Source organism: Nymphaea colorata, chromosome 3 (genome assembly GCF_008831285.2).
Source record: "Nymphaea colorata isolate Beijing-Zhang1983 chromosome 3, ASM883128v2, whole genome shotgun sequence".
NCBI lineage: Eukaryota > Viridiplantae > Streptophyta > Magnoliopsida > Nymphaeales > Nymphaeaceae > Nymphaea > Nymphaea colorata.
Window position 1 is genome coordinate 12762673 of NC_045140.1, and position 144179 is coordinate 12906851.

General features: G+C 40.0%; 2 protein-coding genes and 1 long non-coding RNA gene across 3 annotated transcripts; 1 reads left to right on the forward strand and 2 right to left on the reverse strand.

Annotated features, from left to right (window-relative positions):
- The first annotated feature begins 7523 nt into the window (after positions 1–7523).
- Positions 7524–74182, forward strand: LOC116250251 (uridine/cytidine kinase UKL1, chloroplastic). Its single transcript, XM_031623837.2, has 14 exons — positions 7524–7940; positions 8123–8214; positions 9400–9469; positions 26941–27059; positions 46540–46636; positions 57207–57286; positions 58479–58673; positions 58785–58868; positions 59160–59220; positions 60560–60620; positions 73019–73112; positions 73191–73263; positions 73572–73654; positions 73783–74182. Exons 1-14 carry the CDS (start codon positions 7814–7816, stop codon positions 73927–73929), a joined length of 1383 nt encoding a protein of 460 aa, XP_031479697.1. The 5' UTR covers positions 7524–7813; the 3' UTR covers positions 73930–74182.
- A 4681-nt stretch (positions 74183–78863) lies between these two features.
- LOC126409864 (uncharacterized) lies at positions 78864–81919 on the reverse strand. The gene is made up of 2 exons (XR_007572702.1): positions 81429–81919; positions 78864–81312 (listed from the first exon to the last, which is right to left on the reverse strand). It is a non-coding gene; the product is annotated as an uncharacterized LOC126409864 (long non-coding RNA).
- A 33104-nt stretch (positions 81920–115023) lies between these two features.
- On the reverse strand, positions 115024–116323 carry LOC116250976 (ribonucleoside-diphosphate reductase small chain B-like). The gene has a single exon (XM_031625001.2). It carries the CDS (start codon positions 116229–116231, stop codon positions 115233–115235), a length of 999 nt encoding a protein of 332 aa, XP_031480861.1. The 5' UTR covers positions 116232–116323; the 3' UTR covers positions 115024–115232.
- Positions 116324–144179: the final 27856 nt, after the last annotated feature.

Below are 144179 nucleotides of genomic sequence, written 5' to 3' on the forward strand. Positions count from 1 at the left end.
GGGGTAAAAAGTGTTGTCATATAAACAAATGAAAGCCGCACTTTCCTTATTCACAAGATGGCCACTTCACATCGCTCTAGAATACATTTTCAACACCATGAAGAGCATAGTCCAACCAAACAAGCAGTAGTAGAATCATGTGACTGACATCCTCTTATTTAACCAAAGGAAATCATGTGACTGACATCCCCTTATTTAACCAAAGGAAAGGAAATGAGATCACATTACTTAACTTCATATATAATAATACCCTTTCTTTCCTCTTCGTTTCCCTTATTTCCCCTTCTTTGATTTGATAGAGAATTTGAGTCACTTCCCCTTCATCCAAACAAGCAGTATATAGCAGCAGCAACCTGGCTTCATTTGATTGCACATAAAAGATTTGCCGAAGGTCCCAAGAGAATTGACATCCAATTTCCCTTTTCAAGAGAGTTCGTGTGAAGCCACCCCTATGATATATAAGGACGTTCCTAGAAAAGCTAGACCAACATCCCCTCCAGCGACATTTGTCTCAGATAGCTGCAGCAATTTGCACCAGACTGAGAAGGCAAATTCAGAAGATCGTAAACATAAAATGGGACTTTGTATACCGATTTAATTCATAATAAGAATAGCCTACAAGAACCAAAAATTAGGTTATGCTGGGGGGTTTAGGCCAATCTAACGAGTCAAGAGCATCGAAATTGTATTCCAGTCTGGGATAAGTTACTGAAATTACTTCCATACCAATTTTCAAGGCAGATTCATTTTAACAAACAGTTAAGAGACATTCTGTGCATGAACCTGTAACACGCAAATGAGAAAAATATGCACATAGAGAACCGACACTGCCATGAACAAGCACGCGTATCCCACATCAACAAGAGCCTCCAAAACAGGATACAATCTGAAGTTGCAGCACAGAGAAGAGGGAACGAGAGAGAGTGTGTGAGAGAGAAAGTGAAAGAAAGGGGTTTCTGGTACCTGTTGATGTCTGCTTCATGATGATGGAAGGTCGCAGAGGTCAGAATCTACAAAGCGTCTCCAACGACTGGTGCCGCTTGATGAGCTCTGCAAGAGGCTGCAATGGTGTCTGAAAGGGACGGATGGTAGAGGGAAGGTAGGAGTTTTGGATGCACAACAAAAGGAAAGGAGAGAGGAGGAAGAAGGGAGCGAGGGAGGAAGAAGGGAGTGAGGGAGGTATGGTAGGAGTTTTGGATGCACAACAAAAGGGAAGGAGAGAGGAGGAAGAAGGGAGGGAGGGAGGAAGAAGGAAGGTGGAGGAAAAAGGGAAGGAGGGAGGAGGAAGAAGGGAGGCGGAGAGCGAGGGAGGAAGAACGGCGCAAGAGGCGCCTGTTTCCAGCTTTAATGGGAAAAGCCTCTGCGTGAGTTGGAAGCGAGGGCTTGAGAGAGACGACGAGCTGCCAAGAGAGACGACAGGGGAGGCAGCAGCGGCAGGAGGGAGGAAGGCGAGCGAGCGTGCACTAACGGGCAAAAAAAAAACGGGAAATATGTTTCCACCTCTCACGGTGGAAACATATTTCCGGAAATAAAATTCCGATTCCCACGTTAACGTTAACGGTAAAAAAACTAATTCCGTGTTTGTTAAATCGGAATTTTTTTAAAATTTTGAATTTTATTCTTTTGTTAGAGGAGGACTTTTCCAGGCCATCAAACGGCCCCTTATCACGGTGATAAAGTACTCTGAATGCAATAAAAATTCTGTGGTGATTCCTTATAATGTGTTAAAGGAGTCTGCAATCATGTTTTAACAAAGAGTGAAAATGATTAAGATTTACGGATAAGGCCTTGTCGGTTTATCACGGTTGCTCTAGTAGTTACACCTAACATCTGTATAAATGGTTAAGAGCACTAAGAGCCATCAGTTGTCCTGTTGGAGGTAATCTAGCGGATGTTATTCTGTCTTCCAGCTTGGATCCACATGCCAATTGTTCAGGTGCTTGCATTGAACTGTTGATATTTATTTAATGCAGTTCTATGATTATTCCTTCCAAGTTTTCACCGGACGATGCGCATATGGTAGTTAAAGCCAAAAGAACCATCGCATCTGCCATTCACATTCAATATAGATCTGCAAATACCTTTTGCTACTTGACAGTGCAAAAGTATACATGTTTGTCCTCGTGAGACGTGGAAAGATGGTAGCCAAATAAATACATGGGAAGATGGTCATGCTCCGTACTCTGCCAGTCCTTTATCATAAGAAAGCTCTTGTAAAGAATTTCTCGAAGTGAAAAAAAATTCAGATGAATTGCGCCCGTAATCGGAGAGCCGGTGGCATTGCTTTAACTGATTGTATCTATGACGGTTTCCTTTTATGGTATACATAGGCGGAGGCAATCTATGTATTCATCTTGGTAACCATTTTTTTCGCTTCTCAGCTACTCAATATCCTGACGTTATTTGGTAAACATTGTATAAAGATTATTTTCTTGATTAGCAATTAATATGCTTCGGCTGTTTGTGTTTGGTGGACTGCTACGGCTAGTACTTAAAGTAAGAGGATACAAACTTCAGATAACAACCATTTCTTTAAATCCAAGTTTTCAATGTGCTTTGCATTATACTGGTGGTAGAGGCAACTTATAAATGTCACAAGCCAACAAGAAGATGGCAGATTCAAAACCAAGCAGGAATGAGGAAGACTGCTGGGGGAAGGTGTGTCAGCGTATTTCTGTATTACTATCCATATTCATGGTAGTCACAATGGGGGAAATTAGGGGGGAAATTAGGGTACCGCTCATGTTCTAAAGACAATGAGTTCTTGTCCAGAAGAACAAGTTGTGATTCTATCCAATGTTCTTTTAGACATAAAAACAAGAAACAAGTACTATGTTCAGCTGCATCACATATAACATACATGTACCACACATTCCTATGATGTGAACATCGCATGACATGTCATCACACCATGTCATATACATAACACCATTCATTCATCATACTACTATCATGCATATACTCATATAGGCATCACATACATGCGTTGCATGTCATCTACCTTACTTCATGTGCATGCATATCCATAAAACTGCATTTATATGCATATCATTTCATGTAAGACTAGACTTAGACGTATCATATTAGGCATATATACATCATCCCCATGCAAATAGTAGGTGACATCATCTCACATCCACATGCATGTCTAATATCATAATACCATTATTAGCTAGGCATTCATGCATGTCATTTCACATCTTTTATGCATAGAAACACATGTACCACATGCATATATATACATACCATGCTAAAGTCATATGCTATGCATGTTGATATGTAGAGTTTATGTATGAATTATGTATCGTATCATATATTTCCATGCATATTCTGCTGATCATGCATGTGTAGCTTTATTAGCGCATACATACATGTGAGTTAGGGTAGGTTCATATGATTTTTTACAAAGCACACATGCTGATTGTGCACAGTAGTTGGTCATAGGGCAGATTTAATCCTTTATTAAGCAATCTTCATTCAAATTATCATTTGCTTATTTTCGGTATAACCAAAATTCTGCACTATGTTACAAATCGAATTTAGTAGGGAAAATCATGGAATTTCAATGTGAAATTTTACTGTGATTATAGGAAGAGGTCTGTCATCTACAGATCAATTGGGAAGATTGAATTTCAGTCAATATGATGTTTATGACTGTTTTGCCCTCTGATTTTCAAAAAATTACAAAACCGCAACTTCTCTGTTTTCTATAGTAAAATAGATCTCTTTGAAAATAGAGGTATTTTCCACGTTCTATAAAGTGGCGTTGGTTCCTCAGTGTAAGCTTTCAAATGACATCTTTTTCATTCAATTTTCACACTTCTACCCCTTTATTTTGAGTAAATTACAGAAATCTGTCCTGAAATTTTCAGATTGCATAATAAGAGAAGTTCTATCATTTATTCTATGCACACGAGTTCTCATTTCTGGGAAGCGGAAACCCAATTCTCCAAGCACATCACACAACAATACCCTAAGGTCTTGCACCACCTACGCTTCGAACGGGTGAGACCAGTGGCGAAGGCGGGACAACTCCCAAACACGATGCCACAACCCACTGACCTCTCATCTCTTATTCTTTCATTCTTATAATTATAATTGCATATTCACAAAATGACTGGCTAGCTCATGAGGTTGGTTCATTTCACGAGTGCACCAACACCTCCAATTGTCTCCACACAAGAGCTACACATATCATTAACATTCTTAGCTAGCCGTCATAACAATATATGTACAACTACCATTCAATCTCATTCAATTGTATTATTGCTCATGGCAATACATATGCAATAATTCACAATATTCACATTCATAAAAGTTCACATCTTATCAAACACATCAATCATGTCTTTCAAAACTTAGTCAAATCCTGAAGAGTAGTCTCGATCCATAGTTGACTCGTAGCTGTCTTAGGCAGTTATCATTCTAGGATGCTTTCTAATGCACAATTGGGGTTGAGGAGATACTCGACTCGATACCCCCACCTCATTTGTCCTTAGCAATTATCAATCTAGCATGCACATGCAATTGCGTAGAAATTTTTAAACAAAACTAATCACATAAGCATTAACTTCTCATGCATGCATTCATTCAATCACTTTACAATCATTCAATCACATCACAATCCTAGGGTCCAATGATCGTAGGAACACACATTCACAAGTTGGTTCCAGGCAGAGATTTGCCTGGAATGCCACCATACCCGTCGCGCATCCACAAAATACTTTAAAATGACTCGAGCTTCACGTCTTGTTGCTCAAGGTCGACTGGACTTGTCCGGTGTACCTGCAAACACAACCAATGGTAAGTTCTTTACTCGCTTCGCTTTTCGATTTATACAAATCTGAAAATACAATCATTGAGGCATGTCATCTTCTCAAGATGGTGTCGACGGATAGTGTCGACCCACAAGACCCTCCAATAGGCCACTTCTCACTTTTTGACGTTGCCACCAAACGTCAAAACTCAAGGTTTCGATCAATCCATCACTAACACATTACTCATTTGCTTTTTTTAGTTGAGGCGTCTTCCCCTCAATTAAGATTATCAACATACAACGCATATGTACATCAATAAAAACATATTTCCCAAGCTCGTTAAAACGGTTCTAAACCTTCTCCACAACATCACAATCTCTACCATGTTTCCTAATCGCTTCGAACATCAACCTACCATGCTAAAAGATAGATATACACGTGGATTCTCGTTCTACTCAAAATAGCCCTAAACTTCCCCAAAAATAGCAACATCGCTACAATGCATTCCAAATCCTCAAATCATGAGTCTAGCATGCTCAAATAATAATTATAGATGCTCTAATAAATAATATTCAACAATTTAGGCTAGATTAGGCCTTACTCACCCCAATATTAGAGTCTAAATTGTTACAATGCTCCCGACAGCCACCACAAAAGTCCTATTGATCCCCAAGCGGCCAAAATCATATAATGCTGCCACCACCAATGCCCTCAACACTGATACGAGGGGAAAAAAGCATCCCCCAAGCTGCAATCGTATCCAAAGGCCACAAAAGAGTCAAAATCGACGAAAAGGGAGTTCAAGTGAGGGGTTTGTCATTAGGAGGAGGCAGTCTGTGAGGGAGGCTGAAGAAGGCATGCGTTGCAAGTGAGAGGAGACCCAAACAGGGAGGGAGAACGCTCGGTTGAGGGAAAGTTTGAACGGTGAGAGTGTGGGCAGAAGAGAGTGCAAACAAAAAGGGGAGACGAGCAGAATGGGTTCAAATAGAGGGGACAGATAGACAAAGAGGGGAAAATCAAGCGGGGGAAATCGGGGAGAGATGAATAAGAAACACGAGAGAGGGAGAGGGAGACGAGAGGGCAGCAAAGGAGAGGGACCGTGCGGGTGAGAGCTGGCGAGAAGGGGAAGAAGAGTCGCGAGGGCGAGCTAAGGTAGTGAGAGAGATTCGACAGAAAACAGTCGGGGCAAAAAAGGTGGGGGGGGGGAACAACAGAGAACAACGAAAGGGGGAAGAAGAAGAGGCAGAGAGAGATCGAGAGGGCTTACCAAAGCAGCGCCGCCATCAATGTCACCTGGGTGCGTTTCCCAAGAGCTCGCACCCGCACCGACGCGTTGCGGGTGCGGGTGCGCTCCAGGTGCGCACCCAATCCGCACCCGATGATGAGGCGCACCCAAACCGCACCCAGGGGAGTTGGATCAAGTTCCGAGTCGAAACCAAATCCAAATCAAGTTCATCTGTGTGTATGGTTTGGATCTGGATCTGATTTCGGGATAAAACCAGATTAAAAATCCACAAAATCAAATCCCCGTCGGCCGTTGCATCTAATTTAATACATCTATAGATATATTATATGTTCTCTTTTCTCTTAAAAAAAAACGATACAAGACTAAAGAATGGTGGCTTTCATAAAACGATCTGTTTGCCTTTTTTTCAAACATTTCTTTTTTGATTTTTTCCCACTATCATAAAAATGTATAATTTTAATTGTGTTATTTAATTTCTACGAAAAATTAATAATAATAATAATATTAATATTAATATTAATAAAATATCTTCACCGCACCGTCGCACCTAATTTTTTTGAGATGTGCAGCACCGGCACCCGCACCCCGCATTCAGGTGACATAGGCCGCCATCGCCCTCCACTGGCCCAAGTGTCGCCGCTGCAACCCTCGATCGCCTACTTCTTCTTTGCGTGGAGTTTCCTAGCAACAAGAGAGGCAACAAAGGGGGAGAGCGAGAAGAAGACGAGGGAGAACAGCCTTTGTCGGGCTCTCACGTAGGTGAGTTGCAGGTTCGGGTCTGGACCTGCTCTAGCCCGTCCTGCAAAAACAAAAAGCGTTACAATAAGGACCGGGTTTAGGCTGGCCTGATGTTTGAAAGTCAGTCCCGGGCTCGATACCCGAAACCTAGGCCCGAGTCTGGTTCAGCCATGCCCGATTATAATAAAAATTTATTTTTTAAAATATAATATATTTTTTGAATATAAAATATATTTTAAATAATATATATATATATATTATTAAAAATATAAAATTAATTTTAAAAATTAATCAGGTCAGATCGAGCCCCCATTGATATCAATCCGAGCAAGCCCATCAGGCCCGGGACCGGGCCCGGGCCAATTACCAAGCCCCTTCCCGCCACCCAGCCCGGCGCTACCCATAGATTCCACTACCTCACTCATTATGCCATGAGCCATGATAGCTTTGGTTGCTTGGTTGATTACGTGTTTGCGTGTATTTTTTTTATTTTATGAATTAAATAATTGATTTCAAATATTTTAAATTGATTTAAAACACGAAAAAATATTTCAAGGTCTTTCTTCCTAAAATCAAATGTGGAACTTAAAACTAATTTGATTTTCGATTAACTCAAATTTGGAGGCTCCAAATATTTTCCTCAGGCGCTTGATTTTCGTGATACGAGCTTCACGTCCTTCCTTCCTTGGTGGCTGCCGGTGAAAGTCGAGGCCACGAAAAAAATTAAAGGCGTCCGTCAAGCACCGTCGTGGAAATGTATTATGTAGTTAAAAGGATCATAGCCACTTGGAAAAAGTCCGTCGAAAGAACAAGACGTCGGCCATAGGCAATTTTTGGCGCCTACAAGCCAACCATTGGCAAGTCAGCGGGCCCTTCGCCGCACCTGCTTCCGGTGACGAGCGCTGTCCCGCCACTCCTCGCCCCTCTCCGCTTCGTCTTCTTCTTCCTTCCCCCGTCTCTCTCTCGCTGACAAGGAGACGCCGATGAGAGTTGCTCGAAACCGATTGGTGTGCTCGTAGGGACGAACGTAGTAAGTTAGTAACCATCAGGGAGGGAGGGGGAGGGGGCTGTGATGGAGTACGACGACATGGAGGCCGCGTCGGGAGCCCACTTCTCCGGCCTCCGCCTCGACGGCCTCCTCTCATCTCCGACCGTTCGCTCTCTTGCTGCCGACTCACCCAAGGAGCCATTCGTCATCGGTGAGAAACTCCCTGACTCCCTCCCGTGGTCGTTTTTCGTCTTGCTGGTTTCGACGGGTCGTTCAATTTAGGGTTTGGACTTCGGATTATTTGACGGGATGTTTTCCGCGGTCGCGTTACCTGAGCTGGCCGTGCGTGTGAATTTTTTTGGGTGAATTGATGAGGTGCTGCCGCTCGTTCAGGAGTGTCCGGTGGTACTGCCTCAGGCAAGACGACGGTCTGCGATATGATCATTCAGCAGCTGCACGATCACCGCGTTGTTCTTGTGAATCAGGTGAGGGTGGATGCCCGCTGAATCGGGTGAACCTCGGAGGTTTTATTTTCTAGTGTTCTATAGTGCTTTTAGTTTGACGAAATTTTATTTTTTGAATTGGATCGGGGAATATATATGCGGATGTATGGTTTGAATCTGTAAAGTTCGGATGTAGCTTTTTGACGAGATGATCGAGAGTTGTAAGAGATGATGTGTTGGTTGGTGCTGTTGACAAACTCTTGGCGCGAAGCACTTTTAATATGTTTGTCTAGTGAAACTCAAGTTACTTCGATTCGGGAGATAGCGTAATCTTACTATCAGCCGGCACGGAAGCTTTCTCCATGGCGTTCATTTATATGTGATAGGGATGTTAGCTTCATACTCCATTAAAAAGATCGTTAGAGTATATAAAATTTCAGAAATGGTCGGTAATTGGACTATATTTCGTTTTCAGACAGGTGGGGTAGTTATTAAATATACCAACTTCGTCTCCACGTGGGGAAGCTTGCCATCACGAGCCACGGGGACTTGGAATTCCATAGTAATTATGGATGGGCAGTGAGCATGTTAAGCTGGTCTCATTGTAAAAATTTGCATGTTAAGTTGAACGCTGGTTTACTTCAATGATTTCCAAGTCTATTATCCCATGTGCGTCTTAAGTTACTAACCAGTATCAGTACGGTGTTTTTGTTTAATTTTTTTGGCAAGAAATCATCAATGTAAATGTGAATCTGTTACAACTTGAGATGTGTAATGAATTCACATGGTCTCCATATACAGGTGATTCATACTATCCATTGCTTAATTGTTCCACATTTGAACCATTTTTACATGTTATAAGTTGCTTTTTTATAGCCTCGACTTTGTTATAAACATATTTCTAAACATGTTTAAGAGCAAAAATCCATTGGTTGAAAATTTTTTCGATAGATGAGGTATGCACTTTTCTTCATCTATCTTTTTTGTCTTATGCCTAGTCATAAAAAACATCATTTGACACCTAGTCATAAAAAACATCATTTGACATAGCCACCTTGCATTTTGCTGCAACTAGGATCAAGATACTTGCTTCTTTTTCCTTTTTTGCTGCAACTGTAATCGTCGTGGTATGTTCAAACATGTCATGCCCAAATAGCTCAAGCAGAAGTCTCTTTGCAGAGCATGAATGTGATTTTTGTGATGTTTTTAATGCGTTAAATTTTGCAGGATTCTTTCTATCGTGGTTTGACTGCAGAAGAATCAGAGCGTGTCCATGAATATAATTTTGACCATCCAGGTAACCTTGCTTTTATTGATTTGCATGGGGACTAAGTATTGCAAAAATAGTTCAACACACAACTGATCTGATGAAACTTCTTGTTTGCTGCTGGACAAAACATTAGAATGCCCGTTTTAAAAACGCTCTCTAGATTTGGCTTGTTTGTGTATGAAGACTTGTATTTTTTCTTTTATACTGAAAACATCAACACACAACTGATCTGATGAAACTTCTTGTTTGCTGCTGGACAAAACATTAGAATGCCCGTTTTAAAAACGCTGTCTAGATTTGGCATGTTTGTGTATGAAGACTTGTATTTTTTCTTTTATACTGAAAACAAAAGAGTTGGACTTTGAAGCAGTAAATACAAGCTGTATTATCAAAACTCACTTATACGTAACCATCAAAACAAGATTGCAATGAAACTGCAGAGTGTTTTTTATGCAAAACACCTGCTTGCCCGCATGAAAAGTCTCCTGACCCTTTTTGGCCTCACAGCACAGGAAGCAAACCAGATGTTGAACTCTTGACCTCATTCAATTTGCAGCACTTTACTGGCTAATCATTCATTTTCTACTAATGGGGTTTTTATTTTTCCAATCATTCATACTACCTAAAGATATACTGAAGTTGCAAGAATGCACCGTATCTTCAAAATAATCATGTCAAAAGCTGACTTGAATATCTCCCAGATTGCTTCACCAGTTGCACACAAATGCTACTGAAACAACTCACAAACTCACAACACACAAGTGCCCTATGGCACAAACATAAATAGATAAGTCTTTATTGTCCAGGTCTATGCTTAGCAAAAGGATAGTTAACAAGAGTGATTTACCCCTTCTTATATAAAAAGAGGATTGAACATAGATATTAGGACTGGTTAACAGTCCTTGCCCAAATGGTCAAAGCCCAATTTTGACAAGACAGAAAAGGTCCGAAAAAAAATACCAAAGGCCTAAGGGAAATATAGAGAAAAACCAATTGAAGTTTGTTTTAACATAAACTTAACCTTGATGAGGTTAATATTTTGGTAGAAAAGTACCAGCTGAAATTCTGTTGTTATATATGTCATCAGTCATAGATTGTTTGAAATAGTCACAGAAAACGCGTTTAAAAAAAAATGCGAAAAAATGCGATAAATTAAATGGACCGTTTAAAACTAAAAAAACATGTTTTTTGAAATAAAATGTTAAAAACGAAAAAAACGCGTTTTTAACATGTTTATTTCGTGTTCTTTTCACTTTTTTCATTTGTTTAACGCCAAACATTTTTTTTTTCATTTTCTATTTGTTGCAAATCTAGTTACCTTTTGATGTTTGTGTTATTAGTTTCTCACTTATTTTATCTTCTCCCCATTTTAGTTTTTTAAAATTTTTAAAAGTTTACCGTAGTTTTCCTTTTTTTATTCCATTTTTTTAAAGCTCGCAGTATTATACCCGAAAAAAACCTTGCCCAATGTTATTTGTGACTATGTTTGAAATATATATTGCACTTTTATTATGAAAACATAATTTCATGTGTTGTTGAAGATAAAGTCCCATGTCTTGAATCAACTGCTTTAGCCACTTTGTCTCCATAATTGCAATTGCCATGGCTCTATATGAGGGTTTAGTAGATGACAACGATGCCTCCTACTGCTTCTGGCATTTCCAGGATATCAACAAATCTCTTTAAGAAAACACATAATCATGCAGTGGAATGATGAGTGTTTCATCTTTGATCCCACAATCTCTGGAGTCTCTGCTTCCTTTCTAGTTGTCACAGTCAGATCTCACAATTATATCTGAGGCAAATTTTGTTTGAGGCAAAAGATACACTCTAGGTCAATAAGCCACTTGATACTAAGAAAATAATTGTCATGATTGTCCTTCGCAATTATCATTTCATTAACATACAAAAGTGGTAGCTTTTCTTACATTAAAATTCTTAACAAAGCAGGCAATAAGGTAACATGAGGTAAATCTTGATTCTTTATAACATTACTGTAGAAATAAAGCATGCACGAGAGTAGAAGAAAGCACACCAAGGTAACATGGAAAACCCTCAACATGAGGGAAGAAAAACCACGGGTGAGGAGGTCTGATGCCCACTAGCAGCTAGACACTCTCTCTCTTAGAAACTTCATTAACTCAAAGATTAGGGTTTACAGAGATATAAGTAGTCCTGATTAGGACAAACCAGATCGGGTAAGGATCCGGACCCGGACAACAAAACCCGTCAACACTCCCCTCAAGTTGGGCATACATATCAAACATGCCCAACTTGGATACATTTCTCTCAAATGAAGTTACACTTAAGGCCTTGGTTAGGATATCAGCAGTTTGGTCTTTAGACTTCATGTATGGTAGCGTTAATTCCTTAGCATCAATTCTTTCTCTGATGAAGTGACGGTCAATCTCCACATGCTTTGTTCGATCATGAAGAACCGGGTTGTTAGCCAAGTTAATTGCAGACTTGTTATCACAATACATCTTCATAGACCCTTCAATCTCTATTCCAATATCTGTCAGTCAAATCTTCAACCATAACAATTCTGATACCCCAGTAGCCACAGCCCTATATTCAGCCTCTGCACTCGAGCGGGAACACACATCTTGTCTCTTGCTTCTCCAAACAACTAAATTTCCCCCCAAGTAGACGCAGTACCCTGAAGTAGATCTTCTGGTGTCAACACAGCCTGCCCAGTCTGCATCATAATACCCTTCAACTTCAAGAGATCTTTGTTGCACATATAGAAGTCCCTTTCCAGGATTCTTCTTCAAGTAGCACATAATTCTATCTACAGCCTTCAAGTGCATATCTGTAGGTGCATGCATGAACTGGCTCATCACATTTACAGCAAATGTGATATCAGGTCTAGTTAGAGTGAGATAAATCAGTTTGCCAACTAGACGTTGATATCTCCCTTTAGCTTCTTCACACAACAGTTCTCCATCTTTGCTACCAAGTTTATGCCCAGCATCTATAGGAGTAGAGGCTGGTCTGCACCCCAGTTTTCCTGTCTCCTTCAGTAGATCCAGGGTATACTTCCTTTGACTAAGTACAAGAGTTGTACCTGATCTAGCAATTTCAATACCCAGGAAATACTTCAGCTTACCAAGATCTTTTAGATCAAATTCAGTAGATAGTAAACCCTTTAATCTTGCTATCTCTTCCTTATCATCACCTGTAACAATCATATCATCAACATAAACCAATAGTAGAGTAACTTTACTCTCTCTTCTCTTTACAAACAGGGTATGATCTCCATTTCCTTGTTTGTAGCCATCTTTCTTCATAACAAGTCTGAGCCGTTCAAACCATGCTCGGGGAGACTGTTTCAGCCCATACAAAGCTTTCTTCAATTTACAGCATTTTCCAGGCTTCTCAAAACCTGGTGGCATGCACATGTACACCTCCTCTTCGAGATCTCCATTGAGAAAGACATTTTTCACATCAAGTTGGCACATCTCCCAACCCTTCAGCACCGCCAATGAAATAATAACTCTAACAGTTTTCATCTTTGCAACTGGAGCAAACGTCTCTAAGTAGTCGATTCCATATTTCTGACTGAACCCCTTGGCCACCAATCGTGCTTTGTACCTCTCAATGTTCCCATCTGGTTTGTACTTAACAGTGTAGACCCACTTCGACCCAACCAAGTGGGCTGCTTCAGGAATATCAACCACCTCCCATGTCTGATTTCTGTCTAAAGCTTCCATCTCTTCTTTCATTGCATGAGACCACTTAGTGTCACCCTGAGCTTCTGTAGCATTCTTGGGAATCACAACCATAGCCAAGGAGGATACAAAACATTTATAGTCAGTGCTCAATCTAGAGTAAGATACGAAGTTACCAATAGGGTGCTGGGTACATGACCTGACACCCTTTCTCAAGGCAATAGGAAGATCCTCCTTTTCTTTTCCAGTCCGAATTTCTCTTCCAACATCTTGCTTCTGAACACGACTTGGATCATCCAAGGAAGAAGTAGGATTGGGATTCAGTGTAACCTCCTCATCATCAATCACCTTGTCAGGACAAGCTCTTCTCCTGGAATACATCTGTCCAAACATACGATTACCCTCTTGTTCTGTCACCATAGGATGCTCTCCCTCCTTCTCCTGTTCATGTACATCAGTAGTCGTCCCCTCTTCATCTTTGCCAAGCACCCCCTCTTCATCTTTGCCAAGCACCTTGGCAACAGGATTCTCTTCACGCCTGTAATCCATAAAGTTTGTAAACTGAATTTCCTGTGTGGGAGAATACTCTTCCTTAGACATTAACTTCTCCCCCTGAAGAGAATTTGCACCAAAATAGGAGACATGTTCCAAGAATGTGACATCTTTGGTAATGTGAAGACGACCAGTGGTGGGATCTAGACATTTATAACCTTTTTGAGTGGAAGAATACCCAAGAAAGATGCCCTTAATAGATTTGGGATCAAGTTTTTTCACATTGGGGCTGTGGTTATGTATGAAACACACACATCCAAAGACTCGAGGAGGAAGGTGAAAAGGTTGACTACTCCCTGGAAGCATAGAGTAGGGAGTACGACCCTTTAGCACACGACTAGGCATGCGATTAATCAAGTAGACACTAGTAAGGATTGCATCACCCCAATAGTATTTTGGGAGATTTCTTTGGAACAATATGGCTCGGGTGACATTGAGCAACTAACGATTTTTCCTCTCAGCAACCCCATTTTGAGGGGGGGTATAACTACAGGATGTCTCATGAACAATCCCCCTCTTTCGAAAGAATTCTTCAACAGTGAGACACATATATTCACGAGCATTATCAGACCGAAAAGTCTTGACAGAATTTTCATACTGGTTTTCCACTAGGAGGATGAAAGTTTCAATAATGTGAGGCACCTCACTACGATCTTTCAACAAATACACAAAGGTACACCTTGAATAATCATCTATAAAAATTATAAAGTATTGAAAACCACCACGAGAATGAATGCCCGAAGGCCCCCACACATCAGAATGAACCAAGGAGAAAGCTTTATTAGAACGACTATTTGAAATTGGATAAGAAGCTCTAACATGCTTCGCAAACTGACACACATCACATGATAACATGAAAATGTTTAAACTAGAACATAGTTCAGGGAACAAATGTTTCAAAATCCCAAATGGGAGATGACCAAAGCGTTCATGCCAAAACAAAAATAACTGACGACACTCTTCCTCCTTCTTCTCTGTCCTGCTGACTGCTGACATAAGAGCTGTGACAACGCGTATAGGAAGCCGATACAGCTCATCAGACACCAAACCAATCCCAATCTTCTTCCCTGTCACTAAGTCCTGCAAAACACAACGTTTTTCAGAAAATATAAGCTCACACTTCAGTTCCTTGGTAATCTTACTAACAGATAACAAATTTAAGGGAAGATGGGGAACATGCAAGGCATCATGAACTAAAAAATTATTTAACAAGGAAAGACTCCCTTTTCCTGCCACAGAAGTAAAGGAACCATCGGCAAGGGACACACGTTCCTTTCCCGAGGATAGCTTGTAGTCATGGAAAAGCTTGGGGTTGCCAGTCATGTGATGAGTGGCACCGCTGTCAACAATCCATTCACCCATATAAGAAATACCTTTTCCCCCTGAAACAACCAATGCCTGATTGATCTTCACCTCATCTGGTGTATCTGCCTGACCAACATCAATCTTGCTCAAATATGCTCGTAGCTCACGAATCTGTTCTGCAGAAATAGAACCTTTCCCATAACTCAGACTTGTTGCAGACGATACAGGCTTCTTCCCACTAGAAGACCTCCCCCTACTATCATTCTTCTCTGGATACAGAAAAATCCCTAGTATGACCAAGTTTTTTGCAATATGTACATTTTCGGGAAGAACGAGGAGTTCCCACCGGGGCATGACTAACATAGGCAGACTGTTCTTCCCCTTTTCGTCCACTAGAGAGCATCCTTCTCTGTTCTTCAGCTTCAACTCGAGAATAGACATCTTCAATACTAAATGATTCGTCAGAGTTAAAAATCTGACTCCTTATATTTTCAAATTCATCATTCAGTCCGGATAAGAAAAGGAATACCCTGTTCTCCCATTTATCGGTCATATACTGCATCTGGTCATGAGGACACCTTCATGTAATATCAGAATGATAGTCAAGGTCCTCCCACTTCGATTTCAGTGCTGCATAAAAGTCTGCAACCGAGAGAGCAACTTGTCGCAGGGAATATACATCCTTCATAAGTTGATACACCCGAACTTTCCTTTTCTTTTGACCATACATCTGCTCCAAAATAATCCACATATCCCTTGCAGTCTTCTTGCGAAGAATGAGGGGTTGGATATCAGGGGACACTGAATTAACAATCCAGGTTTTTACCTGGTTGTCTTCAAGAAACCATGTATCCCAAGCCATACTATCTGCAGCAGGTTCAACCTTTCTCCCATTCACATAGGCAATGCGTCCTTGCCCTGCAATCCCCATAGTAATTGCTGCAGACCATCGTGAATAGTTCTCCTTGGTAAGTTGGATGGTGGTAACTTGAACCGGTACATGATCAGTCCGCGCAGACACAACATCAGGTAGGTTGGTATTGACTGAAGAGGAAGACGAGTCAGCCATGATCACAAATCAGAAGCGGCTGCCACGGGGTAGAGTGTTGTGGATCAACGGCAGAAGCGGTGTGAGCAACAGGAGCAGCAAGACGCGGTGGAAGCAGCAGCGTCGGGTGGCAGAGCACTGATGGCGGCAGCAGAGAATGACGGACAGATCACTGACGGCGGTAGCAAAGAACGACGGCGGCGGCAGGGAGAATCCAGTGGAAGCAGATCACTGGACGAAACTGAGGGAGCAGGTCGCCGAAAAACAGAGTGGCAGGAACAGGGGCTTCGTGCGTCGGGCGCCAGAAAACAAGGGGAGGAACGTCGAAAAAAAGGAATGAACCAGGTCGGACGGAACCTGACGGAGGCAGAGGCAGAGCGACGCTGGGTGGGTTGTCGTTGGACGCAGGCGTCGGGCGAGGTGCAACAGCGCAGCACAGGCGTCGGGTGCAACGCACGAGAGAGGCTCCTGGTGAGTGCGGTGAACAGTGCCGGGCGATGATGAACAGTGACGGGAGAGGCTCCTGGTGCGTGCGATGAACAGTGCGGGGCGAGTCCTCCTCCAACACGAACCAAAACGAATGACCAACCAATAACGCCGGAACTTCACGGCTCTGATACCATGTAGAAATAAAGCATGCACGAGAGTAGAAGAAAGCACACCAAGGTAACGTGGAAAACCCTCAACACGAGGGAAGAAAAACCACGGGTGAGGAGGTCTGACGCCCACTAGCAGCCAGACATTCTCTCTCTTAGAAACTTCATTAACTCAAAGATTAGGGTTTACAGAGATATAAGTAGTCCTAATTAGGACAAACCGGATTGGGTAAGGATCCGGACCCGGACAACAAAACCCGTCAACAATTACTAAATCTGTAAACTCTAGCTTTAAGAGTTTGCTACACGAGGCTTTCCTTAATTGAAGAACTTTCAATTTGCATGGTGGGAGGCTCTCCAATATATTCTTCTTCATTCGAATAACATTCAAAAAAACATTTTCACCATCCATTTGATAGATGTTCAGTTTGTTAATGGAGGCTATGGCAATAATAGTAGGAACTGTGGTCATCCTAGCTAATGGTACAAGGGTCTCTTTACTATCTACCCCACACTCTCTTTTGTCGACATTCGTATGGCTGTAAGTTCTTATTTCATTGGATTGTTCTTCATTGGCATGAGTTTCAACAAGTTCATGATTGTCATCTGATAGAGTTTCATGACTATTGTTTATATCTCAAAATTATTATCCAGATTAGGCAACAAATAAAACAAGAAACCATAGCCTTCTTCTTCTATAAACTCGAGCCCTTCAAAACAATTATGAACGATCCCATTTTAATCAGAATAATTTTCAAAACCATTCAATATGCATTCTTAAAGATTAGATCTAAAATCTTTATGTTTTATTAAATGGATTTTTATCATATTGTGAAAACTCTCAAGCTATGTCACATAGGTACGGGTACGGGTACGGACCATTTTCAAAAAATTTGGGTACGGGGGTACGGCCATACACACACAGACATATATATATATATATATATATATATATATATATATATATATATATATCAAAAAATTTCAAACAAAATAACATATTCACACATATATATCAAAAAATTGCAAACAGAATAAAAATCATGGTCCAAAACACAGTATGGAAGTAATTAACATGCAATTATACAAACATGTCAGCTTTCTTGATTCTCCTCAGTCGCATCATGAAGATTAGAAGGAGCAACAGGTTCTGTAAGGTCTGTAAGGTCCATGTTAAAAGCATGCAAATCATGTTCTCCTTCAAGTTCCACATCAATGTCCTCTAGATTAACATCCCAATACTTGGATGATCCTCAACTGCAAGTTGCAACAATTTCTTTTACAACATGAAGAGGTTGGAGTAGACATAAACTAAATCATGTATACATATCAAAGATACAAAAAGAAAGAAATACCTGTAATAATTTGAAGTATGTGAAAGTAAGCGTAGGTTGGAGTGGACATAAACTAAATCTTCTACTCGCTTACTAGTTAGCTTATTTCTCTTGATGTTGTGAATTTGAGAATAAGTGCTCCAATTTCTTTTACAACATGAAGAGGTTGCAGGTTGAGATAATAACTTCAGCGCACGTTGTTGGAGATTTGGTGTCGATGCTCCAAAACACAACCACCAATTAACAGGATCTTCTTCATCTCTTGCCATTGCAGCTTGTATTGAATCATTTCTTCCACCAGAGAAGCTCGCAAACTCATTATTTATTATCTTCAACCGATGAAAATCAGAATACAGTCTTCCCAAACATATCTCTCTATTTTTTGATATTTCTGGATCTCGATTAGGAGGAACACGACCAGTACCTCCTGCCAACCATGTTTGTCCATAATATTTGGGATTTAAAGAGTGTGCCATACAATGCAAAGGGTTATTGCTTTTGTTCCATCTTCTTACTAAAATTCTATGCACATGATCGAAACACTCAGAATCATCAAGTGCAACATTCTTCTTCTCATGTCTAAAAAGGATGTTTTGAAATTTTTCAATCATGTTATCCCACATATCATAAACTTTATGAAGCATGGACCCTTCTTCATCAACTTCTCTCAGCATCTGCCAAATAGGCTCTGTAAACTGCAGAAAATATGTAACTTTATCCCACCATTCATCTTCTAAAATGCATTTTTTAATTTCTTGAGCCTTCACGATGTCATCATTCCGATAAAACTCCCAATCATTGTCAGTCACCATAAGTGTTAATGCATGTTTCACCTGCTTTATTCTTTTTATCATTACGATAATGGATGCAAAACGAGTCTCTGCTACCTTCAACAATTTCAAATCAGAATGCCTATTAAATATAGCAAGAGCATTATTGTGGTTTACAACAAAATTTCTGATGTTTCTGACATCATGCTCAAGCTCCTCAATCCATGAACACAAGAAACCGACATTTGGATCATCTTTTGATGGGCTGCAAATACTTTTAAGTGCTAGATTTATACTGTGTGCCACACAAGGAGTCCAGAATATGTGACTATATTTGGGATCACTTGCCAAATTCATTCCTGCTCGTTGGCAAACTGGAGCATTATCAGTAATAAGCTGCACAACATTATCTTCACCCACTTCTTTGATGACTTCTATAAATAACCCTTTTAAATACTCAGCATCTTTATACTCCCCAGATGCATCAACACATTTCAAGAAGATTGGTCCATCAAGCGAATAAGCTGTTGCAGCGGAGAAGAAGAGAGTGAGAGAGAGAAGCTGCCGTGAGATTGAACTAAAAGAACTTGTTATTACGATAACCCTTATCTCTCTTATAAAAGAGATTAGGGTAAAAAGGGATTTACAAAATAACTCAATGGGAAATAAGGAAAATATTAAAGAGATCTTATAACTCTTTAATATTACAAGGAACCTCCTAAAACATAAAACTTTTCTTATTCAACACTCCCCCTCAAGCTGGAGCATACATATTAAACATGCTCAGCTTGTCACAACATCTAGAGAAATCACCAATAGGAAGAGCTTTGGTGAAGATATCTGCAGCTTGATCTTCTGAAGGAACATGAACAGTGACAATAGTTCCTACTTGAACGAGATCCCGAATGTAATGGCAATCCACCTCAATATGTTTAGTTCTTTCATGAAAAATTGGATTGTTTGCAATGTGTGTGGCTGCTTGATTGTCACAATACATCTTCATGGGAAGTGTGATTGACACACTTAGGCTGGATAGCATGGATCTAGCCCACGTCATTTCTGCTGCTGTTTGAGCCATAGCTCTGTACTCGGATTCTGCACTAGATCTTGACACCACACCTTGTTTTTTGCTTCTCCACGATATGAAATTGCCTCCCACAAATACACAAAATCTTGTGGTAGATTTTCTGTCCTCTACTGAGCCAGCATAATCAGCATCACTATAGGCTTCCACTTTCAGAGTCTTGCCTTTTGTGAACAAAAGGCCTTTGCCAGGAGAAGATTTCAGATATTTAACCACCATCAAAGCAGCATCCCCATGAACTTTCCTTGGTTTTTCCATAAATTGACTTAGTTTTCCCACTGCAAAACTAATGTCTGGTCTTGTCACGGTAACATAGAGAAGTTTTCCAATAAGGGATCTGTAAGATCTAGAATCCACTAATTCTGTTTGGTCATCATGAAGATGTATACGTGGATTCATAGGTAAATTTGCCGGTTTAGCTCCTAGCATCCCTGTGTCCTGCAATAAATCAAGAACATACTTCCGTTGAGAGAGAACAACACCCTCCCCATTGCGAACAACTTCTATTCCCAAGAAGTATCGTAGAGGACCCAGATCTTTCGTCACAAAGTGTTTTTGAAGAAACAGCTTTGCATCAGAAATTTCTTGATCAGAATCTCTTGATCAGAATCACTCGTCAGGATAATATCATCAACATAAACCACGAGAACAGTTATACCTCGGGAAGCCTTCTTGATAAACAAGGAATGATCAAGAGGAGATCTCACAAAGCCACACTGTGAGACTACCTCGGAAAACTTGTGAAACCACGCACGAGGACTCTGTTTGAGTCCATAAATAGCTTTCTTCAGCTTGCAAACTTTTCCACACTCCCCCTGTCGTTCAAATCCGGTGGTTGTTGCATATAGACAGTCTCATCAAGATCACCATACAAAAAGGCGTTTTTGACATCCAGTTGATACACGTGCCAGTCATGGTGGACAGCCACAGAAATAATAAGACGAATGGTTCCCAACCGAGCAACTGGAGAGAAGGTCTCAAAGAAATCCACACCGTAGGTCTGTGTGTAGCCCTTAGCAACCAATCGAGCTTTGTATCGTTCCAAAGAACCATCAGAATTATACTTAACTGTGAATACCCACTTTGAGCCAACAATATCACATCGAGGAGGAGGATCAACAAGTTCCCAAGTGCCCCTCTGCACTAAGGCACCCATCTCATCTTGCATAGCCCGTCTCCATTGGGTGTCTAATAAGGCCTGCTGGTGACACGTAGGAACTGTATGAGCAGCCAAAGTATGAATGAATTGTTGCATATTTTTACCAACCCCATCAGTAGACACAAAATGAGATATAGGATGTAAAGTACATTGCCGTCTGCCTTTGCGAAGAGCAATAGGTAAGTCTTGACAAGGATCAGAATGAGTAGGGTTATGCGCTTCAGATGTACTTACCTCCTGAGAAACGGTTGGCAAAATATTATGAGAAGGGTCCTGTCGACGTGTGTAGACCAACGGTGGATCACAAAACTTGGACACAACAGACGAAGGAGATTCAACAGGGAACGACTCCAAAGGAATAGGAGGAATAGGTAGTGGGTCTGGAGACCGTGGCATCTCAGTAGACATAGGAGTGAGGCTATAATAAGGTTGAGATTCAAAGAATGTGACATCCGCACTGATATACTCTTTTTGAGTCAAGGGATCAAAACATTTGTAGCCTTTATGGTTTCTGGAGTAGCCAATGAAAATGCATTTAATGGCTTGGGCTCCCAATTTGTCACGTGTGGGTCCAAGAATATGAACAAAGCATGTGCAACCAAATACTTTGGGAGCCACTGGAAACAAGGATCTTTGTGGGTGCACAAGTTTAATGGGGATCTGGTTATCAATGGAGGATGAGGGTAAACGATTGGTTAAGTAGCAAGCAGTAAGAATAGCATCTCCCCAAAAATATGCAGGGAGATTAGTATGAAGCATAAGGGAACGAGCCACATTTAAAAGTTGACGATGTTTTCGCTCAACTATTCCATTTTGCTGGGAAGTATGGGGACATGTAAACTAAGGAGAAATGCCATTATCTGAGTAAAACTTCATTAAAGTAGATGCCTTAAACTCAAGAGCATTATCAGTGCGAATGTTTTTAACAAGAATACGAAACTGGGTCTTTATTTCAATAATAAGGTTTTTGAGAGTACATACGACTTCAGACCTTTCCTTCAAAAGGAAAACCCAGGTGACTCGAGAATAATCATCTACGATGACAAGAAAATAACGAAATCTTGACCTACTAGCAACTCTGCTAGGACCCCACACATCAACATGAAGAAGATCAAATAGTTCACAACTGGACGTATTAAGACTCGATGAATAACTACTACGAGTGTGTTTGCCAAGTTGACAAGCTTCACACTGGAACGACTCTGGTAAGGAGAGATGTGGAAGGAGATGACGGAGCTTGGAGACAGATGGATGACCAAGTCTGAGATGCCACTGGAACGAGGAGGACAACGATGTGATCGATGATGCTGCAATACCCACGGGATCCGGCAGGAAGTAGATGCCCCCTTTCTCATAGCCTCCACCAATCGTCTTCCCAGTTGGCAAGTCCTGAAATGAACATAAACCAGAGTCAAACGTAACACGACAATGTAAATCATTAACCAATTGTCCGACAGATAACAAATTTGTGGGAAACTTAGGAGCATATAACACATTGGGAATACTCATAGATTGAGTGATCTTGATATCTCCATATCCCATAATGGGTGACAATCTATCATCTGCAAGTCTCACATGACGTATCTGAGGTAGTGAGTGTAGCACAATAAACATAGAAGGCGTACTACAAAAGTGCCTCGATGCCCCTGAATCAATAATCCAAGTAGTACCTGTATTATGTGAGATAGTGTCAACAGACATAGCGCTGTCAGTCATAACTATGGAGGCCGATGGCTGAGTAGATCTGTGTGCTAGAAAGTCCTCATACTCTGACCTATTGATACTCACAGTCATTGTCTCAGGCTGAGAAGAAGATAAAGACCCATCTACTACTGATGACGCTGCTTGGGCCGCTCCAATAGAAGACTGTCAAGAGTTCTTCCCCAGCTTTGATGTAACATTTCTGCCTAAGGATGGCGCTGCAGTAGGACGACCATGTTTATCCCAACATTTGTCTTCCAAATGACCTATTTTCCCACAATAAGTGCACTGAAATCTCCCCCGACCTCCTCCTGACCCACGACCCATGCCTCTTCCCCTGAATAAACCACGTCCACGTCCTCCTGAAGCTGCTAAGGCAGAGGCATGGATATCACTGGCAGGTGAAGAGAGGGTCACAGCAAGACGACTAAGCCTGTTGTAGGCTTCAGCTAGATCAGGGATTTCTGCTCCAGTCAGCATCTGAGCCTTTGCTACTGCATACCAGAGGAGAGACCCTGTAGGAATTTCGCAACCATAGACTGTTCACCATGGGTCCTATAACATGTTGGACATGGAGGACGTAATGCTTTAAGTCGCTCAGAGATGGACTTAAGGGAAGCGAAGTACTGAGCAAGACTTTGGTCACCCTGTTGCAGATTAAGTAGTTCCTCCTCTACCTGCAATATTTTGCTAATATTCCTGTCATTCGAGTAAGTCTGCTTCAAGAAATCCCACATTTGCTTAGCCGAGGTGTAGTATGCAATAGTTGATACAATTTGGGGTTGCACACTATTCATGATCCATGACATGACAATATTATTATCTCCCTTCCATGAACTATATTTTCCACTCTTTTCAACAGGTTCGTTTTCTTCTATAACATGCTCCTTTTGATGTCCAATCACAGACATCATAAACACACGAGACCAAATCTCATAGTTAGATCCATCTAACTTTACAGTAGAACCATACGAAAATGGATTTCCTCCACTTTTAACTTCATGAGAAAAATCAGATTTATTACTTTCAGCCATCATAAATCTGTCCACAAGAGATCAACCACCAATAGCAAGAGAATATATATATATATATATATTTCTATTGAAAAAGAAACTGATCAACAAGAACAGACGTCCCACACGGCAAAGTTAGATGCACAGAAACAATCAACCTGCTGCCCAACTGTTGACAGCAATACCACAACAAAGAGGACTGCAATCTGAAGACAGAAAAACGCTGCTATCAGCAAGCCCACAACTGAAAACGAATCCCCACTGTTTGTATTGTTTGCGCTGACCAACGACTTATCTATTTATGCATCTAACGCTGCTGTGCCACAGTTTATCCTTCACAGATCATGAATAACGACAACAAATAAAACCATCAACATAAACTTGCCATAGACGTCATAGATAGCAGTCCTCCACTTGGCTGCGTTGATCATATAACATATCAAATCATAGGCGATTAATCAGCGCAGACTCCCACACAACTGCGATACTATATACACTTCTGAAAAAAAAAAAAATCCACGGCTGGAGTCTATTCACGCATCTCTCCTAGCGTGAATAGACTCCTCAACACTGTTCCGTTGCTGGAAAACAGCAACTAGAACAGGCGAGAGGTGAAGGAGAAAGAAACGGAGGAAGTAGAAGAGATCAAGCCTGAAAGGAGGCGGAGGATCGCCGACGGTGTGCGTCACGTCCGCACGCTGGCTGTGTGCTTCAAGTCTCCAGTCACGTCCGTAGCTCTGATACCATGTAGCAGCGGAGAAGAAGAGAGTGAGAGAGAGAAGTTGCCGTGAGATTGAACTAAAAGAACTTGTTATTACGATAACCCTTATCTCTCTTATAAAAGAGATTAGGGTAAAAAGGGATTTACAAAATAACTCAATGGGAAATAAGGAAAATATTAAAGAGATCTTATAACTCTTTAATATTACAAGGAACCTCCTAAAACATAAAACTTTTCTTATTCAACATAAGCAATAAAATTTATTAGTGGCAGCCTTTGTATATCAGTCCACCCGTCAGAAACAATGGATACTCCATATTGTATCCACGAAAATTTCTTCTTCTCTAATAACTTTTCAATGTTTGCCTTCTCTTCTACAAGAATTACTGTTCTTAACTTCTCTGAACTCGGGGGTACATAACCACTCAAACTGCAATTAGCCAAACCTGTAACAACATCTTTCCAATAAGGACTTTTGGCTACATTAAAAGGAAGTGAACTTGCAAAAAAGAACCTTCTGATTCTTCTATCCATCTCTGCCCTTCCCATATTATTGAATGCTTGTGCTAATGTTTTCTTTTCTTTGAAGGATCTTCACCTCCTTCAGTAGCATAAAGAGGAACTGACACTTGATCTGGATGAAGATTTCTTCGTCTCAGCTGCATCTTGTTCTTTTTTGAATATCTTGATCTCCTCGTTGGTAACTTTTGGGCATGGTCTAATTCCAACGCCAGAAGTATGCAAGAAATGTGCCTTGCAACGTGTATAAGAGCCCGTGAACATCATATCACAAAATTTGCAAGAAAACATTACATTCCCACCACCACCTGGTCCTTTTGATAGTTTCTTCACATAGCACCAAAGAGGCTGAGATGGATTATCCTTCTCTACTGTAGCGGTATTAACACTACCACTGCTGCTTTCTACATTCCCACTTCCTGTTGGAGGCAGTATTTCTTTTCCTTTATCAGCCATTACAAATTATGTCTGAACAGAACCTAGCAAATGAGCTGCAACTGCAACACATAACCAATAAAAACAGGGATCATTCGAAATAGATGAATCCTCTCATGAAACGATATATCACAGGACAGCAGCACTCATTCAGTACAACGGCATGAGTGCAACACTCATTCACATGCCCTGCCAGCAAATGCAATCCACATTCAACAATATTCTAAGACAGTGAAGAATGAAAATGCCTCATATTCTAAAACAGTGAAGAATGAAAAGGAGGCCTCTATTATATTCTCTGAGTGGCTTACCAGGAAGAAGATCAAGTTTATTATGAAAACACACAAAAAAGCTGCAAATCACATTGACACATACAAATAAACACACAAAACACATGAGGAAGCGGCTGGGCTATAAATCGTCGGCTAGCCTCTCGGGTAGAGAGGGAGAGAGATTTGAAACCCTCTCGGGTAGAGAAAGGGCGAGCCAGAGGGAGGGGTGTTGGGTTTTCCCTTTCAGGAGATGAGTTTTCTGCACACACAACCCGTCGCCGGTCGTCGTCGGCGGCGAAGGCAGGGGTGGAGGCGGTGGAGCTGATGAAAATGAAAAGAAAAAATGAAAAAAACACAAAGTCACCTCCTGCCATCGCTGCTGTCGTCGCCGCTGCCGTCGCCGTTCCGCCCTGCGTTCGCCGCCCCTGCCGTCGCCTGTCGCCGCTACTTCGTTGCCGGAGAGAGACGAGAGGTAAAGAGTCGTAAAGATAGAAACGAAAGGGTTTCGTTTTACTTTTTTTTTGAACATTAAAATGATTTTTAACGTTAAAATGAAATAAACGTTTAAAAAAAATGGACAAAATTGGACTCGGTCAATGTTGACCGTGTCCAATTTTGGACGGATACGGCCTCCGGTACGTTGACCGTATCTGGTACGGTCAACGCGTACCGGAGCCGTACCCAGCCCCGTACCGGTATCGGTACCGGTGTCATACCGGTACTGGTAGGGTACGCCTCCTCTGGAGGCGTACCCGTGTATCATAGCTCTCAAGTTAAAGAAAAACTTCAGACTTAAATCTTACATAGTATATCAATAGCCCCCCTTGGATTTAATTAGAGTCCTCCCATATAATCCACCCATCCCATTGTTTGAGGTTCAAAAGTGAAGGAATAACATATGCTATGAAAAAGTTGCTTGCTGACAATGTCTTGCACCTTTATCTCTTCACTCAGATTTAATTTACTCACTTCCTGCAAATAGACCCTGTGCTAACCGCAACTTGTCAGAAAAATGAATGACAGAGGCATGCAGTGACCTTAAATGCTGCTTCTCCAATGTTGATTGCTGATTGGTTTATGTTCCTACATTCTTTCCTGATATTGGATCTTCTACTAGATGCATCTAGAAAGCACATTGTGGATTTTAATCCTGTGGGGTACCTCATTTGTTCTTCTTATCTTGAGCATGAGCATGAGTTTATGCTTCCGGTGATTCTTATGTTTTCTGTGTAAATATGTCCTGTCACATCACATTATTTTATCATTCTGTTTATTGCATTATGGTTAAATCAACAGAGCACCTTTTACTTTGTTTCAGATGCCTTTGACACCGAGCAACTGCTTGAATGTATTGGAAAGTTGAAAAGTGGCCAGTCAGTTAATGTTCCAATATATGACTTTAAGAACCATCGAAGATGTTCTGAATCTTTTCGAAAGGTATGTTGTTATTTGAGTTTATGGGTTGGAGGAGTTTGTTTTTGTTGCAAGTGTGTTTTGCCTTTTTGGTTAGCATGGTATTCAGTTGCATTAGCTAATCCAGTTTGAGTTTTGGAAGATTCATAGCTTTATCAACAGTAATTTTCCTACTTACTTCATAAAGCTAGCTGCTTTGAATGAATCTTTATTTCTACATATGTAAAGTATGTTCATTGGTAAATGACTAGGTAAGTAGATGAGCTGAATATTATAAACCTTCAGTATGATAATATTGTCTGTTTCAGCCTTTTAGGTTAGAATTATTCTCTATCTTGATTAAGTAAACTCATATATCAAATTTTTTATTTCTATTTCTTCTAAATCTTTTCCAACCTCATTATTATCTTTTAATGTTCATGTAAGTCGGATGGGTGAGGGGAGAGGGTTGGCTATTTCTTCTGATTGATAGCATGATGCACATAAGTTTTCTGGGTTTTTAATCTTATCAAATTCTAGGGTAGTCTTTTTTGTTTGTATATGTTGATGGGTTTGGTTGTTTCGAGTCTGGGTTTGGACCCGATCCACATTGTAATGTTGTGGGGTTCTATTTGTACCCTTGTAATCTCTCTTTTCAGTGTGAATGAGATTTTAAGAGAGAGAGAGTGTTTGGTTGCTAGTGGGCACCAGTTTTCCCTCACCCGTGGTTTTTTTCCCTCTTGTTGAGGGTTTTTTCCACGTTACATCGTGTTTTTCTCTGTCTTTGTTTCTACATGGTATCAGAGCCAAAGTGGTTCTGAATTTACTATTCATTTTGGACTGGATCTCACTACTGTCAAGGTCGCTCGATCCTGCCTTGGTTCCGTGGAACACGTGGAGATCTGCCGTCGACCGCCTGCCGTGGAGTTCCCATGTGTCAACAGTGGAGCGACGTCGCCTGTGCTGTCAAGGTCGCTCTTTGTCGCTTGTTCCAGCGTTACCGCCTGTGCTCCCTGTTGCCATGTTTCTGCTGTTGTGAAGTTCCGGCATCACTCCCTGCATCGTCCGGCGAGCTGGTTCAGCCCCGTTTCTGCTGTCGTGGAGTTCTGGCCCTGCATCGCCCGCTGCCTGCATCGCCAGACGCTGTCTGACTTTCCATCGCACGACGCTCTCCATCGCCTGACGCTCTACTATCTGCATTGCCCGCTACCCAGGTATGCATGACGCTGCCTTGTTGCCGCCATCCTCTCAGCGTCTCTCCTGGTACGCTCGCTCTCTTTGCAAGTTCCCTGCGGCAGTGCTCTGCTGCGTCACCCGTACCTCCATTGTCCCTTCTCCTTCCTCCGCCATTGCCTCCTGTCTGCCCCATCGTCTGCTCCTTCATCGCCTCTCTCTGCTGTTCCATGTTGCCGTTAGCTGTCCATAGCTGTTCGCTGCCGTCGTGAAGTTCCGGTGGTGGTCATCTCCTGCCTGCCGGTCGCCATTGCTCTGCCGCCGTGTAGTTCCAGCGTTCAAGGGAGTCGACTGTGTTTCTTGCCACTCATCTGCCTTTGTTCCTGATGGTTTTTTCGCCCTACATCGCTCGTGCCTCCGTCGTCTCCGTTTGCTTTTCTGTCCAGCGCGGCCCAGTGCCGCGGCCTAATGTTGCCTGCTCCGCCTAGTGCCACCTGCTCCATCTAGCACCACTGGCGTCAGCTGGCCACCGCCTTGCTGACTGCCGCAGCTATTGTTGCAGGAGCTGCATTGCCTGTGCCATTTGCTGCATCGCCAATGCTGTTGCTTGCCTGACGTGTGTGGAGTTCCGTCACTGACTGCACCTGTGCTACTGCAGTGTGGAAGGTGTCTCTGCTTGGGTTGTGCTGCTGCAGTTTGGAAGGCGTTCGCTCCGTTGCACAGTGTTGTCGCTGCCTCTTCTCAGCCACTGTTGCGCTTGTTCAGCTGCTCTTATTGCTACTTTGGTGAACCTTTGTGATGGCGGATTCTCATATGGGAAAGTGGATTATTGACAGTGGTGCTACCCACCACATGATTGACGATCCTAAGGTCTTTCATGAGTATAAGCTTTCATCAGGAAAGGAACGTGTGTCTCTTGCCAATGGTCCCTCTATTTCAGTGGCTAGAATAGGGAGTCTCTCACTTTTAAACAAATTCTTAGTTCATAATGCTCTACATGTCTCTCATCTTCCCTTGAACCTCTTGTCGGTTAGCAAGATTACGAAAGAGTTGAATTGGAGGACTTGGTGACAGGGAAGTGGATTGGGATTGGTTTGGTTTCTGAGGGACTATATCGTTTACCCATGTGTGCTGCTACAACTCTCATGACGGCCGCCAGCAAAACAATGAAGAGTAGAGAGGACTCCCTTCAGTTGGTTCTGCGTTGGCTTGAGCGCCTTGGACACATTCCTTTGGAATTATCTAATTATCCATATGCCTAGTCGTGTGTTGAATGGGCAGACGCCTCATTCTATGTTACCGAGGAGTCGTGAACCTTTCTCTCTTCCACCTAGAGTTTTTGGCTGTGTTTGTTTTATTCACAATCACAGTCTTAATATTAAAAAGCTTGATCCAAGGTCGATTAAGGGCGTATTCTAGGTTATTCCCCCACTCAAAAAGGATAGTCGTGTTTATATTACCAAAGATGTCACCTTCCTGTAACACGCTTCCTATTTTGGTGAGAATTCTCTTCATGGGGAGAGGTCTACAATGAGAGAAGAGTGTGGACTTGTTTTAATATACGGGTTTGGATCTGGACCCGGTCCAGTGGGTGCTCCTGTTTAGGCTTGTTGAGGCTCTACTTATATCTTTGTAACCCTATTTTGGGTGTGAATGAAATCTTAAGAGAGAGAGAGTTTGGTTGCTAGTGGGCACCAGTTCCTCCTCATCCGTGGTTTTTTCCCTCTTGTTGAGGGTTTTCCACGTTACATCGTGTTCATCGCATTCTTTTTCCTATTTTTCGTGTTTCTACATGGTATCAGAGCCAACGAGTTTAGGAATTTTTTTGCGGTCGTGAACTTTCGGCCCTGACCTTTCCATCACTCGCTGCTCTTGTTCCGCCGCTGCCGTTGCCTCCGCCACTGCCGCCGCCACCGCCGCCCGGCTGCATCGCCTGAGATCGTTGCCCTCTCCAGACCGACGTCGGAGATTGCTGTCGCCCAAAACTGCCCTCGGCTCCTCCACTTGGTTCTGAGTTTCTTGTTTGTGCTTGTATTGGATCACCGTTTGAGTGGTGATCGTCTGCTGCCGTGAAGTTCCGGTGGACACCGTCGACTCTTGCCGGTTTGCTGTGCGAGCTCCTTCACCATCGACTTGTGGATGACCTACCAGCGGATTTGATCGAAGGAGAACCGATTTGAGGGCCTTTTGAAGACGATCGTGCCATATTCTGTATACTCAGTTTTAACAGGCCTCACTAAGCCTGTTTCTGTTCGAGCTTCAATCGAGGGCTCAATCGATTGTAACTTTTGGGGGTTTTGATTCTGATCGCTTCCCAACAAACCAATCTGTCGAAGGGAAGTGGAATCGTGGCAATCGGTGCAGTATTGAGTGAGATTCGAGCTCAAAAAGTTTGATCAAACACTGGTCTGCTTTACCGCCGACCAGTCCCTGTTTCCGGTGACTTTTCCGACGATCGGACCGTTGGATTTTGATGATTCCGGTGCCATTCGATTCCCAACATCCAGGTGATCCTCTCCACCAAGTTTGACGTCGATCGGACCACAGATGGCGTTTCTGGAGGCGACGGACGGAATCTGGCGGAAATCGGCGGCGTCTTCCTGAAGCAGGCGACAGGGAACCTACGACTTCAAGGCTCAACGACCTGAGTGTAGACTGCTCAGATTCAGCCCAAATTTGCCATGATTCATTCTGATGTGTGGGGGCCTTCAGGGATTCCTTCTTGTAATGTTTTTCAGTATTTTATCACTTTTATAAATGATTGTTCTCGTAACACGATTGTCTACTTGTTGAAAGACCGTAGTGAAGTTCCTACTGTCATATAGACTTTCATTGCTTATGTGAAAACTCAATATGGAGTATCTGTTAAGACCTTTCGATCTGACAATGCTCGTGAGTATATGTGTCAGTTTGTTGATAGCTTCTTTCGAAAAAAAGGAATTGTTCATGAGACTTCCTGTAGTTATACTCCCTCTCAAAATGGAGTTGCTGAACGAAAGAATCGTCAGTTATTGAATATGACTCGGGCTCTTCTTTTTCAACGTCATGTTCCAAAAAGGTATTGGGGGGATGCTGTGTTGACCAGTGCGTATCTTATAAATTGTTTGCCTAGTCGTGTGTTGGATGGGCAGACGCTTCACTCTATGTTACCGGGGAGTCGTGAACCTTTCTCTCTTTCACCCATAGTTTTTGGTTGTGTTTGCTTTATTCACAATCATAGTCCTCACATTAAAAAACTTGATCCAAGGTCTATTAAGGGCATATTTCTAGGTTATTCTCACACTCAAAAAGGGTACAAGTGTCGGGACCCTTCCACTGGTCGTGCCTATGTTACCAAAGATGTCACTTTCCTTGAACATGCTTCCTATTTTGGTGAGAATCCTCTTCAGGGGGAGAATTCTATGTCAAAGGAAGAGTATTCTCAGTATTCTCTGAGTCAGGAAATTCAGTTTACAGATTGTTTGGACTACAGGCGTGAATCTGTTGGTCCTTCTATTGAGGTGCTTGAACAGGAGAAAAATGGAGAGTGTTCTACTGGGGCAGAAGAGGAATGCAATCGTCTGTTTGGGCAAGTTTATTCTAGGCGAAGAGTCTGTACAGATGAGATGACAGGTGGTGAGAATTCTACTCTCAATCCAATTAGTCCTTCCCTGGATGACCCAAGTCGTGCTCAGAAGCAACCTGTTGAAGAAGAGAGTCAGACTGTCGCTGCAAGTGAAGAGCTTCCATCGCCCTGCGAAAGGGTGTCAGGTCATGTACTCAACATCTTATTGGTAACTTTGTTTCATATTCCTGATTGAGCAAGGACTACAAATGTTTTGTATCTTCTCTTTCTTTGGCTATGATTCCCAGGAATGTTGCTGAGACTCAGACTGATCCCAAGTGGACTTATGCAATGCAAGAAGAGATGGAAGCCCTGAGAAGAAACATGACGTAGGAAGTTGTAAAGATTCCTGAGGCGGTTCACTTGGTTGGATCTAAGTGGGTTTACACCATCAAGTACAAACCAGATGGAAGTGTTGAAAGATACAAAGCTCGTCTTGTGGCCAAGGGGTTTAGTCAGAAATATGAGATTGATTACTTGGAGACATTTGCTCCTGTTGCGAAGATGAAGACTGTCAGAGTCATTATCTCCTTAGCTGTGATGAAGGAGTGGAAGATGTACCAACTTGATGTCAAGAACGCTTTTCTCAATGGAGACCTTGGAGAGGAAGTATATATGTGTATGCCTCCAGGATATGAGGAACCTGGAAAATGTTGCAAGCTAAGGAAAGCTTTATATGGGCTCAAGCAATCTCCTCGAGCATGGTTTGAACGACTTAGACTTGTCATGAGACAATGTGGATGCCATCAATGGAATGGAGATCATACACTCTTTGTGAAGAGAAATGAGCAAAAGGTTACTATTTTGTTGGTATATGTTGATGATATGATTGTTACAGGTAATGATGAGGATGAAATAATTAAGTTAAAGAAACTGTTGGCGATCGAGTTTGATCTCAAGGACCTTGGTAAGTTGAAATATTTCCTTGGCATTGAAATTGCTAGGTCTGGGACTAGCCTCGTGTAAATCAACGGAAGTACACTCTAGATTTGTTAAAGGAGACCAGGAAACTGGGGTGTAGACCAGCTTCTACTCCTCTAGATGCTGGCCATAAGCTAAGTCTTAGAGATGGGGAGCCTCTCTGTGAAGAGGCCTAAAGAAGATATCAATGTCTTGTAGGGAAGTTGATTTATCTTACTCTCACTAGACCTGATATTACCTTTGTTGTGAATGTGATGAGTCAGTTCATGCATGCTCCCACGGATGCCCACTTGAAGGCTGTTAACAGGATCTTGTGCTACTTGAAGAGGAATCCTGGCAAAGGTCTTTTGTATGTCAAGCAAGACACTCTTGGGATTGAAGGTTATTCAGATGCAGACTGGGCAGACTGTATTGACACTAGGAGGTCCACCTCTGGCTATTGTATATATTTGGGAGGAAATCTCATAGTGTGGAGAAGTAAAAGGCAAGATGTTTGTTCTCGTTCCAGTGCTGAAGCAAAATACAGAGCAGTTGCTATGGGAGTTTCTGAGCTTTTGTGGCTGAAAGTATTGTTGACTGATGTTGGTATAAAGGTTGAAGAACCAATGAAGATGTATTGCGATAACAAGTCTGCAATCAACTTCGCCAACAACCCTGTACTTCATGACAGAACAAAGCATGTTGAGATTGACCGACATTTCATTCGAGAGAGAATTGATGCTAAAGAACTTGTACTTCCTTACATGAGATCTAAAGACCAAACAACTAATGTCCTGACCAAAGCATTGTCTTCAACTTCATTTGAGAGAAATGTATCCAAGTTGGGCATGTTTGATCTGTATGCCCAACTTGAGGGGGAGCGTTGACATGTTTTAATGTACGGGTTTGGATCTGGACCTGGTCCAGTGGGTGCTCCTGTTTAGGCCTGTCGAGGCTCTACTTATATCTTTGTAACCCTAATTTTTGGGTGTGAATGAAATCTTAAGAGAGAGAGAGTTTGGTTGCTAGTGGGCACCAGTTCCTCCTCATCTGTGGTTTTTTCCCTCTTGTTGAGGGTTTTTCCACGTTACATCGTGTTCATCGTATTCTTTTTCCTATTTTTCGTGTTTCTACAAAGAGTATTCTCCCAATCAGGAGATTCAGTTTATAGATTTTTTGGAATACAAGAAGAAAGAGATTCAAGTCCCTCTAGAGCACAATAAAGATGATGGATGTTCAACTATGAATGAGGAGGGACATGACCGTTCGTTTGGGTAGGTTTACACTAGGCGAAGGTTGCATGCGGCGGGACCCACTGGTGAAGCTAGCGGAGTGACGCCCTTTGGTGACAAGAATCCTACTCCCAATCCTAATGCTACTCGTTTCCTGGATGACCCAAGTGGTGCTCAAGAGATGTCAGTTGAAGGTACTCAAGTTGAAGGTACTCAGGCAGAGGCTAGAAATGAAGATTTATCCATTGCTCTTAGAAAGGGTGTTAGGTCATGTACTTAACATCATATTGGTAACTTCATGTCATATTCTAGACTGAGTAAGGAATACAAGTGTTTTGTTTCATCTCTTTCTTTGGCTGTGATTCTCAGGACTGTTGCTGAGACTCAAAGTGATCCCAAGTGGACTTATGTTTGTTTTTATCTCTTTCTTTGGTTGTGAATCTCAGGACCATTGCTGAGACTCAGAGTGATCCCAAGTGGACTTATGCTATGCAAGAAGAGATGGAAGCATTGAATAGAAACATGACATGGAAGGTGGTAAAGATTCTTGAAGCAGCTCATCTGGTAGGATCCAAGTGAGTTTACACCATTAAATATAGGCCAGATGAGAGTATAGACAGATATAAAGCTCGACTTGTTGCCATGGGGTTCAGTTAAAAATATGGAATTGACTATTTGGAGACCTTTGCTCCTGTTGTGAATATGAAGACTGTCAGAGTCATTATCTCCTTAGCAGTGATAAAAGAGTGGAAGATGTACCAACTTGATGTCAAGAATGCTTTTCTCAATGGAGACCTTGAAGAGGAAGTGTATATGTGTATGCCTTCAGGATATGAGGAACCTGAAAAATGTTGCAAGCTAAGAAAAGCTTTGTATGGGCTTAAGCAATCCCCCCGAGCATGGTCTGAACAACTTAGACTTGTAATGAGACAATATGGATATCATCAAGGAAATAGAGATCATACACTCTTTGTGAAGAGGAATGAACAAAAAGTTACTCTTCTGTAGGTATATGTTGATGATATGATTGTCAAAGTTAAAGAAACTGTTGGCGATCGAGTTCGATCTCAATGACCTTGGTAAGTTAAAATATTTCATTGGCATTGAAATTGTTAGGTCTAGTACTAGCCTTGTGCTAAATCAAAGGAAGTACACTCTAGATTTGTTAAAGGAGATCAGAAAACTAAGATGTAGACCTGCTTCTACTCCTCTAGATGCTGGGCACAAACTGAGTCTTAGGGATGGGGAGCCTCTCTGTGAAGAGGCCAATGGAAGATATCAACATTGGAAAGTTGATTTATCTTACTTTCACTAGACCTGATATTACCTTTGCTGTGAATGTGATGAATTCATGCATGCTCCCACGGATGCTCACTTGAAAGTTGTGGATAGGATCTTATGCTACTTGAAGCGGAATCCTGGCAAGGGTCTCCTCTATGTTAAGTAAGACACTCTTGGGATTGAAGGTTATTCAGATGCAGACTGGGCAGACTGTATTGACACCAGAAGATCCACCTCATGCTACTGTATCTATTTGGGAGGGAATCTCGTAGCGTGGAGGAATAAGAGGTAAGACGTTTGCTCTCGTTCCAGTACTGAAGCAGAATACAAAGCAGTTGCTATGGAGTTTCTGATCTATTGTGGCTGAAAGTATTGTTGACCGATATTGGTATAAAGATTGAAATACCATTGAAAATGTATTGCGAAATAAGTCAGCGAGCAACTTGGCCAACAACCCTGTGTTACATGACAGAACAAAACTTGTTGAGATTGACCGTTGTTTCATTCGAGAGAGAATTGATGCTAAATGTTGCAGCCTTGAGACGTGGAGAGAGAGAAAGAGCTCAAGTCGTGAGAGTTGGGGAGAGAAAACGTCCTTTCATTCACTAACCTTAATCTCCATTATAAAGAGATTATGGTAGATAGGGGATTTAGAGATTACATCAATCTACAATAAAGAAAATATTAAAGAGACCTTATAACTCTTTAATATTACAAAGAACCACCTAGAAGCATAAACTCCTCTAATTTCAACACTCTCCCTCAAGCTGGAGCATACATATTAAACATGCTCAGCTTGCCACAACATTTAGAGAAATCACCAATAGGGAGAGCTTTGGTGAAGACATCTGCAGCTTGTCTTCTGAAGGAACATAAATAGTGGCAATGGTTCCTCCTTGAACGAGATCAACTTCAATATGTTTAGTTCTCTCATGGAAAACTGGATTGTTTGCAATGTATGTGGCTACTCGATTGTCACAATACATCTTCATGGGAAGTAGAATCGACACACTTAGGCTAGATAGCATGGATCTAGCGCAAGTCATTTCTGTTGCAGTTTGAGCCATAGCTCTGTATTCGGTGTCACACACCGACCTTTTGACACTCAAACATTTTTTTTTTCTAACATCCAACATCGAGGTGTGACTACACAACAGTTCAAAAAGAAATGAACCAAGCAATTCAAAACAATGAGGCAAGCTTTCCATTATATAGCATTTCAGTTCAACTGTACATTTGACAAAAATGCCCCAAAATCACAACATCGTTGCCTAATAAAAAACAGACGCATCAGTAAAACCAAAACCAGACGCGTCGGCACTACAAAAACAAAACCCAAAACCTCCCCAGTAGGACCTGAGTGTAGCCATCTGCTCAGCCTGTTGCCCTGGGTCCGCCAAAACCTGAAAAAAAGAAACAACTGAAGGCTTAGCCTTCGCAGTATGACAACAAGCCAGGAAAAATTCAAACCCTCTTAGGTAGGGCTCAATTATACAAGCAAACATCAGAACAATCTATCATTATGTCGTGTCAGGACACGACATGCAGAGGCCACTCAATGGCTACAATAACATAATTTCAATAACATGCAAGGCATACTCAAACATGTCACTTGCATTCATAAGCACACCAGTCACATGCACATCAATCCTGTACATTTCAATCACATACATTTCAGTTTCATTACTATCAGTGAATTTACAGTTCCTGTGGGTGCAAACACAGGCACATGCACACCGCGGGCGGCCTACAGGCGAGAGACAACCCCCGTGGTGGCCCAGAACAGTATGGATCCATCTATCCGCTGCAGCGGTAGAGCACTCATCCATGGATGTATGAATTCCAAGGTGAGATACTCAGCCTTTCCTAGGACACCCTGGTTGGGAAGGCGGGAGCCTACGCTCCAAGCACATCACACAACAGTACCCTGGGGCCTTGCACCACCTGCACTCCGAACAGGCGAGACCAGTGGCGAAAGCGGGACAACTCCCAAACACATAGCCACATCCCACTGGCCTCTCATCTCTTATTCTTTCATTCTTATACTTATACTTGCACAAACACAATTAACTGGCTAGCTCATGAGGTTGGTTCACTTCACGAGTGAACCCACACCTCCAATTGCCTCCACACGAGGGTTACACATAACAATAACAGTTTTGACTAACCGTCATAACAATATGGGTACAACTACCATCTGTTCAATCATTTGCATCATTGCCCGCGGCAATGTGTATTCAATAACCACAACATTCACATTCATCATCATAACAATCACATCTTTGAAAACTTAGCCAAACCACAGAGAGTAGTTTCGATCTGTGATGGGCTCGTAGCTGTCCTATGCAGTTATCATTCTAGGATGCTTTCTAATGCACAATTGGGGTCGAGGAGACACTCGACTCGACACCCCACCTCATCTGTCCTAAACAGTTATCAATTCTAGCATGCACATGCAAATGCGTGATATTTCAACATAGACTTCTAATAGCTTTTCAAAACAATTCATATCATATGACGATTCATGTACATGCATGCACACACTCATTCACAAAACAATCAGTCAATCAATTGCATCACAATCCTAGGATCCCACGACCCTAGGAACACACATTCATACATTTACCCCAGGTAGGGATTTGCTTGGAATGCTGCCATACTTGTGGCGCGCTCACAAACTATTCCAAAATGCCTCGAGCTTCGAATCTGGTAGCTCAAGGTCGACGGATCGTACCTGGTGTACCTGCAGACACAAACACAAGATAAGATTCCTACTACATACTTCAACAATTCAAACAGAAACAAAACAAAATCATTGAGGCACGTGTCATCGCCTCAAGAGGGTGTCGACGGGTAGTGTCGACCCACAAGTTCTCCAATAGGTCACTTCCCAACTTCTAGCCGTGCCAACAGGTGTCAAAACTCCAAGCCATCAATCCATCTATCACTAACGCCTTTCTCAAAACTTTCTTTTTCTTTAATCAAGGCGTCAACCCCAAAGGCACCTCCAACTTACGTACGCTTTCCCTATTTAACTCCAAGACGCATCCATTCACAAGAACGTGTGCTACAAGCTCCCCAAAACCGTCCTAAATCTTCCTCACAACATCACAAACTCTACCATGCTTCCCAATTGCTTCGAAAATTAACCCATCATGCTAAAATGGTCATTAAATACATGAATTATCGCTCTTCCAACCTAATCCTAAACTTTCCCCAAAAACAAAATCTCTAACATGCGTCCCAAATCATCAATTCTAAACTCTAGCATGCTCAAACAGTAATTCCCAAATCATCAATTCTAAACTCTAGCATGCTCAAACAGTAATTCTACATGCTCTAATCGATAATATTCAATAATTTGGGCTTGATTAGATCTCGCTCACCCCAAAACAAAAGTCCGAACTGCTGCAACTCTTCCAGCAGCCACTTCACGCGTCCGGTCAAGTGCCAATGCCCAAGATTGCTTGCTGCCGCCGCCAACCACACGCCCTACTTGCTGGTAAGAGGGGAAAATAGACTCCCCCAGCTACAAATCATTCAAACGACAAGGTACGATGAGAATTCGCGACAAGGAAAAGAAAATAAAGGTCTGTCGAGAGAGGAAGGCAGTTGGCAAGGCAAAAAGGAGGGGTTTGGTTGAGGGAGGCATCACACGGGTAGGGAGAGGGAGCAGTCAAGGGGAAAAAGAAAACGGGCAGTGGGGATGAGAGCGTGTGAGAATAGAGAAGAAGGCATGAGAAGGAGGAAAAGAGATCATGAGGGCATAGGGTGTTGACGGAGAGGGAGAATCGAGCAGGGGGGAAAAGGGGCTGCGCAGGAGGGAGAAAGAGAAGAATGAAGAGGGAAGAAGAAGGAAGAGGTTGGGGCTTACTGGAGCACCGCCGCCGGCGCCGCCGTCGCCCTTCCTCGCCGGCCCAAAGGTCTCCCCGGCCAAACCCTAGCTGTTGGCTGCTCCTCCCGACTCCCGACCTTCTTGCGACGACACAGAGGAAGGAACGAAGAGGGAGACGAGGGAAAAGAACTCCCTCGAGTCGGGCTCCTTCACGCTACTGGATTCGGGTCCGGGTCTGGACCCGATCCGGTTCACCTGCAAAAGCCGAGCGTTACATTCGGATTCTGCACGAGATCTTGACACCACGCCTTGTTTTTTGCTTCTTCATGATATGAGATTGCCTCCCACAAATACACAAAATCCTGTAGTAGATTTTCTGTTTTCGACTGAGCCAGCATAGTCAGCATCACTATAGGCTTCCACTTCCAGGGTCTTGCTTTTCGTGAACAAAAGGCCCTTGCCAGGAGACGATTTCAGATATTTAACCACCATCAAAGCAACATTTCAATGAACTTTCCTAGGTTTTTCCATAAATTGACTTAGCTTTCCCACTGCAAAGTTAATGTCTGGTATTGTCATAGTAACATAGAGTAGTTTTCCAATAAAGGGACCTTTAAGATCGAGAATCCACTAATTCTGTTTGGTCATCATGAAAGTGTATACGTGGATTCATAGGTAAATTAGCCGGTTTAGCTCTTAGCATCCATGTATAAATCAAGAACATACTTCCGTTGAGAGAGAACAACACCCCTATTGCGAGCAACCTCTATTCCCAAGAAATATCGTAGTGGACCAAGATCTTTCGTCACAAAGTGTTTTTGAAGAAACAGCCTTGCATCAGAAATTTTTTGATCAGAGTCACCTGTCAGGATAATATCATCAACATAAACCACTAGAACGGTTATACCCCTGGAAGCCTTCTTGAGAAACAAAGAATGATCAAGAGGAGATCTTGCAAAGCTACACTTTGAGACTACCTCGGAGAACTTCTGAAACCACGCACGAGGACTTTGCTTGAGTCTATAAATAGCTTTCTTCAGTTTGCATACTTTGCCACACTCCTCCTATCGTTCAAACCTTGGTGGTTGTTGCATATAGACAGTCTCACTGAGATCACCGTACAAAAAGACGTTTTTGACATCAAGCTGATACATGTGCCAGTTGTGGTATATAACCACAGAAATGATAAGACGAATGGTTCCCAACCGAGCAACCAGAGAGAAGGTCTTAAAGAAATCCACACCGTAGGTCTACATGTAGCCCTTAGCATCCAACCGAGCTTTGTATCGTTCCATAGAACCATCAGAATTATATTTCACTGTGAATACCCACTTGGAGCCAACAATGTCACAATGAGGAGGATCAACAAATTCTCAGATGTCTCGCTGAACTAAGGCATCCATCTCATCTTGCATAGCCTATCTCCATTGGGTATCTAATAAAGCCTGTTGGTGACATGTAGGAACTGTATGAGCAGCTAGAGTTTGAATAAACTGTTGCATACTTTTACCAACACTGTCAGTAGACACAAAATGAGATATAGGATGTAAAGTACATTGTCGCCTACCTTTGCGAAGAGCGATAAGTAAGTCTTGACAGGGATTAGATGGACTAGGGCTACTCACTTCAGACGAACTTACCTCATGAGAAGCGGATGATAAGGGTCCTATCGACGTGTGTAGACCAGCGGAGGATCACAACACTTGGACACTACAGCCGGAGAATGACTCCAAGGGAATAAAAGGAATAGGTAGTGGGTCTGGTGACGGTGGCATCTTAGTAAGGATGAGAGAGGAGCTATAATAAGTTTGAGACTTAAATAATGTGACATCCGCACTGATATACTCCTTTTGAGTCAATGGGTCAAAACATTTGTAGTATTTATGGTTTCTGGAGTAACCTATAAAGATACACTTAATGGCTTGGGCACCCAATTTATCACGTGTCCAAGTATGTGAACAAAGCATGTGCAACCAAATACTTTGGGAGCCATTGGAAATAAGGGTCGTTGTGGGTGCACAAGGTTAATGGAAACCTTGTTGTCAATAGAGGATGAGAGCAAATAGTTGGTTAAGTAACATGCAGTGCGGATGGCATCTCTCCAAAAGTATGCAGGTAAATTAGTATGAAGCATTAGGGAACGAGCCACATTTAAAAGTTGGCAATGTTTACGTTCAGTTACTCCATTTTGTTGGGAGGTATGATGTTTAGTAAACTGAGGAGAAATGCTATTATCAGAGTAAAACTTCATTAAGGTAGAGACCTTGAACTCAAGTGCGTAATCAGTGCGAATGCTTTTAACAAAAATACCAAACTGGGTCTTTATTTCAATAATAAGGTTTTTGAGAGTACATACTACTTCAGAACCTTTCCTTCAAAAGGAAGACCCAAGTGACTTGAGAATAATCATCAACAATGACAAGGAAATACCAAAATCTTGACCTACTAGCAACTCTGCTAGGACTCCACACATCAGCATGAAGAAGATCAAATAGTCCACAATTGGACAGACTAAGACTTGATGAATAACTGCTACGGGTGTGTTTGCCAAGTTGACAGGCTTCACACTGGAACGATTCTGGTACTGAAAGATGAAGAAGAAGGTGACAGAGCTTGGAGACAGATGCATGACCAAGTCTGAGATGCCACTGGAAGGAGGAGGACAGTGAGGTGATCGCAATATCCACGGGATCCGACATGAAGTAGATGCCCCTTTTTCATAGCCTCCACCAATCGTCTTCCCAGTTTACAAGTCTTGAAATGAACATAAACCATAGTCAAATATAACACGACAATGTAAGTCATTAATCAATTGTCCAACCGATAACAAATTTGTTGGAAACTTAGGAACATATAATACATTAGGAATAGTCATAGACTGAGAAATCTTGATATCACCATAACCCATAATAGGTGACCATCTACCATCTGCAAATTTCACATGACGTGTCTGAGGTAATGAGTGTAGCACAGTAAACAGAGAAGGTCTACTAAAGTGTCTCGATGCTCTTGGATCGATAATCCAAGTAGTACTTGTATCATGTGTGACAGTGTCAACAGACATAGCACTGTCTATCATGACTGGAGAGGCCGACAGCTGGGTAGATCTGTGTGCTAGGAAGTCCTCATACTCTGACTTGTTGATACTCACAGTCACTGTCTCAGAATGAGAAGGAGATAAAGACCCATCTACAACTGATGAAGCTGCCTGAACAGACTTAATAGGAGACTATAAAGAATTTTTGCCCTGCTTCGATGCAACATTTCACACGACATGAAAATATTATTATCTCCCTTCCATGAACCTTTTTTTCCACTCTTTTCAACAAACTCATTTTTTTCTATAACATGCTCATTCTGATGTCCAATCACAGACATCATAAACACATGAGACCAAATCTTATAGTTAGATCCGTCTAACTTCACAGTAGAACCATAAGAGAATGGATTTCGTCTACTTTTAATCTCATGAGATAAATCAGTTTTGGTATTTTCAGCCATCGCAAATCTGTCCACAAGAGATCAACCACCACCAGCAAGAGAAATTATATATATCTATTGAGAAAGAGACTGATCAGCAAGAACAAACGTCCCACACGGCAACGTTAGATGCACAGTAACAACCAAACTGCTGTCCAACTATTGACAGCAACACCACGACAAAAACAGACTGCTGTCCAACTGTTGACAACAACACCACGACAAAAAAATAGCAATCTGACGACAAAAAATTCTGCTAACAGCAAGCCCACAACAGAAAAAGGATCCCCACTGCTTGTATAGTCTGCTCCAACCAACAACTTGTCTATTTATGCATCTAACGCTGCTGTACCACAGATTATTTTTTACAAATCATGAATAGTGACAGCAAATAAAAACATTCAACATAAACTGCCACAGAAATCATAGAGAGCAATCCTCCACTTGGCTGCTTTGATCATAGAACACATCAGACCATAAGAGATTAATCAGCGCAGACTCTCACACAACTGCGATAATATATATACTTATGTAAATCCACGGTTGGAGTCTATTCACGCATATCTCCTAGCGTGAATAGACTCCTCCACACGGTTCCGTTGCTGGAAATCTGTCAACTAGAACAGACGAGAAGAGAAGGAGAAAGAGACGGAAGAAGGGGAAGAAGAAGGAGACGGTGGAAGAGATATAGCCTGAGAGGAGAAGGAGGATCGCCGGCTGTTTGCTTCACGTCGCCAGTCACGTCCGCTGCTCTGATACCATGTTGCAGCCTTGAGACGTGGAGAGAGAGAAAGAGCTGAAGTCGTGAGAGTTGGGGAGAGAAAACGTTGCTGAAGTCGTGAGAGTTGGGGAGAGAAAACGTTCTTTCATTCACTAACACTAATCTCCATTATAAAGAGATTAGGGTAGAAAGGATATTTAGAGATTACATCAATCTAAAATAAAGAAAATATTAAAAAGGTCTTATAACTCTTTAATATTACAAAGAACCACCTAAAAGCATAAACTCCTCTAATTTCAACACTAAAGAACTTGTTCTTCCTTACATAAATCTGAAGACCAGACAACTGATGTTCTGACCAAAGCCTTGTCTTCAACTTCATTTGAGAGAAATGTATCCAAGTTGGGCATGTTTTATCCTAATGCCCAACTTGAGGGAGAGTGTTGATGAGTTTGGTTGTTTTGGGTCTGGGTCTGGACCCGATCCGCTTTGTAATGTTGTAGGGTTCTATTGATACCCTTCTAACCTCTTTTCAGTGTGAATGAGATTTTAAGAGAGAGTGTCTGGCTGCTAGTGGGCACCAGTTCTCCCTCACCCGTGGTTTTTTCCCTCTTGTTGAGGGTTTTTCACGTTACATCGTGTTTTTCCCTTTTTGTTTCTACAGTATATTATTCTATAGTGCAGTTATAGACAGTAACACAAAGGTTTTTCACATTTCCAAGGTACTTAGATGCCTAGAAAGGTGGTCCTAAACATTTTTGACATGTGATGAAGATCCCTTCAATTTGTCGCGTTTCTTTTTTTGTAAGTATATAGGCAGTGCATGTAATTAGAGGTTTTTTGGTTCTCAAAGTACAATTGGCGTATATCAATGTTTATGTGGATGAGGACTTAAGGGTCATTAATTGAGGGCTGCAGAATAGAAGTTGGCTGTGACAATATTAGCCTTTGCAAAAGTGTTAGCAACTTAGCATTAAAATCTGTACTTGATACTACAACTTAATCATATGATAGAGTTGTTCCTGGGAAGTGGTCATATACATAACAGGAATAGCAGGTGATGATGTTATTGGGTCGAACTAGATAATTTTCCCCACCTTTCATGTTTGGTTGGTCGCGTGTATGAAAATTTGTTTCCTTCATCAGTTTTATTTGGTTCATCAGCCTAATAGAATTATGACTACCACATATGTCACATGGGTGCATCATTTGGTCTGCTTGCACCACATTGTTATGGCATAGGTGTGGTTGTGTTGTGGGTATATTACGAAGGGCAAGGAGGAGAAGGAAGGGGAAGCGAGCTTAGCGAAGGGGAGGGTTTGGCGGCTAGATAGAGATGGCTTCATATTCGCTGTCCTTTTTGTTATGGCACACACACACACACACACACACACATATATATATATACACAAAGTACAAACTATGTTCTCTTAAGCCAAGCAATTGACACACACACACACACACACACACACATATATACACAAAGTACAAACTATGTTCTCTTAAGCCAAGCAATTGACGTAAGCGGCACACTAAACCAGGAGCGTGCGCTCCATTTTCTTAAAAAAATAAAAAAAGGGAACAATGGGCATCTGACAAGGCCCAACATCCTATGACTTTAGCATGGGGGGAGGCTGTCGTCTCTGCTCAATGGTGCCTGCAATGCCTTGCAGGGTGTTGCCAGCAGCCCAGAACCGGCAGCGATGCTCGGAGGGGTGTCGCAAGTGCCACAGAGGGGAGGGATGGCCTTATTCCATTCTTTTGCATTGGGGGAGGCAGTTGGTGGCCCCTCATTGGCAGCCTGGGAGTGCTGGGCACGACTTGCTGGGCCATCCCCAGTAGCAGTAGGGGTCAATGACTGCCTCCCCCACCCCCTTAAAAACGAGGAGACGATGACCTACACCGCTCAAAAAAATTTTGCCATTTTTTTGAGCATTGAGGAGGGCATCGCCTCTTGTTGCAGTGTCGGCAACGTCCGCCTTGGACTCACTGAGACCATAGAGGGGAGGCGATCAGCTCCCTGATGTAGAAAAAATGGCGACACTCATGATCAACCATGACTTTTTCAATTTCTTCTAAAAGAATTTTCATACCCATTACACCAAACCATTGGTGTAACGAAGGCTTTTTTGTACATGAAAGTGTGTCCCTTTATGCCAAGCAATTGGCAAGGGATACGTTGAACCATGGCCATCTGATCTTTTTGATCGAATGCTCCATTTTCTTTAAAGAAAAAAATAAAAAGCCAACAATGGGCATTAGGCAAGCCCAACGCCTTGTGACTTTTATCAAGGGGGGAGGCTGTTGCCTTCCCTCCACGGTGCTAACAATGCTTGGGGGCATCGCCAATGGCTTAGAATGTTTGCGACGTCCCATTCAATGTCATCATCTGGCCTCCCCTTTGTGCAAAAAAAATTGGGCAAAGTTTTTTGCATCCATCGAGGACGGCCCAACAATGCATCGCCGGTGGAACGGGGTTGGGGAGGTGGTGATTGCTTCTCCGTTCCTAAAAAAGGGGGAGGCGCTGGCCTAGCTCGCTCAAAAAAATTTTCTTCCTAGCAAATTTTTTTTGCCTTATGTCACCGTGACGGCCCGGTGGGGCATCGCTGGAGACCAAGTGGCAATTTTTTTTGAGCATTGGGGAGACAGCCGCTCCACTTTGCGGTGCTGATGACACCTACCGGGGACTCACAGGTGTCGCAGAGGGGTTCTCGATGCTCAAAAAGCAGCGGCGGTCACTGTCGACCATGATTTTTTCAACTTCTTTTGCTTAAAAGCATGTTGTGTCCATTACACCAAAAGATTGATGCAATGAGAGACCCTTATATATATGTGTGTGTGTGTGTGTATGTATGTATGTATGTATATGCATGTAATATTCTTTGTTCATAATATTTTCTTTTCTATGTATTCAATGTTGCGTATGCAACATTCCTGTCCTCATGTTGAAAATATCTCCAAACTGAAAATATTGCTGATAAAAAATTGATATTGTAAATATGACATATGCACACACACTTAATAATGTTGCAACTTCACCCGACACACACACGAAGTAGTATACTACTTTTTGGGGCTCTTGTGCTTGCCCTAGTGATTTTTGTTGAACTTTGAGCAAGGAAAAGGAAATGGCTTTTTTACTCTCTGTTGACATACTGTTTTCATGATGATAAATGATTTAATATATATGCTTAGGCTTAGCATGTACCTTGGTAACTGTTATCCTTATTTAAATTAAATTTATTTTTGTTCTCATTTCCTGATCAGTAATTTTGAAGTGTTGGTATATAACCTAGTAGGTTAATGCATCCGATGTGATTATCTTGGAGGGAATTTTAGTCTTCCATGATCCACGAGTCCGTAGTTTGATGAACATGAAGATCTTTGTGGATACAGGTTTTTTCATATCTTCTTTCTTTGTTTGGATCTCATATTTTTTTTTAAAGTTATATGTTTGTGCAGACTTTTTGGTTGTATTCAATCTGTGGAAAATCTTCCTTTCTGTTTCTAGCATTTCATGAACAAGATCAGTTATTGGCATCCATGCATGCTATTATTCCCTAGGCATGCCAATGCTCAATAAGTCAAGAGAGGCAGAATTTGTGAAAATCAATGTTGTTAAATGCGATGAGGCGAAGCAAAGCTCTAAGCCTGTGAAGCGAAGGGAAGTGAGATAAAGCAGAGCCAAGCATAAGCTTCATGACCAAAACTTCAAACTGTTGGTGAATTTGATAAATAATAAACTTAGAATTTGCAACACAAAGTAATTGAAGACCTACTAAGTACCTAAAGTGCATGCTTTAGGCACCAGATGTACACCAGCCTGATGCATGCACATCACTAGGGTGAAACACACACTTAAGGAATTTCGTACCTGACCTCAGTTTTCATGAGGTGCTCAAAGGTCTGAGGTGGTCCGAGGCATGCGCTTCAGACCTCAGAGCACACACATCTAACAACAGTGGTGAAATATGAAATTTGTCGTCTTTTAGATAAAATTTTAACTAGATGGGCATCTTTCTAGAGGAGGGACTAAGAAATAAAGGTGGTGTGTTCCAAAAAATTGAACAGGCAAATTAGAGAGAAAGCTGTACCATGTGAGTTATTTCACTAGCAATGTTCGATTGTTCTTTTTCTTCACTGCTATTGCTTTTGCTACTAACATTATTATGGCGTCCACGTAACTATTCTTTCTATCAAATCAACTTAGGATGACAATCTTCCTCACTAGAAAATTAAGCATTAGGTATTACTGTTTGAATTCCTTGCATATCTTAAGCAACACTATGAAAGTCTGTAAGAATTTTGTTTTGCATGAAGGAAAGAACAAATTCTGGGACTTGCTAGATGTTAACTACATATTCAAAATGCACCATTTATTACGGTAGTAAAATCTTAGTTGTCAAAATCTTGACTAGTTGATTCAATGGTTATCATGCAACCTATGTTTCAAACCAGCAACCTAAGTCATATGGTTGTGGATACAGGTTTGGGTCAATGTTGTAAGAGGCATATGCCTCACCCCTCAAAGCGTATGCTGTAGCAGTGAGGTGCAGCCTGCCTTGAGGTGTGCGCCTCAATGTGGGTCGTACTCTGTGCCTTAAAAACAAAATAATTCTAATCTATATAAGAAGGAATGTAAATCCTCAAGAAGGATTTGATGATTTAGTAGGCTCTTCCATTCAAAATGTAATATTGTCTTCATTTGTCTTAATCAACTTCCTTTGTGGCTGATGAGCATCGTCATCTTCCTCAAAGTCTGGGACTATATGTGAAGTCAGATTTTCTTGTGCTTAAGTTTCAGGAACAAAATCTCTGATAGATTGTCTGGCAGTAGCAGATCATCTTGTTTTTCCATATCAAGAACAAGGCCTGGTAAAGATGGAATGTGTTGTTCATCAATGTTGGGCACTTCTCCAGACATAGTAATTTCTAATAATGTAAATAATAAACATGGTTAGCATAACAATTAGCACAAATTGTAAAGTGTGCTTCATAAGATTCAAATGAAGAAATATATGCAGTAAGCAGAATATGTTTGTAATCATTTTTTTTAGAATTGAAATTCGAAAACCAAAATATCCTAGTAGGGTAATACTAAAGGGCCTTGGGATCTGAGGAAGAAGATAATGCAAGTCCATCATTATCTGAATCATCATCTAAATTAAGTGATACATCATTTTCTTCGGTGTCTTCCAACATTGTTTCAACTTTTTCTTCAAGTTCTTGTATTTTAACAAACTTCCTCTTGCCTTTGCTTGCAAACGCACCCTTTGTTTTGTTTGTTTTTTTTTTTCTTTTGCTTATCTGAACGTGTGGATGGACCATCTTGCCTTTGCTTGTGTTGAAATAAGAATGTTTATGTTCCTAGGTGGTTCTTTGTAATATTAAAGAGTTATAAGATCTCTCTAATATTTTCTTTATTTTAGATTGATGTAATATGTAAATCTTCTTTCTACCCTAATCTCTTTATAATAGAGATTAGGGTTAGTGAATGAGATGAGTTCTTTTCTTCTCAACTCTCACGTCTTCAGCCCTCTCTCTCTCTCTCTCTCCATGTTTCAAGGCTGCAACATGGTATCAGAGCGGGATGTGACTGGCGACGCGACTTGAACAGCCGGCGATAGGCTGCAGACGTTCGTGAATCTGGCGACGTGATGTGAACAGCCGGCGACCCTCCTTCTCAGGCTATCTCTTCCACCGTCTTGTTCTCCTTCCTCTTCTTCCGTCTCTTCCTTCTTCTCTTCTCATATGTTCTAGTTGACTGATTTCCAGCAACGGAACTAGGTGGAGGAGTCTATTCACGCTAGGAGGTATGCGTGAATAGACTCCAGTCGTGGAGACTCTTATGGTTTGATGTGGTCTATGATCAAGGCAGCCAAGTGGGGGACTGCTCTTTATGATTTTTTTGTGGCAGTTTACGTTGAATACATTTATTTGCTGTCGTTATCTATGATGTGTGAAAATTAATGTGTGGTACAGCTGCGTTAGATACATAAATAGACAAGTTGTTGGTTGGAGCAGATTATTGTGGGCTTGCTGTTAGCAGTTGTTTTTCAGATTGCTGTTCTTTTTGGCCGTGGGTTGCTGTCAACAGTTGGACAGCGGTTTGCTTGCTCTTGTGCATCTAATGTGGCAAAGTGTGCAAGTTGAAGAAAGCTATTTATGGACTCAAGCAGAGAACTCGTGCGTGGTGTCACAAGTTTTTTGAGGTAGTCTCAAAGTGTGGCTTTGTGAGATCTCCTCTTGATCATTCTCTGTTTATCAAGAAGACTTGCAGAGGTATAACCGTTCTCGTGGTTTATGTTGATGATATTATCCTAACAGGTGACTCTGATCAAGAAATTTCTGATGCAAAACTGTTTCTTCAAAAACACTTTGTGACGAAAGATCTTGGTCCACTTCGATACTTCTTGGGAATAGAAGTTGCTCGCAATAGGGAGGGTGTTGTTCTCTCTCAATGGAAGTATGTTCTTGATTTATTGCAGGACACAGAGATGCTAGGAGCTAAACCGGCTAATTTGCCTATGAATCCACGTATACACCTTCATGATGACCAAACAGAATTAGTGGATTCTCGATCTTATAGATCCCTTATTGGAAAACTACTCTATGTTACTGTGACAAGACCAGACATTAGTTTTGCAGTGGGGAAGCTAAGTCAATTTATGGAAAAACCAAGGAAAGTTCATTGGGATGTTGCTTTGATGGTGGTTAAATATCTGGCCTTTTGTTCACAAAAGGCAAGACTCTGGAAGTGGAAGCCTATAGTGATACTGACTATGCTAGCTCAATCGAGGACAGAAAATCTACCACAGGATTTTGTGTATTTGTGGGAGACAACCTCATATCATGGAGAAGTAAAAAACAAGGTGTGGTGTCAAGATCTAGTGCAGAATCTGAATACAGAGCTATGGCTCAAACTGCAACAGAAATGACTTGGGCTAGATCCATGCTATCTAGCCTAAGTGTGTCGATTCCACTTCCCATGAAAATGTATTGTGACAATCGTGCAGCCACATACATTGCTAATAATCCAGTTTTCCATGAGAGAACTAAACATATTGAGGTTGACTGTCATTACATTCGGGATCTCGTTCAAGGAGGAACCATTGCCACTATTCATGTCCCTTTAGAAGACAAAGCTGCAGATGTCTTCACCAAAGCTCTCCCTATTGGTGATTTCTTTAAATGTTGTGACAAGCTGAACATGTTTAATATGTGTGCTCCAGCTTGAGGGGGAGTGTTGAAATAAGAATGTTTATGTTCTAGGTGGTTCTTTGTAATATTAAAGAGTTATAACATCTCTTTAATATTTTCTTTATTTTAGATTGATGTAATATGTAAATCTTCTTTCTACCCTAATCTCTTTATAATAGAGATTAGGGTTAGTGAATGAGATGAGTTCTTTTCTTCTCAACTCTCACGTCTTCAGCCCTCTCTCTCTCTCTCCACGTTTCAAGGCTGCAACAGCTTGCAAATGCACCCTTTGTTTTTTTGTTTTTCTTCCTCTTTTGCTTATCGAAACGTGTGGATGGGCCATCCTTGCCTTGGGAAGCTCCACTTGCTTTGTCTACAAGATCCCATGTGAGAGAAGGATCACCATCGTATACATTTTCATTATCAGTGGGCCATTCTTCATCGTCATCAACTTCTCTCAATATGATTTTAACAATCTATGCTCCAAGTATTTTTCTTTCTATCTTTTCTTGAGCCTCTAATTATATGCCACATATACTAAGTTGTTCCATTTTTTATGCTTCTATCTATTTCTTTTCTTTGTATGAAGCAGTATACAAAGAAGCACTGCATGAGAGCAACGTCCAATCATATGAATATGTCTAAATGATAGCAAATGCCTGGTATAATTAATCGTTCAAAGGTACGCACAGCTAGAAACCCTGGATGTTAGGCCCAATACTTGTATAGCAAATCTTTGGAGTTAAGTGCATCCAATGCCATAAGGTGTTCACAAATCAACTAATAGAATCTTAAAAAAAAAATCAAATAGTATGATACGAATATTAAATGACCAACATTAATTAAAATGAAGTATAATACTTGGCAAAAGTGTTTTTCGCTTTTGAATAGTTATGTCTATGCCAAATGGTCATTCTGCTTTTCGATATGCTACCATTTGGTCATGAATCTTGCTATGGTCTAGTGGATTTCCTATGAGGCAGAAAATGCACTTATAAGCTCCTTCTCAGGCATATCAACAACTGTAATAGGTTCTTCTTTCTTGTAATCCAAAAAATCTGTAAATTGAATCTCTTGACTCTGAGAATACTCTTCCCTAACCACAGACTTCTCCCCCTGAAGAGGATTCTCACAAAAGTAAGAGGCATGTTTCAAAAAGGTAACATCTCTTGTAACATAAACTGGACCAGTGGTAGATCAAGACATCTATACCCTTTATGAGTGGAAGAATACCCAACAAAAACACACCCTTGATAGACCGGGGGTCAAGTTTCTTAACATTTGGACTGTGATCATGAATAAAACACACACAACCAAACACACGAGGGGGGAGAAGAAAAGGTTGACGACTTCCCGGAAGTAAGGAATGAGGAGTCCGACCATTCAGTACACGACTGGGAATGCGGTTGATGAGGTACGCACTAGTAAGAACTTCATCACCCCAATAGTGTTTGGGAAGATTTCTCTGAAACAAAAGGGCTCTTGTGACATTAAGGAGCTGGCGGTTCCTCCTCTCAGCCACCCTGTTCTGAGGGGGGGGGGGGTATAACTACATGACGTCTCATGAACAATCCCCCTTTTTGGAAGGAAATCCTCAACTGACTGACACATATACTCACTGGCATTATCCGATCGAAAAGTTTTAACATTTCCACCATATTAAGTTTGCACAAGAATGAATGTCTCTATGATTTGAGTACCTCACTGCGATCTTTTGACAAGTACACAAAGGTGGTCCTAGAGAAGTCATCAATAAAAGTAATAAAATATTGAAACCCTTGACGGGTATGAATTCCCGAAGGCCCCCACACATCAGAATGAACCAAGGAAAAAGCTTCATTAACACAACTAGTAGAAATAGGGTACGAAGCCCTCACATGTTTGGCAAACTGACATACATCACAAGAAATCAAAGACAAGTTCAAAGTGGAACACAAATCGGGAAACAACTGTTTTAAAATCCCAAAAGGTAAATGCCCAAGGCGTTCATGCCAATACAAAAAGGACTGAAGACAATCTTCTCTTCTCTTTTCTGTCTTGCTGATCGCTTTCATAAGAGCCGTGGCCACGCGTATGGGAAGACGATATAAGCCATCAGACGCCAAACCAATCCCAATCTTCTTCCCTGTCACCAAGTCCTGCAAAACACAACGATTTGCAGAGAAAATGAGTTCACAATTCAGCTTTTTAGTAAGTTTACTAACTGATAAGAGATTTAAGGGAAACTGAGGGACATGTAATGCTCCTCGCACATGAAATTTGTCCAACAAGGACAGACTCCCTTCTCCAGCCACAGAGGTAGAGGAACCATCTGCGAGAGATACACGTTCTCTTCCAGAAGCCAACTTATACTCATGAAACAATTTAGGGTTACCTGTCATGTGGTGAGTAGCACCACTGTCAACAATCCATTTTCCCAAGTAGGAGTTACCTTTATCCCCTACAATGGCAAGAGCATGATTAGCCTTCGTCTCATCTGATGTTTCGGCTGGATTGACATCGATCCGACCCAAATAGGCCGCAGTTCACGAATCTGTTCAGCAGAAATGGAGGCCTTGCCTCCACTAGACTTGGTATCCTCCGACACAGGCGTCTTTCCACTAGAAGATCTCGCCCTGTTACCCCGTTTTTCTGGATGAAGATCCCAACAGAAATCCACAGTATGGCCAGTCTTCTTGCAATGAGTGCATCTACGAAGAGGTTTGGGAGCACTACCCGGACCACGACTAACAAGTGCAGATCTCTCATTATAAGGTATGTGATCTCTCTTCCCCCCAGGGGTAACAAGTCTTCTCTGTTCTTCAGCCTCAACACGGGAGTATACATCTTCCATACTGAAGGATTCTTCAGAGTTAAGAATCTGACTCTTGATATTTTCAAATTCGTCATTTAGCCCTGCTAAGAACAGGAATATCCTATTCTCCCATTCTTTGGCAACGTACTGCATCTGATCGTCATGACAGTGCCAAGTGGCCTTGGAATGATAGTCAAGATCCTCCCATTTGGATTTTAGAGCTGCATAGAAATCTGCGACCGAGAGATCCCCTTGCCTGAGAGCATATACGTCCTTCATCAGTTGATACACACGAACCTTCCTCTTATTCTGGCCATACATTTGTTCCAACATGATCCACATATCTCTCGCAATCTTCTTACGAAGAATGAGAGATTGAATATCAAACGAGACCGAATTAACAATCCAAGTTTTCACTTGGTTGTCCTCAAGAAACCAAGTATCCCAAGCTATACTGTTTGCAGCAGGTTCAACCTTACTCCCATTCACATATGCAATACGGCCTCGACCAGCTATTCCCATGGTGATGGCGGCAGCCCACTTAAGATAATTTTCCTTAGTAAGGCGTGGTAGTGACCTGAACAGGAATACTCTCGGTTCTATAAGTCACAGCTTCATTCTGATCAGTGTTGACGGTCGACGAGGAAGAGGCTGCCATAATTGCAGACCTGTCTTACAAAGAGGGCAAAAAGAACCAGCAGCAGCGGCAGAACACAGACAGCAAAAGAGGGAACAAATGGGCCAAAAACAGGAACTCCACCACAGCAGAAACAGGGGCTGAACAGAAAGAACCTGTCGGGCGATGGAGTAATGTCGGGTGAGGCAGCCGGTGGCAGCAGCGTTTCCAGGAGATGCAGTTAGGTGGTGGCGGTGGCGGCAGTAGCAGCGGCGGCGATAGTGGCAGTGGCGGCAGGAACAGAGCACGGAGTGGCAACGTTGGGAGTTGGCAGAGACGACAGCGGCGGTCTCGGGCGATGCTCTACGAAGGGCGAAGAGAAAAAAACTCTCGGGCGCAGAAGGTGCACCGACGGGCACAGCAGCCTTCGCCTGAGTCCACCAAAAAGTCACAACGGCAAGCAGGACAGAAACAGAGAGTCACCGGAACAGAGAGATGCCGAAGCTCCAGACGGCGTCGAGTGCTTCGCCAAAACTTCAACAGTGTCGAGTGCGTCGTTGGAAGAGACACCGGAACTCCACGGTGTCAGGCGATGACCAACGTCGGGCAGTGAACAGTAACAACACGTGATTGGAACCGTCGGGCGATGGGCAATGAACAGTACCGGCACGAGTCCTCCTCTTACACGGCCACAACAGGAACAATAACGCGAATCAGTCACGCCGGAACTTCACGGCTCTGATACCATGTAGAAACACGAGGATCAAGAACAAAGGAATACGATGAACACGATGTAACGTGGAAAAACCCTCAACAAGAGGGAAAAAACCATGGATGAGGAGGAACTGGTGCTCACTAGCAACCAGACTCTCTCTCTCTTAAGATTTCATTAACTACTCAAAATTAGGGTTACAACCCTTAAGTAAGGCCCAACAAGGGCTGCACGATGGATCGGGTATGGATCCAGACCCGGTCCTGAAACCCATTTGACATGCTTCAACAAGTTGTATTGTAATACAATTTGTTATTCCTGTTATATATATGTTGTAATATATGTTATAAAACTTATGTGTATATATTGTTATGTACAGTCTGTTATACCTGTTATATAGTATTGCATCAACCTATTATATGTATATACTCTTACCCTGTTTTATTATGTAATGTTGTGATACTTGTTATATGTATACATTAGTATGGTTATGTACTTATATCTATTGTTATTGCTATGTACTTATATGTATACTGTTATGTAGTGTTAGTCTTTTTTGTTATATTATGTCTTTCTTTAAGTACAGATGGATTAAAGCCTTCCTACGGATTTACATTCCTTCCTTTAGAGATTAGATTCAGTTTTGTTTTTGGTTACTTGTATTAGATTACATTTAATGAGTAATGTTAAACTTCTTCTATTGATTTTGCTTATTCAATGGAGTCAACAATTAATTTTTGATTGTTTAAGTTGATTATACTTGTCATATTACTACTTTCCACATTTCAAATATTAGTATTAGTCAGTCAAAATAACTTGACATATTAAGGTAACTAAAAGAATTAAAAAAAAAAAAGATTGGTCGGCTTTTTGCCTAGGCTCGCCTAGGCGGTAGGCTTTGCGTGGCGCCCAGGCACCTTGGCAACATAGGGAAAACTTTGCCGATAAAAGCTCAAGAACTATGTTTATGGCTATGCTTGGAGAAAAACTATGCTTGTCAATTTAGGAGTTCTGGTGAAGTTTCTTCTGAAGGTGAGAAGTGACAACAATGTGACCGCCTATAATGCCAAGTTGTGAATGACTCAATGTTTCATGAAAAGACCTAGCATGTAAAAATTGATTGTCATTACGTTGGTGACATGGTTCAAGCAGGAGTTATATCAACTATTCATGTGTCTTCCAAAGATCAAGTTGTGACGTGCTTCTTATTGTAGATTTTACAAGATATTGTGACATGTTGAACATGATCTACATCTATCTTTCAACTTGAGGGGGAGTGTTGAGACTTGAGAGTTAATACTTAATATAGTGAGAGGTTTTTGGTAATTAAGGGTTGTGGGTTTATAAGTGTCAATGTGGGAGGTTTTTTAATATTTTATTTGTTACTTGGACTAATTTTGTAATTTTTGCTGCCTCCCCCAAATCTTTATGAGGGCTAATGAGATTGATTTTTCTTTCTTTTCCCTCAAACTTGTCTCAACAAATATGGCGATACGGGTACATGGACTTTATTGAAGTATCTATATGATTTGGTCAGACTAGTCAACCTAGTAGTTGGTTAGCCAACTTGTAACACCCCAGAAGTTTAGTATTGTATCGAAGATTGTAAGGGATCTTCAAGGACTTATAAAGGGAGGCCATTAATGAGATGATTGTCCTGGTTTCTAGCCTTTTCAGGGTTGGAACCGAAACTGCTAACCAGGGGCCCGAGCTCAAAAGTGGGTCGGGTTGTTATAAGTGGTATTGGAGCAGTTTCAACACTCAAACCTGGGGTCCCACATGCGCGGGCGTGTGTGCCTTAAGGGGGGTGGATTGTAACACCCCAGAAGTTTAGTCCTGTATCGAAGATTGTGAGAGATCTTCAAGGACTTACAAAGGGAAGCCACTAATGAGATGATTGTCCTGGTTCCTAGCCTTTTCAGGGTTGGAACCGAAACTGCTAGGGGGCGGGTTAGGATCCGTCGAACCAGGGGCCCAAGCCCGGAAGTGGGTCGGGTTGTTATACAACTAATTCTTAACTTATATGTGTTTCTATGACTCACTTTCATAATAAATATATGTATTTATTTATTGTCAATCAACTTAGACTGACTAGTCCCTAGTCTTTCTAGGGTCTTGCTAGTAGCATTTCTGTGGATAGAAACGGAAGTGTAAAGGGGCGATGACTGTCACTAACTGCATATGTGGACTGCAATTAAATAACCTCAAAGCATTTGATTCTGCATTCAGTCTTAACTCTAAGAGTTTGATCCATTTCATTTAGCTCCAGGCACCCAACATTTTTTCTTTTTCATGTTAATTTCCATTTTAACAAACAAACGTGAAATAATCTTTTCCACTATTTCCAATCTTAAAGGTGATTATAGTGAGGCAGTCATGGTAACGTTCATTCATATAATCTAGTTTTATAAGTAAGCCATTGCTTGCGGGTGCTATTTTTTATGCCATTTCCATGTTTCACTTCACAGTCAAATTTGTGTTCCCCTCTTCCATTATTTCCCTCACCACAGAAATGTTGGATGTACATTGATTAATTATTGAACAGGATGTTGCACCAACTTTTCTAGAAAATATATTTTTTTCCTTGTAATGAAAGTTTATCTGATAATTTGTTCTAACTTTTTCCTTTTTCCCCCTTTTTAAGATGCTGATGTTAGACTTGCTCGAAGAATAAAACGTGATACTGTGGAGAGGGGTAGGGATGTGAATTCTGTTCTTGAACAGGCAAGTGTCTTCAGAACTGTATGCTTATTTCTTCGCGATAGTCTAGTTTACTTAAGGTATTAAACCTTGCACTATGCTCTTCACATTCTCTTAGCTGTATACAACAGTAGAAAAATTTTGAGATTCCATCCTGTTAAGGAGGCTTGTGGCCATGCGATACCACCAACTTAATGTTGCCAGAAGAATGCCATACATTAAGGTTATGGAATATGAGGCAGGAAGGGTAACTTTTTTACCTCGGGTTGAAAGACATTGCCTTACAGGTTCTAAGCCATTGGAAATGCCAACTTCACATCTCTTCACACAAATGTCTGATCAAAGTTTCTACTTCGATAAATAGTGAATTCCCTTGTCTAACATGCATGAGAGACTGCAATGTCCATAACAATAAGATGTCAATAGATCAATAAATTGTTATTATGAGGTCCACACCATAAATATTTTTTTCATGCTCTAGTCTCTTATTGAAGGCTATCTTATTTATTGCTGTGCTTTAGCAATCTCCATGTGCCAAAAGTAGCCAAGAGCCCTCTTTCCTGCTCTTTATGACTCTTTTGAAGTATAAAGTGCACATTTGCATACCATGAAGAAATTTATTGCCTGAGGACAATATCCACATTTTCAAGGGTTAGGAAAGATCTCCTTTACTTTATGCAAATATCTGTACCTACTCGTTCTTCTCCAGAGTTCATCCAGAAAACAAGCCCCCCCCCCCCCCCCCCCCCCCAACTTTCTTTATAGAAAGCACCTATTCCCCTATTTCCACTCATGCCCTAGTTCATCTCTTGGTGTGAATTGAATGTCGGTGCATTATGATACCCTTCATGTTGACCATGAAATAATAGTGTCACATAAGATTGGGACAATCAAGGAAACACAGCAATCAGCAGGCCTTTATATACCTCACTTATCTTGCTTTGCTTAAGGCAGAGAATGAATTGCGTCCTCCTACATCATGCTACTTTATATAAGGAAGAAGGTGAATTATGTCCGTATAAGCATATTTGATGCTTGCCTTTTTTCCCCCTCTTGCTGTCAATGTAATATGTTATTCAGGTTTCATATTTTATCTGCTGTAGAAATAAACTTTGTTTTTTATTTTTATTTTTATTAATACAGTGATGCAGGATATTGTTTGTCGTCTTCATTTTGCTTGCATATTTTGCTAATTGCTTTTCCCATGTTTTTGCAGTATGCCAAGTTTGTGAAACCTGCTTTTGATGATTTTGTTCTCCCATCAAAGAAGTATGCTGATGTCATCATACCTAGAGGAGGAGATAATCATGTGGCAATTGATTTAATTGTCCAACACATACGCACAAAGCTTGGCCAGCATAATTTGTGCAAAATTTACCCCAATGTTCATGTCATTCAGTCGACATTTCAGGTATTTATGGTTGATTGCTGTGGCTCTTAATTATCTTGTAGACTCTTAATGTCCAAGATTTTTGTAGGTGACATATTTAGTGCAGTAACCCTTCACGAGAGAACTTTGCAGATACGTGGAATGCATACTTTGATTAGAGATAAGGACATAGCAACGAATGACTTTGTTTTCTACTCAGATAGACTTATAAGGCTGGTAATCCATCAATCTTTAAGTTGCTTCCCAAGCTTAAGATGTAGAACACGTTGATCTTGTGATTGTTTTGGTACCTATCATTTTTGTAGACAGTCTTGGCTTTTATTATTATGTTACTGTTTTGCTGCAAAAAGTGGATTGGACATCCTCCGTTTGTAGCAATGGCATGGCTAGTGCCTCCTCCACTTTCTTCTTCCTTGTTTGGACAATAAAGAAAGTGCTGTATGTTTCAGAGGCATGCTTATATTTAACACTTTTTTGTTTGCTTTACTGATGCAAGATATTTGTCAGGTTGTAGAGCATGGTCTTGGCCACTTGCCTTTCACAGAGAAACAGGTTATGACTCCAACAGGTTCGTTGATTGGGGGAAAAATGTTATTGTGTCTTTGGTTTTTGCTGGCCTTTTAATTTCTCGTGCCATAAATTTTTGTCAATTGCTTGGATTTTTTTAAAGTTGTTGCTGTTTGGCAATGTATATGTTTGCTGTATGTTTGTAAGTTTCGTGTGTTGGCAAACTTGTTGTTCTCTTGTTGTGTCATATTGAACTGAAATTGCCATCATTTCCTTGGGATATCGAGTTTTAGATGTCCTGTTTTTGTGCTCATTGGTCAGTTATATAAGAGACATTAAACCAGCTATTTTGAAGTTACCACTTATTAGCTATATAGATTCCTAAGTGATGTCTTACTTTCTGAACTGCTGGGATGAGCTTGAGATATCTTGGCCAGTCATATGGTTGCATTCAGTTTATGCAAATCCATGAATTGATCTGCGACTTGAAAAGTGGCCATGCCGAAAGGACATTTTACTGGATTTCTGATAGTTCCACAGGGTAAACCTGTTGAAATAAGAAGTCATTTTACCCTATTAGTTCTGCCAGGTAAAATTGTTGAGATAAAGCAGATAACAAGTGTTTTTGATATACATACCTTGTTGAGACAGTCATATATTCTTTTTGTTCTTTTCTACCCTTCAGAAAGGGCACTGTCATCATCTGATGTAAAGGAGCTCTTTGTATTGAGGCTTTGCACTTGTTATTGCTTATGTGCAACTTGGTCACTGTGCATGAGGACCTTAGGCAGGTAGAGGTACCCATGGAATTTTACATCGTCTGCACTTAGTGAAACAGGCTACAGTCAATATGTCACCTTTTGCTCATAACTGGCATGCTGACAAAATTTGGGCTCTCTTCCTGCTAGTAAGAACAATGGGTTTATCTTACGACTTATTGATCCAAACAATTGATGGCTTTTTCCTGTTAATAAGAAAAAAGGGTCTATGCTACTCACCATCATGCTTGAAACCATTATTTGTCCTTTTCACAAGTTACTTGCTCATGCTGATCTCTTCATAGTTGTGGAAGCATATACATGATTTTTGCTTTCAGTGTTTACTTCTATACTTGGAACACCCTTTCCTGGCTGTATACCAAAACGTTACTTATACAGCTAAGGTCCTCATAGTTCTGCAAAGCTTATGCGTGATTTCTGCTTCTGCACTTGAGTGCCCCTTTCTAGCTGGACACGAACATGCTATTGATACCGGTTCATGTCCTTCCTCCTTATTTCTACTTCATATCTTCATACTTTTTTTACCATCCCCATGATTGGATGAAATCAATATTGACTTCTGGCATTCATGCAAGAATTGCTGCTTAATATATGACTCTGCCTTCACCTTGTAATTTGTAGGATCTGTATATACTGGAGTTGACTTTTGCAAGAAATTGTGTGGTGTCTCCATTATTCGAAGGTTTGAGCTGAAACTTTATTCGAGCTTTTGATTGCTTGTATTTTGATTTTGTAGTTGTTAGATTATCTGTTTCTACAAAATGTTCTTGGGAAATGTCTTTAAATCATGCCCTCCATTGCCAAAGACATCAGTCTGTAGAGTTTGTTGATGTGCATGTTGTCATCTAAGTCACATGGACGCTGCACAGTGACTGTCGCACCCGTGCTGACACTACTCGGGCGCGGGTGCGGACATGGGTGCGGTTCGAGAATCCAACCCACACAAGTCAACATGAGTTGGGTGCAGCTAACCACACTTGATCATTTTCGTCTATTTTTGTCCTGTTTCGCTATTTTTTATTTTAAAAATTTTTTAACGTTAAAAAGAGGGTTTAGGGCACGATCACTTACCCTCTTCCTCTCCTCTCATGTGCTCTTCCCTTGTGTGGGTTTTGCTGGTTTCGTTAAAGCATCTAACAGAATGGAAAGTCATTTCCGGTGACTAAGGGGGACGACGACGGCCGGCGGCAACGTGCGATGGGTCTTTGAGTGGAACAGAAGACTTCTTTGCCTTATTTCAGTAGTATTATCATCTGCTTCTTTCTCAACCCTATTTTCGACAAAACGACTGTTTTTCTATCTACTTTTGGGTTGATTCTGCCATCTGCACTTCCTCATTGCACTCTTGAGTTTGTATTTCATTTTGTTGTGCAAGCGATTCAACTAACGACTCATATCACATGTGCTTCTATTTTTGTATTTTATGCTTTGTCACATGGGTACTTCTGTAAAGGCAGCGTACCCTTACCGGTCAGGTACGACACCGGTGCTGGTACTGGTACTGTCCCGGGTACCTCTTGGGTACTGGTCAAACAGTATCGGGTACGGTCAATGTACCCAGGACCGTGTCCGTCCAATTTAAGACTCGATCAAAGTTGACAGAGTCCTTTCTTATCTAAAATTTACGATTTCGGTTTTGTTCTTTACGCCATTTACACTCAAGAAACACATGCAAAGCCGGTTTTCATTTTTTTTTAATAATTTCTTCTTAAAAATTATAAATTTTGAATCATGAATGTGTTATTTTGTTTGAATTCTTATTTTATGTTACGTATATATATAGCCATACCCCCGTACCCAAGTTTTTGAAAATAGTCCGAACCAGTACCCGTACCGGCAGCCGTATCCGTACCTATGGGACATAGGTTTTATGCTTAAATCAGTAAATGTTCATATTTGACCATTAGTTTTTTTTCACTTTCTCAGTTTTGTGTTTTGCTGCAACGACTGCTATTTCTTGTTTAGCATGTTTTTTCCCATTTCTGTGTTTTGTCCTGGTTTTGTTGTTTTTTGTTTACTTGTTTAATGTTTGTACTTTGTAAGGATGTTAAAGCTTAATATGTTACATTCATATACACAATTCATTATAACTTATAAGTATGTAATATATAATATTCATATATAATTTATCCATAAAGTGTGTAGTGTAGAGTGTATAGACTATAGTGTATATTCTAAATTTCTTAATTCTTATATATAACACATTCATGATGGGTGGACGAACGGCGGCGACGTCGGACGGTATTTGCTTCCGTTTGCCGATTTCTTCTATTTTCTGTCAATGCGCTCTTCTTTCCATTTGTCTGGTGCCGGCAGACGTCGTTTCCACTGGCGAGATCTTCACTTCTTAAAGCACGTAGTTCAGTTTTTCGTCATTTCCTCATCTGTCTTGGAGATGCTATAAACGCTGCCTCCGTTCCTGCTTTTTCCTATATAAGATTTGTTCTCATATGCATTTGACATTCTGGTATTGCTTGTTTTCTCATCGGTTGAGGCGGTTCTTTTATGCATGTTATTTACAGCATGTTCAATAGAAATTTTGTTTCCTTTTGTGCGTTATTTACAGCGTGTTCAATTTTGGGGAAATTTTGCCAAAGTTATTCTGTAAAAATCGTCACTGTTTGGGACTTTGGGGATGTTTAGTGAGTTTTCACTATAAATTCATGTTGTTCCTGTGGAATTAGATAATGCCTTTGTTTTGACTTTCAAAACAAAAGGGTGGCTAATAGTGACTGATTCAGTGATTCTGTAAAAATCTTGACATATATACATGTGTGTGTACGGCCATACCCCCGTACCCAAGTTTTTTGTAAATGATTCGTACCCGCACCGGCACCCGCACCCGCACCCGCACCCGTACCCGTACCTATGTGACATAGCTTGTCAATAATGTCCCATATGGGTTGATATCAGAACTCTTCATTCTTCACATTCACCTAATTTCATACCAAAAAAAAAACATTATGGGCTCATACTATAAATTAATAACTTAGAAATAGAAAAACCTAATTTTGTGACTTACCTTAATTTTCTCCTTTGCACAGTCCATTGCCTCATATATGTAACCCATTGATGGTCTTTCATCACAATCAACCATGCGAAGCACTTCTACGAGTGGGTGCATAACTTTAAGGACCTTGTGCACTTCATTCCAAAAATTCTTTCTCAAAATGGTTCTATCTGCTATTTTTCTTGCTGTAGTCTTAGCTAACTTGCTTTCTGACCATTCATTAGATGTGAACATGACTCGTAGACCCTTTTTGCATTTTTCTAAACTTTCCAAAGTTAAAAATCTTGTTGCAACTTGGCTCATAACTGGCCTACCAAGGTCGCTTTGTGTATGAGACTGCATCATGTTTAAAGTCTCACCATGTGCATAAATGTAGACTACCAACTGCCTTGCTTTAGTAAATATGCTTCTGAAATCTGGAATTTCTCCATTGCCTTCTAACATCAGATCCAACCAATGTGCTGCACATGGCGTCCAAAACATGTGTTTCAAATCTGGTTCATCCATCAACATCTTACCTGCCTTCACATAGTTGGAAGCGTTATCAGTCACAATTTGGACTGTATTCTCTTCATTGACCTCTTTAATGACATCTTTTAGCAGTTTAAACTGCAAGTGTGCATCCTCGACTTTGTTAGATGCATCAACCGACTTCAAAAACATTGTTCCTATGGGATAGTGAACTAAAAAATTGATCAAAGAATTGCACCTGGTGTCTGTCCATCCATCTGACATGATAGAGCACCCATATTTCTTTCAATGCTCTTTATATACCTTGACAAACTCATCTGTGCGTGCAACCTCTAATGCCAACAAGGGTTCTCGCATCTCATGGTAGGACAGCGCCTTCATGATAAGATCGATCATGGCTTGGAAAGAAGGTAGATTGACAGTGTTGAATGGAATCCCTGCTTAGTAAAGCCATCTACTAATGGTTTGACGTACAATTTCTTTCTTCCTTCGTATATCAATTTTCGAAAGTCGTCTGTTCCCTTTGCTAGTGGCTTGTTTAAGAAATATATGCATAGGACCTTTCGGACATGCCAGTTGTGATCCAAACTAATCTCTTGATGTTTGCACTTGAATCTCTACATCTTCATCTGGACTTGTGTATGTAGATGATCTAGCTTGCTTATTCATGCAATGTTTTCCTAATTTTGATGGTAGAATTTTTACAGGCAGTAGCATTTTTTCCAATGCCAAGTAGATGTTGCTTAATTTGGTTAATTCCACCATGCAAAACCCTCTTACATCTTGCACACATTACTGCATTCATATTACTCTTGTTTGTGCAATAGGCCCACTGCCATGTAGGGTCAGCTGATTTTGGAATGAAGACATTATCCGGCCGCTGCCTTGGTTGTTAAGGCATGGACTGCTCCACGCCTAGGCGTGAGTCCACACCTGTTGCCTAAGTCCATCACTTAGGTGACAGGTATTAGACTGGCTGCTAGGTGTGCCTAAGCCGGACTAGGCGCTAGCACACCTAGTCCATGGGAAGGTGAAAAGTCACCTTCCCTTCAATTCAAGTCCTGTAATTTTATTATACATTGTTATATTGTACATACTTATATTATATGCAGTTATGTTATATAATTTATGTTCTTTAATTACAGTTTATTATATGTTAATTACATATTCTATATCAACTCATCAAGTGGAAGTTCCAGCCATACGTTAAAGTACATATTCTACAAAACCATGAATTTCTGTATCTATCTTATGTGCTCTAAAACATATTTTGTGAAACCTATGCCAGCCTTCTTACCCATGTTAAAACCTAGGAAAAGACCACCAGTTTCTCTTGTTTAGTGCATGTCTAGTAATCAGAGAAATATGTGCAGACCTCACTTCTACATAGTCTGGTGTTAGAGATGCAAAGAAACAATATGAACTATGTAGATTGTTAAGACGTGTTTATACTCAGTATTAGGCTTGAGAGGGCACTTGTGTAATAATGTTTCTTTTTAATGACTTTCTTGTAACTTATCCCTCTCCTCTAGTCTATATAAAGAGGAGTTAGGGATTCTTTCGAGGTTAATCAAAGATTAGTTCTCTTAAATTCATCATGGTATCAGAGCACCAGCCGTCTCCTCCTCAGCGAGTTGTCGCCGACTGAGCGGCGCCGGCCGCCGCCTCATCGGCGTCAGTTGCCGCCGCCCTTTGCCGCCCTGTCCATTGCCGCCCGCTGTCCATTGCCGCCTCGCCCTTTGCCGCCCTGTCCATTGCCGCCTGATCCATCCCTGCTGCCCCTCGTCGCCCTACCCATTGTCTGCCTGTGCCGCCTCCGCCTGCGCCGCCTGCGCCCGTCTGCCTGCGCCCGTCCGCCTGCGCCGCCGCCGCGTGTGCACTCTGCCGTTGCTCCGCCCAACAGACTGCTTCGCCTGTCATCTTCGCCGCCGCCTCAACGCTGATTTTTCCTCTCAGCGTCTTTCCGCTGCATGCTGCTCCGCCGCTGCTCTGCACGCTGCTCCTCCGCTGCACGCTGCTCCGCCGCTGTTCCGCCGCTGCTCTGCCCGTGGTTCTGCACGCTGATTTTCTTCTCAACGTCGTCTCTGGTATCTCTCTTCGTTCAGCTCTGCTGTTGCCTCTTCTCGCCGATCAGACTTCTGGATTGCTACCTGCGTTAACTGCATATTGCTTCATGATCAGCATGTTGTCTTTCGATATGTGATTGTATTCTTTTGCCTGCACTTCCTATTCCGTGGCTCGGTTTCCTCCTTTGTGTTGAAAGATGTCTGAAATTAGCAGTGGCGCTAATACCTCTTCCTTTGTATCGTCGGGAGAGATGAAGAGTTCCCCATTTTCCAGCATTATCACCAAAATGGATGGGGGTAATTACGAGATGTGGGCCATGCAAGTAAAAAGAACTTTGATCGCTCATGAGAAGGAACATCTAATTTTGGAGCCCGAGCCCGTACAGAAGGTAGGAAAATATACTACTTGGTTTAAAGATAATTCGTTGGTTATGGTATGGATTGTTGGTACTCTCTCACAAGAAATTGCAAATGAAGTCTTGCACAAGGACAGTGCAAAGGATATGTGGGATTCCCTTGCTGCCACGTATTCACAGGCAAGAAATGAAACGCGCATTATGCAGCTTCATCATGATATCCATCAGATGCGACAAGATGGCAGACCTCTTCACACTTATTATTCTAGTCTCAAGTCCATGTTTGAGAGACTGAATAGCTACTTTCCCGCATGCAAGTGTGAACAACAAAAGGCATACAGAGATATGCTTATGGTAGGGGTCTTTCTTTCTGGTTTAGACTCTGTTTATGAATCCGCAAAGAACCAAATGCTTACTAGTCCCTCGATTCCTCCTATTGATGAGGCTTACAGTAGGCTCAGCAGAATTCCGATCTCTGCATCGACTGTTCCTGATACCACTTCTGCTATGCTTGCTACTCGTGGCAGAGGTGGACCCTTTTTTGCCAGAGGACGAGGGGGCCGTGGCCGTGGCAATACCCCTTCGCGCCCTGTATGTCAGTTTTGTCACCGCATTGGTCATACTGTGGATAAGTGTTGGCAAAAACATGGTCGTCCAGCTTTTGCAAATCAGACTGTATCTACTGATTCTCCTGAGCAGCCTAAGCCTCAGCACACTGCCTCCTCCAGTGAGTTGCATGTAGATGACATTCTCTCTCAGTTGAGGCACTTGATTGGCGACAGCGCCCATCAAGCCCCTGGTCCGACCACTTCTACTGTTCCTACCGCTGCGAGTGCTTCTTCATCTGGTATGTATTCTGCCTGTACAGTCTGCTCTCCTCCTGACACTACAGATTGGCTTATTGATTCTGGTGCATCGACACATCTCTGTGGGGATAAGACGCAATTCACCTCTTACGTCCCTACTCCACCGGGTCGTTCGGTTATTCTAGCAGATGGAAAAGATTCACCAGTTGTTGGACATGGAGAGGTCCAACTTACTTCATCATTGCCGCTGCAGCACGTTCTTCATGCACCAGAATTCTCCCATAGCCTACTTTCTATCAGTCAGATTACCAGAGAATTAAATTGTCGTGCTATATTTGACTCTTCCTCTCTTGTGTTTCAGGATATACTGACGGGCAGGGTGATTGGCAGTGGCCGTGAACAGGGAGGTCTCTACAGGCTAGTGCATTCCTTTCCCTTTGCTGGATCTACCTCGTCGGGGTCGTCCTCATCCTCGGCTTATACTTGGCATTTACGTTTTGGACATCTCCCGTTTCAGAAACTGCTGCATGTTCTCCCTCAGCTGTCTCATAAGTCGTCTTTTCAATGTGAGTCTTGTCAGTTAGGCAAACACCATCGGTCATCCTTTCCTCCGCGGTCTAGTAGAAGTAGCCACTCTGTGTTTGAGTTACTTCATTTTGATGTTTGGGGCCCGAGTCGTACTCCTGACCTTCAGGGTCATCGGTATTATCTTGTTGCTGTTGATGATTACAGTCGTGTTAGTTGGGTTTTTCTTATGAAACACAAATCTGAAGCGGGTCATGTAATCAAAAATTTTATCAATGAAATTCTGACTCAGTTTGATACTTGTGTCAAGATTGTGCGCTCCGACAATGCTCTTGAGTTCTGTGCTTCCTCTTTAGAACAATTTTTCAGGGATAAGGGTATCATTCACCAAACTTCTTGTGCCTATACCTCTCAACAAAACGGGGTTGCTGAAAGAAAACACCGCCATATTCTTGATGTCGCCAGAACCATTATCATACACAGCCATGTTCCCCATTCTTATTGGGGAGATGCTGTTCTTACAGCATGCTATCTTATTAATCGCATGCCGTCATCTGTGTTGGGAGATCTTATTCCTTTCTCTGTTCTTTTTCCTGACAGAGAATTGTTTTCTGTTGCACCTCGTATTTTTGGATGTGTTGCCTTTGTTCAGTTGCTTGGTCCTGGGAGAGATAAGTTATCCCCTCGGGCTATCAAAACGATCTTTGTTGGTTATTCCCGCACTCAAAAGGGATATCGTTGTTATGATCCTTCTACTCGTCGATATTATGTGAGTGCTGATGTTACATTTTTTGAGTCCACCTCTTATTTCTCTTCAAATGGAACTCAATTAAGGATGCCTGAATTTAGTGATGAAGTCCACCTTCCTTTACCTCTCATGAGTTATCCACAACCCGTTGCTTCGCGTTTTGGGGCTATCTACCAACGTCGCACTAAACCTGTTCAACCTGCCCCCTGTGCTCCTGTGCCTTCACCCAGCATGCCCAAGGTACTTCCTGAACACACAAATCCTGCTGACCATTCTTTATGTGATGATGCCACAGGGGACTCTCCAGAGCATGCTACTGGTCCTCATATTAATGAACTTGATATGCCTATTGCTCAAAGGAAAGGCAAACGCAGTTGCACTATGCATCCTCTCTCTGGTCATTTGTCCATGGCTCGCCTCACTCCTACTTACCGACAGTTTGTCAAGGGACTGTCGGCTGTAGCTCTTCCACAGACTCCCATGGACGCTCTTTCTGATCCCAAATGGGCCGCAGCTATGCAAGAAGAGATGGATGCCCTTCAGTCTAGAGGCACGTGGACACTAGTTACTCCTTCATCTGATGCAGCTATTGTTGGTTGTCGATGGGTATTTACTGTTAAATACAGAGCAGATGGCAGCATTGAGAGATATAAGGCTCGCCTGGTTGCAAAAGGCTATACTCAGACTTATGGGGTTGATTATTATGATACCTTCTCTCCTGTGGCACGACATGCTTCTTTACGGGTTCTTCTCGCTGTTGCCGTCAGCAAGAATTGGTCTCTATCACAGCTTGATGTCAAAAATGCCTTTCTGTATGGTGACCTACATGAAGAAGTGTATATGCAGCAACCACCAGGGTTTGTTGCTGAGGGGGAGTGTCAGAAAGTGTGTAGATTGAGAAAGGCAATTTATGGTCTGAAACAAAGTCCTCGAGCTTGGTTTCAAAAATTATCAGAGAATATTGAGAATGAGGGCTTCAGACGTTCTTCGGTTGATCATTCCCTTTTTGTCAAGAAAACTTCTACAGGTACAGTGATAGTTCTTGTCTATGTTGATGATATCATTGTTACAGGGGATGATATTCAGGGGATTTCCAACATCAAGGGCGTCCTTGGACGACACTTTGTCACCAAGGATCTTGGTGAGCTACGCTATTTCCTAGGTATTGAGTTTGCTAGAAATCAGAAGGGTCTTATCATGTGCCAAAGGAAATACGTTACTGATGTTTTGCAAGAGACAGGTATGCTAGGATGTCAACCTGCCTCTACACCCATGGACATCAATACTCGCTTGTATGATGATGATACTGAAGATGTTGATGCTAGACAATATAGAGGGATTGTTGGGAAGCTCCTATATATCACTGTTACTCGACCTGATATTGCCTATGCTGTCAGCAGAGTGAGTCAATTTATGGATAAGCCCAAGAAAGTCCATTGGGATGCTGCCATGATGATTCTCAGGTATCTGAAAAATTCACCAGGAATGAGACTCTTCTTTCAAAATGGTACATCTCTCACTATATCTGTGTATGTTGATGCTGATTATGCGGGATGTCACCTTGACAGAAAATCCACTACTGGGTTTTGTGTGTTTATTGGATCCAACTTGGTCACATGGAAGAGTAAGAAGCAGACAGTGGTTGCCAGATCAAGTGCAGAATCTGAGTATAGAGCTATGGCTCAGGCTACTGCTGAAGTTATGTGGGTTAGATCTCTGATGTTGGATCTTACTGTGGAAGTGCCTCTTCCTATGCAATTGTTAGGTGATAACAAAGCTGCTCTGTTTATTGCTAATAATCCTGCTTTCCATGAGAGAACCAAGCATGTTGAAGTAGATTGTCACTATACCAGAGACATGATTCAAAAGGGGTTTGTAAGTACCTCCCATATTTCAACTACAGGGCAAACTGCTGATATTTTTACTAAAGCTCTTGCAAGAGGACCATTCCAAAGTTGTTGTTCCAAGTTGAGCTTGTTTGACATATACGCTCCAACTTGAGGGGGAGTGTTAAGACGTGTTTATACTCAGTATTAGGCTTGAGAGGGCACTTGTGTAATAATGTTTCTTTTTAATGACTTTCTTGTAACTTATCCCTCTCCTCTAGTCTATATAAAGAGGAGTTAAGGATTCTTTCGAGGTTAATCAAAGATTAGTTCTCTTAAATTCATCATAGATGATAGTCCATGCATGAAGTGTAAGACATTTCCTAAATTACTATGTTGTAAAAATCCTCTTTGATGCATATACTTATCAATTCATGGTCATCAAATGTACACAAGTAACAAAGTAAAATATTGTTAAATATTGGTAAATTTCTTCATCTTCATTTACAGACTAATGCAATTCTTGATTATGGCAACTAATTTTAGCTAGATGTGACTTGATTACAGAAGAGCTCTCAAAGAACTAAAGTGTTAGTAACAGAATAAAAGTCTGCTACATATTGGACGCCTTTTTAGGCCAGGCGCACCTGCAAGTCCCTAGTCGCCTTGACAACTAAAGCTGCGGCTGATCCTGTACTTGATCTTCACCTTCACTTGTATAAGCATGTGTGTTGCTTGAACTTCCGTGATCTATTTGTATGTAGATTTTAGGTAAATATGGAAAATATAATAATTGTATATATAACAACATATATATAGTAAATTAAAGATGTACATACGGTATACAAAATTTAATAATGTTATGTAATATAAAGATGTACATACGGTATATAATATAAAAATTTATATTAGGGCACATGCACAACATGTAATCTACACACCCTCTTAATGTCCATGACTTTGATAGTTTGATGGGGATATTCGCCTCACTATGGATGACTGGATATCCAAATGGAAGGTAACTAGGCATGCCAAATGGATGAGGCAAGTAGCATGCTTAGTCCAGCCTGTCGCCTAGGTGCCAAACCAACACCCCATGGCTAAATGATGGACTTGGGCATGGGAGGTGAACCGACAACTAGTCCATGACTAGGTGTCGCCTAGACGACGCCTTGACAATTCGTGCCTCTGGCTGAAGCGTGAGGCATGCCTCCGACATGAGTTTTCTTTTTTTATTTTTAAATCTCGTCCATAACAAACTGTTTTATTAATTTTTTTTCTTTCTTTGTTTTTAACACCTGTTTTTTATTGTCTGGAGGATTTTGAGTGAAACCCTCCAGATTTTAGGTGTCCCTGTCTCTCTCGACTCTCCAAAGTGCAACCGTGATAGGAGAGTGAAGATACTAAACGTGGATGTTTAGATGGGCATCTGCTTGACTCAGGCTATCAAAGTTTTGCACCTTTACAAGTTTTTGGGTCTATGCACACCCATTTGTATTGATTTTTGTTGTCATGAGAGTAGTCTACTCTTCACCACCAAGTACCTAAATGAAATTTAAGGGTAGGAATAATCAGTCCATACCTGCACTGGAATCCAAGGTCGTTGGCTGCTCTTCCATTCTTCTTCTTTTTTCCCTTCCTCCTCTTCCCCATCCTCCTCTTTCCATTCTGATTTCCTTCTCTCTCTCCTTTGGTTTCTTTTCTCCCCCCTTCTATCTCCTTTAATTATTAGTTTGATTACGTGGCATTCTATGCTCTGCATGGGATGTGATGAGTGAGGCCCATGCTGAGTGGCGTCCTTTCTCATTTTTATATATATATATATATGTTTACTGTAAATAAAAATGTTGAAGTTAATTATTATTTGGTCTCTAACATTCATCTTAATTCCATAATGCTCCCTTTTATCTTCCTTTCCAAGTTTCCCCTTGGCCATAATTCTAGATATTGCAAAATTACCTTCTCATTTCGATGTTTGACATTATTTTTGTGAATATTTTATACTAGATAATATTTTGTCCTGAAACTTATGCTTCATTATGCATCGCTTGGTTGTGCCTCGCTTCACAAGCTTAGCACATCGCTTCTCATCGCACTTAACAACTAAAGGTGGGATCCTGGCCAGGTCGCTCACGGGTACCTGGTACCGGTACCCGACCCAATACGGGCCCGAAAAACTCGGCCCAGGCCCGATGGGCCGGCCAGGATCGGCCCGACCGGGGCCCGATCCGACTCGATAACACTTAAAAAATACTTTTTATTATTAATAATATATATTTTATGATTAAAAATATATTTTGTATTTAAAAAAATATTTTTATATTAATTTTTTTTTATTATAACCGAAAGGGCTGGGCCCGGGTTTCGGGTATTGGGCCCGAGACCGACTTTCCGACATCGGGCCGGCCCAGACCTGGTTCTTATCGGGCCAGGCCGGGCCGGCCTGATGCCTACCCTTGTTAACAACCTTGTTCTATATCAACCAAAGCCCACCGCAAATTTGTTCATACTCTCTTGGATTGAACCATCCTGCACTTGTCAGGGATGGGTAGGCCTCCATTTTGGACCTCTGTCCACATTGAACTAAGTTATGTCCAAAGTTACAAACTAACCAAGCAACCTAGACCTGACCCATATGGACCTGATTCCATTTATCTTTATTGCTAGAGATCTAGTTGCCATAGGAAATACATTTATGGAAATTCATTTGATGATGAGATCCTAGTCTGCTAGCATACAACCTGCGCCATGACTAGGTGGTGGTTTGATCCGAACTTGTTTAGATCAAACCTCAAAATACAACCTCAACATAGGATGACCTTGAAGGGTGACCACTTGAACTGAATTTGTTTAGATCAAACCTCAAAACAGACATTATTCTTAATATTAAAAGCTCTGTGTTAAACCTAAGATGAAAATAGCAGGTTAGTTTTCATTGGATCTGTTCGCCGGATGATCAATCTGTGTCTATCACCAACTGGTGTTGGTTAACATTTTCTAAAATTTCGTTTAAAGTGCTTAGATTCGCAAGGTTATCCAGCTAAAGTCATTTTCTTTCTTCTATGACCTGTGTTTCTGACTTTCTAGCATGCAAGTTGCAACTCTGCAAAAATTAGTCTTCATATGAGTTTGAGTGGTGATCTAGCGAGTTTTCAAACCATTTCAGCGTGGTATATCTGTCTAGGTTTTGCTTGGAGTCTCTATTTGAATGGGACGAATGTGATTTTTTTCTTGTTCAATTTCTGATGATTTGTCCATTTGGTCCATCTTAGTGGTGAAAGCATGGAGAACGCCCTGCGTGCTTGTTGTAAGGGTATTAAATTAGGAAAAATTCTGATTCATCGTGATGGCGACAATGGCAAGCAGGTAAGTTTCATTTTCTTTATTTGTGAACCATTCTTGTAATTTGATGTCCCACAATAGTTTCTTTTCCTCTTGAAACAGCTCATTTATGAGAAGCTCCCTCGAGATATTTCTGAACGCCATGTCTTGCTTCTCGATCCTGTGCTTGCAACAGGTATCCAACCTTCTCTCTTACAATAGACTGTATTTTAAATCATGTGCACCATCATTTAGTTCAGACACAAGATCATCCATCAGTTTAGTGGGTCTGGGATGCTTAGAATGGAATGCTATTTATGCAATGGTCAATATGGTGTTGTCCTGTAAACATTTGGACGAATATTTTTTGTCTGTTGACTGTTCCTTTTTTCTAATTTATGAGAATTTTGATTTTTTTCTTTTTAATTGTTTTTTTGTCATTTTCACTGTCAGCATATATGTTGGTCATACAGACTGATATGATCTTTTTATTTCATAATTAAGGTAATTCTGCTAATCAGGCCATTGAACTCCTCATACAGAAAGGCGTCCCAGAAAGCCGAATAATTTTTCTCAATCTCATTTCAGTAAGCGCCTTTTTTTTTTTTTTTTACTTTTAGCATTTTTAATGACAGGTAGATTCGATTTCGGCCTTCCTGCCTGGATAAGTTCTTGATATCCCTTACTTACTGGTCCGTGCGCTGTGTAATTTCAGGCTCCGGAAGGGATTCACACAGTTTGCAAACGGTTTCCTTCCTTAAAAATTGTTACATCAGAAATTGATGTGGCATTGAATGAAGAGTATCGTGTCATTCCTGGGATGGGTGAATTTGGGGATCGGTATTTTGGCACAGATGGTTAATGTCATACCATGCAACATCGGTAGCTTTTATCTTTTTGCAGATTTTCAGTTTCTGTAATGCTTGAGGGAAAGTAACATTTATAACAAAGAGCATTTAAAGCATCGATCGGCATGCAAGACAAGTACTGTTATGCATAAGCAAATTTATGGGTTTGCCGTGCAAAAAATGCGTTATGGAAAATTCGTTTCCCCTTGCAGAGCTTTTCATAAACCATTTTTGTCAGTTAATTGAATACCATTATTTGAGAGTACAGTTTGAGCTTGTCTTGATTGTTTACTGCCTAACCATGAAGACTTTCTCGTATGAAAGCCAGCTTTTTTAAACATGGACGTTCCGCATGACTCAATTCGACGGCTGCGTTGGAAAGAATTTGGAAGTGGTTATTATATATTGGGACTAAGGTTAATTGCAACGCAGCAACATGCTTCCAGAAAGTGTAGCACAAGATCGAATAAATGTATGGTGGAAAATCGCGCTACTGCCAAACTAGATAGACTATAAGGCCAGGAAGTTGAGAATAAATTACAGGAAGGGGGTGGAATAAAGTGGATGGGCCATTCCATAGCTGAAGGAGCTTCTAATGAGCCCCCAGGTGACCAAAATATGTGACATGTATGCACTCCGTCAACCAATACTTCCCAGCACAGAAGCAGAGGACAGCCATGGTGAGCATGAGGGAGACAGGTAGCCTATATATAGCGACTTAGGGTAGGGAGAACTTTCTTGAGCCACCTTCACCGTACATGTCATTCCGTTGCAGCAGCTCACCCACACTAGTTGATTCTGATGATATACTACCACAAACCTGGCAGATGTACATTGAATGTAGTGAGGACAGACAGAAAGAGAGAGGCACGCATTGGAAGAACCAAACAAATGCAACGAGCAGAAGTCATGATAAAGGGTCCCGGTCTTAACTTCAATATGTTGGGATCAAATATGAGCTTTCGAACAGAACATATTACCTGCTGACGGGCAAATCTGAAATCATCCATGCTTAATTGCCGTATATCAGCACTGGTGGTAAGCTGAGCACCTGCCTGCCTCCAGTGAGTGCCAATTCCTTCTCGTACAAGCACAAGTCATACATTGAATGATTGTGCATGTCAGAAAGAAGGAAGGTTGTTTTCAGGGCATGCAAATCAAAATATCAAACTACTTCATCCTCGTGTATTATATCATTGCCAATCGAAGTTTTCAAGTGATGCAATTTGCACAGCAGTTGACTCTGGATTATGCATAACACTAAATAAACCAACACCACCTCTTCTTTTTGTTGAAAAATAATACCATTCTGCATTGGCCTCATAAATCATAATATACCAGTAATTACAAGTTATATGTGTAACACCTGTCCTACAGACAAGGCAGAAATACATTTCACGCCACTTAGGTCATCTCGAGCCAAACATATTGCAGGTTTCCATTGAATAAAAGGCTATAACCTTTTGCATATACAAGGTACAGCAAGTCACAGACATAACGTGTATACTTCTTGTCATATTCATGCATTGAGGAAATGTATTTGATACTACATTTACCAGATTTATACAAAAACTATGAAAGTTCCTTCTGTAAAACTTCTGCACCCAGGAAGGCAGGAAGTACTCCGCTGCATCTATCTGAATTCTTGAAAATTTATCTATAAAGACATTAAAACAAGGGGAAAAAAAAGTGACTACCATGTCAGGTAACACATTTGGATGTACATGCACATCTACACAGACTAGAGAACCTTATGATCGCCACTAATATCACTTATTGTATGACTCATCAAGACTAAAAGGCTCCAGGATGAAGCACGTGATAAGTTTTCTGGGGAAATGTCCTAAGTTAGCTCTTTCTGCTAGAACTAACTCCATAAATGGTAAAATACTGTGGTCTCATGAGCTCTACCACAAATGGCAACTATTAAATATCAGGGAGCCCATGGAATCACATATTCAAATAATCATAAATGATCAAACAAGATAACAAAATAAAATCAGAAACACAAACTTGCTTTAGATAAGCACATAATGAACCTGAACATGCTCTGACAATAGTCGTGGTAATGTTCAGCTCTAAGACAACCTATGCCATATGTACTCATACATTAAGATAAATCATCAAATAAGATAGACCACCATCAATAGGAAGGTGGCCTGCGTGGTACTGTCAACAAGCCGACCACTACAAACCAGAAGCACTGAACATTAAGTGCTACAAAGATTTGCATTCAAATAGGCTGTAGATTCTCTCCGATGAGATTAAATCTGCTATCCCAAAATTGGCTTCAACAAGCTGTTCCACTTGATGTTTGGAACTAATTGTTATACATATTGCCGTATATGCAATTTACTCTGGATTACTGTCAGGTACATTAATGCTCATTCAATATGATCAATGATATTGTTAATCCATAAAGACAATTATTTCTTCCTGATGAAAATCGAAATAGCTAATGGGATTAAGAACCGGTTGGGTCAGACAAAAATCAAAGAGAAATGATGACAAAGTCAGTGAGATATTAGTTGAAGAAGTCATTGTTGACCAAGTGTAAGTTCTGCCCAACATTTTCCCTTTTCTGTTCTCTATTCTGCAGGTCTGGAACTGAGGCACAAACAGTATGCAAGTACCATTTCCCAAGGACAAGATAATTTCAGCAGAAAAAGGACATTTTCAGGTCTAAGGCGTGCTGATGTTAACAGATGAGATCAGCCAATGAAGCAGAGAACAAAATTTTTTCCTTTTTTTTACGACAAATTGTCTAAGTTACAGACCAGCACACTAGAGATCAGCAGGTATAGTTGAAGATGATAAATGATGAGATAATGGAAAAAGAAAAAGAAAAATAAGATGGATTTAGATGGTACATCCATTGAGGTTAATTGATCGGCCTTTTATTATCCATGGGTTTTTTACGTCAAATGGTCTAAGTTACAGACCAGCACACTAGAGATTAGCAGGTATAGTTGAAGATGATAAATGATGAGAAAAGGGAAAAAGGAATAGAAAAATAAGATGGATTTTGATGGTAGATCCATTGAGGTTAATTGATCAGCCTTTTATTTCTCATCCATGGGTGATGTGTGATAGTTTATGTAAACTACTTACATAAGCATTTAGGACTTCAACACTACAAGTGAAACAAAGATCTCCGTCACAATTTGATCTGCAACTCCACTCACAAGCTCATGGCTCTGATATGTGTTCTAAAGAAGGTTTTTGAGTTTTCACGCGTCTAAATTTTTGTTCCATCTCATATCCCATTTCAACGAAATGCAAGACCAAAATATTCACCAAAGCACCAAAGGTCGAACTAACATCAATTGCAGCTTAGGGCAAGAAGGTCAGGTCACCCAGTCGTGACATTGTGAGTGTGGACCACCATGACCACATAGTTCCTGGTTGGTATCCCATCAGCAGTACAATGAAAAGCCAACCAGCAGAATGTGTGGTCCTAGTGGTGTCGGCACATCATCAGGTTAGGTGATCTCCATTCATACAGAACATGCCAAGAAAAATAAGGATGAAAGGCCCTATAAGGCAGACGTAGGATTCTTGGAGTATTTTCACACATATTGCACATGAAAGTTAGAACATCTCAGATGATTAGTTATTACTACCTCCTTCTCCTTCTTCAGTAACCAAATGTTGATATGCCACATGACAAGTTGCAGAAATCAAAAAACATCAGCAAACAAAAAAGTATGTACCTTAGAGCACTTAAAAGAAGAAAAAATGGTGCATCACATTTTATCACTTGAAATATATTGTTTTCACGAAGAACGCGTGCTCTGAAGCATAAAGGCCTTCGACCTTTTCTTGTTGCAGTTCCTTCTTGGAAAGTTGAGGCCTTTCTCAAAGAAATGAAAACGCAAGTAAAAGCCCATATATAAGAAATTCTCCTTTTCCTTTTTCCGGCATCTGCCTGGCGGGAAGCGCAAAAGATGTGCTGGGGACTCTTTTTATTTATTTTATTTTTTTGCAGCAAGCAAAATGTACGTTAGTCTTCGTCTTTTTCCCGTTTATCTCCTTCCGGAAAAGATATTTAACTGTGTCGAAGTACGATTCGAGTTGGAACAAATATTTTATGCATTTTTGAAGAAATCGGAATTTCACGTCAAAGTGAAACCAATGTCTGTATAACAATCGCCTCAGGTTGCGACGGAAATTCCGACGCCCGGCATGCAGCGAGGTGTCTTACGGCGTCGCAGATTCTCATCATCTTCTCTCAAACGAGATAGTCTTCTCAACTTTTTGAAACATCAAACATGATGAAGTCATGTTAGAAGATAAAACTATGGACAAGAAAATAAATACATAAATATAAATGTATATCAGTCTCAGCTATAGATTAGCAATATTTCAGGTAATAGGTTTTATAACAACTTATAAAAACTTGACAAATTTTTGGCATTTAAAGTAAATAAATAAATAATAAATTAAGAAAATAATAGTATTCTTTCTGAATATATATATATATATATATATATATATATATGGAAATTCCTTAAAGGCAAAAAGAATACAATATTTGACATTGCAAGAACGAGAAGGTACTTAAAATTTTCGAAAGCTTATAAATTTTTATGATAACAGAAATGTTACTGCTGTGCGCTTAAATATTTTTGATAGCCATACTTTTTAAGAATTTTGGACCATATCATGCTAGTGTTATGATATTTCCAAATACTACCTATGCCTGCAGATGGATAATATGCAATCAATAGAAAGGTGAAGATGTCAGCTGCCGATAGTAATTGTAGATGGCATGGCTTACTTCAGTACATGAATGTTGTCTATACATGTATTCATGTGCAGGCATAATTGACGTATACAGGTTAAACGTCATTTTTTGGAAGGATGCAATTGGTAGGACGACGATAACTAAAACAAGCCAAAAAAAGAAAAGGCCAACAGAATTATTTCTCAAAAAATTACGCCAATCTGGAACAAAAAGGAGGATTAATCACATAACTTATTAACTTCTTTCTCAAAAAATTACAGCCAATCTGGAACAAAAAAAAAGACGATGAATCACACAATAGTAGAGCAATGTACTACACTTAATGTTAGCCAAAAGGCCGAGAAATGCATAGGCAGTAGGAAAACAAAGAAGAAAGAAAATCAAAGAGTAAGACAGACGGTCAAGGGCTGGAACTTGAAGGATACCACCCTCAAAAATACGCCAACGCAGGCGCCTATCCCAAGGTCGAGAACAGGCGGTGTGGGTTTTCCACACCTAGTTGAGCAACAATGTCTCCCAACCATGCGTGTGAAAATCGAAATAAGCATATCATATATACCTCAAAAAGTACCGGAAGTTATCAAATGATTCCTCAAGTCTCTAACGCCAAGAAGTCCAGACAGCAGTTCTTCCCTGAATTCTTGGATCTTGTCGGTAGCACCTAAGTTGACACTATCATCATAGAGTCTCTTGCTAGTATACCACTTACATTGGCTACATTATCAGATATGTTTCCACTTAGATTCAGGTACCAGCTACACCAGTCAACATCTGAAGGATAGGGCTTAAGCCTTAAGGACTCATTACCACTACAAATTTTCCATTTCAATATCAGCTGCCGGACACATTCCTTCCAAATCATTAGTTGCCTCACTTCAGGCGTCAGCATCATTTTGGCTTTCTTATCAGCCGTTGGAATTAAAGAGTCAAGGTTCTCGTTAGTGCATGATTTCCTTACAGTGGAAGACATACATTTTTCCAATGGAATACAAGTGGAAGATAGTGTAGATGGTTTGAGCATTCTGCTGAAATCCAAGACCATTTTTTTGAACAGATGAAACTGGCGGATCTTGTGCAAAACTGTGATAAAGATGCCAACATTGATGCGCCAGCCACATCTGAAGAAGCTCCTGCCCTTCTTGCACATTGAAAAGAATCCTTTTTCTTGGCCTTCCATCAAATCATCCAAAGGAACTATAGCAGCTGATGTATCGTCGCTTGAAAATTGCTGGAAAATCTACAGGGAAAAGTGCAATTGGGAGGCAAACAACTTCTTGAAAAGGGTGAGAAGCAACAGAAACAATTTAAGCATAAATAAACTGCAAATAACAGTCAGTAAGATGCACGTGTGTCGTCCGAGGTGGAGAGCGGCAGGTCCCACATCTTTGATAAACTTATACGGAGGGGATGGGGAACAGGCTTCACCCACCCTCTCAAATATGAACGGATTTTGGTCCGAGTGGAGCACAGAAGGATTCTCAGCTTGTCGCTCGAACCCATTTGAGGAAGCATCCAGCCAGGTTTCATTGGACCTGTCCAATTTGCAAAAGAGATGATTGGCCCCTTGCTGTTGGTTCGACCATGGTAACTGCAATTCCGGGTCGCAAATTTCAATGAGCCGGCCTTCAGCAATGAAGGACGGAAACTTTGCTAAAGCTCAGCTCGTCCGCACGCACAACAATTCTGGAATGTTTCCTGATCGCTTTGCCATTTATCCCTTGCTCTCTGAGCACTCCAGTACCGCTGCCATGTAACTAATATTCTGATAACGACCACAAAAAAGACACATATTGAGGAACATAGACCACCAACCTCAGAAACAGGACAGAGTGACACGATCCGTATACACCATAATTGTTACCCGCAAAAGCTTGATTTTGCAAATAATTTTGCTCACTGACAGACCACGTAGCGATAAGTTGCAGCTTATTGTTCCACCAATTGTAAAAACCTCACCGGTAAGTGACACGTCGCAAATGAAGAATATTTCCAAGCTCATTTCCATATGCCCAACAACAGAGTTTTATGTGAATAGATGCAACCATATAACAAACCACGTTATAAGAAGCCCTAAACGAAGCCTTGTGACAAGAAAGATGAAGATCTCAGCTTAGTGTTCACATCATTAGATGCAGATGGAGACGCACAAACGAATCAGGACACATTCTTTCAAACTTTTCAAATAAAGCCAGACACGAAAACCAGTTAATTGTTGTAATCTAGCTGCATGAAAATCGATTACGAAAATTCAAAAAGGAGAAGAGGACATTAGAAAGCATGCACGACTACCTAGGACAAATTCTCTCGAAATGCATATCTTGAAGACGATGTACATCCGAATGAGAAAAAAAAACTCTATTGACAGCACTGCTAAATCTTCGTTCACTGAGAATCACGTTCTCGCTAGTCCTCCAGTAAGAAGATCACACACTTGCATGACTATGAACAATAAATATAACGATCTAATTACGGGGAAGTTGACCAAAGATATAGAAAAAAGTGAAACCTAATCCGAGAGAATTTGTTTCGAATCACCTCCGGATACTGCGAGACGGCTTGCCCCACGCATTCGATGCACCTGAGTTCCTCCTGTAATAGAAGTACCACAACTTCATCTTATCAAACGTAATCTGCGACGGTCCCGGCGGCCCTGCAAGATTAACCCGAGCACATTCCCATCGCAGATTTTTAACCAGAAAAAAAAAAAAGGGAGGGGTGGGGGTGTGGAGGGGAAAGAAAAGAACAAGAGCATAACGCAAGTCTCACAGGCTGCGGAATGAGCTAACATGGTACCAGCTGCCTCGAGGCTTCTTCCTTTGCAGCCGCCTCGGATAGAAGCTCATCGCCGTCTGCGGTTCCAGAAAGGGTTTGGGCGGAGACGAGTTCTTGACGATCGCCATCCTGAACTGGCAATGCCCGATCTCCGGCGGCAAGACCACTTGCTTGTCCGGCAACCGTTTCCGTCTAACCGGTCCCAAATACACCAGGGTTATTCATAAACAATCACGAAAAGATAACCAAGACGAACACCATTGTCAGAGAAAGAAGAAATGGTTGAACGCTTGAACGGCGGGTGAGGAGGAGTTGGAGGAGCGGTGGCGGCGGTTGCCGCCTGACAACATGCTCGCTTTCCGGCGCAGTCGCCCAAGTCCCCAGAAACCCTGTCCGCCTTGTGGAGAACATTGCGGGATTCCGGCGGTCTCTGATTCTATCGCTCTCGCTCTCTGAATAATAATAAATAATTATTTTGCGTTTATTTCTGCTGATGGCTTGCCTTTGGCAATTGGTGTTCGCATAACTGTATTAACTTTTTTTTTTTTTTTCATTCACAGTTTTTTCTTCCAATTGCTTGTTTTTCTTCCATTTATTATATATTCACTGGTAGTCTCCCTCTATTTTTAAAATCGAAAATTAAACAGAACCGGCTAAACTGCCGATTCACGGTCGAACCGGTTTCGAAATGATAACAGTATTGAACTTGAAGAAAAGTTAAAATATCTTAAATACTCGTGCCGGTAACAAAAATAAACGGTATGTGTTTTTACATTTGTGTCGTAAAACGAACCGGATTTATTTGAGTCGATTTTGAATAACCCGATTCAACTTGATTTCCGCAGCATTTTCCCAAAATTAGAAAAAGAGGACTTCTGTATTTCACTGATTTTCAGTTGCGATAGCGCGACACAAGCCATTTTGCTGGATTTTTCTCTAAAATGGTTGCAAACGGTTCGGGTATGGTAAAAATATGTTGCTATTTTCCCGGTGCCGATCCGGATCAGTTAGTTACTGGCGAATAAATAATAATAGGACCGCCATTCGTTTGCATGTGATTTAACTGCTGACGCAGAGACATAAATCAATCGAAGTTGTCAATGCATTTACTTTCCTTCGACCTATTTTATAAGTTACTAAACCTTCTTCTCATTTTTACAGACCTATTCACAATGTATCACACATATATATATATATATATGTGTTCAAATCTGTCATACGCTTTGATAGTTAAAAATTAAAAGTATGTCGAGTGCAACAATAATTCGTTCTACTTTTGGCAACGGTTCGCACATCTAGCTGATTTGAAATTTGAATTTTCCTATCTATAATTAGTGTTAATGAAATGTTTACTTTCAAATTTTCTTATATTATTAGGGAGTTCTTGAGTAAATAGATCAAAAGTTAAGTATTTTTGTGAATTTCTAAAGAATATGACGAAAAAGAAAAGGATGAAGCTTCCTAGTGAGGATGGAGGTTTGATGATGTGCGTGTGTTTATATATATATATATATATATATATAAACAAATGAGCTTGATAATGCAAATACTTAGCAATTATCTATTTATTGTGCACACCGGCTTTTTGGGAAATGTTGAAATACAAGTAGGTGGATAGAAAGGGGCCCATTCATGAATGTGGTGTGGTGCCAATGCCATCCCTTTGATTGTGTTAAAAACAGAAAAGATTTAAAATCTCCTTTGACAAAAAGGCACTTTTTATGTCAGCCACGGATTCGATTCAAGTGCTTCTGCCACTCTTTGATTCAAATCGATTTTCCACCAACTCTACCCGAATGTGATCGTTTCAGACTGACTGATTGCGATAATACTGAAATCCTAAAAAATGTTCAAAATTCACAAAATAATCAATATCTGGGGGTCCATTGGTGAGTAGTTCCAACATCAAGTGACATGGACTCGGTAATGGAGCCACTAAGATAAACGCTCTACCTGATCCAGCCTAGCGTCATTGACCTACATTCAACATCAAGTTGGTGCAGAGCCCGTCCTTGAAAACCAAGTCTAATAGTGAATGAATGTTCAACCTAATAATTGAACCGAAGCAAGTGGGCTCTTGTACAACAAGCCGAGCCAACTCAGGCTCGACTTAAACTTGCTCGAAAAAACTCAGTTCGTACTCAACTCATTTATAAATTAGTCGAGTTCGAGCTTACAAATATACTAGAAACGATAAAATGAAACAAGTTCAAGTTTCAAGAACTCGACTCGTAATGGTACTCTACATAATATTGCCAAAACCGGTTCACCGAATCACCAGTTTTAACTTTGAGGATAAATACAATTTTTCACAAGTTACACGAATTAACACTTAACAAGTTAACCGCCTAAACAAGTTAAATTAGTAAAGTAAGTCGAGTTTGAGCTCGATTCTGTATGGTTGGGTGGAGCTCGAGCTTGTGATAAGGAGCTGGAGCTCAAGTTTTTTGAGCCAAGTCAAGCTCGAGCTGGCCAAGATCGGGTTCGACTTGGCTCATGTGCAGCCCTAGGCTCCCGTGGGGAGGGCCTACAATTTGGGCAGTCTCCTTTAACGACACACATCAGCTTATTACCCTTTTGATCTTTTGAGTATATATCTACCTTTTATAAAAGTACAAGCCCCTCACCTAATTTACATATAATATATATTAATTCTTCATTACAATAAGTTTAGTTACATATTAAAAATTAAGAGAAACCTTCAAAAGCTTACATGTAAGTTGATTAAGTTAATACTTCTCTTGATTCATAGTTTTTTTCTCGGATTGATACTCAACGTACTAAAAGGCGAGTTGAAATGTGTGAAATTAGGAGTTAGGAGATAGATTTATTATCTGCATATATGGGCTTGTGCTAGAAGCCACAAAATTTATGTATTTAGAAATTGGTTCATCTACATAATTTAACTATTATATATTGATGTACATCAAATTTTACTTTTTTAATAAGAACGCCCTTCACCGACAAACTTTTGGCTCCACCACTTGAAGGAAATATGTAGAACGGCTGACTCGGATAAATGAAGAAGAATTCAGATCACAATCAACAAATTGGATGAAAAGGAAGAAGATTTGGAGGGTGCCACCGGTTTTGAAGGAGAATCTGAAACAGGAGAGCTTAAGAATAAGCAATGAGAAAAATCCTGCAAGGTACACGTAACAACTTGCCTATGTTCCTGGAAGGAAGCCCATCAAGGAGACCAAGAGAACCGAGAAAAGTGATTGTTGGCGGACTAGAGCCTGCCGTCAGCTGAAGCTCAGGCAAGCCCACCGGCGATGGAATGCAACCTCCCGCTTCTGTCCCGTTCTCCGCTGCTCGATAATGGTGATCAGATGGCCCAAATGGGCAGTCCAATCTTGCACAAAAATTATATACATAAATTATATATATATATATATATATATATATATACATAATTGACAAAATCACTTTGGTAGGAGACATAAACCAGACTCATTAAAATTAACTATTAAAGTTTTTTTTTTTTTGCAATCATATGATTTTCAGAATGATCTGGTGAGAAACATAGGTTAAGTTGGTGGTCATTTTCTTACTTAAATAATTTTTTGATAATAAAAAAAGAACAGCTCTTATAATATCAAAATTTTTATAGTAGAAAGATCATTTTTTTTTATAAAAATACTTAAATTAAAGCATGTTTTGTATTAAATTAGTGTGTACAGGCACATTAGAAGGTTCACATTTTGATTAAAATGCTTTTTAATATGAATGTAAGAGGCCTGGTTTTATCCGTCGCCCAAGTAGTTTCATCTCTCTCTCTCTCTCTCTTTATATATATATATATATATATATATATATATATATATATATATATATATATATATATATATATATACTGAATCTTGACTTGCATCTAGGCTCTAGAGCAAGCGTTCTGGATACCGATATGGGTCTAAACATCTGGACCACACTCCATCTCATAACTTAAATATGGACGCGTGGTCACGTGGAATGAAAAGGAAATGACGCCCCATATTTTGTGGAGTGTCCGTCAAAAGGTCATTTAATATGATAAAAAGAATATTGTGTTTTTCAAACAAATGTTTTTATGACACTATATTTCTGTTAAACAAATATAATGAAATAATATTCAACTTTGGTTGTTATATATGAAAACAACAACAGTTATAATCTTATATTTATTGAGACAAAAACATGGTGTGTAAAGCATATATTTTAAGTATAATTAAACATATACAAGGTTCTTCGTCTTCTTCTTCTTTTCAAACAACCTTTTGGTGGAGTGAATAATGTGTTAACACCCCAAATTTTTTCACATCAAAATGTGAAATTTTACAATTTCAAAGCCAATTTCAAACCTAAACGTAATTTGGATTTAAATCATGAATTTAACTTATGACACAAATCCCAACGCAAGATTACGAGTTCAAACTATGTCCAAATTAGGATTTGATATCTAAATCCAATTGCAAATGTCATTTGAAATCCAAATCCAATTGCAAATGTCAATTGAAATCCAAATCTAATTGTAAAATTCAAATTTTGACTTAGATCCAAGAATTGAATCTAATTCGGTCTAGAATGCTATGTGGAACTCACGTGTGGGCCCCACCTAGCCCATGTGGTCAAGAGCCCCACCAGGGTCACACCCTCCATTTAAAATAAATAAATAAATAAATATTTTCTCCCAATTAAATGAAAAAATTATTTTCAAGGAAAAATGAATGAGATAACTAAGCTAGGAAAAGAGAAACATTTATGCATCTCTCTCTTCTTTAACTAGGTCCTCTTTAAAGAATTTTCAATATTTGAAAAGCAATAACTAAGCTAGTCAAACCCACTTAATTCAAGTAGGTTCAACCCTAGTGCACCCAAATCTTAGCTAGGCTCAGTTCAGCTTGGCCAAAAAGTAGGTTTGTCTCACGATCCAATTAATGGACGAAAATAGACTTTGACCAAACCAAACTCACTTTGATTAAACTCAGTCAAAGTATAATTTAGCTTTCTTGGCTCAAATTTATCAAATTACCTCAAACAAAGTCAAACTACTCACAAATGAGCTTTGACTTTTGTCAATTGGTCGAAATTGACCAATCTGGACAATTTTACCCTTCTATGGTCAAATTGTACGTAATTTGCCCAAATTGGTTTATGAAAGGCAAATAAACATTTGGATTTGTCAAATACATAAATCAAATACCAAATTAAAATTCAATTTTTCAAACAAAAGTTTGATTCAGTTGAAATCCGTCTTCAATCAAACTATAAACGAAAATACCCTTTTCGAGCCAAGTTTGACAGAATTTTCAAATTTATTCAAATTTAAATTGGATTATCATAATTCAATGACATTTGGAGCTTAAAAACTAGGTTTTAACCTAACAAGCTCAATTTCAAACAAAAAAAAAAGCACAAAATAAGGGAAAACTCTATGCGCATTTTCATCCAAAATTTTAGTCAAAGTTGGTCAGCTAGGTCTGAACCAAGGTTGACCACACCTAGCCCAGCCCACCTAGCTCGTGCAAATGAGCTAAGAATGATTAAATAGAGCCATTAAAACTCATTTAATCCATTTTTCATCTCCATAAGCCTTGATTAATTTCCAAGGCAAATTAAAGGAGGTGGTTGAACCCACCTCCTCCTCTTGGCCACCAAGGGGGGGACGAAATTTTGAGGTATTCCCTCAAGTGCTGCAACCAAGGAGCTAGGAGGGAGAAGCCAAGGAAGAGAGAAGAGATTCGTCCAAGTACTCTTCCCTCTTTTCTCTTACTTTCTTCTTCATTTTCTTCTATTCTCTCCATTGATTTTGCTAAGTTAAGGTGCTTAAGTGAACCCTTACTTAGGATTTTCGTGGTGAGAAGTCTTTTTTCCTACTGCAAATTCCAGCAAGTAAGCTATTCTACTTCTAGCTTTGCTAAGCTCAAATCTAAGTTTGGATTCTTGCTTATGATTGCTCGATTTAGAAAACAAGTAAAGGCGAAAATCAAGTATCAATACCGAACGCAAGGTAAGTGATATTAACCATTTCTCATCTATTTTGGCTTTTCATTAGTTCATTTTAATTCCAGCAATTCATGGGAGAGTTTATTTTCATTTGTTTCATGACTGAGAATGATGTCCAGCTAAGGGAAACCTACGATTAAATGTACATGTTAATGCAACATGCATGCATACATCGGTTTTTCTTGAAAATGAACCCATGTATCAAATTTTGAAAAGGGCCCCAAGGCCACGTCCCTTTCAAAATAATCAGCTTAAAACCATTTTGAACTCCTCAAGAATATCACGGTGAGAAAGTGATGCTGCAATATATATATGACGAAAAAGCCTATTAAAGATGAATGCATTCTCATGAATGTAATCCACTTTTGCATGGTGAAATTAATGATTAACTAGCTTGAGCATTCATTTATCCCTTTCTATTTAAAGTTATTTTGTTTCATGTTTTACTTAATTGATCAAGGGTAGTAGGGGAGATTTGGAACAAGTTTTCAATCTTTCCACGTAAAAGAACCCAGCCATGAATCTTCATGATTTGTGAGTTATGTGGTCCCTTCATGAAATTTGATTTTGAAGAGTAAAGTATGTATATGTATACATTGTTATATATATACATATGCGTGTTCAATCTCTTGTTAAAAATTGCTTTCCTCTCTTAAAATCAGATTGGAACACGTTTCCAAACTGGTTTTAAGAAGATGGTTCATTTTGATTTTCATAGTACCAAGTTATAAAATCATTTTCATTTCATTTTAAAATTTGCTTAGTTTCAGCAATCCATACGTAAGATGTATGTATGTTGTTGAAATCAGACCATGTTTTATAGGAATTGGTTTAAGAATGTCAAATTTTACATATTTGAAATGCCAACTATCCTAGAACCATCTAAAGAAGTTGACGATTTCATGAGTATGAAATCTGAAATTTGATCAAGGACTTCTCATTGCTATCTAAGAAACAAGCTTTTTATTTGAATCAATGTCTATAATTTTCAGCTATCTAAATCAACATAAGATTTGATTTTTTTTAGCTACATTGAGACAAAAGTGAATGTCATCAATATCTCCCATCTATTTCAAAGATTGATTTTGGCATCATTTGTGTATTTTTCATCATTTTGATAATAATATGTGAAGTCCCAAGCTTATGGACTATATTTCTAATTCATGTGTTTAATCATATAATAATCACATTTAGATAAAGTCCTACATTTTAATTAAAAACAATCTTTATGTGTAAATTGTATGATATGCAATTACAATGGATGAACTTTGAGAGATTATGAGAGAGTGAAGAATGTATGTTTCATATGAATAAATTTTGAGAGATTATGAGAGAAAGAAAAATGAATGTTCCATATAGTTTTCATTCTCATTTCATGCATTCACTTTCACTCAAAATCAATGGCACCACATGCACATTCTCAAGAAGTGATTCAAATTTGAGTTGCAAAAAGTGACCAAGTCATATTGCAACAAGAATTTGTAAATTTCTCTTAGCTTCAAAAGAAAACACAAGCAATGCATTCATGATCTTGGCCAAAGTATATTTGAAAAACAACACGTTTTCTAACAATTTGGAACCTATGTTTCATCAAAAGAATGAACTCTACCTAACCAAATCACGTGATTTGGCAAAAAAAGAATTCAAATATCAAGTTTCTTGCTAAGAAAACTTGGCTATTTTCCAAAAGTTGATCATAATTTCAACTCATGAACCCCCTAGAGTTCACAACAAAGAACTCAATTTCACTTTTCAAAGTCCTCAAGAATTATGTATTTCAAATCGGATGGCACAAAATCAAAGGTTCTTGAACCAACTTGAAAATCTTCTAATCTTCAAAACGAATTCAAATCACTTATTCAAAATGAACTTTGGTTCTTGAATCCAAAACCTCAATGCATAAGCATATAGGATTTGCATCAATAACTTGTATATGATCCAAATGATCCTTAGTTCTTGGTCTAATTACGCATGTTAAAGGCGGCAGGAACTATTGGACCTCTTACCGACAGACGGATCCCTTTTCATTAAAATATTTTTCAAAACCTCAATTTTTAAAAGAATTTTACTGATTCGCTATGACACCCTTTGAGAAAGGGGTGGGGTGCGAACACAAAGCCATCCTTGAATCTCCATTTTTTTCTTCTTAGAAATGCAATCAAATACCTAAGAAAATCAAGGGCCCTAAAATGTGATGGACGTCATATAATTTTTTTCAAAATGTAAAGTTTTAATAATCATTAAAATTTAAATATTACCCTAACCTTTCTCCTAATAATACCTTTGCTGTTATCCTCATCAATACTCACGGACTGTGTGTGATTATTGAAATTAAAATATTACTTTAGCCTTTTTCCTAATAATACTTTTGTTGTTATCCTCATCAATACTCACCGACTCTGCCTCCAACGTGAAACGTAATATATTAATTACCCACTCTCAACTTTGGAACATATCACAACTAATTATGACTAGACAACATTCACTTCTGAAATTTTCTTTACTAATTTACACATACAAATAGAAATTATTCGAATTTAATCTAAATTTGAAGAAGCTGCAAAGATTTACTCTAATTTTCTCTTAAGATTTACTTATGTAGTAAGAATTTGACTGGTTAAAGACAGGGAGGGAGACTAACAGTATCAAATATAGGGGTTGTTTGGTGCCCTGGAAGGATCTTAAAATGGGGGGGATCCATGGATCTTTAGATCCAGGAGAAATCAAATGCCCTTCAATATGACGAAGCCATGCGGATACTTGTTGGTCTGTTTCTACAGACTGTTGTCACCAAATTCTGTGTTGGATCCATCAAGATACAAATACAGATTTTTGGCTCGGCTACTGAGTAGTTTACATGGAAAGCTATTGGAAGACTTGGCGAATGAATGCAAAGTTGTTGAATCTAACTCCTGATTGGAACAAGTCGAAAAAAGTTTTCTATTTTAGGGCTATTGAAAATTTGCCGGGGGAAAAAAAAAACAAGAAGTTTTTTGAGAAAATAAAAGCCGAAAAAACCGTACAAATCTAACGGTAAAAGAAAATATTTTCAGGAGATAAACTTCTTTTGGACAGGGAAAATTTTCTGGCCCTTGACATGCCCTTCTGGAAGATTCAAAGAATCAATTTGTGAACGGAGTCAAAATTCTTTAAGAAGAAAAGAACAAAAATACAAAGTAACAGCAAAATCAAGAAAAACGCCTTCTCCTGATTGAATTGGACCCTTTTGCCGAGTAAAGAAGAAAAAGTCCCGTTCCATTTAAATTGGCCGATTCATTTCTCACAATGCAACGACGGCTACCACTAGTCCTCATCCGAACTACTGTTTCTGAATCATGGATCGCTACCCTTAAGTTTTGCATTGCTGTTTGGATCTTCATTTCAAGGAGTGTTGCCAGCATTTTCCATGGTCCAAGATTCTGGGTGTGGAAACAACGTACCTTCAACTCAATACCTCCTTCCCCTCAATGAATCGTTGAACAACATTTGTAAGAATCGAACTGATGACTGGACTCTCGTTGGCTCGCCAACCAGACCAGGTATGCAATTGATTTGGAGGTTGTCTGCCAGCGATCAGACGACAGTCTAATTATTCATTATGTGGATGGATCCGGGTAATTGGATTTGGCTGGCATGAAATTGGGAGTGAGAAGTGGGGCTAACATCTCAAAACTGTTTGAAACTCTTTCCTGGCCTCCAGGGTCTTAAACTGCATCGGCATTAGTGACGACAGTGGTGTACCTTTTAATTTAGGCACTGTGTTGTGTCCCACCACATCATATGCAGCGCTCCACGAGAATCAAACTAGAGATCTGCCTTTGTCCAATTCCCTAACCCTATTAGCTAGACTTGCATGAACTTGCAGGACCCATCAGTTGGCAAGATTTGACCGGCCAAGTGCAAATATTTTGGACATGGGTCCAGTGTAATAACATTGTAGATGTACTGGTCCCACCATGGCCATGAGAATTTGCAAATCAACGCTGCCACGGCAGGCTTATCGCCAGTTTTAGTATCGTGATATTATCCCACGTTGTAAGTGTCAGTATAGGCACCTTACCAGCTTACTTGTTCGTTTTTAACATTAAAATAATTTAACATGATTTTAAAACTATAGTATGAAAATATGGACGTGTGCTGCAAATATCAATTGATACTTTCCCATGTGGAGAACAACACCGGTACGATACTATTTTTCATAACTACTCATAAACAATATAAATTATAAAAAAATTACATGAAGTTTTTTTGCTATTGTTTATAAATTTATCTAAATATACTGAGATTCTGCCGATAAAACATAAGGAAAAAGGAAAATTTTCATAAAAAAAACGTATTTTCAAGAAATTTTCACTACAACTAAACCTAAGTCAGGAATATCAAGATGATTTGGGCCATAGTTGGTCGCAGATGCAAAGGAACTGAATGTGAAACATCAAGGATGCTGATCTGAATCTACATCTACATCCAGATTATGTAAAACTGATGAAACCTCTACGATTCAATTTGCATACATGCATAAAACTGTCATTAAAAGTCTTTAGCCACTAGGGCTTCATTGACGGCATTTGGTGTAATGGTAGTTTATGATGCTTATAACAATGGTTCTATTGAAGATTTTGAATTTTTAAATAGCAACATCCAGCAACTAGCTATGTAGCCATCCAAGGACAAGATCATATCGAAAGCAAGTTGTTGCACAATGGACAATCTTGAACTTGACATTCCGTATCTCTTATGACCTGACCTGCTTATCCAACATTTGGCATCAATAGATGGCAGTCGGGTATGCCTTAAGAAAAAGTTCGAAGTTATATTTGGATGATACATTAAAAAACATTGTTGGTAAAGGCCTGATTATTGTCTAACCAATTTTTGAAACATTGTTTGTATGTTTACGTGACTAAACCAAAGCGACGTTTTTTTTTTTTTACCAAAATATGACGGAGAAATCTAGTTATTCACACCCTTAGGGGCGTTTGTATAACCGTAAGTTTGATTGATATCAAGGGTGATTTGGATAATTGAGAATGTCAGAACCGTTGATCTAGAGTCAGACGCCCTTCCAACTGATCTCAATCAAATATGAGGTTTCTAGCCATAAAAATGAGGATCTCAAATCTTATTTTCCAAGTTAGAAGTAAAATCGTTGTTTTTTTACATTGTAATCCCACACGAAAGGGATCTTAGATCAGCCCATAAAACTTTCACAAATCCAGTTTTGACCATTAAACATTTTAGAGGCAAAATCTCTAAAACCCTAATAATCAAAAGAAAAAAAAAATGTCGTTGTTGAGCGACGCTCATAGAAATTGTTGCTACTATGGTAAAAAGATTGTTCTCTTTTAACAAAAGCATCAAAGATGTAATGACAAGTACATTTGTGACATAGATATATCCGCATGGGATATGAAATGTACGGAATCATGCTGAGACACACGACACGACGGCAGGCAGCCGTTTGTGCTTTCCACGGAAGCCATAAAAAAAAAAAAAACGCATTTTGATCGTCCAAATCGTATAAAAAAGATAAGCTTACTTTTACTATTTGCGATTTTTAGATGAGGAATTTTTGAAGAATACATGTTTTAAAAGGCCTGTGTCGACTCAGCTGGGCATAAGTGCGGGAACTTACACACTACAAATCTCTATTTTACATAATTTTGTTATTTTATTAGTAATCAATATTTTATGAATATAAACAATAAATATATGTTTTACTTGATTATCTATATATATATATATATATATATATATGGTGACGGAAATACATGAAGCTGGTGGGGGGCAGTGGGCAGTGGCTCACTCACAACAGGCCACGAAAAATTTCAATAAAATGGCACAAAACCATACTAAAATTACGTAGGTGCCCATATCAAACCTGGGCTTGTAACTTAAGTGCCCTTGAGCTAAAAAATAAATTCTGGCTGACATTTTAGATTTAATTTACCATGCCATGCCAGCATACATGCACACATAGCGCAGATACAAATCCGAAGACCTGCTAGTCAAAGCAAGCATCACTTTACTATATCTCAACCGTTAACCCTTGTAAGCATGCTTAGTCGCGCCGGATTTTATTACAACGTGATCTAAGATCGACGCAACAACGGTAAAGCTCAAGTCAGACCCCCTCCTTTGGATCGGATCTCAAGTTTAGAGATTTTCAAATGTAGAAGAGATTTACATTGTTTGTTTAAGCAGTGAATCTCTCTCGATGTACATAATAGAAGCTTATTAGATGTTTGAAAGAAACTGTGTGTGACCTCCATGGTGTAACACCTCTTTAAGGGCTTATAAGGGAGGTTATTAAAGTGTTTAGTTATCCTTATTTCTTAACCTTTTTTTGGCTAGAACCAAACTGCTAGGGGTTGGATTGAGATCCGCCAGATCAGAGGCACGAGTTTAGAAAACATGAGTTGGTTAAGTCGTTATAGTGGTATTAGAATACAATTCAACACACGGACCTAAGGTCCTACACGCGAGGACACATGTGTTTCATGAGAGGATGGATTGTAATACCCCAAAAGTTTAGTCTTGTATTGAAGATTATGAGGGATCTTCAAATACTTATAAAAGTGGTTGTTAAAGTGGTTAGTTGTCTTGATTTCTTGGTGTTTTTTTTTACTAGAACCAAAGCTGTTAGGGGTGAGTTGAGATTTGTTATGCCAGGAACCCGAACATGGGAGAAAGCGAAGGTCCAATAAACATGTGATATTTTCATTCTATATGAGACCTATGCTAGTTTCCCTCATTCTTGCATTTCCATCGTTTATGTGGAATGCGATACAAGAGAAAGAGAAGGTCCAAAGCTAATTACTAATTTCAGGTTTGGGCTATACCGAGTAAGGATAGTTCATTTAGACATATTAAGGCAAGTTAAAATAAAAACTCCGTAGACGTACAAATTATAAGACATTTCATTAAAATCAATTGGTTTTCCAAATAAATAATAATTGTGACTTTGAATATTTCATGCGATCAATAAAGTTTATCTAAAGCACCAGTCCTTACGTCTGGCAACGGTTCTTACCATCACCATAGATCACAAAGTCATTACCACGATGACCCGTTTAATTTTTTGTCAACCAAGTTATTGTCGGCACAAAGTCATCCCCTTTAATGATGGTGAAGGCCGTAGCGACGAATTCTCACAACGGCTCCCCATCGCCAAGGGTACAAAATAATTTGTAGAGCAGAAAATAAATTTCAAAAATTTTAAATCCACCATAGGTTCATCAAATTGGGATAAAAAAAAAAAAAAATTATCTCCTAGACCTGGATTGGATAATTTCTTTCTGCAATTCTCCTCCCACCCACCCGACGAGACGAGAGTTTGGGCACAAAAAATTATCTCCTTAGGACTGATGCACAGTTTACTGTTGCATTCTCCCCCAACCCTGCACTGTAGCTCACTGCAACCTCTGATGAGTTCTCACTACTATCGGTGCCATCTACGACATCTTCCAACGCCATCGGCACTGTTCCTTGGCTGCCATCAAGGTGTTCTCTCTCTCTCTCTCTCTCTCTCTCTCTCATGGTCTTCCTAGGTAGGGCACTTGGTGCGACTGCTACGCTTCTTTACTTTTGTGCGCAGAAGAAATGGCTGCCACAGCTCAGTTTGACATCCAAAGGAGTTTCGCCATGCACCCCTTTCTTCCGACTCTTCCGCGCCCGTCCAATTCTCTTTCTCCCTCGTCGCGCCTTCTACTATTGTGAAGGCCAAGTGAAGAATATAACAGAGAGAGAGAGAGAGAGAGAGAGAGAGAGAGAGAGAGAGAGAGGCAACACCACACAAAATAAGTGGTTCAGAGTGAATTCTCTTACATCTACGACTCTCCTCCCAACATTACTTGAGGAGAATTAATCCACTAGAGTTTATCAAGAGATTACATGAGTAGATGATGAGGATTCTTTCAACAATAAGTGGTGATTCTGTTTACAAGAATATTTATCTTCCCAACAATTTTGGTTGCCATCTTTATCTCTAGCCTGCGCTTAGGTAAGATTTTGAGATAATTGTTGTCAACAGTATAGCAATCTTATTTTGGATTTTATTCTCTAACATCCCCACTCAAACTCAACAGGGTAGGAGCACGTTGAGTTTGCTTTGATGACGATGGTGATGATCTGCAGTAAGGGTCTTGGTAAGAGAGTCTGTGAGCTGATGAGACGAAGGAACATGATGAACACAAGGTTTCTCCTTCGTAAAGTAATCTCTAACAAACTGTAGATCGATTTCCATATGTTTACTCTTTTGATGGAAGATAGGATTGAAGGCCCCTATGGTGGGAGTAGAAGAGCTTGCAAAACCAGTATCATGTAAAAGATGTTGGACCCAAATGAGCTCAACAACAGTATTGGCAACAGTATGATATTATGTTTCGGTGGAGGACAGAGCCACAGTGGGCTGTTTCTTGGAGCTCCATGTAATGAGGTTAGGTCCAAAGTAGACAGTATATGCTCCAATAGAATTGTGATCATCTGGGCATCCAACCCAATCTGCGTTAGTGTATGCATGAAGAGCCAAGTTTGAGCTAGGATGAATGAGAAGTCCAAAGTGGAGAGTCCATTTTAGGTCTCGCATAATGCCTTTGACAACAGCCTAGTGATCATACCTTGTTAACTGGGAAGGCCAGATCTAGGCTAGTGAAAGACAAGTATTGAAGCAACCCAACTGTTTGTCGGTACAAGGTAAATCATGAAAGGGATCTCCAACTTTCGTTAAGGCCATGGAGGTTGACATGGAAGTTGAGGTTGACATGGAAGTTGTGGCTCGCTTAGCATCTAGGATGTTGGCACGTTGGAGTATATCTATGACATACTTATGTTGGGACAATAGCATCCCTTTGAGGAGCTCTTAAAGCTTGTACACCAAGAAAGAAATGAAGAGGACCAATATCCTTTAGGAAAAATGAGCATTCAAACTTGATATAAGGTTGTGTTTGTAGGAGCTAGAATTGCTAGTGATCAGAATATCATCGACATAGGTCATCATAAAAATTTTCAATGAGCCTTGATGGAGCACAAACATTGAGGTATCAATAGAGGTAACCTTGATTCCTTTCTGCAGAATAGCAAAACTGAGCTCTTGGTACCAAGCTCGACTGAACTGCTTAAGGCCATACAATGCTTTTCGGAAGCAACACACATGTGATGGTCGTGTAGGATCTTCATAACCTGCAGGCTGCATCATGAACACTTGTTCTTTAAGGTCCCCATTTAGGAAAGCTTTATTAGCACCCAACTGTTGTACGGGCCACCTTTATGAAATAGCAACGGAGACAACTGTACGAACAGTGGCTGGCTTGACAACTAGGCTAAAAGTGTCAAAGTAGTTGATTCCTATAGTTTGATCATATCCTTTTGCTACCAATGTGCTTTGTACCACTCTAAAGTGCCATCAACTTTTCTCTTCACGTTGTGCACCCATTTATGTCCAATCACAGGGTGATCTGTAGGAGGAGGGACAAAGCTCCATGTATTATTGTTTAGTAGAGCCGTAACTTCTTTATTCATAGCATCTCTCCAATGAGGGTATTTGGCAGCCTGAGTATAGTCTTAAGGTTCTATGTCATTAATAGATGCACTGAGGACTATAGGAGGTGGATAATATATGGCAGAGTGGAACACTTTAGGCCAGCATGTTCCATCTCGTGACCTGGTGGCCATGTGATGGGTTCTGGTAGGAATGATGGGAGAGGGTAAGCTCGAGGGAAAGGAGCATGAATCTGCTAGAGAAAGGCCATTGTTAACATTGCTAGGCAGTTCAGGTTGAGATTGGCATCCAGATGGAAATAAAGGCATAGGTACTGAGATAACTATAGGTTCATTGGTTTGTTGGGTGGACTCGTCTCCAACTGAAAAGGAAATTGTGCTTCATTGAAAACCACATTTCTACTAACTATGTTTTTTTCATCTAAATTATAACAAATATGACCTTTGTGTATATTGAAGTACCCTAAGAACACATGCATGTTGGATTTAAAGTCAATTTTGTGTTGTCAAAAAGGTTGGATACAAGGATAAGCACTACAACCAAAAACACGAAGGAGAATATAGTTAGGTGGTCTTCCAAAACCTCATACAGAGATTTGAACTTGAGAATAGTAGTTATCGTTCAATTAATTAAATAAGCAGCTGCACTGGAAGCATAAGACCAAAAGTGAGACTGTAAATTTGCACGTTTCATAATCATGTATAAATCAAACTTTTCTTAGTTCGGTTTAAGTTAATTCATCCTAGTTTTAGTTCAATTCAGTTTTGAGTGCTTGTTTCTCTTGTTTTTAGGGATTTGAGCTGAATTTGACCTCAACTTGAAAGAATGAGCCAGAACCGAGTTAAGACCACATTTATCCTATATAAATGATGCTCCCATTAGTTTGGTTTGACTTCATTTATCTTAGTTGGAGTTCAATTCAGTTTCAAGTGCTTTATCTCTCTTATTTTCAGGGGTTTGAGCTGAATTCGAGCTCAACCCAAAAGAATGAGCTAAAACCGAGTTAGGACCATGTTTATTATGTATAAATCAAGCTTCTTTTAGTTCAGTTTTAGTTCATTCATCCTGGTTTGAGTTTAACTCAATTTCGAGTGCTTCCTCTCTCCTATTTTTAGGGGTTTGAGCTTAATTTGCACTCAACCAACCTGATAGAGTAAACTTAAACTGAGTTGAGGCTATGTTTATTATGTATAAACCATTACTCTCTTCGTTTGGTTTAAGTTCATTCTTTTTAGTTTGAGTTCAATTCAGTTCTGTAGGCCGTTGAGCTCACTCTTAGTACTTGCTACCCTCTGTAAACTGCTATTGAGCTCAAATTTGCAAAATTAAATTATTTTTTTTTTATCTTTCAACATTGCAAGTAAGTAGCTTTTCCATGCGCCCTTAGCTCCACCAATGAAAATTCCAACAAAAATGAGATTTTAATGGTATGCTTTGATTTCCCTTTATAAATGTGTTGCATATGACTTGGTAAAAACTTGCTTTGGGTTTTTAGAGCAATTTAGAATGAAAATTTCAGCAACATTTTAACCCTATTTAAGAGTATGGCCAAATGTTGGTTTAATCAGATCGAGAAAATTCATTTGGAAATCTATAAATACACACAAGGGCAATATACTTATTTGCTCATGTTATCAATCAGAAAATGATATTGAAAAATGACAACTGAAATCACTTTTTGCTGCTCACAACTTATAATATGATCTTCTTAGCTTCAGGAAAAAGAGAGAAATTAAATTACTGCTTGGTCAATCAAACTCTGAAGTGCATAGTTAGAGACATGCAGAAAATTAAACTCTCTCTCTCTCTCTCTCTCTATATATATATATATAGAATGGAATGAATAAAAGCTTCAAAGCTATCTACTATATTTCTATATTGGTTTCATAAGTATGCAAAGAGACCATATTCGTACTCTGTTTTTCATAGAAAAAAAAAAAAACTTTACCAGTTACGAGCGAGAAGGCTTGGGTTGGTGGACGGTAGAAAAGAGCAAGGCTGCTGAAAATGGGGTTCTTTTGCCCCAAAAGGGGTTTTTTGGCTAATTACAAACCCTCTTTTTTTAATGGAGAACTGGTTAAGCAATCTTAGCATTAAAATACTTAAAAAAAAAACTCATATTTTATAAACATTTGGAAAACAGACCGCAAGAAGCCTGAAGCTTGTGCTTCAGATGCCTCGCTTGCATCTTGATGATTCATGCGCCTCATACTATTGAGGCGCACACACACATCAGGTTCATTTGCACTGCATGGAGATGCTTTGGTGTGTCTTCTTGCTGAGGTGGTTTGATGGGCACGCTTCATGCCTCAAAGCATGCACACTTAACAACACTGCCATAAACATAGCGTATAGTCACATGTACCATGGTTTGTGATTTTTTTTTATTCTAAAACCTTAGTTCAAGTCAATCCCTTTATTTGAATCCATTTTAGCCAAAAGCACACACAAGGGTATTTTGTTCATTTACCACAATGCATGCATTTTTCATAAATCTACCTTAGGAGCGACATGAACCGAAACTAGTTTTTTATATAAATTTTATGGATTTGGTAGGCTTGAGCTCAAGCTCAACTACAATTCCACATTAAAACTGAATTTTCCAAAGATAGCACCTATCCTGAGCCTGTGCCCAACCTAGATCTGAACCCTATTTTCAAAATGAACCCTATCTTGGTCCACTTCATGTCAATTAGTTTGAATCCGCCTAGCTCAGCTCAAGCCAAGTTCAGGTCCATGCTATTTTCAGATCTTCATTTTCATGTCTGGATCTCATATCCACGTTTCAGATCTGATCTGTCTTTACTAACCCAAATCCATTATTCCCTTCTTAGATCCTAGATATCAAATCTTAAACCAAATTCTAATACCATGTCTGGATTTATCTTCTAGAATTTTCCTTAGATATGGACCTAGATCTAGGTTTCAGTATGAAACATAGATCCAAGATCCACATGTGAGCTTAATGCACATTCTACCTCAAAAATGTATCATGATTTTCTCACTCCATGCTTAATGTCAATCCACATATAGCACATGAACCATGCGAAATTCTTTGTCGAGCGCTCCGACACAGACAAAATCAAAATTGATATTGTATGAGGTTGAACAAACACTTTTCTAATGTATATGAGGCTCTAGAACAAGGTTTAAAAGTTTGCTTTCTCCTCTTGATATTATTGTGTTGTTTGTTCTCCATGCTCGATGTCAATTCAAATACTTTATCAAGAACCGATTAGCGCTCTTTTGTGCCCATGTGCCTTTTCTCATAATCGAATTCGGAGTCTTGACAAGATCATAGTGAGCAACATTCTTTTGAAAATATGCTTTTAACCTATTGTTTTGAGTTTGGAGAGGAGAGAGAGTGTTAAAAAATTTAGTTATGTATCAATGAGAAAAAGAGGGTCGTCCTCTCTGTCCTATAAATAGCGGTTCTCCATCTTTGCTTTTTCACACTTGAGCTATTCCTAGATAAACTTAAAAAGTTGGTAAAATTTCATATGGGTACTCAAAAAAAATGTCTAGTTGAAAATAAGTTAAATTTTCAAGAATCTTGGTCTAAGTCTTGGTTGGGGCTGCATTAGAGCTCAACCTATACCCAAGCAGACTCACTGCAGGGTTTGTGATAGATAGCGAGGGCACCTGTTAGGTAATTTATTTTGTCTTTCCTCTTTCTTTCTTATTTGCAATTTAGTTCTTTTTTTATGCATGTTTAGTTTAATTTTTCTTTAACATGTTTAGTTTAGTTTTCTTTTTGTTTCTATATTTAATTTATTTATTTTTTAGTTGCCTTAATAGTGTTGTAATTTAGCATGTCTATTTTTTGTATTAGATTTATTTTAATGTGTTTAGGGTAGGCATAGGGGTCAAGTATGCCCCTCTTTTCCTTTCTTTTAAATTCTTTGCATTTGTTTACTTAATTTGCCTTAAAGCACACATGTAGAATGCTGTTTTCTTTAATCATGCATTGCACATTTATTTTAACATGAACTGAACCATCTTGCACCCTGATGCACCCCTTGTTTGAAATTATACTGGGTCAGCCAAGTTGCATACTCTATGTGCATCAGCCCAAGTATGTGAAAATTTGAATTTAACATGGTCCCTTATACAAGAATAATTTCAAATCGTAGTCCTTTCTCAAATGTTTTAAAAAACAATCACTTTAAAAACCCTAGGTCATGCAGGCATGGTCCAAACCTATCTCAATTCTCTAAGACCTACTTCAGACTGGTCATAGAGCCCACTATTCATAAACCAGGCACGTAGCCAATCCTTGTTTATCCATCCAAATAAGATGAATGAAGATCATGTCAAGAATCATGCAGTTTAAATAAGACCAAACTCGTATCCTCCAATGATGCATGTTCCTAGGTAGGTTCAAACCCACTTTAGGCAAGAACAAATCCAGAACTTTGACCGACCTAACCTTAGTCATCAAAATCCTGGATTTCCGTTAGATTGGTTCTTAAACATTATCATGAATTCAGGTTTAGGTTTTAAGAATCACAAAGATTATAATTTTTAGATCATAATTCTTACATGTCAGATCTTGGATTATAGATATTGTATTTTGGACATCAAATATTGCATTTTGGATCATGGACTCTAGGTATGGTATCATGGATTTTGGATCATAAATTTCAAATTATTGATTTTAGATTCTAGGTGTCATATTTTGGACTTCAAACCTTATATTTTGGATCTTGGCTCTTAGGTCCTAGACCTTGGATTTAATTTTTTGGATTTCATATTTTGGATATCAGATTTCTGACCTCAAACATTAGATTATGGACTTCGTATCTCATGTTTTGGATTACAAATGTTAGATCATGGATATAGAATTTTGATCTCAAACCTTGCGCTTTGGTTCAAGGGTCCTATTGATATGATATGATATTTTGGATTTATATAATATTTTGTGTTTCAATTTCGAACAATAATGATATTATTTTTTAGATCAAGATTACTGTCTTTGAACTCAGATTCTGTTGCCCCCAGGTAGGTCTATATCCTACAAGACAGTGCTAGTGGAAACCGGACTTCAAGTCTACATGACCTAGTTTTGCATGCATAATATTAGATTTAAGTCATCGTTGCAGCGATCTATGGTGATCTAGACTTGAACAGACAACAAGATTTAATTTTTACCGTTCATAAGTCTATTTTTGAGATCTATTTAGACTTCAAAACTTGCACAATTTTAAAACTTGGGAACATTTGCTTTTTCATAGATTTTTGACAACATCTAGACCTAGAAATTCGAGCATTCAGTCTAGTCCTGGATCTAATTACTCTTAATAAATGTGCTAAGAATGGTCCATGTCAGGTCCCATCCATCAAAATCCCACACATGGAACAGAGTCGAGTACATGTAATGATCATTTATTATGGTTTGCATGTAAGATTGAAAGCTTTTACATGTAAACAAAATTGGGCACCATGATGGGACCTGTCACTATCTTGACTTGACAAAAAAGTGCTAGTTTTTCTAAGTTTTAAATGTTATCTTTCCCTTAGAGCCAACTAAGTACCCTCATTTGATGTATGTACATATTTCTGATGTGCACTAAGACATAGAATTCATAGAGATTTTCTTTGCTCACATAGATATAAGACTACATATTACATCTCTCAATTTGGGAGTCCTTTATTACAATGTTTGCTCATCTCCTTGATTTTACTTAACTCCTACTTTAGGCCATATTGCATTAGAGACAACTGCTTGTGAATATGACTGCACATTTCAAAATTTCCCCTTAGCTATATGTTTTGGTCAATACGTCATGAAATACGCCCTGTATACATTAGCCCAGGGTGGTTCAGCGGCTGGACCAACCTACTCGAGGCAGGTATTGGCTCTTTCCTCAACCCATACTAAGGCATAAACCTGGTATATTGGTGATTGATTCAAGAGAATGAAAACCTTAACTTTTAGAACCACATTTGGAGGAGTCTGCGACACGTAATCTGGACTTTCTGTCAAGTATATAGACATATCTAGTATATGGGAGAACTAAGGATTTGAAATCCTAAAATATCTAGTTCAAGGTGACCAAACTTATGTCAAACATTTGCATAATAGAACTATGTCTTTAGGGAGTGTTGTTTGAAGCATTATGTACATCTAGTTTGACTATATATTTATCTCCCTGCATTTTATTTAATACTACACATTGAATTTTCCATACAAAGCTGGACAAATTTTTCAAAAAAGCCATTATTTTTTTTGGTGTCAAAATCGTTTAGAATTTCCTTTTCAATGTCATCTTGTACGACCTGTTCAGCCTGCCAAGGTCAAAATTAACATTTCAAGTGGAGCCTCCTATTAGGTTAACCTTGACAAGCAAATTGTCATCAGGTAGTCTAGCCATCTTCTATTTTTGTCAGCTCATTTGTATGTCTATAATGACCCTCACCATGTCATTTTTGACAGTCACTATGATCAGGATATTTCTCCGAAGACACATTATACACTCTATTTTTAGAGGTAACCTAGTGACTAGGTCTATTCCCAAAGATGGAATCATGCCAAGCTAGTACCCATAGTGGTTTGAACAGTTCGTGGAGATCTTCTCCCATAACCTAGATTATTGTAGTCTCAAGGCAGTAGCCTTCTCAGTTGGTAGTTAGATTAACAATCATTTGATATATGCATTGATTGAGAGGTGGAACCCCACTAGATGAGTTCACCTACATATTGGGTCTGTCAGAACCAGCGGGACATAACAAGAATCCAATCGGTCATCAATTCGTCACCAACTTGAAGTTCATCAATTACAAGGACCTATTGTACAGGCTCACGAGCATCAGGGGCTGAGACTTTAAGGAAAGAGGGGGATCATAGTTTCCTCAAACTCTTAGAATTTTACGCATAGTTTGGAGGTACAGTAGAGGAGATGGAGGCCAGATCACCCAAGCCACAACATAGGGCCAGGGAGGTAATGACGATTTGTACAACATGACTCTTGGTCTTCTCCAATAGACACGATACGATAGATCTATGTGTTCTACATCTTCAGGATGATGGAAAACATCAAGACTCAATGCCTTTCACAAGCTTTGGCTAGACTTACATTTCTTTACTGGGGTCTCACCTGATTCATCATAGGAGATTCTTAAATGATTGAAAGCCGCCTTTGGTTTCTACAAGATAGGTTCTGCAGGCACATCCTTCATAAAGGTTGAGCTTTTAGGCCTACTCATGACAACTTCTTGTCATTACGTACATATAGAAAGACGATATATAAGCTAGTGGAGGAGCACATTGTCTGGGACTTTTTCCTATAGGAAGGAGCAGTTAGTTTGGTACACTTACTACAAGATGACAAACATTCTTCTACTCGGCCTACTCTCTATTGTCCCTGTCATCCAGAGCGATGCATAACATAGTCCTCCAAGAGGTAGATGGACTTCCGTATGGTCAAAGGAGCCTTCAGCATAGTCATAGATTTTGATTTAGATAGTAAAGCATGGCAGGGTCATCCGTAGTTTGGCTACTAGAAGGTGGTATTCAAGGATTGATCTTAATATATACAAGGATCGCAGTTTCCTCAAACTCTTAGATTTTTGGACACTTTGGAGGTACAGTAGAGGAGATGAGGGTCAGATCACCCAAGCCGCAACACAGGACTAGGAAGGTAATCATGATATGCACAACATGACTCATGGTCTTCTTTAGCAGATAGGGCATGATTGATCTGTGCATTCTACTTCTATTCAGGATCTAGGAAAATCTCAAGACTTAACACCTTTCATTTGCTTTGGCTAGATTTGCATTTCTTTATTGGGGTCTCACCCGATTCATCATGGGAGATTCTGACCTGATCGAGGGATGCTCTTGTTTTCTACAAGAAAGGTTCTATAGACACCTCATTCATATAGGTCAAGCTTTTAGGCCCATTGGTGACAATTTCTTGTCATTATGTGCATACAGAAAGATGATATATGAGCTAGTGGAGGAGCACATTGTCTCAGACTTTTTTCTATAGGAAGGAGCAGCTAGCCTGCTACACCTACTACAACAAGATGACAAAATTATTATACTCGGCCCACTATGTTGTCTTGTATCATCCAAAGCAATGCATAACACAGTTCTCCAAGAGGTAGATGGACTTTCATTTGGTCGGAGGAGACTTCAACATAGTCACGGATTTTGATTTGGATAGTAAAGCATGGCAGGGCATCTGTAGTTTGGCTACTAGAGGGTGGTATTTAGGGATTGATCATTATATATACGAAGAACCAGCTAGGTCTAGAATGTATATGAATTGGTGGGAAACTATTTTTCCACTCCAATTGTCATTGAGCCTTGTCTTAAACTATGTTTACAATTTGTGTCAAATGAAACATGTATTTCTTTCTATTTTCAAAACCGTGTCACTTTTGTCTCTCTTGTCACACTAATAGGTCTGTTTTAGGTGAAACTTATACAATGATTTTGTATGGCTACTTGCATAAGCTAAAAAAGAAAAAGAGCTTGAAATGTAGGAGGAGATGGAAAATGGTTATTAGGTAGATCCCACTGTGGTGCTAGTCATTTAGATTGTGATTCAAAAAATGATAAATCAAGGAGCAATATCCAGTCCAAGTCACAAGAATTTAGAAGGTTTCACTCAAGCGCAGTGGTACTTAGAAACCATTGACCTATTAAAATGCAGGACTTTGAAGAGGTGGTCAATACCTTCATTGAGAAATATGAACCCGACCGCTCTATATTGCCAACTATCGACATCCTCTTCAACCTTCACAAGGATTCCTAAAAGGCTACTGGAGAGTACATTAAAAAATGGTAGACATCGACTCAAAAACTTTAAACCTTAATACCGAAAAAGCATACCATAACCATGATCGTTGGGGGCTTCCAAGAACACATCCACCACCATCTCCATCTCGTACAACATGAGTATGATAATGTTTATGATTTGACTAAAAAGGCGAAACATATTGAAACAACTATTAGAAATGGTTATCTCCAAACAAACACAGGACAGAGCAGTGGTACAAACAAGAAGGATGATTTTTAGAAGACTAATAAAACTCAATTAATGTTCCTTTTGTAAATAAGAACTTGGCCAGCACACAGCCCAATCCGCCAAGTTGGCAGCCACAAAAATATGAAGGCAAGAAATACAATAAAAAAGCACCAATACAAGTTGAGATTAAAATCCTCAGAAATGTGTGTTTGGTGCCGAATCAAGCAAGCCCTTGGGATAGATAGTGAGCCAACGAGACATTGAAGTAGATCTTGCCAAAGCCAAAGCCATTATCGATATGCTCGCTCCAACCACCCTAAAGGAATTGCATAGTTTACATGGTAGGATGTAGTTAAACCAACGATTTTTCCAACATGACCCTCAAATGTAAGTCATTCAACTAGTTGCTCATACAGGGCATCAAGTTCAAGTGGGGTCCACAATGTCAAGAATCCTTCGAGTGTATCAAGCAGTGTTTGCCAAATCCTCTAGTTCTAAAGTCACCATTCTTGGGACATCCCTCATTGCTGTACATTTCTGTTAACAACTTTGATTTTAGAGGGTTCTTGGCAATTTGCAAGATTGAACATGCAATATATTATGTCAAAAAGACCTTTGCTCAATATGAAAAGAAGTATTTGATGATGGTGAAAACATGTCTTTCCATTGTTTGGATGTGTTACAAATTGAGACACTATAAGCTCTCATGTTAACTCAAGATGGTTTCAAGATTAAATCATATAAAAAAATATTCTAAGGGCAGCCATTTCTTATAGAAAGAATCGTCAAATGGCATGCACTTCTCATGTAGTATGACTTGGATTATATTTCTCAGAATTTCATCAAAGGACAAACATTAGCTAATCAGCTAGTAGATTTTCCATTAGCTAAAAAGCTGAAGACCAATGATGATTTCCAAACGAACAAGTCTTATAGATTGAAACTACTTAGCCCTAGATGATGTTCTTTGACAACTTGAAAACATGGTCAGAATAGGTATTGAAATTCTCTTACTCACCCATAAAAAGGACATGATCCCTTATTCTCTCAAGTTTGAATTCACATGCACTCACAACACGTCTGAATATGAAGCATTGATACATGGACTCAAAATGCTACTTATTACAATGTTAGAAAAGTTTATGCCTATGCAATCCTCTGCTTATTGTGAAGCAAGTCAACAATGAATGGAAGGCAAAAGATCCAAAATTAACACCTTACCAAGAAGTCACCCGAGCCTTGGGGCAACAACTCAAAGAATTCCAGCTATTTCATGTCAAGAGGAGTTTAGCCAATTTGAAGATGATTTGGCTAACCTTGGATCCATTATCACTTTTAAGAAGAATGAACCATAAAGAGCTTTCGAGGTGGAAAAACTGACTCATCCAGCATGCTATCATGTAGAACAAGTAAATGAAGTAGATTCAGACAAAGCTTCTTGGTATCAAAACATCAAAAATTATTTGGAAACAAGTGAATTTTTTCCAGATATACCCAAAAAGAATAAAGAGAAATACAACGTATGTCAAAACCGATATTTCATTTTAGTAGAGGTATTATATAGGCATGGATCTTAAAATATTCACGATGCCTTGACAGGAAGGAAACCCAAGAAATGATTTGGAAAGCTCATGAATGAATTTGTAGAGCACACTGGATATCAAACCCTAGCCAATCATGCAACAAGACTACCACAAGTTTGTTAGGAGATGTATGAAATGCCAAGTCCATGCAAATGCGATACACGCTCTTGCGGCAAGTATGTTGTGCGGGTTTTGGGTGCAACATGACATCATGTCTAACAATGGAACACATTTCAAGAATGAGAGGATGCATGATTTTTTGCTCAAAGTTTAGGATCAAGCAACATTTTTACACCTTATTATGTCCAAGGAAATGACCAAGCGAAAGGAACGAACAAAATCTTGATCTAATCATGGAACAAACAATAGAAACTGGTCAAGATTGGTATGAAAATTTACATGATGCATTATGGGCATATAGGACTACAATAAGAATTCTCACTAATGCCACCCAGCAGAACTGGTATATGGCACAGACGTCGTCCTTCCTTTACATGTGCAATCGTTATTGAACAACCCATGGACCAATATCAAAAGCAGTAGATGCTATAGTTAAATCTGCTTGATGAGAAAAGACTGCGACCAATAGAACATGCAGAGGTCTATTGGCAAAGTGTAGGCCGAAATTCTGCCAAATCTGTGATCAAGGGAAGTTTCAAAATCAACAATCTAGTATTGAGATCAACCATTGTATGGAAGAATCATCCCATGGAAGTTTCACTTAGGTGCACACACGCTTTCAAATTTCACATTTCACAAGTCGCACCTCAGTGAATTCATGTTTTGTTAATTTCTTACCTCAGTGCACACAAATCTTTCAATTGCACCATGAAGCACATAGGTTTTTAAGTTTTGCACATGAATTTATACAAGTTTTACAAGTCCACATTTCATTGCCCATAACTTTTCTTGCCACATACAATGTTTTCAAAATTTGCACATCAAATGCACACAAGATTTGTCATTTTTTCAGTGCACACAAGTGTTCTGATCATATACAAGTTTTCTAGTTTTGCCTGCATGCATGTTTTTCAACATGAGTGCTTTGGTGCATTCAAATTTTCATAAAATTCTAAAATTTCATGCTTTCGCATAAGATTTTACACTTCGGTAAAACAAATTTCACAAGTTTCAAACTTTGGTGCTTTAGCACACCATTTTCGCTCTTCTGCAAATACAAGTTTTACAACAACATATACTGGTATTAAGATTATGCACTTTGACGCTAGAAGTAAACGTGCCATGGCATAAGATTTTATGCTTTGGTGCGCACAAGTGAATGTACCAATTTACACAAGTTTTCAAAACTTTCATGTTCTGGTATAAGATTTTACATTTCGACACCCAAAGCGAACATGCCTTGGCATATGATTTTGCATGCTTTGGTGCACACAAATGAATGTACTAATCATGCTTTCATGCACACAAGCCCAATGTTTTGGTGTAAGATTTTTGCACTTTCGCACACAAAAGTAAGCACACTTTGATATAAGATTTTACGCTTTAGTGCCCTCAAGTGAACATGTCATGATGTAAGATTTTCATGCTTTGGAACACACAAGTGAACATACTAGTCTACGTAAGTTTCCAAATTGTGTACTATAGTATGAGATTTTCAGGCTTCGATGCACCTAAGTGAACGTGTCTCACCATAAGGTTTTTTTGCTTCGCTGCAGATAAGTGAATGTACTATTGCATAAAAAATTTGTGCTTTAGCCCACACAAGTACACACACCTCAACACACATTTTCGCTCTTCGGTCCATATTTTTGCACCTTCGTGCCCATTTTCGTGCTTCAGCACTATAGGCATGTAAATTTTTTTTCAAATCTTACATATAGATCATAATAATGAGATATGGTTACCTGAGCTCACCTCCATTCCTTGTGCGGGATTCTGAGAGATAGGACCCAAATTGTTAGTATGAGGTCAAACAGTTCCTAGCCCCTTTACTAAGGGTAATTAGATCAAGGACTGGACTCAAAATTTCAATTTCTGATTCCAAATGTTATCCAAAACCTAAGAAAAGCAAACGTACTCTAATTTTCAAAGTGAGCATGTTTTGAAATTTAAATAGATCCCAGAAATGGAATAATGAATAAAGAAAATTTAATTTGTTGTCTATTAATGTTCGAATCATCATAGGTTAATGCAAATAGAGATCATAAATCTAAAGTGATGCATGTAAAACTAAGTCATATAGACATGCAGTCCGGTCTCTACTAAGACTGGGTATAGGATGTGGACATATTAGGGAAAAAAATGGATCTGAATTGAAGACCTATAATCTTGATTTGGAAAATATTACATGATGCTTGTTCTAAACTGAAATAGGAGATCTCATAAAGATAAAAAATATCATATCATGTTATGGAAATTCATGGTCCAGAATCTAAGGTTTGAGATCAAAACTCAATATTGAGGATCTAAGATTCGAGATCCAAAACCTGATATATGAAATCCATAATCTAATGCTTGAGATCTGAAATCTAATATCCAAAATTTGAATTCCAAAATCTGAATTCCAAAATCCAAGACCTAGGATCCAAGATCTAAAATATATGGTTCGAGATCCAAAATCCAATGTCTATGATATCAAATCATAATCTAATACCCTAACCTGATATTTAAGGTTCAAAACTCATTATATGAAATGTAATTCAAAATTTAAGCCTAAAATCAAAATCCAAAATCGAAAGCTTGAGATCCAAAATCTTAGATCCGAGATCCATATCTAAGTTCCAAAATCTAATACTTGGGATCCCAAAATTCAATACTTGAGATCTAAATCCAATTAGGTTAGACTTGGGTTAATGTCATGGATTAGATCAACATAAGGTTTATGATTTTAATCCAATACTTTGAATTGAGATCCAAGACCCAGATGTGCTAGGGGTAAGTTGGTCAAAATGACTGGGTTCAGTCTTGCCTACATTGGGTTTGAATTACTTGACACAGATGTGACTGAAATAAGTGGGTTTGGTCATAGTCAGACTATGTGATATATGATATATACTAAATTCATTTCGCATGAATGAGAGTTTAAAGGAGTTTGACTCGATGTTGGTTATGAGACTAGGTTCATATGTAGTAGGCCCTAAGACAGGTCAGAACTTGGTCTTGGAGAATTGAGCTAGGTTTAGACTCCCAGCCAAAAAGACCTAGAGTATTTTAAATTGTTTAAAAAGATCATTTTTTAAAACATTTTAGAGCTAGCGTATTTGAAATTGTTTAAAAAGATTGTTCTTTGAAACATTTTAGAGAAAACTATGATTTGAAATGATTCTTGTATGAGGACCACAGTAGATTTAAATTTTCACATACTTGGGTTGAACCACACAGTGTATGCTACTTGGCTGAACCAGTTTGGTTTTAGACAAGGGGTGCATGTGGGTGCAATATGGTTCAATGCATGTTAAAATAGAGGTGCAGTGCATGATTAAAGAAAGCATGAAAGAAAGCACTATGCTACATGCATGCTTTATGGCAAATTAAGTGAACAAAAGCAAAGAATTTAAAAGAAATGAATAGAGAGGGATACTTAACCCCAATGCGTGCCCTAAAGACAATGAAATAGATTTAAGTTAGAAAATAAACATAATAAATTACAACATTATTAAAGCAACTAAAAAAAATAAACTAAATTAAATATGCTAAAAACACAAAGAAAATTATTAAAAGAAAACTAAACTAAACATGCATAAAGAAAAAGAACTAAATTGTAAATAAGAAAAAAAAAGAAAAGGGGACAAAATAAATTACCTGAAGCTGGCGCCCTGCCTTAGCCTGCTCTCATGACCCCTACACTGAGTCTGGTTGGGTCTAGGTTGAGTGCTAATGCAGCCCAAACCAAGACTTACACCAAGTCTCTTAAAAATTTAACTTGTTTTGAGCTAGACCTTTCTTTGAGTAACCAATTAGAATTTTACAAATTTTTTGAGTTTATCTATGAATAGTTCAAGTGTGAAAAGGCAAGGAGGGAGAACCTCTATCTATAAGAGAGAGGGGAACATCCCTCTTTCTTCTCATCCATACACAACTAAATTTTTAAACACACTCTCTCCTCTCTAAACTCAAAACCATAGGTTAAAAGAATATTTTTAATCGATTTTGCTCATTGCGAACTCTAAATTTGATTCCGCAACATGCCATGCATGCACAAGGAAGTGCTAATCAATTCTTGATACATTATTCATATCGACATCGAGTATGGGGAATGAACAATGCAAGAATATGAGGAGAAAAAAACACACATTTAAACCTTATTCTAAAACTTGCTATGAATAAGAAAAATGTTTGTTTCTACTTCATACATATACCGATTTAGATTCCATTTATGCTAGAGCTCCACACATTTCAAATGCTTATGTGCTAATTGACATTTAGTGTGGAGTGAGAAAATTATGATACATTTTTGAATTATAATGTGCATTAAGCACACGTGTGGATCCTGGATCTAGGTTTGATGTTGAGACCTAGATCTAGGTCCTTGTCAAATAATTCTTCTAGAAGATGGATCCATATATGGTATTGATTTGACATTCAGGATCTGAAATGGGAAAAATGGGTCTGGATCTATAAATATTGATTAAATATGAGACTTGGATATGAGATCCAGGCATGAAAATGGGACTTGGATATATGATCTAGATTAGAAATATGAAATGGAGATCTAAAAATAACACGGACCCAGACTTGTCTCGAGCTGGGCTAGGTGGGTTCAAACTACATGACATGGATTGGACTCGGGTTAGGTTCAGTTTTGAAAACCTGGGTTTAGACCTAGGCTAGGCACATGCTCAACCTGGGTGCTATCTTTGGAAAATTTTGTTTTAATGGGAAATGGACTGAGGCTAAGCCTAGGGCTCAGAACTACCAAATCCATGAAATGTATATGAAAACCTAACTTAGGTTCATGTGGCTCTTAAGTTAGGTTTTAAAGAAAATATGTGCAAGTTTTTTGCTTGTACATGGGATGATGGTCGTATACAAGGAATAAACTCCACGAGAACGAGCAATTATAAATGGAGAGTTGAAATCGGCGCCGACACTTTCCTGGTTCTTTGCTTTTCTGTGTGGTCTTCATTGCATTGTGGTGTGTCGCTAAGCGGATCGAAGATTCGAAGAGCCCCCATCTTCTGGATTCCCGGGCAGGGCCGGAAGTGTCTTTAACCTCTGCAAGTTTTTGATTTTTTCTGCGCCACGATTGTGGCCGGATTTGGGCTTATGCTATCCTCTTCCTTTGCTCTCAAGCATCAACTTCCTGCCACAAGTCTCATGGATCCCACCATTTGCCATCATTCTATTATATATATATATATTTACACACACACACACACATATGTACATATATATTGAAATGTTTGGCTCTTTAAAATACCACTTTTACAGGTGAATTTGTTGAGTGAAAAAAGATACTTTCTACCTCCCAACATAAGAGCCAAAACCTTCACTCATCCCCTTAAGGTATTAGGCTGATTTTGGAGCCTGAAGATGCTGCTCCTACTAAACTTTCACAGGTAAACTTAGAAGGTCTTCTGCGTTTACAAGTATGAAGAAAGATATCACCAATAATAATAATAATAAAAAAAAAAGTCCTAAAATTAATTTGAATACGGCCGAAAATGTCCCCAATAATATACATTGTCTTTCTTGACTTCTATTGCAAGATAAGAACCAGGACTTGCAACATTGCCATCGAAACCAAAGCACTTATATCTTGTCCTAGTGGCACGTGGCCTTCTTTAAATGTTCTTTTGTTTATATTGAACTTTTTAAGGCCGTGTTTGGATAATAAACTCAAACTACCTAGTCCGTGAAACTTTGCTTTTTGTAAAAACCAAATGTTTTAATGAAACTTAAAAATTGGTTATTCGCTCCTCTTGTCGAAACTAAAACTAGGTTCAATATCACCCAAACACTCTAAAAATGCCCTTTCAAAGTGTCATCCAAATGGCCCCTAAATTTTGTTTAATCAAATTGGAAATTCTAAATCAAGCGTCCACTGTGCCAGATTCAACTTTGTTTGTTTTCGTGTTTGGGTGTGTAACACTGCTTTTGCGAATATATAAAGGTAGGATTTTTCCGCAACCCAAATTTGATATCAGCAGACACTCCAAAAATGCCATTTTGGAGTGTCATCGAAACGGCTCCTAAATCTTGATTAATTAAATTAAGGATTCTAAACCAAGTCTTTAGACCCAGTTTGTTGTTTAGGATGAGAGATAGAAACATCCGACTGCCCGAGCAGAAAAGGCCTCTCTCCTCCCAAGGTCCAGAGCTGCTGCATGACTGCCTTATGGTTATTGCAATTTAGGCTTTCCATACTGATAAGGCTTGACAGGTGGGCTCCTCACCATGTCATGAAAAGAAAAACAGTGAAAAGGCCTTTTTAGGCACCCGATTACAAGCAATTAAAATGGTAAGAGGACATTGAGTAAACTTTCAACAAAAAAGGATACCTTTTCTATGAGAAGGAATCTTTGGAAAAAGAAAAAACCCTATAACTACAAAAGGATGATACTATGGAAAAAGCTGAAGAAACAAAAACGTAAAGTTGGAAGTTGATCCAAGGTCATAATTAATTAATTCACCCTGCCCTTGAGAAGCCAAAGAAATCGATCATGCAGCAAGATACGCACGCCGGTAAGTTGTGAATTTTGGATGCCGATTGACAATGTCCTAATTCGAACTGTTGCCTTTGGCCACACTGGGACACAAGAAAGCATTTCGAAAAAGCCATACAAACATTTACCATTTTAAGTGTTCCAGCAGGCAATCACCTGCAGAAGCAATATGTTTCTCTCTATCATTTATGCCAAGAGACGTGCTTTTGAGTTTGGGGTACACAATCCTAGGGGATCTACAAATATGAAAGTCTTGTTCAACCAAACAGTCCATCCTCGTCAGTTGCAGGTCTGACTGAATCTCATGTTCATCCTTCCACCTTGCACAACATGTCTGCATATCTTCGTGCATTCAATTCTTTATCTTACAGAGAAGACAATGAGGCACAGCGAGAGGCCTCGAACTACCTCATTTACATTTCCATCTCCAAGGTTTTCAGCGGACAGAATTCTAATAACTTGTTCAATCAAAAAAATCGCACGATCTGAATATGCAAGGAAAACGAAGGGCACCACTTCAAATTTGGATATGACTCAAAAGGATCACTATATAAGTTACGAAGAAAAGGACATTCCAAGCGAAATTTCTGGGACAAAAACTGTACAAGATTTTGTACATCAAATGAAGCTGAAATTTTCGGTTTTCATCATAGCACGTAGAGCGTTCAAATTCTGCTTTTAGGGGAATTCGTACTTTTGTCAGTTCGCCGCACCTCCATCCCACCACATTGGTGACTTGAACGTGATTTTTGTTTCATGAAAAGACCTTTGTTCTACGTATTAGATCTTGACATGATATATACTTTTTAGTTCATCAATAATAGCTGATAGTCTGTAAATCGCATCTAGTGAACCAAGGGAGCCATCCTAAGAGAGGACTTTCATAACGCTTTGACCTGAGGGCTAATCAAAACAGGGGCAGAGAAAAACAACATATATTTATAAAAAAACCCTCATTCGACAAGGAAAGAGAAGAAAAGTCAGCTTAACAAGCTACAACACACATTGTGGAAAAGGGAAAGAGATGCAGCAGAGAGGCAAAGCAGGGGTGTGGAAAATTGAGGAGGACGATGACGACAAGGGAGGGCCAAAAGGAAATCGAACTCCCCAACCTCAGTTAAGCACTCTTTTCAAAAGTCCTCGTCCAATTTGAACGCATGGGTTCCACCCTCTTTGCCTCCAGTGACGCTGCTCATAACAGAAGCTTTCTGGTAGTCCCCAACCCTCTTCTCGAAGAAGTTGGTCTTCCCCTGCAGCGAGATAAGCTCCATCCAGTCGAACGGATTGGCCACATTGTACACCTTATCGCAGCCGAGCGCGACCAGCAGCCGGTCAGCCACGAACTCGATGTACTGCGACATGAGGTCCGCATTCATCCCCACAAGCGCCACCGGCAGGGACTCGCAGATGAACTCCCGCTCGACATCCACGGCGTCCGTGACGATCCGCTGCACCTGGTGCTCCTCGAGGCGGTGGTTCAGGTGGCTGTAGAGGAGGCAGGCGAAGTCGGTGTGCAGACCCTCGTCGCGGGAGATGAGCTCGTTGGAGAAGGTGAGGCCAGGCATGAGTCCGCGCTTCTTGACCCAGAAGATGGCGCAGAAGCTGCCGGAGAAGAAAATGCCCTCAACGGCGGCGAAGGCCACGAGGCGCTCGACGAACGACTCGGAGCCCTGTATCCACCGGATCGCCCAGTCGGCCTTCTTGGTGACGCTGGGGACGGTCTCGATGGCGTGGAAGAGGCGATGCTTCTCGGCGGGGTCCTTGATGTAGGTCTCCAGTAGAAGGGAATACATCTCCGAGTGGATGTTCTCGATGGCAATCTGAAAGCCGTAGAACGCGCGGGCCTCAGCGGCCTGGACCTCCTTCAGGAAACGGACGGCGAGGTTCTCGAGGACGATCCCGTCGGAAGCCGCGAAGAAGGCGAGAACGTAGGTGATGAAGTGGCGCTCGTCCGGATTGAGGATCTCCTCCCAGTCGCGCATGTCCTGAGAGAGGTCCACCTCCTCCACCGTCCAGAACGACGCCTCCGCCTTTTTGTAAAACTCCCAAATCTGGGGATACTTGATCGGAAGCATGCAGAACCTCTCTGGGTTCGGCTCCAGCAGTGGCTCTTCCATTCCCGCCGCCATCTTCCTTCCTCCTTCTTCTGCGTTGGCGGTGAATCAGTAATAGCGGATTAGTGTGAGAGGGAGGGCGAGAGAGAAGCTTTTGAGAGTTTAAGCTGCAGACGGAACGGGGGAACAAGTTAGCAATTTATAGGGAAAGGGGAAACGGCGGGAGAGTTCAAATTCACTGGCCTTTCCTTGTGCGGCGGGCCGCGGGAGACTCTTCAGAACCTAAAAGACAATATTGCTCTTCCATACTCTCGAAATAGCATTAAAGCCATCACACTCACTTCCTAATAGTGGCTCTTTCGTGATTGTTTTGAGATTGAAGGCTATTAAGGTTATAAGTGAAGGTGGTCCAGGCTGGTGAGGGGTATTTCGGAAATTAAGGAAAGATTGCAGAGGAAGCCATGGGTACTGGCCAGGCTTGCCAAGGAAGCCATTGGCGTTCGAAAGCCAAAGGTCGCTGCGATGGAGCGTATCGGTGAACCGTTGGAAAAAAAATTAGATAAAGCTTGAAAAATTATTTCAAATGTTTAAATGTTTCAAAATGTTTTTCAAATGTCTTTAAATAATGAAACTAAAAAAAAAAAGAAATCGATACAAGACAATTTTGTGTCCCAAAATTTTTATTCCTTAAGGCTGCGTATTGATTGCGGGGTTAGGAGCGAATGAAAACTGTAGGACGAGAGGAAAGTTCAACGAGACTACTAAGCACCACAAAATTTAGCACACTTTTTTTGTATGATGGGGAGAAAATTAACGTGGAAAAAAGTCGAACCTCTTCAAGTCCGATTTTTTTCCGACAAATTTTTGAGCCGTTATGGCTCAAAATTTTTTTTCTTCTTTTCTCTCGTCTTTCCCCTTCTCCCGAAGCCCCCTTCTCCTCTGTCGCTGCCTCTTGCTCAGGTGGAAAAAGTGGTGGCCGTTGGTAGGGGCGGGAGGGAGAGGAGAGCCGGTCAGATTATCGAGCAGCCATTCGAGCTCGTCGGCGAGTTCCGGTTCTTTGATTCCTCAGTGCAGTGGTTGCAATTCATGGGTTTCAAAAGGATAAGTCTACGCAATTTTTTTGTGGCGCTATCCGTTGAAAGAGGCTGAAAAGAACTCGGCGTCTGAATGAGGCCGTGACGAACCTGATAAAAGATGGGTGGTTTTGTTCTTGCTGGATGGATTAGAAATGCATCCAAGAATCTCCCGAATTTTTGAAACAAACGTTGAGAAAAAGTGCTTATAGTAGGTGTCTCTATGAGAATTTCTCTTAAACGTTGAGTACTTATTTGTTTATTTTTAAATTTTAAATGAAAATCTGTTATTTACCCAAGTGTGATTGTTTTTTTGTAAGTTTTCTTTATAACAATAAATGTCAATTATGTCATCACCTTTTCGGAGAAAAAATTTCCCAAAAGGTAAAGTTTCTGTTGCTCTGTTTGAGTTGGCCTGTGCAATAACAGCCCACATAATTGTTATATTTATATATTGGCACTTCTTTGAGTTTTTACTTATTTGTATATCTTACAATGCCTCTTATAAAATAAAAAAACATTGTATATTTTTTCAACTGCGGGAAGGTAAATGCTTAAGGATCAAGTTGAACTAAACGGTTAAGGTAATCATAGTTTGCAAGGCTGAGCGCAGTGTCCTAAGTCATTCGGAAGCTGGAGGATGCCGGAGCAACCGCCGGTTGCTGCTTGAACATGGCTCGCCGGAAAAAATGGCAGGCTCCCACCGCGTAAGTGTGATATTAAACAGAAAAGCTAGGGCACTTCACCAAGATGGTCGCATCGGAGGACGAGGGCGTCGAAGGTTTCAGACGGTCAGACCATCTGAAACCCTCAACGAGAGTTCTGGCCAGAGAGAGAGAGAGAGAGAGAGAGAGAGAGATAGAGTCACCATTGTCCACCTCCATCCGCCATGGCCATCGCTTCAATCTCCATTGAGGTCGGGATTCGAACTACATACTAACGCTGAATTTGATTATTCTCCATGGTATTAATCATATGTTTAAATAATATATACTTAGCCATTTAGTCGTTATGTTCTTTAATTTTCGTTTCACACACTTGAACAGTTAATTTGAATCCTGTTCATTAATTAATTAAACTATGTACATCTATCGAATTCTCTGTTATGCGGGGAATGTAATCAGGCTTATAACACCACTAAGAGTGTCATGAAAATCAGATTTTGAACTGAATCGGCCAAAAATGCCAACTGGTTCAACCATAAATTCAGCTGAAAAGAAACTTATTAAATCTTTGAAAAAAAAAATAAAATGGGGGAAAATCTATAAAATAATAAAAAGTGAGCTGCCTATTGCCTCCTGCAAAGTTCTAGAAAACATAAATATCTTCCCAGCTAGCTAGGAAGTCTTAGATCTTAGATTTAGTGACTTACCTTTTAAACAAACGAAGCGGCGCCGCTCTGCAGCTGTTGACCAGACAGCCTTTCGGGAGTCCATTAGTGGTGTTACAGCTTGCTCAACAAAAGAAGCTCGGTCATCCAAAAACCGGTTCATTAAGAGGGCAGCTGCTTTTAGATGTTGGTCTTTTTTTTTTCATGCTCAATCTCCAGGCCTTTCTTTTTCTGCTCAATCTCCAAAGATGTTCAGAAGATATTGTAATTTCTAGGGCAAAGGGATAGGGCAGAGCACCACGTTCAATGGCAGTCTCTAAATTAGGGACAGCCAGCAGCTTCCACATGAACCAGACACCATTGCTGAAGGCAGTCATGGCTGCTGATCTTCTGGCAAGCTGATGCCGACCTTTCAGGTATCTTTAAAGGCGGAGGTATCATATGCCCACTTTTTCTCGACGTCTCTGGGCTCACAGGCGGCAGTTTCTGCTGTTGCTGCCATGGAAGAACAGAAGCTGCTGCTGCCATGGAAGAACGGAAGTCGCTGCTGCGTGACACATGGGGGTATCTAAAATGGTGGGCCTTCTTTTTATTCTTGTGGCAGATGAAATAAAAATCTGGTGGAAAAAATGATCAGTGGAGTAATGACCAGCCACCAGTCCAAAGTCTGGTCATCTGAGCAGCAAATACCTCGAGAAATGACGCGGCGTTCTTCGTCTCGGTTTTCATATTGGTTCTGCTTTTGCTGGCTGGTATCAGTCGATACTTTTTTCTTTTTTATTATTATATTAGTCAGTAAATTTTTTTAAAACATTTGTGTATAGCCTCCGGACGAACCTCAGTGCTCAAGGTTCCAATTAAAAATGCGCTGGGAGTTAGGCTTTCGAACCGTCATTGAGAATTTAATTTTGCGTTGAACAAAAGAATGGGGGATGCGTCAAGCACAACAAAAAAAAACATATACTTGATACATGGAGCGAGACTATAACTATCCCAAACAACTTCCTGGTTCTAAATAATTGTAAAAACCCGGTCCACTCCCACACCGAACCCGGTCTCCTGGTTTAGTAGATAACAACCTGCAACTTAATAGATTCAGTTCGACCCTAAGAGGACTAGAAATAAAGACATTCAACTACCTAACATCCCTTTTTTTATTGGTCTCTTACATTTATTTCTTCACAATCTTACACGCAAGATTAAACTTTTCAAAAGTATGGCATTATGCCCACCCACTGCCACAATAAAAACAGGACTCAACCCCACACTATGCTCGAGCTTCCAATTTATTGAATACCAACTTGCCCTCTAGTAGCTCCAATTTCAACCCAAGAAGAGTAAGAATTTTCTGAAGGATAGCTTTAAGTCTATGCTTCCATGAAGGTTTATTTGATAAAACTGTTAAGAGTATTGTCTTCTTGCTTTACCAATGTTAGACCAAAAAACGAAGAATATGAAATTCAGCTGTGCTAGAAATGCGACGTTCATAAGGAGATCCGTTAATTAATTATTTGACCATAACTTTGCCACAAAAGACTTTACATAGGAATTTCTAAAGAATGTGGACCAACAGTTCATTAGTTACTCAACGTATAATTTATTTATGGAAGTCCAATATGCTTGCCTTCTTGCTCGTTAAAATCTCTTGATGTCTAAAGGCAAGCTGCACGATATCGACTTGTGACAATAAGGGAAATTGCTCTCTCCCTCTCTTGTGGATGTAGTAGGCTCACAAGCCGAACCACATAAACTGTATACATACTTTTTCTGTCCATAATCTCTTTCTCAATTAAATTCTCCATCGATCATGGTAGTAGAGCAAAAAAAGTTCATCCTGAGGCAAAAATTCAAGCTTCAAGCAGTGAGACATAATGGAGCAAGAGGAGGGAACTGGGAATGAGAACATGGAAGCATTAACCATCATTCAAACCAGTGATGGATTGACACACATGGTTCTTGTCGATGAACAAGGTAACCAACTATTTGACGTGGCGGCAACTTGATTCCTTAATGGAAAATCCAAGTTAGATTATATTGATTGTAGCATCAAGAGACATCCCATTAATGATCCTAAATACAAAGAATGGATGTCCACTTATGACATTGTTGCATTTTGGCTCCTAATTTTATGGAGCCCAACATTGCAGCAAGTTTCAAGTTTTTCGACAGCATCAATGAAGTTGGCTAGGTGCCAAAGATCTCTATGGTGAGCAGTACAATACTGCCCATATGTATCAACTAGCACAAAAGAAGGCAGTTTGAAGAAGGATGTGTCATCTATTAGTGAATATCTTGGCATGTTTAAAGCAATCTGGGATGAAATTGATATCTACGTGCCATTAACCACTGATCTTATTAAGGCCAAAAAGCAATGTGAACATGATCACATCTTTAAAATTCTGGCCGAACTGCCTAATGACTATGAACAACTGCACAATAAAATTATCATGGCCCATGAACTGTCATCTCTAGCATCAGTTTTTTCTCTTCTTATACATAAAGAGTCTAGGCATAAGCAAAGCTGGTTCAGTGCATAGGGTGTGCACAAAAAATTAGTGCACATGGGGAGCAATGACCAAAATACCTTATTAAAATCATGAAAGAAACTTTTGAAAAGGGTTAAATGGATTGTAAAAATGTGAAAATGACTAATATGTTCACCTCTTTTATATAAAAAAAAATGCCCCCAACCCCCCTTTGGTGCAATTTGTTGTTGCACACCTATGTGCACACAACTCAATCTAAGGCATAAAGCCATGGGTACTCTAGCTGATGGCAGACAAGTGATAATAATGAAGAAATGTTGGCATTTGCAAGTGTTGTCCTGTTGTAGAGCTATATGGTGTTATATATTGTTGTAGCTTTATAGTGTTATATTGTCTCATAGTGTTGTAGTGGCATAGTGCTATATAGTATAATTTATTGTTATTGAGTTATAGTGTTAGAGCGTGTTACATGTTGTTATAGTATTATAGTATAATAGTGTTATATAGCTATATATAGTGTTATAGTGTCGTACAATGTTATATAGTTTTAAAGTGTTATATTGTTATATAGTGTTATATTGTGTTATAGTGTGTTATATAGTGCTATAGTGTTATATAGCGTTATCGTGTTATATAGTGTTATAGTGTCATATAGAACTAGAGAGTTATAGTAGATGCTACCCCAATGAGAGACTCTTTAAATCTAAACTTAGGTAGTGTTTGATGGGCCGAAAATTTCCTGTAGCATAGGAAACATTTTCAAATTTTCAAAATTTTTCTTCCTTAACATACGCATATTTTTTTTTTGAACGTTGAAGCTGGAAACGAAAATATATTTTCGAAAAAATTTTTCCAGCCAGAGAGGTGGAAATTTTTTTCGGAAACTTTTTTTTTACCGTTAGGAGGAAGAATTCCAGCCAGAGAGGTGAAAACTTTTTTCCGAATTTTTTTTTTACCGTTAGGAGGAAGAAGGGACACAGAGGAAGAAGGAAAGGAGGGAGGAGGAAGAAGGGAAGGAGGGAGGAGGAAGAAGGGAAGGAGGGAGGAGAAAGAAAGGAGGGAGGAGGAAGAAGGGAAGGAGAGAGGAAGAAGGGAAAGAGGGAGGAGGAAGAAGGGAGCGAGAGAGGAAGAAGGGAGGTGGAGGAAAAAGGGAAAGAGGGAGAAGGAAGAAGGAAAAGAGGGAGGAGGAAGAAGGAGGAAGAAGGGAAGGAGGGAGGAGAGGAAGAAGGGAGCGAGGGAAGAATGGAAGGAGGGAGGAGAAAGAACGGAGCAAGGGAGGAAGAAGGGAAGCTGAACTCCGCCGCTCTGTTTCAGGAACTACCTGCGCGCGACAATGATTTTGGATCTCAACGTGATTTCCCGTGTAGCTCCGTTGGACATGACAATTGGAGCGTCCACTCAGCTTGTTGTCAAACTACCATCAAATTTTCAGGCAAATCAGAGCTGTTTGTGATTTTTAAAAAATCTGCGAGTGAGGATGGCTCCTGTCCGCCGCCTGAACACCTACGACAAGCATTTTTCACTGTGAGACAGCGTCTGATCAGGCTGAACGCAATTCTTGTGTGAAGCCATTTGAAGCTGATCTTCTGGGCATCCAATCCCCAACATCTTAGCAAATTCCAAACCAAATTTCAGCTTAATCGGAGGTCGGACAGATTTTGTAAAAATCTGCGAGTCATCTCTGCTCCTGAGCACCTCCGTTCTTCCTCCTCACTCCTTCCCTTTTTCTTCCACCTCCCTTCTTCCTCCCTCGTTCCCTTCTTTTCCTAAACCTGGAAATATATTTCTATTTCATCAAACTGAGAAATACTGTCCTTAGGGTAGTGTTTGATGGCTGAAAATTTGGAATTGGAAATATATTTCTTTGAAAAATGGAATGAGAAGAATCTTTCTTATTTCCAATTTTGATGTGTGTGTGATGACTGAGAAATAAGTGTATACATTGCAAAAAGAGCTTAAGAAAGCTTAAGTGTATACATTGCAAAAAGAATGAACACTCTCGAGATTCACGCTGGTTCCTTTTCATGAGAAACCCCACAAAGGGCAGATCATTTTTTAAGAGCACATGAAAAAAACTCTAGTCAGTGGAATCAAGCCACCTGCTCTTTGGAAAATCAAATTACCTTACAGAAATTGTCTGAGATGATAAAGGAGCTTCAAGTTCAATGCCATTGGGGCACCCATAGCCATGAAAGAAATAGGTAGAATAGATTCTTTTAAAACAATAATTGCACTAGCGATGCACTTGTTATGGCTGGGCTTGCTAGCAAACTTATATCTGTTGCTAAAATCAACAAGGACTTAAATTGCAACGTAATTTTTGTTGCTACTAATGTTACTTTTCAGCATCAGATGACCCAAGAAATGATTGGTGAGAAACAACTATCAGATAAGAAGTTTGGATTAAGCTTTGAATGTTGTTCCCGCTACTAATGGAGAGATATATCACTAACATCAATTTCTCTAAAATTTTAGATTATTTATTTCCTAATCAATGTTTCAATGATAGTGAGTGTGATATTGTAGATTTGCTAGGATGAGTAGACCTAAAATTTCTTTATCTGATTCCATTAGGACAAGTTAAAATAAGTCTTAAATCCAATGCAAAGATAGAAAAATAAGTTGGCATGACTTTTTTCTCTCTCTCTCTATTCTATTTCGAGAAAAATCCAAGAATGGATCGCCTAGAGCGTAAATTTCCTCAACTTTCCTAAAACTATCCCACTTCGGATTTAACTCGGATCAAACCCATTCCCATTCAAATGAGTCAAAAGACTCCTTTTCTCTTAATGTGAGGTGATAAAGCACTTGAGACTAGATCAGCCATGACCTAGACCAATCAAATAAAGAGTGGCTCAAATGAGCATACTCTATTCAAAATTTTTTTATTTTTTGAATAGTGAAAAACCAAGGGTAAGTCTTTCTTCATCCTCATCTACAATTTCTGAAAATGCAAGAAGGAAAGTCCAAAAAAGGCTTGGCCCTTTCACTAGTTTCAAGTTCAAGAAGATTGAACCAGTATTTAAAAAAAATAAAAAATTAGGACAGCCCATTTGGATGTCCCCTCCTAGCCAGTTCCAATGATGTAACTAGAAAATTCTGGTTGAGCTGAAAAGGGAACTGGCCATTAAAGATGTTCCCCTTTCCCTTCTTTTCCACTTGAATCCTAACTAGCTGGACAAAGACCAGATTTCTATGGCTGACATGAAGAGACAGCCCCTTCATGCTTGCTTGATTTTCAAGCCAGGCAAGATAGACAAGGAAGCCAAAGTGAGGGAGCTCATTGGTAAGGGAGAAGGTGCCCCTTGCATGCAGCCATTGCTTCCGCCCTATGCCAAAATTATGGAGATTGTTACATGAGTCCTTGGCTTTCCAAAAAATTTGTTTACCACCAAGTCATGATGACTTGGTCCCTATATAAACCATCATTTGCAAGCAGCTAAGAACCCTTGGCAACTTTAGCAACTCACTCAAGCTCCCATGCCACTCCCCCTTGGCATTTTCTCTCAAACTTTCCCAAGCTTGACGTCATTATCCTCCAGCCAAGAGTCTCTTAGTTCCCTAGCTACAATGGCCATCAAGGGGAGGACGTCAGCCTTAGATGCAACCTTGCTCGGCACCAACTTGAGCTCAGCCCAAGGCACCTTCAGCCCAAGCCTCCTAAGCAGCTCCAACTCTAGTTGATCTCTGCCATCAAGGTGCATTCGAGCTAAGCCTTTTCAGCTTGGTTCAAAATCCAAGTCATCTACGCAGCCCCTGCTCTAGACAACTCCCTTGCTCAAGTCTCCTCAGCCTAGCCAAGCTACAACCTTGGTGATTCTGCCCAAAACGTCTCAGCTCAAGACTGTTTTCAGGCTAGGCATCCCTGCCCTGGACGTTTCCAGCATAGGCACCAAGTTGTCTTCAGCCTAGGCGTCCCTATGCGTGAGCCTATTCCGAATCGCTCAAGCCATTGTCCGCTGCAACCGGCTTCCAATCCCCTAAAAACACTCTGCTCCAGTAGGTCGGGTGCTCAAGGCGTCACAAGCAAAATGCCTCCCAAGCTGGTTCAGTCCAGCGGCACCTAGCTGCTCAAGGCATCTTGAAATCAGACTCAACCGAGGTTGGCTACTCAGCCCACCGGCCGCCCTTTGTTCGTGCCGACTTCAACCTCAACACTCAGTCCAGCTCAAGGCCCTTTCCTTCCCTGTTTTGACAGCAGTCCAAACTCATCTTCGCCTCAAGATTTCCAGCAAATCAGGTCAGCTACCTCTCTAACATGCATGAAATTTCATTATATTGCCATGCATGTTTAATTTTTTCCAAAAAAGAATGAGGATCAGAGCTCATTTGTCAGCCACAAAGTGGCTGGCTGCTAACAGGGTCAAAACGACTCCACCATGGCCTGCTTTGCAGCGGCCTTGGTGAAATCGACGCCTCCTTCCATCAAAGTTTAAAAACCAGGGTTTAACGTCCCAACACCTAAATCAATGAATTCCATTTAAGACCAGCAAGTTGATTTTCAGTGTGCCAAATGTTGGTAATTCTTCACCATGATGTAGATCCTAAGCAGTCCTATGGTTTGGGGTCTTTGCCAAGCCATTTAACTCAAGAATGACATGTCTTTAATCACCCCAAAATTTTCCAAAATACTGTATTCGAATTTAATCTTTGGATCCTAAACCCAATCCGGATTCAAAACGAGCCCGGAGTATCCCAAAATGGAGTTCGCCACCCATTTTTAACAAAAACTTTTTCTTTACATTTTAAATAAAAAAATGTGTTTCCTATCTAAACAACAATTTGTATTTCATTTTGATTTTATTTAAATTTATTTTTTTAAAAAAATTGAGGTTCTGCATGTCCCACGATGCATAGTCGCACAACCACGCGTCACGTAACACGTACACGCACGATCGCCTCACGCCGCACGAATGCGCGATCGCATGCACGGTCGCGGCAATGCCTTGTGCGTTGCTGCGTGCATGCGCTGCCAAAACGCCTTCCAGGGCTTGCCTAGTGCGCAGACCCCATTTTTCTTCAAAAGTCAACCGTTGGAGGGCATTTCTGAACGTTTTTAGTGAGCATTAGCCCTGCCTACACTTCAAAAATGAATTTGCAAGCCTAATGGCCAATCATACTCAATCAAAACCTATTTTTTTTTAAAAAAATTGAAAATAATTCAAAATTATTTGAAATTCATATGAAAATGTTGTGAAATTAAAAAAAAAAAATCAAAATCCAAGTGTCTATCATATGATCCCAACCAAGATCCTTGTCTTTGTCAATCAAATTTGAATTGCCATCAATGTCTATCATAATTACTAAACTAAATTGTTAACCCAGACAACATAATCATTAACATTAAGTGATTAACAACTAAAAGTCTAAGTCATTAAACTAAAATGATCACTACAATGGTAATTGATAACACACACACACACACACACACACACACGCACACACACACACACACACACACACACACACACACACACACACACACACACACATATATATATATATATATATATGAATAAAAAAAATGTACAATACTTAATAACATGTTTACTATATACGACAATACATGCTCACCTCCACCCTAGTTAATTGAAAACAACTACAAAAATGGGCCATTAATTTTCATAAACAGTACATGACAATAAACAAAAAACAATAGAGATTAACATGAAGATCAACCAAAAATGAGTTACAGATTAGTTTTTGAGGTTGCCGATTTGCTGGAGACAACTAAAAACTATGGCCATAAAACCAAGAGAACAACGGAAAAACAGAGAGAGACAGAGAGATACCTCAGAAAAGTGAAACCTAAAAACAGTCACAACAGTTTATAAGCCTTCAAGTTCAAGGAGAGAGGAAGAGTTGGCCCAACCGTGAGACTAGGCCTCTGTCAACTGGCTTTTGGAGGTCGCCGGAGACCACTGAAAGTATGAAAAAGAGAGCGACTTAGACGCGAGATAGACAGAGAGAGAAGCGGGGCCAAGGCTTGCAGCGCATCGGGACCGGTGAGGCAGCACACTGGCGGTTTCGAAGCGCCAGTTGTCCTCCACTCCTCCTGCCTGGTAATAGACCCAAGACAGCGACCCTCTTCACTGCTCTTTAGCAAGGGGGAAACTGGAAAGCATCAGAGAAGCCATCACAGGGTCACTCAAAGGTGACCCCTTTGCAGCTGCAAGCCTGCAACAAAGGAGAAGGCCGGAAGGGCGGTGCGTCGCCGTCGAGCACCCGATGCCGGTATCCCAAATCGGTGGCAAAATTACGAGCCAAAATTGGTGGCAACAATGAACACCACCACCGAATAGAAAGCGAGGGCAGTGGGTTGCCGATGATATTTAAGTTCGTTGTGACTTAAGAGAGAGATAGAAATGAGAAATACAGACTATATATATATAGAGAGAGAGAGAGAGAGAGAGAGAGAGAAAGAGAGAATGCATAATAAAATTTGGAGACAAGAAGTCCTTTAGATACAAGAACAAACTACAAAAGCAAAATAAGAAAGAACGAAATATACAAGACAATAACACAATAAAAAAATAAAAGGGTTGGGGAGAGACTAGATAGATGGAGCGGTAGAGTCACCCAGCAGCAAACGAAGGGTGGTGCCAAAGCCGAATAGCAAAGTGGACATCTCTTGCATAAGGCGTGCCACAAAATCTGGTGATGAGAAGGTGCCCCTGAAAACCCTATTGTTGCGCTCCTTCCAAATGCACCACCAAGAGGATATGAGCCACTGTCTCCAAACATGACCCCAAAAAAAGGACAGGTGGGTGGAAGGATAAAAGCGAAAAAGAAGGTGAATGGAGGGTAGGTCTGAAAGACTATTAATAAAAGAAGGCCATGTAAAGGCAAAAATATTATAGAAGAAAGGATAGGAGGTAAAATGGTGAACCCAAAACTTAGTTGTGGTGAGACAGAGTGGACATTGGTTAACTAAACTAATGCCAAGTTGTTGTACGTGGTCACAAGTATTGATGTGGCCAATAAAAACAAGTCAGGTAAAAGCAATGACACGAGGAAAGAGGTCAGGGGACCAAAAGGACCAAAGAGAGAGAGACAGAGAGAGAGGCATAGCTGAGAAAGAGTGCTACCTGAAAGGTCAAAGGCGACACCCACTGACATCGAGAACTTGATTTCCAAACCGATGAGGATACGGTAGAACCACATATTATTTGGGGGGGGGGGGTAAATTTTGACTCGGGTTAAAATATTATTTTTCAAAATCTTTATATAAGACAAGTAAAATTTTCTAAAATTTGCATTGTAAATTAAAAAAAATAAATTGAAGTGGGACCAGGGCCCATGCGAGCCTCCCCTTGGCTTTGGTGAGGTGGCAACTTCTTTGCAGATTTCACCGGCGAACTTCAACTCTAGACTCCATCCGGCGTCCTTCCGCCTAGTACAACAAAAAACCCTTCGGACCTCTGGCCTCCGTCAATGTTGGACTATCGAGAGGGAGACAAATAGATAAAGAAGAGAGATGGGAAATCAGAAAGCAAGCATAAAGTAAAGTCAAGCGGGCAGGTGAAAAAAATCAGTTGGCTCGGTTCCATTCATCTTAAAACCGACTTAATAAACCATTTCATATAAAAAATCATTTTGTACTTAGCTCGGACCAGTCACAACGAACTCAGCAATCCGACTGAGTCGGGCAATTGTGGGCGAGTCATGGGTGATCCGCACAGAGTGAGGTATTACCTCGCCCGATCCTTGACTCATGGCTGGATTTGTTAGTGATCTGAGCTGACTTGGAAATTCTTGAGTCAGTTGGTGAGTTTGCCAACTACAGAAACACTATTTTATTTTGATGACACTATTTTCTTTTGATGTCGGGCAATTCAACTCTCAGGGGGAGCCTATTCCCCCTACTTTGCATGATTATGATAACTTGTTTATCATTGTTGTTGATGTATAGGGAACCATTAACAAGACTCGTGTTGTGAATAAGAGCCCCAAAATGATTATGAACTTGCAATAACTATTGAAGATGAAGATTTTGAGATCAACTCAATACCTCTCAAAAGATAAAAAAGAATTAGGCACACTTCTTCATGCCTATCATATTTTGAAACCTACTTCATTAACAAATATATGTTTTACAACAAAGTTTTATTTTGATACCTAGTTTATTATGAACCTCAACAAAATCCAAGATCAGAAATCTTTTCAAGAGGCTTAAGAAGATCATAATTGGAAGAAACCTATGAACGAAGAGCTCAATGCTTTAAGATGAAATAAAACATGGGAAGTTGTGGTTGCTCGTAAAACACAAACATAATGGGGGTGAAAATGGCACTATAGAGTTAAGTACCAAAGCAATTATGAAAGAACCTTTGCTCCGGTTGCAAAGATGAACACAATGAGAATATTGCTCTCTATAGCTTATAACTTGAATTGGAGCCTTCACCAATTAGATGTCAAAAACACATTCCTACAAGGAGAATTGAGTGAAGAAATCTATGTTTCTACCTCTTGGTCACCTAGATGAAGAGGAAAGGGAGAGCCTGCAAACTCAATAAACTCATGTACAACTTAAAACAATCTCATAGATCTTGGTATATAAAATTAAACTGGACATCGGAAAAAACAGCATACCACAAATATCAACATAAAGGATCTGGGGAAGCTTAAACATTTTCACCAAGGTATTCTACTATGTCAAAGGAAGTATGTGTTAGATATTTTGAAAGAGACCAAAAAAATGGATGCATGACCTATAGACACACCTTGATCCAAACTTCAAGATTCGACCATGTGATGATGAACCAGAGGTTGAAAGAGAAAGGTTTGAATGACTTGTAGGTAAGTTGATATATTAGATATTTTGAAAGTGATTGGAAAAGTGGATGTGTGACCTGTAGACACACCCATTGATTCAAACTTCAATATTGGACCATGTGATGATTAACTAGTGGCTGAAAGAGAAACGTTTCAATGACTTGTGGGTAAGTTGATATATAATTATGTTACTCATCCTGACATATCTTATGTTGTGAATGTCATTAGGATGTACATGTAGAGTTCAAGAGAGTCTCACATGAAAGTTGATGATCACGTCCTCATATACATGAAGCGTACTCCAGGGCATGGACTCTGGTACAAAAGAAATGAGCGGATTGACATTGTCCACTTTACAAATGTTGATTGGTAAGGTGATACAAGCGATTGAAGATCCACACAGGATATTGTATTCTTGTAGATGAAAATATTGTAGTCTGGAAAGCAACAAACAGAGAGTCATGGCCAAATCCAGTGCAGAAGCAGAGTACCAGGCAATGACATTTGGTGCTTAGTGAACTTACATGGACCAACAAAGAATTATAGCTGAATGTTACCAAACCAATAGATATGTTCTCTGATAAAAAGTCTATAATACACATATATTCAAATCTAGTATTTCATGAGAGGTCCAAACATATTGAGATTGATTGTCACTATAACAGAGAAAAAGTCATACATGGAGAAATTAGAACACATTGTATTAAAGGCATTGATCAAGTAGCTGAAGCTTTGACTAAAGGAATTACCAAAATGCAGCTTTATATAGCAATAAGCAAGTGGAGATGTCACAACCTTTATGCTCCACTTGAGGGGGAGGGTTAGAAATAAAACATTCATAAGTTGATTAATTAACTATTTGACCATAACCATGCACGGGAAGACTTTACATATAAAGTTTTAAAGAAGGTTAGTAGGCTCACAAGCTGAACCATATAAATTGTGTGCACACTTTCTTTCTTCATCATCTCTTTCTCAATCTAATTCTCAGTCAATCAAGCTGCATGACCACCTTCCTCTGCACTCTTGATCATTCTACCGATCTCTTTGTTGTCTTTGTTCAATTACATACCAAAAACTAGTCTCTTGTTCCCAATCTTCAAGGAATCAGTAAAACACTGTCCAACAACTCCTTATGACAATCTTCCTTACAAATTAGTATAGTTGACAGTCATAAAGTTGCTAGCGGTCTCTTCTCCTCAGTCCACTTCAATGCCATTACGTCAACAGCTCCACACCATCTCCACCATGTTCTTGGCTTTCAACAGTTTCCAGCTGTCATGAGATACGATCTGTTGCACCAGAATTTCTGTATAATAAAATGAAAAGTCCAATATTTAGCCAACAATTACTGATTTAAGACTACATTCCATTGTCCGAGCTCCTATTGAACATGCAACGAAGGTAGCCTGTTTTTTTTTTCCAAATTTCCTTTCTACACACTTTTACACCTCCACTACTCTGTCACACTTCATAAAAAGAGGAACATTACTTGCAACTCCTTTCTTCCATAGACAACATCAATTTACTAAGAAAACATTAATTTTTGTGCAATCTATCATATGTTGCAAGGTCAAATATAGAAACCAATGCACCATGACTGGAACTCTATTATTTCATATTTGAAGTCTCCATTTCTCTCTAACAGCTCCCACGCTGATCACCCAAATTGCCCTCACCATCAATTAAATGACTGTATTACATCTCCAAACTAATTGGTCCTTTCAATTATGAAGGTGGTCATTCTGAGTAGCAGCTGAAACCACTTCATGAGCCTACAGAATGGATTGGCCTCCTTCCATATTTTCAAGCAAGCTACTATGCAGATTTATAAAGATCCCAATAATTTTATTTATTAAAATCTCTCCTCCCCAATTTGTTTAACCACAACTTAATAGATTTACCATTACCCACGTAACAATAAGCTGCCATCTCAAACCCATTCTCATCCACCCGCATGATCCTTTTCAAGGTCTCTTAATAATTCATAAACTCTTTCCCCTATTAAGATCCCTGTGTCTAATCCATTTCCGAAATGGATGATCTTTATTAACCGTTTGATGAAGGCGCCTGGTGCGACCTGCCCTTGTAGTTGCTGAATGAACACCAATTTGCAGTCATTTTCCAAGATCTAATGGGGTTGAACACGCCGAAGGAGGATAAAAGAATGGAGATTACAATTTCGAGCCCAAGTCGGACAGCAGCCCCGACAGTAATTTAACCTAAGGCTGGGCATCGGGCCGGGCCGGGCCGGGCCGGCCCGATAACAAAGGAAAAATTAAAGCCCGGCAATAGAAACGGGCCGGCCCGAAGCCCGGCCCGTTTCTAGATGGGCCGGGCCGGGCTTATGTTATTACGGGCCTCGGGCTTCAGTTTATGCCCGAGGCCCGGCCCAGCCCGATTGTTAACGGGCCGGGCTTTGAAACGGGCCTATGATTAAAAAATTAAAGCCAACACCAAAGCAGCAACGCTGCTATTTGGTTAGCTTCAGCTGACCAATTCAATACGCTGGAATGAGCAAGTTACAAAGCAAAAGACCAATTCAATAAGCTGGAATGAAACGTGATTAATAAGCAGTAACAGAAATAAAAAGCTTCAAATATAAAAGCATTCAACGGTTCAATGTAATTTAACAAGCAGTAATAGAAAGCATTCAACGGTTCAATATGATTTAACAAGCAGTAATAGAAGCATTCAATGGTTCAATGTGATTTAACAATCAATGGGCCTGCTTACATAAGTTTCACTAACAAATTTGAATAACCTTCTAAGTTGGAAGAACAAATGAAAATCACTTAATTAGTGGCCTAGTTACATATGTTTCAGTTTTCACTAACAAATCTGAATAACCCTCTAACTCTAAGGGATCTATAGACAAATGAAAATCACTTAATCAATGGCCTATTTACATGTTTCACTAACAAATATGAATGACCCTCTATGTTCACCATGATTGCAGCCCTCCTCTATGTCCACCATGATTGCAGTCCTGCTGCTCCTGCACAGCTGCACTTGCAATGGCCCAATGACAAACTTGGATTTCACCTACAAGAGCAACGGTAGGAAACACAAGTAAAAATTAATTCAATAAAACCTACACATATAAAAGGTTATGTTATATGGACATGCTAATTTGAAATATGAATGAAATGTTATAACATTTTACCACAACGAAATATGAATCATGCTAATTCGTTTCCAGAAGAGTCCTCCTTATTTTCAAAACTACAAAAGACACATCACCACAAGCAAACTACAATGTTAGTATATCATACAAAACAAAAGGAATGAGCAAATTTCAACATTAAACAATGAACATCTTACATTTCGCATGAGTTATCTTCATCACGAATCCAACTCTGTGTACAAACTAGTGCTTCAACAGTTTCAGGAGTGGTAGAACATCGATAATCATTAATGATTCTTCCAGCTGTACTGAATGAAGACTCAGATGCAACCGTGGATATAGGGATTGCCAATATATCTCGAGCCATTTTGGATAAAACTTTATATTTACTTTCATTTACCTTCCACCAATTTAATATACAAAAGTTTTCATTGGGCCGAGGTCGTTCTATTGGATCAGTTAAATATGCTTCCAGATCTGTGCGAGGTACTTGAGGAGATACAGAACTCATGTAATATGTGAAGAAGGCATCTCTTGAAAAAGCTGAAGGTCTCTCTTCTTCAAATTCCACATTGGTGTTGTTTGCATTCTCATTTTCTTCATCATATGTTGCATACACATTTTTGTACTCAGCATACAATTCATGAAGACTTCTCTCTACTTTTTCATATTGTACCATTGCATCATGTTCATTTAAATTCTCAAGCACATACTTCAAATATCCCAATTTGGACCTGGGATCTAAGACAAATGCAATTGCAAAGAGGACATTGTAGTCATTTTTCCAATATTTGTCAAATTTTTCTTGCATTTTGATGGCTAATGATCTTATATAATCATTGCCTGCCACACTATGTGTATGCAAATGGTTGCGTACCTTCTGTATTTCTTCAAAAACCACATTAGCTGTTACATTTCTAGTAGCAGAGAAGATATTTGTAACATAATAGAATAACTTCAAAAATTGGCACAAGGTAGTTGCATAAGACCATTCATCCTCAGAAGGTAAATTTATATAATTGGAATCCACAGAAGCCAAATGTTGAAATGCATCTTTGTAGAACAATGCATCTCTCAACATAATATATGTAGAGTTCCATCGAGTTGGAACATCATAGGTTAATTTCTTTGTACCAATCAAGCCCACTGTTCTTATACAATCCTTAAAGGAATGTAACCGCTTTGGTGATCCCTTTACATATTTAACACTTTCACGAACTTTTGAAATTGTATCATGCAGATCCTGCATACCATCTTGAACCATAAGATTTAGAATATGTGCACCACAGCGAATATGCAAATGTTGCCCTTGCATTGGAATAAGATTTCTTCTTCCTAAGTTCCTTTTCAATGTAGTTATTGCACTATCATTCGTCGAACAATTGTCAGCAGTAATAGAAAACAACTTTGACTGAATGTTCCATTTAGAGATGCAATCTAATAAAGCCTCACACAAACTATTTGCATTATGTGGCGGAGGTACATGTACAAAACTGAACATATGAGCATGCAACTTCTAATATCTATCAACATATTGTCCTGTCACGCATAGATAACCCAATGTCTGCTGTGAAGTCCACATATCAAATGTCAATGAAACTCGCTGGGTAGAATCATTTATAAATCCTTCAAGTCGGGCTTTCTCAATCTTGTACATTGACATAATTTCTCTTTTCATAGTTCTTCTAGAAAATGGAACGAACTTATGATTGCAAGCTTGAAGAAGTTTATTATGATATTTATATTCTGCCAAATTGAACGGAAGCTCATGTGCTATTACACACTTTGACATCAACTTTCTAATAGACTCCATGTCAAATTTTTGTATAGATACAGAAGCGGCACCAGAATCATTGACTGCAAGAGCAAAAGTTCTTTGTTTTCCTTCATTGGTTTGCCTACTTAAGCAAGATTTTATATGTCGACTTAAATGGCTAGTTCCATGACCACTGCTTGCTTTCAATCGTTCTCCACAATGTTTGCACTTTGCAAAATCTTCTCCTTTACATGTAACCAATATAAAATCAATCCATACTTTTGAAGTCCTTTTTCTCTTGGAGACAGTTTCTCTCTCGGTAGATGATTCCAATGATTCCATATTAGAAGTTGGACAATATTCTTTATCAGAGATACCGTGCGACATAACTGACATAAGTTGAAATGACACATGTAAATAACCAAAACAATAAAAAGGACCATTAAGATGCACAATGCCTAATTTCATTAATATAGAAATATCTTAATCCGAATTACATGAAACCCTCAAAAACTTAGAAAAACTTCATGGTTAATAATATCATCAAGAGTTATGAGAAGAAATTCAGTTCAAATTTATACCATAATTATGCAACTGAAACATATGGGTGCAATTTAAAAAGGAACAAAAATTGGATCAAGTATGGCAGATTATCAACAAAAATCACGATCTGAAGAACATTGCAGCTTCGCCCACTATATCTGAACAAACTACAGCTTCGCCAACTAAACTTACTCAACTCTTTAAGTTTCCATGAATTTATATGTGACTGAAACTCTGTTACCCCATCTGCAAAAGTCTTAGCATTTGGATCTTCCATAATGTCTTCAACACCTCTATTGATTTTTCATAAGAGAAAGCCCTTTTATCTTATTCATCAACCACAGATACAGCTAATAAACAACTGCAGCATAAGCATACATTAACAGCATCAAGATGAGAACAATACAGACATGTACAGGGTCACATGTTATTTGCAACACCTCTATCTATTAGTTACATTAGAAAGATACTAATAGAGGCACTCATGAATCAATATTGATCTGTACACAATGATAATTGATCTAAGCCATTTGACCATTTTTCTGTAGCTGTTGCAATTGCATAAGAGGAATACGTAAGAATATTCCTGTCAAGAATAACCAGAGCAAGAAGTCGGACAGTGTTCTGTTCATTGGCATGAGCAATCATATAACAATGACCTGAATTTTCAGTCTTCCTTTTCCATGATTTTGCATCGGGGCATGCAGATGCTGTCAAATATTTTATTTGCATTTTTTCCTCTTATTATATGTGCGTGAGCACCAAAATGAAAACAATGAAGAGATGCCTTCATTGAATGGCAGAACAAACAAGCTCTAAGGATAAAATTTTAGCCAAAGTTATATGAACAGTAATAATGGAAGATAAACTTTTGGTCAAAGGCAATGGATGTAAATACCAAAAGCCAAAAGTGTATTTAGTTGCCTGAACGTGCATAGTTCCTGGCTGAGACAAGTGCAATGGGTGTAAATACCAAAAGCCTATGGATTAAAATCATCGGCAACTAGAGGCAGGAATAGAAGACTCAACTTCGAAGATGAGAGCGAGGAAAAGATCGCTCAAATCTATCCAACCTGAACAACGTAAGAAAGGAGAAATAGGACAAGGAAATAGCAGGACAGAACACAATCAATCTAATTCATCGCAGGAGAGAGAAGGGGGGAAGGAGAGGAACCTGCAGGCGTGAAAATCTCAGAGCTAATCCGTTGGTGAAGAAGACGATGAGGGGAACAAAATCTTTGCAGAACACGAAGAGCTCCAGCGCCTTCTTAAACAATCCCTTTTGAAGCAGGATTCTGAACGAGCTTTGAAGACCTTCACGGGCCACGGCAGCCGGCACACGGAGCAAATGTCGTCGGGTCTGTTTACCGCCGACGCCGATGACCCAGACCAACTGGGATGACTGGAGGATGCAGCCGATGGGCGATGGCGACAACCGGAGGAGCAGCCGATGGGCGAGGCAATCTCGGATTCTCGAGTCTGGACGGCGGCGATGGAAGGTTGAAAGCCGAAAGGTAATTAGGTAAACCCTAACTTCAAGTTCATTTTTATGAAGCACTAACTAAGTTCATGTTTCAAAAAAAAAAAAAAAAAAGGGCTTCGCGGGCCGCCGGCGATCAAAGCGGCTGGCCCGAGCCCAACCCGTTAGTTACCGGGCTGGGCCGAGCCCGGTAACTAACGGGCCGAAAAGTAAAATGACAAGGCCCGGGCCCGGGCCCAAGTCGGGCCGGGTACCGGGTACCCGGCGGCGGCCCGGCCCGGTGCCCAGGCTTAATTTAACCCCTAGGACTGTAATACAAGTATAGATTTCCCTCCCCAAAGTCTTCTCCTACTACAATCAAGAGTGGGGATGTGAGGCTTTACAAGCATTCTCGATACAATTTTGAACTCTCCCTCACTCAACAATCATACATCCATGCCAAATCATTCATGCAATCCCTAGAACGAGCAATCCACACCCTTCGCCCTAGGTAAGTCCAGCAGCTTGGGAATGTGTCTTCGGCTAAATGAGCTTTAGAGGATTCCCTACAACTGCAAACCCGAAGGTTGGCTGGAAATAGAATGCACCCCCCACGCAAGTATTGGGGGGGGGTGGGGTTGGGGTTCGGACGTACCTTGCTGGAGCTAGTCCAGCACTCACGAGGAAGAAGGCCAATACAATCCTCGGTATTCAGCACTTTGCCACAGGCTCAGATCATGCGCACAGCAAGATGGTGATCTCCAGCTGAGTCCTCCTCTCTGAAGCACCTCAGCTCACAAGGGAATACAACAGATAACAGTCGTATCAATTCAGAAGTACTGGAAACTAGTAAGTTCTGCACTTCATCAGATTACAGTAGAAACCCCTGTTTTGAGTGAACTAGGGGGTAGCATGCGCTGGATAGACGCCAGCGCTTGTACCTTCAATGATCAGCTCCACAACAGCTTACATCTTCCTGCTGATCAGTCTCTCCTTGCTTGTTCAGTTCTGTGACAGCAGCTTACAGATGCACAGCAATCACTATAGGCAATGGTACAACGGTAACGAGGGAACTCAGAAGATTTAGGAACGTCACCAAGGATCGATTGAACCCCTGTTGAGTGATGAATTAAGGGAAAATAGGTGCCTTGTTCAGCGCTGGCAGCGCACTCTTCAGAAATGCAGATCCAGCTCAAGAACAGGTTGCAGTAGTGGCTTACAACAATGGATCTGATGCTGCAAATGAACGAGCAAATAAAGCAGATGTATATCTTACAATTAATCACGATTCAAGGTCATGGAGAATGCACCAGATATCTAGTTTCACCCAAATCTATGATAGAAATTGGGGAAACTATCGAGAATCCCTCTCGTAGGTGTGGAACCAGCTTCCAGACCAGCGCTCCTTCAAAAAATCATAACTCCATGTACAGAGCTCCAAAAATCATGAAATTTGATCTAGAGGAAGCCAAGATCTGGAGGATTAGACACTCCAAAAATCAGCCCCAAAGTCGCTCCCAATAGGTGACTCGTTCAGGCTTGAAGTTGCGCTTGGTTCTGCTTGAAATCAGCGCGTCGCAGGACTCAGGCAACGTCTGGAGTTAGTTACCTTCAAAAATTCACCAAAATTCAACCGTAGCTCGGATTGAGCTGACATTTGGACCAATGTTAGCTAAGATTCTGATGTACGAACGCCCAAAAATTCAGCTTCAAAGCAGTTTCTAAAAGGTGAGTCGTTGATGATTGAAATCAGCCTAGTTTCTGGTGTCACTCAGAACTGCACTGCCTAATTCCGCGATCTGCCGCCATGATTCCAATTAGCTCCAGCGAACTATCCAAAACAGCTCGGATTCTCCTCAAACTCCACCAGATTGATCCCCCAATAGTTATGGAGACATATGAGCTATTTCTTTGCTCAGATCAACCTCCCGTCACCAGAATTGAGCTGATTATCAGAGATTGCTGTCGCTGTCTTCAGATCAGAAATTCAGCCTCTGTTTCTTCGTCTTCAGTCAGTCGATTCCTCACTGTTTCACTCCATAGCTCGTCGCAAGGAATACACAACAATTAGACACAGATTGCGACAATAAGAATCGATTCTTAAAAGAATTGAGATCGATCTAAGTCGGACATTAGGCGATCTGCCTGAAACAAGGATCGTTCTCACCATAACTCGTCAGCATCTCAAATCCTTTGATCTCAGTCAGATCAGATCGATCTATTCTTCCCGTTAGATGAGTTGAACTCAAATCGATCAGAACGTCAGCATCCTCTCCACTTCTGATCGGGTAAACAGGAAGTTATCGCGGTAGAATATCCACAGAGAAGGATTTCTTACCGATTGAGAAGTTCCTCCGGCTGTCGACGTGCGGTTCAGGAATTCCTCGGATGAGCTACGATCTGCTGCGCAACCGAGTGATCCTTCTTCTGATTCCAGCCTCTAAGCACCTCAAGGATTGGAGAGCACTTGCACTGTGATCGGATCTACTTCTGCACTATATTCAGCGTCCACAGTTCCGGTAGCCTTCCCGGTTCAGCTCCTATGGTTGCAGGCGATCTTCTTCTCCAGCAAAGTCTCCTTCACTGGCCAAGCTTTTGGCGCCACACTTAATCTGCTCAAACACTCTCGCATGGGAGAGAAAAAGTTTCTTTCATTGATTCAATTTCCAAAAGTTACAAAAGTTGGTGCAGTCTCCAGTTTATATACTACTGGACTATCTCGGGTCGCACCTGCTGTCTCGGACTGAGACGAATACAAAACCTGACTCAACAAACAGAAAATTACAATGACTCGTTCTGGGCTTGAACCCAGCCACGATGAGCGTAGGTTAGCCTGATCTCTTGCTAGCTAACTCTGAGTCGGACACACTCTTGGCTACGCCCGGTCTGCCTTTGTCTGTCCCCACTACACAGTCTTCCTCTACTTGACCCGGCCACTTCTAATCTTCATCCCTGATCTGCTGGCTACTGACCCGTTATGCGCTTATCCCTCGGTGTCGTCGGCTATATGTACACATAATACTCCTACTCTGCAATAGTCCTTCTGCTTCCGTCCATGTTCCAAGTGGGTGTGCATCAGCACCACTTGCCAACAAAACTGCATTCCATTCTGTCAAGGGTATAAGACCCACACTACCCTCCTCCTCAGGTTGAGGAAGCTTAGTTCAGGGTATCAAGTGTCATTTATTAATTTATCCCACATATTTCACCCATAATAAGTGATTCATGCATTTCTCTAGGTGGCAAAGGAATGTCATAAGAATAAAGAATATGTGCATCCAGTAGATTACAAATAACGCCAAATGATCTTCAATTAAACACAATCTACCAATGTCATAGAAATTAGCTTTCTATCTTGTTAGCCTGCTTTCAAAATTTTCGGACACCTCTCTACACAGGCCCTCAACCACCTTGCCTTCATATAAAGGAAGTCCTAAATATGGGAGATGCTCAAGACTCCAATTAAGCTTATTCATAATAAGAACAAGTTTCCCTTCATTCACATTAATGGACATGACCTTAGGCTTCATCTGGTTCACTCTTAGACTTGACTTGCTTTCAGTCTCTAGGCAGAATTGATGAATTCCTCTAATAGACCCAGCAGGCCAACAACTAAGACCAACACATTGCCACAACCCTCTTTCTAAACCATCTTCTATCTTCCCCATTGATGATGACTGAATAAGAGACACTTTCCACACATTCCATGATTCTTTCATTCCAAATCTCGTCAACTGCTAACAGTTTCAACCCTTCTTCCAAGAATTTTTGGGCTACACAATCTAATCGATCTTCAAACATATTACCTTCTGATGATGTTTACTATATCTGTCTATAAGATTATGTGCAAGAAATACATGTGTCTCCAATGATACACACCAATATCAATTGCATTCTCAATAAAATTATTTCAGATATAACCTTATAAGTACTGTTGCATAATGAAATGGGTTTGAAATTTTCAATCTTCTCAAACCCCTTCAATTTCGACAAAAGCTTATTAGTCTTGTTCACCCCATTCACTAGATGACCCATGCAGAAAAAGGTGATAACAGCTTTGTAAACCACTTCCCACACCTTTTTATAAAAGCAATTGGGAATACAATCATGGCCAAGAGCACTTTGTCTATCCAGATGAAAAACAATATTTCTATTTTTTTTCTTTAGTGACAGACACATTAAGCATATCATTTTCCACCAAAGATACCTTTGGACCATCAGCTATGTCCTCAAAAAAGCACTCCACTTCCCTCCAAAGTATTAAGGAAGCATTCAAAATAATTGCTAGCAGCCCCCAGGATGTCTTGCTGGTTTATATAACAAATTTCTTCCTCTATTAAAAACACAATTTTGTTCCTTCTCTTTCTATTCTTTGCAACTGCGTGAAAAAAATTTTCTTATCACCTTCTTCGAGCCATCAAATCTTCGATTTTATTTTTCCAATATACCACCACTAAGTGCAACCATCAACTGGGCGTGCTCCAAATCTTTATAGACATTGACATCTCCCACTGATGAAGTTTGCTCGTACGTCTTCATTGGGCATCCATCATCCCTAGGATTCCATTCATTTCTGATTATCTCTTTTGCTTCTGCACTAATAGCGAAGGCATATAAAACTTGAATCGTCTCCTAAACTGTGAGTCATACCATAAGGATGGAGAGCAAGAACTAAGGCCTTACGACTAGACATGGGCCATGAAGGGCTTTGAGTGTACAATTATTATTAATTTGGTCCATCCACATCAAATTCCCAATGTATCTTACTTTAAATTAACTGTTCACCCTGGCTTCTATTAGACCAGGTAAAGGAACATCTTGGATCATTAATTTCTCTCAATCTGCATGAAACAATGAATTTATTAAATGCTTTGCATGAACCACTATCTGAAATAAATCCAGTCTTATCTCTTACATTTCTTACTACAATAAAACCCCCCATAATAGTGCTTGGAATATCATAAGCTGTAATTAGATCTTCAAGCTACCTCAAGTTATTGTCGTTGGGCATATACACACCAACAACAATAATTCTTTGTTTAAACTCTTTGTGACCAAAAGGAACCTAGAACCCATCATTTAGTGCTCAAGAAACAACTGAAAAATTCTCGGTGGTTATTGAAATGGTACACAAACACACACACACACACACACACACACACACACACACACACACACACACACATATATATATATATATATATATATAATAAGCTGGATACTTCTGCCCTATGCCAGATAGTTGACAGATGATTAAAATTTAAAATTTGTCACTAAAAAACAATAAATAATTGCTAAAGTTACCACAAACCATTGCCACATCATAAACCATAGGCAATACCAATTTAATAAATGTTTTTAGTTGACAAATTTTTAAATTTTAACTATGACAGACATCTCTCCCCCATTAATCATCTCTCGCCCAACCCAACTCCTCCCTCGTCTCTCTCTCTTCTCCCCTCGTCTCTCCCTCTTCTCCCCGTGCCTCTTTCCCCTCTCCCTGACTCGCATTTTTAATGTGTAAGACACAACTCTAGTTGTGAGACTGTTACAACAAGCATAACAGCTCATCCTTCCAACGGATTGTACAGCTGTAATGTAACAAAACTGTGTCATGTATGTATAAATAGCTTGATGTAAAGATAGCAAATAAAATACATGAATAAGAATTGAGTTTAGGACTCCTTCTCTTTGTTACCTGCGTGTGAGCATCCTCCCCTCTTTTCTGCAGACTTCTGAAATTCCTCACAGATGCTTAAGTTTGACATGGTATCAGAGCCAACAAGATGAGTGCAGAAGGAAATGAAACCAGCAATTGACAGGTGATGAATCAATACAAGACCATCGTTCAAGATCCTAATCCTTCCTTGAAGATCACGACAACTCCCTTGAATGGATCAAATTACATCACCTGGTCCAAGTCTGCTAGTCTATTCCTTTGCGGCAAATCAAAATGGGCTATATTACTGGTAAAATTCAAGAACCTGAAAAGACAGATCCTGCGTTTGATGAATGGGAGGCAAATGATAGACTTGTTATGGCATGGTTGCTTTACTCCATGGAACCAAATATAGCTGAGGGGTTCTTGTTTCTTGACTCCTCAAAAGAAATTTGGGATACTCTAAATGAGATCTATGGTGAAACACGCAATCTAGCTCGTGTGTATCAACTGCAACAAGAAGTTACAAGAACAGTCAAAGGTAACAGACCATTCCACTTATATCTGAATGACCTTAAAGGTATGTGGGATGAACTTTCCCAATACCGGCCAATTACAACAAATTTAGATATTCTGAGGCAACACCAAGAGGAAGACAAAATCTTCAAAATCTTGGCTGGACTTGGTCAAGACTTTGACAACCTACAAAGCCAGGTGCTAATGAGTGACCCACTACCGTCTTTGAACACTATATGTGCCATGGTACAACGAGAGGAAACTTGTCGTAAAGTGATGAATTCTGAAGATTCAAGAGGCATGGAAGAAAGGCAAGAACTGATGGCCTTCAAGAGTCAAAGACAAGAAGCTGCTGAGCCCCCTCCCTCAAATAAATTCCAATCAAAATTTAAATGCACATACTGTAAGAAGAATGGCCATACAAGGGATAGATGGTGGCACCTGCATGGAAAGCAACAAATAAGCAAGGACCTAGGACAAGGTTCAAGAAATCCAAATTTCTCTCAAGCACACTTATCAGAACTTGCTCGTCTGCTGCGTCAAGTAGCTCAATCTAACATTGCCACCAGTATTGTGTCCTCTACGCCTGAAGAACCTTCTGCTACATTAGGTAAGTCTATTGCTCTCACAGTCAAATTTAATTCTGATTCTTGGGTAGTTGACAGCGGTGCTACTGAACATATTACTGGCGATCTCAATAAAATATCAGATGTTACACATATTAGTAACACAGAGTTACAGATGGCAGATGATTCTATGATACCAGTTAAAGGAATTGGACATCTGTCATTTAAAAATAAATCCAGTTCAGCATTATATGTTCAAAAGTTTCCAAATAGCCTTCTATCAGTTAGCAAGCTAACAAGGGATCTTAACTACAACATTATTTTTTCCAAGAAGACCGAAACTCTGTTGGACCCAACATCACAAATAAAGATTGGTGAAGGCTACGAGAAGGATGGACTATACTTCCTTGATTTGCAGAAAACTAAAGCTTTTCTTACAGCAAAGAACAATGAATCATCCCACCTTTGGCATTGTATATTGGGACATCCGTCAAACGGAATACTTAGAACAATGTTTCCAAATCTTGTGTGTGATTTTTCTGTTTGTGAAGCATGTGAGTTTGCTAAGATGTCAAGGTTACCTTTCCCTCAATCTGAAACAAAAAGTGAAGGGATTTTTTATTTGATTCATGCCGATGTATGGGGACCAGCTCCCACTCTTTCAAAACTTCAATTCAAATACTTTCTATTACTAATCGAAGATAAGTCACGCATGAGTTGGATATATTTTTTA

Coding starts and splice junctions, on each gene's coding strand:
- LOC116250251 (XM_031623837.2), top strand. CDS start 7,814: ATGGAGTACGACGACATGGAGGCCGCGTCGGGAGCCCACTTCTCCGGC. Junction 7,941..8,122: donor CAAGGAGCCATTCGTCATCG/GTGAGAAACTCC, acceptor CCGCTCGTTCAG/GAGTGTCCGGTGGTACTGCC. Junction 58,674..58,784: donor TCATTCAGTCGACATTTCAG/GTATTTATGGTT, acceptor AGAACTTTGCAG/ATACGTGGAATGCATACTTT.
- LOC116250976 (XM_031625001.2), bottom strand. CDS start 116,231: ATGGCGGCGGGAATGGAAGAGCCACTGCTGGAGCCGAACCCAGAGAGG.